The following is a 141,415-nucleotide window of genomic DNA, read 5'->3' as shown; positions in this document are numbered from 1 at the left end:
TAGTCTCACTCCCCAGTGCAGTGTTACAGTGTGTGTTGTTAGTCTCACTTCCCAGTGCAGTGTTACAGTGTGTGCTGTTAGTCTCACTCCCCAGTGCAGTGTTACAGTGTGTGCTGTTAGTCTCACTCCACAGTGCAGTGTTACAGTGTGTGCTGTTATTCTCATTCGCCCGTACAGTGTTACAGTGTATGCTGTTAGTCTCACCAACCCAGTGCAGTGTTACAGTGTGTGCTGTTAGTCTCCCTCCCCAGTGCAGTGTTTTTAGTGTGTGCTGTTTCTCTCACTCCCCCGTACAGTGTTACAGTGTGTGCTGTTAGTCTCACCAACCCAGTGCAGTGTTACAGTGTGTGCTGTTAGTCTAACTCCCCAGTGCAGTGTTACAGTGTGTGCTGTTAGTCTCACTCCAAGTGCAGTTTTACAGTGTGTGCTGTTAGTCTCACTCCCCAGTGCAGTGTTACAGTGTGTGCTGTTAGTCTCACTCCCCAGTGCAGTGTTACAGTGTGTGCTGTTAGTCTAACTCCCCAGTGCAGTGTTACAGTGTGTGCTGTTAGTCTAACGCCCCAGTGCAGTGTTAGTGTGTGCTTTTAGTCTCACTCCCCAGTGCAGTGTTACAGTGTGTGCTGTTAGTCTCACTACCCAGTGCAGTGTTACAGTGTGTGCTGTTAGTCTAACGCCCCAGTGCAGTGTTCGTGTGTGCTTTTAGTCTCACTCCCCAGTGCAGTGTTACAGTGAGTGCTGTTATTCCCACCCCCCCAGTGCAGTGTTACAGTGTGTGTTGTTAGTCTCACTCCCCAGTGCAGTGTTACAGTGTGTGTTGTTAGTCTCACTTCCCAGTGCAGTGTTACAGTGTGTGTTGTTAGTCTCACTCCCCAGTGCAGTGTTACAGTGTGTGCTGTTAGTCTCACTCCCCAGTGCAGTGTTACAGTGTGTGCTGTTAGTCTCACTCCCCAGTGCAGTGTTACAGTGTGTGCTGTTAGTCTAACTCCCAGTGCAGTGTTACAGTGTGTGCTGTTAGTCTCACTCACCAGTGCAGCGTTACAGTGTGTGCTGTTAGTCTCACCGACCCAGTGCAGTATTACAGTGTGTGCTGTTAGTCTCACTCCACAGTGCAGTGTTACAGTGTGTGCTGTTAGTCTCACTGACCCAGTGCAGTGTTACAGTGTGTGCTGTTAGTCTCACTCCACAGTGCAGTGTTACAGTGTGTGCTGTTATTCTCATTCCCCCGTACAGTGTTACAGTGTATGCTGATAGTCTCACCAACCCAGTGCAGTGTTACAGTGTGTGCTGTTAGTCTCCCTCCCCAGTGCAGTGTTTTTAGTGTGTGCTGTTTCTCTCACTCCCCCGCACAGTGTTACAGTGTGTGCTGTTAGTCTCACCAACCCAGTGCAGTGTTACAGTGTGTGCTGTTAGTCTAACTCCCCAGTGCAGTGTTACAGTGTGTGCTGTTTGTCTAACTCCCCAGTGCAGTGTTACAGTGTGTGCTGTTAGTCTAACGCCCCAGTGCAGTGTTAGTGTGTGCTTTTAGTCTCACTCCCCAGTGCAGTGTTACAGTGAGTGCTGTTATTCTCACCGCCCCAGTGCAGTGTTACAGTGTGTGTTGTTAGTCTCACTCCCCAGTGCAGTGTTACAGTGTGTGTTGTTAGTCTCACTTCCCAGTGCAGTGTTACAGTGTGTGTTGTTAGTCTCACTCCCCAGTGCAGTGTTACAGTGTGTGCTGTTAGTCTCACTCCCAGTGCAGTGTTACAGTGTGTGTTGTTTGTCTCCCTCCCCAGTGCAGTGTTACAGTGTGTGCTGTTAGTCTCACCGACCCAGTGCAGTGTTACAGTGTGTGCTGTTAGTCTAAGTCCCAGTGCAGTGTTACAGTGTGTGCTGTTAGTCTCACTCCCCAGTGCAGCATTACAGTGTGTGCTGTTAGTCTCACGGACCCAGTGCAGTGTTACAGTGTGTGCTGTTAGTCTCACTCCCCAGTGCAGTGTTACAATGTGTGCTGTTAGTCTCACCGACCCAGTGCAGTGTTACAGTGTGTGCTGTTAGTCTCACTGACCCAGTGCAGTGTTACAGTGTGTGCTGTTATTCTCATTCCCCCGTACAGTGTTACAGTGTGTGCTGTTAGTCTCACCAACCCAGTGCAGTGTTACAGTGTGTGCTGTTAGTCTCACCGACCCAGTGCAGTGTTTTTAGTGTGTGCTGTTTCTCTCACTCCCACGCACAGTGTTACAGTGTGTGCTGTTAGTCTCACCAACCCAGTGCAGTGTTACAGTGTGTGCTGTTAATCTAACTCCCCAGTGCAGTGTTACAGTGTGTGCTGTTAGTCTCACTCCAAGTGCAGTGTTACAGTGTGTGCTGTTAGTCTCACTCCCCAGTGCAGTGTTACAGTGTGTGCTGTTAGTCTCACTCCCCAGTGCAGTGTTACAGTGTGTGCTGTTAGTCTAACTCCCCAGTGCAGTGTTACAGTGTATGCTGTTAGTCTAACTCCCCAGAGCAGTGTTACAGTGTGTGCTGTTAGTCTCACAACCCAGTGCAGGGTTACAGTGTGTGCTGTTAGTCTAACGCCCCAGTGCAGTGTTAGTGTGTGCTTTTAGTCTCACTCCCCAGTGCAGCGTTACAGTGTGTGCTGTTAGTCTCACTACCCAGTGCAGTGTTACAGTGTGTGCTGTTAGTCTAACGCCCCAGTGCAGTGTTAGTGTGTGCTTTTAGTCTCACTCCCCAGTGCAGTGTTACAGTGAGTGCAGTTATTCCCACCCCACCCCCAGTGCAGTGTTACAGTGTGTGTTGTTAGTCTCACTCCCCAGTGCAGTGTTACAGTGTGTGTTGTTAGTCTCACTTCCCAGTGCAGTGTTACAGTGTGTGCTGTTAGTCTCACTCCCCAGTGCAGTGTTACAGTGTGTGCTGTTAGTCTCACTCCACAGTGCAGTGTTACAGTGTGTGCTGTTATTCTCATTCCCCCGTACAGTGTTACAGTGTATGCTGTTAGTCTCACCAACCCAGTGCAGTGTTACAGTGTGTGCTGTTAGTCTCCCTCCCCAGTGCAGTGTTTTTAGTGTGTGCTGTTTCTCTCACTCCCCCGTACAGTGTTACAGTGTGTGCTGTTAGTCTCACCAACCCAGTGCAGTGTTACAGTGTGTGCTGTTAGTCTAACTCCCCAGTGCAGTGTTACGGTGTGTGCTGTTAGTCTCACTCCAAGTGCAGTGTTACAGTGTGTGCTGTTAGTCTCACTCCCAGTGCAGTGTTACAGTGTGTGATGTTAGTCTCACCGACCCAGTGCAGTGTTACAGTGTGTGCTGTTAGTCGTACTCCCAGTGCAGTGTTACAGTGTGTGCTGTTAGTCTCACTCCCCAGTGCAGTGTTACAGTGTGTGCTGTTAGTCTCACCGACCCAGTGCAGTGTTACAGTGTGTGCTGTTAGTCTCACTCCACAGTGCAGTGTTACAGTGTGTGCTGTTATTCTCATTCCTCGTACAGTGTTACAGTGTGTGCTGTTAGTCTCACTCCCCAGTGCAGTGTTACAGTGTGTGCTGTTACTCTAACTCCCCAGTGCAGTGTTACAGTGTGTGCTGTTTGTCTAACTCCCCAGTGCAGTGTTACAGTGTGTGCTGTTAGTCTAACGCCCCAGTGCAGTGTTAGTGTGTGCTTTTAGTCTCACTCCCCAGTGCAGTGTTACAGTGAGTGCTGTTATTCTCACCACCCCAGTGCAGTGTTACAGTGTGTGTTGTTAGTCTCACTCCCCAGTGCAGTGTTACAGTGTGTGTTGTTAGTCTCACTTCCCAGTGCAGTGTTACAGTGTGTGTTGTTAGTCTCACTCCCCAGTGCAGTGTTACAGTGTGTGCTGTTAGTCTCACTCCCAGTGCAGTGTTACAGTGTGTGTTGTTTGTCTCCCTCCCCAGTGCAGTGTTACAGTGTGTGCTGTTAGTCTCACCGACCCAGTGCAGTGTTACAGTGTGTGCTGTTAGTCTAACTCCCAGTGCAGTGTTACAGTGTGTGCTGTTAGTTTCACTCCCCAGTGCAGCATTACAGTGTGTGCTGTTAGTCTCACCGACCCAGTGCAGTGTTACAGTGTGTGCTGTTAGTCTCACTCCCCAGTGCAGTGTTACAGTGTGTGCTGTTAGTCTCACCGACCCAGTGCAGTGTTACAGTGTGTGCTGTTAGTCTCACTGACCCAGTGCAGTGTTACAGTGTGTGCTGTTATTCTCATTCCCCCGTACAGTGTTACAGTGTGTGCTGTTAGTCTCACCAACCCAGTGCAGTGTTACAGTGTGTGCTGTTAGTCTCACCGACCCAGTGCAGTGTTTTTAGTGTGTGCTGTTTCTCTCACTCCCACGCACAGTGTTACAGTGTGTGCTGTTAGTCTCACCAACCCAGTGCAGTGTTACAGTGTGTGCTGTTAGTCTAACTCCCCAGTGCAGTGTTACAGTGTGTGCTGTTAGTCTCACTCCAAGTGCAGTGTTACAGTGTGTGCTGTTAGTCTCACTCCCCAGTGCAGTGTTACAGTGTGTGCTGTTAGTCTCACTCCCCAGTGCAGTGTTACAGTGTGTGCTGTTAGTCTAACTCCCCAGTGCAGTGTTACAGTGTATGCTGTTACTCTAACTCCCCAGAGCAGTGTTACAGTGTGTGCTGTTAGTCTCACTACCCAGTGCAGTGTTACAGTGTGTGCTGTTAGTCTAACGCCCCAGTGCAGTGTTAGTGTGTGCTTTTAGTCTCACTCCCCAGTGCAGTGTTACAGTGTGTGCTGTTAGTCTCACTACCCAGTGCAGTGTTACAGTGTGTGCTGTTAGTCGAACGCCCCAGTGCAGTGTTCGTGTGTGCTTTTAGTCTCACTCCCCAGTGCAGTGTTACAGTGAGTGCAGTTATTCCCACCCACCCCCCCCCCCAGTGCAGTGTTACAGTGTGTGTTGTTAGTCTCACTCCCCAGTGCAGTGTTACAGTGTGTGTTGTTAGTCTCACTTCCCAGTGCAGTGTTACAGTGTGTGCTGTTAGTCTCACTCCCCAGTGCAGTGTTACAGTGTGTGCTGTTAGTCTCACTCCACAGTGCAGTGTTACAGTGTGTGCTGTTATTCTCATTCCCCCGTACAGTGTTACAGTGTATGCTGTTAGTCTCACCAACCCAGTGCAGTGTTACAGTGTGTGCTGGTAGTCTCCCTCCCCAGTGCAGTGTTTTTAGTGTGTGCTGTTTCTCTCACTCCCCCGTACAGTGTTACAGTGTGTGCTGTTAGTCTCACCAACCCAGTGCAGTGTTACAGTGTGTGCTGTTAGTCTAACTCCCCAGTGCAGTGTTACAGTGTGTGCTGTTAGTCTCACTCCAAGTGCAGTTTTACAGTGTGTGCTGTTAGTCTCACTCCCCAGTGCAGTGTTACAGTGTGTGCTGTTAGTCTCACTCCACAGTGCAGTGTTACAGTGTGTGCTGTTAGTCTAACTCCCCAGTGCAGTGTTACAGTGTGTGCTGTTAGTCTAACGCCCCAGTGCAGTGTTAGTGTGTGCTTTTAGTCTCACTCCCCAGTGCAGTGTTACAGTGTGTGCTGTTAGTCTCACTACCCAGTGCAGTGTTACAGTGTGTGCTGTTAGTCTAACGCCCCAGTGCAGTGTTCGTGTGTGCTTTTAGTCTCACTCCCCAGTGCAGTGTTACAGTGAGTGCTGTTATTCCCACCCCCCCAGTGCAGTGTTACAGTGTGTGTTGTTAGTCTCACTCCCCAGTGCAGTGTTACAGTGTGTGTTGTTAGTCTCACTTCCCAGTGCAGTGTTACAGTGTGTGTTGTTAGTCTCACTCCCCAGTGCAGTGTTACAGTGTGTGCTGTTAGTCTCACTCCCAGTGCAGTGTTACAGTGTGTGTTGTTTGTCTCCCTCCCCAGTGCAGTGTTACAGTGTGTGCTGTTAGTCTCACCGACCCAGTGCAGTGTTACAGTGTGTGCTGTTAGTCTCACCAACCCAGTGCAGTGTTACAGTGTGTGCTGTTAGTCTCATTCCCCAGTGCAGTGTTTTTAGTGTGTGCTGTTTCTCTCACTCCCCCGTACAGTGTTACAGTGTGTTCTGTTATTCTCACCAACCCAGTGCAGTGTTACAGTGTGTGCTGTTAGTCTCCCTCCCCAGTGCAGTGTTACAGTGTGTGCTGTTAGTCTAACTCCCCAGTGCAGTGTTACAGTGTGTGCTGTTAGTCTCCCTCCCCAGTGCAGTGTTACAGTGTGTGCTGTTAGTCTACCTCCCCAGTGCAGTGTTACAGTGTGTGCTGTTTCTCTCACTCCCCCGCACAGTGTTACAGTGTGTGCTGTTAGTCTCACCAACCCAGTGCAGTGTTACAGTGTGTGCTGTTAGTCTAACTCCCCAGTGCAGTGTTACAGTGTGTGCTGTTAGTCTCACTCCAAGTGCAGTGTTACAGTATGTGCTGTTAGTCTCACTCCCAGTGCAGTATTACAGTGTGTGATGTTAGTCTCACCGACCCAGTGCAGTGTTACAGTGTGTGCTGTTAGTCGTACTCCCAGTGCAGTGTTACAGTGTGTGCTGTTAGTCTCACTCCCCAGTTCAGTGTTACAGTGTGTGCTGTTAGTTTCACTCCCAGTGCAGTGTTACAGTGTGTGCTGTTATTCTCACTCCCAGTGCAGTGTTACAGTGTGTGCTGTTAGTCTAATTCCCCATTGCAGTGTTACAGTGTGTGCTGTTAGTCTCCCTCCCCAGTGCAGTGTTTTTAGTGTGTGCTGTTTCTCTCACTCCCCCGTACAATGTTACATTGTGTGCTGTTAGTCTCACCAACCCAGTGCAGTGTTACAGTGTGTGCTGTTAGTCTAACTCCCCAGTGCAGTGTTACAGTGTGTGCTGTTAGTCTCACTCCCAGTGCAGTGTTACAGTGTGTGCTGTTAGTCTCACTCCCCAGTACAGTGTTACAATGTGTGCTGTTAGTCTCACTCCCCAGTGCAGTGTTACAGTGTGTGCTGTTAGTCTAACTCCCCAGTGCAGTGTTACAGTGTATGCTGTTACTCTAACTCCCCAGTGCAGTGTTACAGTGTGTGCTGTTAATCTAACTCCCCAGTGCAGTGTTACAGTGTGTGCTGTTAGTCTAACGCCCCAGTGCAGTGTTAGTGTGTGCTTTTAGTCTCACTCCCCAGTGCAGTGTTACAGTGAGTGCTGTTATTCTCACCGCCCCAGTGCAGTGTTACAGTGTGTGTTGTTAGTCTCACTCCCCAGTGCAGTGTTACAGTGTGTGTTGTTAGTCTCACTTCCCAGTGCAGTGTTACAGTGTGTGTTGTTAGTCTCACTCCCCAGTGCAGTGTTACAGTGTGTGCTGTTAGTCTCACTCCCAGTGCAGTGTTACAGTGTGTGTTGTTTGTCTCCCTCCCCAGTGCAGTGTTACAGTGTGTGCTGTTCGTCTCACCGACCCAGTGCAGTGTTACAGTGTGTGCTGTTAGTCTAACTCCCAGTGCAGTGTTACAGTGTGTGCTGTTAGTCTCACTCCCCAGTGCAGCATTACAGTGTGTGCTGTTAGTCTCACCGACCCAGTGCAGTGTTACAGTGTGTGCTGTTAGTCTCACTCCCCAGTGCAGTGTTACAGTGTGTGCTGTTAGTCTCACCGACCCAGTGCAGTGTTACAGTGTGTGCTGTTAGTCTCACTGACCCAGTGCAGTGTTACAGTGTGTGCTGTTATTCTCATTCCCCCGTACAGTGTTACAGTGTGTGCTGTTAGTCTCACCAACCCAGTGCAGTGTTACAGTGTGTGCTGTTAGTCTCACCGACCCAGTGCAGTGTTTTTAGTGTGTGCTGTTTCTCTCACTCCCACGCACAGTGTTACAGTGTGTGCTGTTAGTCTCACCAACCCAGTGCAGTGTTACAGTGTGTGCTGTTAGTCTAACTCCCCAGTGCAGTGTTACAGTGTGTGCTGTTAGTCTCACTCCAAGTGCAGTGTTACAGTGTGTGCTGTTAGTCTCACTCCCCAGTGCAGTGTTACAGTGTGTGCTGTTAGTCTCACTCCCCAGTGCAGTGTTACAGTGTGTGCTGTTAATCTAACTCCCCAGTGCAGTGTTACAGTGTATGCTGTTAGTCTAACTCCCCAGAGCAGTGTTACAGTGTGTGCTGTTAGTCTCACTACCCAGTGCAGTGTTACAGTGTGTGCTGTTAGTCTAACGCCCCAGTGCAGTGTTAGTGTGTGCTTTTAGTCTCACTCCCCAGTGCAGTGTTACAGTGTGTGCTGTTAGTCTCACTACCCAGTGCAGTGTTACAGTGTGTGCTGTTAGTCTAACGCCCCAGTGCAGTGTTAGTGTGTGCTTTTAGTCTCACTCCCCAGTGCAGTGTTACAGTGAGTGCAGTTATTCCCACCCCCCCAGTGCAGTGTTACAGTGTGTGTTTTAGTCTCACTCCCCAGTGCAGTGTTACAGTGTGTGTTGTTAGTCTCACTTCCCAGTGCAGTGTTACAGTGTGTGCTGTTAGTCTCACTCCCCAGTGCAGTGTTACAGTGTGTGCTGTTAGTCTCACTCCACAGTGCAGTGTTACAGTGTGTGCTGTTATTCTCATTCCCCCGTACAGTGTTACAGTGTATGCTGTTAGTCTCACCAACCCAGTGCAGTGTTACAGTGTGTGCTGTTAGTCTCCCTCCCCAGTGCAGTGTTTTTAGTGTGTGCTGTTTCTCTCACTCCCCCGCACAGTGTTACAGTGTGTGCTGTTAGTCTCACCAACCCAGTGCAGTGTTACAGTGTGTGCTGTTAGTCTAACTCCCCAGTGCAGTGTTACAGTGTGTGCTGTTAGTCTCACTCCAAGTGCAGTTTTACAGTGTGTGCTGTTAGTCTCACTCCCCAGTGCAGTGTTACAGTGTGTGCTGTTAGTCTCACTCCCCAGTGCAGTGTTACAGTGTGTGCTGTTAGTCTAACTCCCCAGTGATATGTTACAGTGTATGCTGTTTGTCTAACTCCCCAGTGCAGTGTTACAGTGTGTGCTGTTAGTCTCACTACCCAGTGCAGTGTTACAGTGTGTGCTGTTAGTCTAACGCCCCAGTGCAGTGTTAGTGTGTGCTTTTAGTCTCACTCCCCAGTGCAGTGTTACAGTGTGTGCTGTTAGTCTCACTACCCAGTGCAGTGTTACAGTGTGTGCTGTTAGTCTAACGCCCCAGTGCAGTGTTCGTGTGTGCTTTTAGTCTCACTCCCCAGTGCAGTGTTACAGTGAGTGCTGTTATTCCCACCCCCCCAGTGCAGTGTTACAGTGTGTGTTGTTAGTCTCACTCCCCAGTGCAGTGTTACAGTGTGTGTTGTTAGTCTCACTTCCCAGTGCAGTGTTACAGTGTGTGTTGTTAGTCTCACTCCCCAGTGCAGTGTTACAGTGTGTGCTGTTAGTCTCACTCCCAGTGCAGTGTTACAGTGTGTGTTGTTTGTCGCCCTCCCCAGTGCAGTGTTACAGTGTGTGCTGTTAGTCTCACCGACCCAGTGCAGTGTTACAGTGTGTGCTGTTAGTCTCACCAACCCAGTGCAGTGTTACAGTGTGTGCTGTTAGTCTCATTCCCCAGTGCAGTGTTTTTAGTGTGTGCTGTTTCTCTCACTCCCCCGTACAGTGTTACAGTGTGTTCTGTTATTCTCACCAACCCAGTGCAGTGTTACAGTGTGTGCTGTTAGTCTCACTCCCCAGTGCAGTGTTACAGTGTGTGCTGTTAGTCTAACTCCCCAGTGCAGTGTTACAGTGTGTGCTGTTAGTCTAACTCCCCAGTGCAGTGTTACAGTGTGTGCTGTTAGTCTAACTCCCCAGTGCAGTGTTACAGTGTGTGCTGTTAGTCTCACTACCCAGTGTAGTGTTACAGTGTGTGCTGTTAGTCTAACGCCCCAGTGCAGTGTTAGTGTGTGCTTTTAGTCTCACTCCCCAGTGCAGTGTTACAGTGAGTGCTGTTATTCTCACCCCCCCAGTGCAGTGTTACAGTGTGTGTTGTTAGTCTCACTCCCCAGTGCAGTGTTACAGTGTGTGTTGTTAGTCTCACTTCCCAATGCAGTGTTACAGTGTGTGTTGATAGTCTCACTCCCCAGTGCAGTGTTACAGTGTGTGCTGTTAGTCTCACTCCCAGTGCAGTGTTACAGTGTGTGTTGTTTGTCTCCCTCCCCAGAGCAGTGTTACAGTGTGTGCTGTTAGTCTCACCGACCCAGTGCAGTGTTACAGTGTGTGCTGTTAGTCTCACTGACCCAGTGCAGTGTTACAGTGTGTGCTGTTAGTCTCACTCCCCAGTGCAGTGTTACAGTGTGTGCTGTTAGTCTCCCCCCAGTGCAGTGTTACAGTGTATGCTGTTAGTCTCACTCCCCAGTGCAGTGTTCCAGTGTGTGCTGTTAGTCTCACTCCCCAGTGCAGTGTTACAGTGTGTGCTGTTAGTCTAACTCCCAGTGCACTGTTACAGTGTGTGCTGTTAGTCTAACTCCCAGTGCAGTGTTACAGTGTGTGCTGTTAGTCTCACTCCCCAGTGCAGCATTACAGTGTGTGCTGTTAGTCTCACCGACCCAGTGCAGTGTTACAGTGTGTGCTGTTAGTCTCACTCCCCAGTGCAGTGTTACAGTGTGTGCTGTTAGTCTCACCGACCCAGTGCAGTGTTACAGTGTGTGCTGTTAGTCTCACTGACCCAGTGCAGTGTTACAGTGTGTGCTGTTATTCTCAATCCCCCGTACAGTGTTACAGTGTGTGCTGTTAGTCTCACCAACCCAGTGCAGTGTTACAGTGTGTGCTGTTAGTCTCACCGACCCAGTGCAGTGTTTTTAGTGTGTGCTGTTTCTCTCACTCCCACGCACAGTGTTACAATGTGTGCTGTTAGTCTCACCAACCCAGTGCAGTGTTACAGTGTGTGCTGTTAGTCTAACTCCCCAGTGCAGTGTTACAGTGTGTGCTGTTAGTCTCACTCCAAGTGCAGTGTTACAGTGTGTGCTGTTAGTCTCACTCCCCAGTGCAGTGTTACAGTGTGTGCTGTTAGTCTCACTCCCCAGTGCAGTGTTACAGTGTGTGCTGTTAGTCTAACTCCCCAGTGCAGTGTTACAGTGTATGCTGTTACTCTAACTCCCCAGAGCAGTGTTACAGTGTGTGCTGTTAGTCTCACTACCCAGTGCAGTGTTACAGTGTGTGCTGTTAGTCTAACGCCCCAGTGCAGTGTTAGTGTGTGCTTTTAGTCTCACTCCCCAGTGCAGTGTTACAGTGTGTGCTGTTAGTCTCACTACCCAGTGCAGTGTTACAGTGTGTGCTGTTAGTCGAACGCCCCAGTGCAGTGTTCGTGTGTGCTTTTAGTCTCACTCCCCAGTGCAGTGTTACAGTGAGTGCAGTTATTCCCACCCCCCCCCAGTGCAGTGTTACAGTGTGTGTTGTTAGTCTCACTCCCCAGTGCAGTGTTACAGTGTGTGTTGTTAGTCTCACTTCCCAGTGCAGTGTTACAGTGTGTGCTGTTAGTCTCACTCCCCAGTGCAGTGTTACAGTGTGTGCTGTTAGTCTCACTCCACAGTGCAGTGTTACAGTGTGTGCTGTTATTCTCATTCCCCCGTACAGTGTTACAGTGTATGCTGTTAGTCTCACCAACCCAGTGCAGTGTTACAGTGTGTGCTGTTAGTCTCCCTCCCCAGTGCAGTGTTTTTAGTGTGTGCTGTTTCTCTCACTCCCCCGTACAGTGTTACAGTGTGTGCTGTTAGTCTCACCAACCCAGTGCAGTGTTACAGTGTGTGCTGTTAGTCTAACTCCCCAGTGCAGTGTTACAGTGTGTGCTGTTAGTCTCACTCCAAGTGCAGTTTTACAGTGTGTGCTGTTAGTCTCACTCCCCAGTGCAGTGTTACAGTGTGTGCTGTTAGTCTCACTCCCCAGTGCAGTGTTACAGTGTGTGCTGTTAGTCTAACTCCCCAGTGCAGTGTTACAGTGTGTGCTGTTAGTCTAACGCCCCAGTGCAGTGTTAGTGTGTGCTTTTAGTCTCACTCCCCAGTGCAGTGTTACAGTGTGTGCTGTTAGTCTCACTACCCAGTGCAGTGTTACAGTGTGTGCTGTTAGTCTAACGCCCCAGTGCAGTGTTCGTGTGTGCTTTTAGTCTCACTCCCCAGTGCAGTGTTACAGTGAGTGCTGTTATTCCCACCCCCCAGTGCAGTGTTACAGTGTGTGTTGTTAGTCTCACTCCCCAGTGCAGTGTTACAGTGTGTGTTGTTAGTCTCACTTCCCAGTGCAGTGTTACAGTGTGTGTTGTTAGTCTCACTCCCCAGTGCAGTGTTACAGTGTGTGCTGTTAGTCTCACTCCCAGTGCAGTGTTACAGTGTGTGTTGTTTGTCTCCCTCCCCAGTGCAGTGTTACAGTGTGTGCTGTTAGTCTCACCGACCCAGTGCAGTGTTACAGTGTGTGCTGTTAGTCTCACCAACCCAGTGCAGTGTTACAGTGTGTGCTGTTAGTCTCATTCCCCGTACAGTGTTACAGTGTGAGCTGTTAGTCTCACCGACCCAATGCAGTGTTACAGTGTGTGCTGTAGTCTAACTCCCCAGTGCAGTGTTACAGTGTGTGCTGTTATTCTCATTCCCCGTACAGTGTTACAGTGTGAGCTGTTAGTCTCACCGACCCAATGCAGTGTTACAGTGTGTGCTGTAGTCTAACTCCCCAGTGCAGTGTTACAGTGTGTGCTGTTAGTCTCCCTCCCCAGTGCAGTGTTACAGTGTGTGCTGTTAGTCTAATTCCCCATTGCAGTGTTACAGTGTGTGCTGTTAGTCTCCCTCCCCAGTGCAGTGTTTTTAGTGTGTGCTGTTTCTCTCACTCCCCCGTACAGTGTTACATTGTGTGCTGTTAGTCTCACCAACCCAGTGCAGCGTTACAGTGTGTGCTGTTAGTCTCACTCCCAGTGCAGTGTTACAGTGTGTGCTGTTAGTCTCACTCCCCAGTGCAGTGTTACAGTGTGTGCTGTTAGTCTAACTCCCCAGTGCAGTGTTACAGTGTATGCTGTTACTCTAACTCCCCAGTGCAGTGTTACAGTGTGTGCTGTTAGTCTCACTACCCAGTGCAGTGTTACAGTGTGTGCTGTTAGTCTAACGCCCCAGTGCAGTGTTAGTGTGTGCTTTTAGTCTCACTCCCCAGTGCAGTGTTACAGTGAGTGCTGTTATTCTCACCCCCCCAGTGCAGTGTTACAGTGTGTGTTGTTAGTCTCACTCCCCAGTGCAGTGTTACAGTGTGTGTTGTTAGTCTCACTTCCCAGTGCAGTGTTACAGTGTGTGTTGTTAGTCTCACTCCCCAGTGCAGTGTTACAGTGTGTGCTGTTAGTCTCACCGACCCAGTGCAGTGTTACAGTGTGTGCTGTTAGTCTCACTCCCCAGTGCAGTGTTACAGCGTGTGCTGTTAGTCTCCCCCCAGTGCAGTGTTACAGTGTATGCTGTTAGTCTCACTCCCCAGTGCAGTGTTACAGTGTGTGCTGTTAGTCTCACTCCCCAGTGCAGTGTTACAGTGTGTGCTGTTAGTCTCACTCCCCAGTGCAGTGTTACAGTGTGTGCTGTTAGTCTAACTCCCAGTGCAGTGTTACAGTGTGTGCTGTTAGTCTCACTCCCCAGTGCAGTGTTACAGTGTGTGCTGTTAGTCTAACTCCCCAGTGCAGTGTTACAGTGTGTGCTATTAGTCTCACTTCCCAGTGCAGTGTTACAGTGTGTGTTGTTTGTCTCACTTCCCAGTGCAGTGTTACAGTGTGTGTTGTTAGTCTCACTCCCCAGTGCAGTGTTACAGTGTGTGCTGTTAGTCTCACTCCCAGTGCAGTGTTACAGTGTGTGTTCTTTGTCTCCCTCCCCAGTGCAGTGTTACAGTGTGTGTTGTTAGTCTCACCCCCCAGTGCAGTGTTACAGTGTGTGCTGTTAGTCTAACTCCCAGTGCAGTGTTACAGTGTGTGTTGTTTGTCTCCCTCCCCAGTGCAGTATTACAGTGTGTGCTGTTAGTCTCACCGACCCAGTGCAGTGTTACAGTGTGTGCTGTTAGTCTCACCGACCCAGTGCAGTGTTACAGCGTGTGCTGTTAGTCTCACTCCCCAGTGCAGTGTTACAGTGTGTGCTGTTAGTCTCCCCCAGTGCAGTGTTACAGTGTATGCTGTTAGTCTCACTCCCCAGTGCAGTGTTACAGTGTGTGCTGTTAGTCTCACTCCCCAGTGCAGTGTTACAGTGTGTGCTGTTAGTCTCACTCCCCAGTGCAGTGTTACAGTGTGTGCTGTTAGTCTAACTCCCAGTGCAGTGTTACAGTGTGTGCTGTTAGTCTCACTCCCCAGTGCAGCGTTACAGTGTGTGCTGTTAGTCTCACCGACCCAGTGCAGTGTTACAGTGTGTGCTGTTAGTCTCACTCCCCAGTGCAGTGTTACAGTGTGTGCTGTTAGTCTCACCGACCCAGTGCAGTGTTACAGTGTGTGCTGTTAGTCTCACTCCACAGTGCAGTGTTACAGTGTGTGCTGTTATTCTCATTCCCCGTACAGTGTTACAGTGTGTGCTGTTAGTCTCCCTCCCCAGTGCAGTGTTACAGTGTGTGCTGTTAGTCTCACTCCCCAGTGCAGTGTTACAGTGTGTGCTGTTAGTCTCCCTCCCCAGTGCAGTGTTTTTAGTGTGTGCTGTTTCTCTCACTCCCCCGTACAGTGTTACATTGTGTGCTGTTAGTCTCACCAACCCAGTGCAGTGTTACAGTGTGTGCTGTTAGTCTAACCAACCCAGTGCAGCGTTACAGTGTGTGCTGTTAGTCTCACCAACCCAGTGCAGCGTTACAGTGTGTGCTGTTAGTCTCACTCCCAGTGCAGTGTTACAGTGTGTGCTGTTAGTCTCACTACCCAGTGCAGTGTTACAGTGTGTGCTGTTAGTCTAACGCCCCAGTGCAGTGTTAGTGTGTGGTTTTAGTCTCACTCCCCAGTGCAGTGTTACAGTGAGTGCTGTTATTCTCACCCCCCCCAGTGCAGTGTTACAGTGTGTGTTGTTAGTCTCACTCCCCGGTGCAGTGTTACAGTGTGTGTTGTTAGTCACACTTCCCAGTGCAGTGTTACAGTGTGTGTTGTTAGTCTCACTCCCCAGTGCAGTGTTACAGTGTGTGCTGTTAGTCTCACTCCCAGTGCAGTGTTACAGTGTGTGTTGTTTGTCTCACTCCCCAGTGCAGTGTTACAGTGTGTGCTGTTAGTCTCACCGACCCAGTGCAGTGTTACAGTGTGTGCTGTTAGTCTCACTCCCCAGTGCAGTGTTACAGTGTGTGCTGTTAGTCTCCCCCCAGTGCAGTGTTACAGTGTATGCTGTTAGTCTCACTCCCCAGTGCAGTGTTACAGTGTGTGCTGTTAGTCTCACTCCCCAGTGCAGTGTTACAGTGTGTGCTGTTAGTCTAACTCCCAGTGCAGTGTTACAGTGTGTGCTGTTAGTCTCACTCCCCAGTGCAGCGTTACAGTGTGTGCTGTTAGTCTCACCGACCCAGTGCAGTATTACAGTGTGTGCTGTTAGTCTCACTCCCCAGTGCAGTGTTACAGTGTGTGCTGTTAGTCTCACTGACCCAGTGCAGTGTTACAGTGTGTGCTGTTAGTCTCACTCCACAGTGCAGTGTTACAGTGTGTGCTGTTATTCTCATTCCCCCGTACAGTGTTACAGTGTATGCTGATAGTCTCACCAACCCAGTGCAGTGTTACAGTGTGTGCTGTTAGTCTCCCTCCCCAGTGCAGTGTTTTTAGTGTGTGCTGTTTCTCTCACTCCCCCGCACAGTGTTACAGTGTGTGCTGTTAGTCTCACCAACCCAGTGCAGTGTTACAGTGTGTGCTGTTAGTCTAACTCCCCAGTGCAGTGTTACAGTGTGTGCTGTTTGTCTAACTCCCCAGTGCAGTGTTACAGTGTGTGCTGTTAGTCTAACGCCCCAGTGCAGTGTTAGTGTGTGCTTTTAGTCTCACTCCCCAGTGCAGTGTTACAGTGAGTGCTGTTATTCTCACCGCCCCAGTGCAGTGTTACAGTGTGTGTTGTTAGTCTCACTCCCCAGTGCAGTGTTACAGTGTGTGTTGTTAGTCTCACTCCCCAGTGCAGTGTTACAGTGTGTGCTGTTAGTCTCACTCCCCAGTGCAGTGTTACAGTGTGTGCTGTTAGTCTCACTCCCAGTGCAGTGTTACAGTGTGTGTTGTTTGTCTCCCTCCCCAGTGCAGTGTTACAGTGTGTGCTGTTAGTCTCACCGACCCAGTGCAGTGTTACAGTGTGTGCTGTTAGTCTAACTCCCAGTGCAGTGTTACAGTGTGTGCTGTTAGTCTCACTCCCCAGTGCAGCATTACAGTGTGTGCTGTTAGTCTCACGGACCCAGTGCAGTGTTACAGTGTGTGCTGTTAGTCTCACTCCCCAGTGCAGTGTTACAGTGTGTGCTGTTAGTCTCACCGACCCAGTGCAGTGTTACAGTGTGTGCTGTTATTCTCATTCCCCCGTACAGTGTTACAGTGTGTGCTGTTAGTCTCACCAACCCAGTGCAGTGTTACAGTGTGTGCTGTTAGTCTCACCGACCCAGTGCAGTGTTTTTAGTGTGTGCTGTTTCTCTCACTCCCACGCACAGTGTTACAGTGTGTGCTGTTAGTCTCACCAACCCAGTGCAGTGTTACAGTGTGTGCTGTTAATCTAACTCCCCAGTGCAGTGTTACAGTGTGTGCTGTTAGTCTCACTCCAAGTGCAGTGTTACAGTGTGTGCTGTTAGTCTCACTCCCCAGTGCAGCATTACAGTGTGTGCTGTTAGTCTCACCGACCCAGTGCAGTGTTTTTAGTGTGTGCTGTTTCTCTCACTCCCACGCACAGTGTTACAGTGTGTGCTGTTAGTCTCACCAACCCAGTGCAGTGTTACAGTGTGTGCTGTTAGTCTAACTCCCCAGTGCAGTGTTACAGTGTGTGCTGTTAGTCTCACTCCAAGTGCAGTGTTACAGTGTGTGCTGTTAGTCTCACTCCCCAGTGCAGTGTTACAGTGTGTGCTGTTAGTCTCACTCCCCAGTGCAGTGTTACAGTGTGTGCTGTTAGTCTAACTCCCCAGTGCAGTGTTACAGTGTATGCTGTTAGTCTAACTCCCCAGAGCAGTGTTACAGTGTGTGCTGTTAGTCTCACTACCCAGTGCAGTGTTACAGTGTGTGCTGTTAGTCTAACGCCCCAGTGCAGTGTTAGTGTGTGCTTTTAGTCTCACTCCCCAGTGCAGTGTTACAGTGTGTGCTGTTAGTCTCACTACCCAGTGCAGTGTTACAGTGTGTGCTGTTAGTCGAACGCCCCAGTGCAGTGTTCGTGTGTGCTTTTAGTCTCACTCCCCAGTGCAGTGTTACAGTGAGTGCAGTTATTCCCACCCCCCCCCAGTGCAGTGTTACAGTGTGTGTTGTTAGTCTCACTCCCCAGTGCAGTGTTACAGTGTGTGTTGTTAGTCTCACTTCCCAGTGCAGTGTTACAGTGTGTGCTGTTAGTCTCACTCCCCAGTGCAGTGTTACAGTGTGTGCTGTTAGTCTCACTCCACAGTGCAGTGTTACAGTGTGTGCTGTTATTCTCATTCGCCCGTACAGTGTTACAGTGTATGCTGTTAGTCTCACCAACCCAGTGCAGTGTTACAGTGTGTGCTGTTAGTCTCCCTCCCCAGTGCAGTGTTTTTAGTGTGTGCTGTTTCTCTCACTCCCCCGTACAGTGTTACAGTGTGTGCTGTTAGTCTCACCAACCCAGTGCAGTGTTACAGTGTGTGCTGTTAGTCTAACTCCCCAGTGCAGTGTTACAGTGTGTGCTGTTAGTCTCACTCCAAGTGCAGTTTTACAGTGTGTGCTGTTAGTCTCACTCCCCAGTGCAGTGTTACAGTGTGTGCTGTTAGTCTCACTCCCCAGTGCAGTGTTACAGTGTGTGCTGTTAGTCTAACTCCCCAGTGCAGTGTTACAGTGTGTGCTGTTAGTCTAACGCCCCAGTGCAGTGTTAGTGTGTGCTTTTAGTCTCACTCCCCAGTGCAGTGTTACAGTGTGTGCTGTTAGTCTCACTACCCAGTGCAGTGTTACAGTGTGTGCTGTTAGTCTAACGCCCCAGTGCAGTGTTCGTGTGTGCTTTTAGTCTCACTCCCCAGTGCAGTGTTACAGTGAGTGCTGTTATTCCCACCCCCCCAGTGCAGTGTTACAGTGTGTGTTGTTAGTCTCACTCCCCAGTGCAGTGTTACAGTGTGTGTTGTTAGTCTCACTTCCCAGTGCAGTGTTACAGTGTGTGTTGTTAGTCTCACTCCCCAGTGCAGTGTTACAGTGTGTGCTGTTAGTCTCACTCCCCAGTGCAGTGTTACAGTGTGTGCTGTTAGTCTCACTCCCCAGTGCAGTGTTACAGTGTGTGCTGTTAGTCTAACTCCCAGTGCAGTGTTACAGTGTGTGCTGTTAGTCTCACTCACCAGTGCAGCGTTACAGTGTGTGCTGTTAGTCTCACCGACCCAGTGCAGTATTACAGTGTGTGCTGTTAGTCTCACTCCACAGTGCAGTGTTACAGTGTGTGCTGTTAGTCTCACTGACCCAGTGCAGTGTTACAGTGTGTGCTGTTAGTCTCACTCCACAGTGCAGTGTTACAGTGTGTGCTGTTATTCTCATTCCCCCGTACAGTGTTACAGTGTATGCTGATAGTCTCACCAACCCAGTGCAGTGTTACAGTGTGTGCTGTTAGTCTCCCTCCCCAGTGCAGTGTTTTTAGTGTGTGCTGTTTCTCTCACTCCCCCGCACAGTGTTACAGTGTGTGCTGTTAGTCTCACCAACCCAGTGCAGTGTTACAGTGTGTGCTGTTAGTCTAACTCCCCAGTGCAGTGTTACAGTGTGTGCTGTTTGTCTAACTCCCCAGTGCAGTGTTACAGTGTGTGCTGTTAGTCTAACGCCCCAGTGCAGTGTTAGTGTGTGCTTTTAGTCTCACTCCCCAGTGCAGTGTTACAGTGAGTGCTGTTATTCTCACCGCCCCAGTGCAGTGTTACAGTGTGTGTTGTTAGTCTCACTCCCCAGTGCAGTGTTACAGTGTGTGTTGTTAGTCTCACTTCCCAGTGCAGTGTTACAGTGTGTGTTGTTAGTCTCACTCCCCAGTGCAGTGTTACAGTGTGTGCTGTTAGTCTCACTCCCAGTGCAGTGTTACAGTGTGTGTTGTTTGTCTCCCTCCCCAGTGCAGTGTTACAGTGTGTGCTGTTAGTCTCACCGACCCAGTGCAGTGTTACAGTGTGTGCTGTTAGTCTAAGTCCCAGTGCAGTGTTACAGTGTGTGCTGTTAGTCTCACTCCCCAGTGCAGCATTACAGTGTGTGCTGTTAGTCTCACGGACCCAGTGCAGTGTTACAGTGTGTGCTGTTAGTCTCACTCCCCAGTGCAGTGTTACAATGTGTGCTGTTAGTCTCACCGACCCAGTGCAGTGTTACAGTGTGTGCTGTTAGTCTCACTGACCCAGTGCAGTGTTACAGTGTGTGCTGTTATTCTCATTCCCCCGTACAGTGTTACAGTGTGTGCTGTTAGTCTCACCAACCCAGTGCAGTGTTACAGTGTGTGCTGTTAGTCTCACCGACCCAGTGCAGTGTTTTTAGTGTGTGCTGTTTCTCTCACTCCCACGCACAGTGTTACAGTGTGTGCTGTTAGTCTCACCAACCCAGTGCAGTGTTACAGTGTGTGCTGTTAATCTAACTCCCCAGTGCAGTGTTACAGTGTGTGCTGTTAGTCTCACTCCAAGTGCAGTGTTACAGTGTGTGCTGTTAGTCTCACTCCCCAGTGCAGTGTTACAGTGTGTGCTGTTAGTCTCACTCCCCAGTGCAGTGTTACAGTGTGTGCTGTTAGTCTAACTCCCCAGTGCAGTGTTACAGTGTATGCTGTTAGTCTAACTCCCCAGAGCAGTGTTACAGTGTGTGCTGTTAGTCTCACAACCCAGTGCAGGGTTACAGTGTGTGCTGTTAGTCTAACGCCCCAGTGCAGTGTTAGTGTGTGCTTTTAGTCTCACTCCCCAGTGCAGCGTTACAGTGTGTGCTGTTAGTCTCACTACCCAGTGCAGTGTTACAGTGTGTGCTGTTAGTCTAACGCCCCAGTGCAGTGTTAGTGTGTGCTTTTAGTCTCACTCCCCAGTGCAGTGTTACAGTGAGTGCAGTTATTCCCACCCCACCCCCAGTGCAGTGTTACAGTGTGTGTTGTTAGTCTCACTCCCCAGTGCAGTGTTACAGTGTGTGTTGTTAGTCTCACTTCCCAGTGCAGTGTTACAGTGTGTGCTGTTAGTCTCACTCCCCAGTGCAGTGTTACAGTGTGTGCTGTTAGTCTCACTCCACAGTGCAGTGTTACAGTGTGTGCTGTTATTCTCATTCCCCCGTACAGTGTTACAGTGTATGCTGTTAGTCTCACCAACCCAGTGCAGTGTTACAGTGTGTGCTGTTAGTCTCCCTCCCCAGTGCAGTGTTTTTAGTGTGTGCTGTTTCTCTCACTCCCCCGTACAGTGTTACAGTGTGTGCTGTTAGTCTCACCAACCCAGTGCAGTGTTACAGTGTGTGCTGTTAGTCTAACTCCCCAGTGCAGTGTTACGGTGTGTGCTGTTAGTCTCACTCCAAGTGCAGTGTTACAGTGTGTGCTGTTAGTCTCACTCCCAGTGCAGTGTTACAGTGTGTGATGTTAGTCTCACCGACCCAGTGCAGTGTTACAGTGTGTGCTGTTAGTCGTACTCCCAGTGCAGTGTTACAGTGTGTGCTGTTAGTCTCACTCCCCAGTGCAGTGTTACAGTGTGTGCTGTTAGTCTCACCGACCCAGTGCAGTGTTACAGTGTGTGCTGTTAGTCTCACTCCACAGTGCAGTGTTACAGTGTGTGCTGTTATTCTCATTCCTCGTACAGTGTTACAGTGTGTGCTGTTAGTCTCACTCCCCAGTGCAGTGTTACAGTGTGTGCTGTTACTCTAACTCCCCAGTGCAGTGTTACAGTGTGTGCTGTTTGTCTAACTCCCCAGTGCAGTGTTACAGTGTGTGCTGTTAGTCTAACGCCCCAGTGCAGTGTTAGTGTGTGCTTTTAGTCTCACTCCCCAGTGCAGTGTTACAGTGAGTGCTGTTATTCTCACCACCCCAGTGCAGTGTTACAGTGTGTGTTGTTAGTCTCACTCCCCAGTGCAGTGTTACAGTGTGTGTTGTTAGTCTCACTTCCCAGTGCAGTGTTACAGTGTGTGTTGTTAGTCTCACTCCCCAGTGCAGTGTTACAGTGTGTGCTGTTAGTCTCACTCCCAGTGCAGTGTTACAGTGTGTGTTGTTTGTCTCCCTCCCCAGTGCAGTGTTACAGTGTGTGCTGTTAGTCTCACCGACCCAGTGCAGTGTTACAGTGTGTGCTGTTAGTCTAACTCCCAGTGCAGTGTTACAGTGTGTGCTGTTAGTTTCACTCCCCAGTGCAGCATTACAGTGTGTGCTGTTAGTCTCACCGACCCAGTGCAGTGTTACAGTGTGTGCTGTTAGTCTCACTCCCCAGTGCAGTGTTACAGTGTGTGCTGTTAGTCTCACCGACCCAGTGCAGTGTTACAGTGTGTGCTGTTAGTCTCACTGACCCAGTGCAGTGTTACAGTGTGTGCTGTTATTCTCATTCCCCCGTACAGTGTTACAGTGTGTGCTGTTAGTCTCACCAACCCAGTGCAGTGTTACAGTGTGTGCTGTTAGTCTCACCGACCCAGTGCAGTGTTTTTAGTGTGTGCTGTTTCTCTCACTCCCACGCACAGTGTTACAGTGTGTGCTGTTAGTCTCACCAACCCAGTGCAGTGTTACAGTGTGTGCTGTTAGTCTAACTCCCCAGTGCAGTGTTACAGTGTGTGCTGTTAGTCTCACTCCAAGTGCAGTGTTACAGTGTGTGCTGTTAGTCTCACTCCCCAGTGCAGTGTTACAGTGTGTGCTGTTAGTCTCACTCCCCAGTGCAGTGTTACAGTGTGTGCTGTTAGTCTAACTCCCCAGTGCAGTGTTACAGTGTATGCTGTTACTCTAACTCCCCAGAGCAGTGTTACAGTGTGTGCTGTTAGTCTCACTACCCAGTGCAGTGTTACAGTGTGTGCTGTTAGTCTAACGCCCCAGTGCAGTGTTAGTGTGTGCTTTTAGTCTCACTCCCCAGTGCAGTGTTACAGTGTGTGCTGTTAGTCTCACTACCCAGTGCAGTGTTACAGTGTGTGCTGTTAGTCGAACGCCCCAGTGCAGTGTTCGTGTGTGCTTTTAGTCTCACTCCCCAGTGCAGTGTTACAGTGAGTGCAGTTATTCCCACCCACCCCCCCCCCAGTGCAGTGTTACAGTGTGTGTTGTTAGTCTCACTCCCCAGTGCAGTGTTACAGTGTGTGTTGTTAGTCTCACTTCCCAGTGCAGTGTTACAGTGTGTGCTGTTAGTCTCACTCCCCAGTGCAGTGTTACAGTGTGTGCTGTTAGTCTCACTCCACAGTGCAGTGTTACAGTGTGTGCTGTTATTCTCATTCCCCCGTACAGTGTTACAGTGTATGCTGTTAGTCTCACCAACCCAGTGCAGTGTTACAGTGTGTGCTGTTAGTCTCCCTCCCCAGTGCAGTGTTTTTAGTGTGTGCTGTTTCTCTCACTCCCCCGTACAGTGTTACAGTGTGTGCTGTTAGTCTCACCAACCCAGTGCAGTGTTACAGTGTGTGCTGTTAGTCTAACTCCCCAGTGCAGTGTTACAGTGTGTGCTGTTAGTCTCACTCCAAGTGCAGTTTTACAGTGTGTGCTGTTAGTCTCACTCCCCAGTGCAGTGTTACAGTGTGTGCTGTTAGTCTCACTCCACAGTGCAGTGTTACAGTGTGTGCTGTTAGTCTAACTCCCCAGTGCAGTGTTACAGTGTGTGCTGTTAGTCTAACGCCCCAGTGCAGTGTTAGTGTGTGCTTTTAGTCTCACTCCCCAGTGCAGTGTTACAGTGTGTGCTGTTAGTCTCACTACCCAGTGCAGTGTTACAGTGTGTGCTGTTAGTCTAACGCCCCAGTGCAGTGTTCGTGTGTGCTTTTAGTCTCACTCCCCAGTGCAGTGTTACAGTGAGTGCTGTTATTCCCACCCCCCCAGTGCAGTGTTACAGTGTGTGTTGTTAGTCTCACTCCCCAGTGCAGTGTTACAGTGTGTGTTGTTAGTCTCACTTCCCAGTGCAGTGTTACAGTGTGTGTTGTTAGTCTCACTCCCCAGTGCAGTGTTACAGTGTGTGCTGTTAGTCTCACTCCCAGTGCAGTGTTACAGTGTGTGTTGTTTGTCTCCCTCCCCAGTGCAGTGTTACAGTGTGTGCTGTTAGTCTCACCGACCCAGTGCAGTGTTACAGTGTGTGCTGTTAGTCTCACCAACCCAGTGCAGTGTTACAGTGTGTGCTGTTAGTCTCATTCCCCAGTGCAGTGTTTTTAGTGTGTGCTGTTTCTCTCACTCCCCCGTACAGTGTTACAGTGTGTTCTGTTATTCTCACCAACCCAGTGCAGTGTTACAGTGTGTGCTGTTAGTCTCCCTCCCCAGTGCAGTGTTACAGTGTGTGCTGTTAGTCTAACTCCCCAGTGCAGTGTTACAGTGTGTGCTGTTAGTCTCCCTCCCCAGTGCAGTGTTACAGTGTGTGCTGTTAGTCTACCTCCCCAGTGCAGTGTTACAGTGTGTGCTGTTTCTCTCACTCCCCCGCACAGTGTTACAGTGTGTGCTGTTAGTCTCACCAACCCCGTGCAGTGTTACAGTGTGTGCTGTTAGTCTAACTCCCCAGTGCAGTGTTACAGTGTGTGCTGTTAGTCTCACTCCAAGTGCAGTGTTACAGTGTGTGCTGTTAGTCTCACTCCCAGTGCAGTATTACAGTGTGTGATGTTAGTCTCACCGACCCAGTGCAGTGTTACAGTGTGTGCTGTTAGTCGTACTCCCAGTGCAGTGTTACAGTGTGTGCTGTTAGTCTCACTCCCCAGTTCAGTGTTACAGTGTGTGCTGTTAGTTTCACTCCCAGTGCAGTGTTACAGTGTGTGCTGTTATTCTCACTCCCAGTGCAGTGTTACAGTGTGTGCTGTTAGTCTAATTCCCCATTGCAGTGTTACAGTGTGTGCTGTTAGTCTCCCTCCCCAGTGCAGTGTTTTTAGTGTGTGCTGTTTCTCTCACTCCCCCGTACAATGTTACATTGTGTGCTGTTAGTCTCACCAACCCAGTGCAGTGTTACAGTGTGTGCTGTTAGTCTAACTCCCCAGTGCAGTGTTACAGTGTGTGCTGTTAGTCTCACTCCCAGTGCAGTGTTACAGTGTGTGCTGTTAGTCTCACTCCCCAGTACAGTGTTACAATGTGTGCTGTTAGTCTCACTCCCCAGTGCAGTGTTACAGTGTGTGCTGTTAGTCTAACTCCCCAGTGCAGTGTTACAGTGTATGCTGTTACTCTAACTCCCCAGTGCAGTGTTACAGTGTGTGCTGTTAATCTAACTCCCCAGTGCAGTGTTACAGTGTGTGCTGTTAGTCTAACGCCCCAGTGCAGTGTTAGTGTGTGCTTTTAGTCTCACTCCCCAGTGCAGTGTTACAGTGAGTGCTGTTATTCTCACCGCCCCAGTGCAGTGTTACAGTGTGTGTTGTTAGTCTCACTCCCCAGTGCAGTGTTACAGTGTGTGTTGTTAGTCTCACTTCCCAGTGCAGTGTTACAGTGTGTGTTGTTAGTCTCACTCCCCAGTGCAGTGTTACAGTGTGTGCTGTTAGTCTCACTCCCAGTGCAGTGTTACAGTGTGTGTTGTTTGTCTCCCTCCCCAGTGCAGTGTTACAGTGTGTGCTGTTCGTCTCACCGACCCAGTGCAGTGTTACAGTGTGTGCTGTTAGTCTAACTCCCAGTGCAGTGTTACAGTGTGTGCTGTTAGTCTCACTCCCCAGTGCAGCATTACAGTGTGTGCTGTTAGTCTCACCGACCCAGTGCAGTGTTACAGTGTGTGCTGTTAGTCTCACTCCCCAGTGCAGTGTTACAGTGTGTGCTGTTAGTCTCACCGACCCAGTGCAGTGTTACAGTGTGTGCTGTTAGTCTCACTGACCCAGTGCAGTGTTACAGTGTGTGCTGTTATTCTCATTCCCCCGTACAGTGTTACAGTGTGTGCTGTTAGTCTCACCAACCCAGTGCAGTGTTACAGTGTGTGCTGTTAGTCTCACCGACCCAGTGCAGTGTTTTTAGTGTGTGCTGTTTCTCTCACTCCCACGCACAGTGTTACAGTGTGTGCTGTTAGTCTCACCAACCCAGTGCAGTGTTACAGTGTGTGCTGTTAGTCTAACTCCCCAGTGCAGTGTTACAGTGTGTGCTGTTAGTCTCACTCCAAGTGCAGTGTTACAGTGTGTGCTGTTAGTCTCACTCCCCAGTGCAGTGTTACAGTGTGTGCTGTTAGTCTCACTCCCCAGTGCAGTGTTACAGTGTGTGCTGTTAGTCTAACGCCCCAGTGCAGTGTTAGTGTGTGCTTTTAGTCTCACTCCCCAGTGCAGTGTTACAGTGAGTGCAGTTATTCCCACCCCACCCCCAGTGCAGTGTTACAGTGTGTGTTGTTAGTCTCACTCCCCAGTGCAGTGTTACAGTGTGTGTTGTTAGTCTCACTTCCCAGTGCAGTGTTACAGTGTGTGCTGTTAGTCTCACTCCCCAGTGCAGTGTTACAGTGTGTGCTGTTAGTCTCACTCCACAGTGCAGTGTTACAGTGTGTGCTGTTATTCTCATTCCCCCGTACAGTGTTACAGTGTATGCTGTTAGTCTCACCAACCCAGTGCAGTGTTACAGTGTGTGCTGTTAGTCTCCCTCCCCAGTGCAGTGTTTTTAGTGTGTGCTGTTTCTCTCACTCCCCCGTACAGTGTTACAGTGTGTGCTGTTAGTCTCACCAACCCAGTGCAGTGTTACAGTGTGTGCTGTTAGTCTAACTCCCCAGTGCAGTGTTACGGTGTGTGCTGTTAGTCTCACTCCAAGTGCAGTGTTACAGTGTGTGCTGTTAGTCTCACTCCCAGTGCAGTGTTACAGTGTGTGATGTTAGTCTCACCGACCCAGTGCAGTGTTACAGTGTGTGCTGTTAGTCGTACTCCCAGTGCAGTGTTACAGTGTGTGCTGTTAGTCTCACTCCCCAGTGCAGTGTTACAGTGTGTGCTGTTAGTCTCACCGACCCAGTGCAGTGTTACAGTGTGTGCTGTTAGTCTCACTCCACAGTGCAGTGTTACAGTGTGTGCTGTTATTCTCATTCCTCGTACAGTGTTACAGTGTGTGCTGTTAGTCTCACTCCCCAGTGCAGTGTTACAGTGTGTGCTGTTACTCTAACTCCCCAGTGCAGTGTTACAGTGTGTGCTGTTTGTCTAACTCCCCAGTGCAGTGTTACAGTGTGTGCTGTTAGTCTAACGCCCCAGTGCAGTGTTAGTGTGTGCTTTTAGTCTCACTCCCCAGTGCAGTGTTACAGTGAGTGCTGTTATTCTCACCACCCCAGTGCAGTGTTACAGTGTGTGTTGTTAGTCTCACTCCCCAGTGCAGTGTTACAGTGTGTGTTGTTAGTCTCACTTCCCAGTGCAGTGTTACAGTGTGTGTTGTTAGTCTCACTCCCCAGTGCAGTGTTACAGTGTGTGCTGTTAGTCTCACTCCCAGTGCAGTGTTACAGTGTGTGTTGTTTGTCTCCCTCCCCAGTGCAGTGTTACAGTGTGTGCTGTTAGTCTCACCGACCCAGTGCAGTGTTACAGTGTGTGCTGTTAGTCTAACTCCCAGTGCAGTGTTACAGTGTGTGCTGTTAGTTTCACTCCCCAGTGCAGCATTACAGTGTGTGCTGTTAGTCTCACCGACCCAGTGCAGTGTTACAGTGTGTGCTGTTAGTCTCACTCCCCAGTGCAGTGTTACAGTGTGTGCTGTTAGTCTCACCGACCCAGTGCAGTGTTACAGTGTGTGCTGTTAGTCTCACTGACCCAGTGCAGTGTTACAGTGTGTGCTGTTATTCTCATTCCCCCGTACAGTGTTACAGTGTGTGCTGTTAGTCTCACCAACCCAGTGCAGTGTTACAGTGTGTGCTGTTAGTCTCACCGACCCAGTGCAGTGTTTTTAGTGTGTGCTGTTTCTCTCACTCCCACGCACAGTGTTACAGTGTGTGCTGTTAGTCTCACCAACCCAGTGCAGTGTTACAGTGTGTGCTGTTAGTCTAACTCCCCAGTGCAGTGTTACAGTGTGTGCTGTTAGTCTCACTCCAAGTGCAGTGTTACAGTGTGTGCTGTTAGTCTCACTCCCCAGTGCAGTGTTACAGTGTGTGCTGTTAGTCTCACTCCCCAGTGCAGTGTTACAGTGTGTGCTGTTAGTCTAACTCCCCAGTGCAGTGTTACAGTGTATGCTGTTACTCTAACTCCCCAGAGCAGTGTTACAGTGTGTGCTGTTAGTCTCACTACCCAGTGCAGTGTTACAGTGTGTGCTGTTAGTCTAACGCCCCAGTGCAGTGTTAGTGTGTGCTTTTAGTCTCACTCCCCAGTGCAGTGTTACAGTGTGTGCTGTTAGTCTCACTACCCAGTGCAGTGTTACAGTGTGTGCTGTTAGTCGAACGCCCCAGTGCAGTGTTCGTGTGTGCTTTTAGTCTCACTCCCCAGTGCAGTGTTACAGTGAGTGCAGTTATTCCCACCCACCCCCCCCCCAGTGCAGTGTTACAGTGTGTGTTGTTAGTCTCACTCCCCAGTGCAGTGTTACAGTGTGTGTTGTTAGTCTCACTTCCCAGTGCAGTGTTACAGTGTGTGCTGTTAGTCTCACTCCCCAGTGCAGTGTTACAGTGTGTGCTGTTAGTCTCACTCCACAGTGCAGTGTTACAGTGTGTGCTGTTATTCTCATTCCCCCGTACAGTGTTACAGTGTATGCTGTTAGTCTCACCAACCCAGTGCAGTGTTACAGTGTGTGCTGTTAGTCTCCCTCCCCAGTGCAGTGTTTTTAGTGTGTGCTGTTTCTCTCACTCCCCCGTACAGTGTTACAGTGTGTGCTGTTAGTCTCACCAACCCAGTGCAGTGTTACAGTGTGTGCTGTTAGTCTAACTCCCCAGTGCAGTGTTACAGTGTGTGCTGTTAGTCTCACTCCAAGTGCAGTTTTACAGTGTGTGCTGTTAGTCTCACTCCCCAGTGCAGTGTTACAGTGTGTGCTGTTAGTCTCACTCCACAGTGCAGTGTTACAGTGTGTGCTGTTAGTCTAACTCCCCAGTGCAGTGTTACAGTGTGTGCTGTTAGTCTAACGCCCCAGTGCAGTGTTAGTGTGTGCTTTTAGTCTCACTCCCCAGTGCAGTGTTACAGTGTGTGCTGTTAGTCTCACTACCCAGTGCAGTGTTACAGTGTGTGCTGTTAGTCTAACGCCCCAGTGCAGTGTTCGTGTGTGCTTTTAGTCTCACTCCCCAGTGCAGTGTTACAGTGAGTGCTGTTATTCCCACCCCCCCAGTGCAGTGTTACAGTGTGTGTTGTTAGTCTCACTCCCCAGTGCAGTGTTACAGTGTGTGTTGTTAGTCTCACTTCCCAGTGCAGTGTTACAGTGTGTGTTGTTAGTCTCACTCCCCAGTGCAGTGTTACAGTGTGTGCTGTTAGTCTCACTCCCAGTGCAGTGTTACAGTGTGTGTTGTTTGTCTCCCTCCCCAGTGCAGTGTTACAGTGTGTGCTGTTAGTCTCACCGACCCAGTGCAGTGTTACAGTGTGTGCTGTTAGTCTCACCAACCCAGTGCAGTGTTACAGTGTGTGCTGTTAGTCTCATTCCCCAGTGCAGTGTTTTTAGTGTGTGCTGTTTCTCTCACTCCCCCGTACAGTGTTACAGTGTGTTCTGTTATTCTCACCAACCCAGTGCAGTGTTACAGTGTGTGCTGTTAGTCTCCCTCCCCAGTGCAGTGTTACAGTGTGTGCTGTTAGTCTAACTCCCCAGTGCAGTGTTACAGTGTGTGCTGTTAGTCTCCCTCCCCAGTGCAGTGTTACAGTGTGTGCTGTTAGTCTACCTCCCCAGTGCAGTGTTACAGTGTGTGCTGTTTCTCTCACTCCCCCGCACAGTGTTACAGTGTGTGCTGTTAGTCTCACCAACCCAGTGCAGTGTTACAGTGTGTGCTGTTAGTCTAACTCCCCAGTGCAGTGTTACAGTGTGTGCTGTTAGTCTCACTCCAAGTGCAGTGTTACAGTGTGTGCTGTTAGTCTCACTCCCAGTGCAGTATTACAGTGTGTGATGTTAGTCTCACCGACCCAGTGCAGTGTTACAGTGTGTGCTGTTAGTCGTACTCCCAGTGCAGTGTTACAGTGTGTGCTGTTAGTCTCACTCCCCAGTTCAGTGTTACAGTGTGTGCTGTTAGTTTCACTCCCAGTGCAGTGTTACAGTGTGTGCTGTTATTCTCACTCCCAGTGCAGTGTTACAGTGTGTGCTGTTAGTCTAATTCCCCATTGCAGTGTTACAGTGTGTGCTGTTAGTCTCCCTCCCCAGTGCAGTGTTTTTAGTGTGTGCTGTTTCTCTCACTCCCCCGTACAATGTTACATTGTGTGCTGTTAGTCTCACCAACCCAGTGCAGTGTTACAGTGTGTGCTGTTAGTCTAACTCCCCAGTGCAGTGTTACAGTGTGTGCTGTTAGTCTCACTCCCAGTGCAGTGTTACAGTGTGTGCTGTTAGTCTCACTCCCCAGTACAGTGTTACAATGTGTGCTGTTAGTCTCACTCCCCAGTGCAGTGTTACAGTGTGTGCTGTTAGTCTAACTCCCCAGTGCAGTGTTACAGTGTATGCTGTTACTCTAACTCCCCAGTGCAGTGTTACAGTGTGTGCTGTTAATCTAACTCCCCAGTGCAGTGTTACAGTGTGTGCTGTTAGTCTAACGCCCCAGTGCAGTGTTAGTGTGTGCTTTTAGTCTCACTCCCCAGTGCAGTGTTACAGTGAGTGCTGTTATTCTCACCGCCCCAGTGCAGTGTTACAGTGTGTGTTGTTAGTCTCACTCCCCAGTGCAGTGTTACAGTGTGTGTTGTTAGTCTCACTTCCCAGTGCAGTGTTACAGTGTGTGTTGTTAGTCTCACTCCCCAGTGCAGTGTTACAGTGTGTGCTGTTAGTCTCACTCCCAGTGCAGTGTTACAGTGTGTGTTGTTTGTCTCCCTCCCCAGTGCAGTGTTACAGTGTGTGCTGTTCGTCTCACCGACCCAGTGCAGTGTTACAGTGTGTGCTGTTAGTCTAACTCCCAGTGCAGTGTTACAGTGTGTGCTGTTAGTCTCACTCCCCAGTGCAGCATTACAGTGTGTGCTGTTAGTCTCACCGACCCAGTGCAGTGTTACAGTGTGTGCTGTTAGTCTCACTCCCCAGTGCAGTGTTACAGTGTGTGCTGTTAGTCTCACCGACCCAGTGCAGTGTTACAGTGTGTGCTGTTAGTCTCACTGACCCAGTGCAGTGTTACAGTGTGTGCTGTTATTCTCATTCCCCCGTACAGTGTTACAGTGTGTGCTGTTAGTCTCACCAACCCAGTGCAGTGTTACAGTGTGTGCTGTTAGTCTCACCGACCCAGTGCAGTGTTTTTAGTGTGTGCTGTTTCTCTCACTCCCACGCACAGTGTTACAGTGTGTGCTGTTAGTCTCACCAACCCAGTGCAGTGTTACAGTGTGTGCTGTTAGTCTAACTCCCCAGTGCAGTGTTACAGTGTGTGCTGTTAGTCTCACTCCAAGTGCAGTGTTACAGTGTGTGCTGTTAGTCTCACTCCCCAGTGCAGTGTTACAGTGTGTGCTGTTAGTCTCACTCCCCAGTGCAGTGTTACAGTGTGTGCTGTTAATCTAACTCCCCAGTGCAGTGTTACAGTGTATGCTGTTAGTCTAACTCCCCAGAGCAGTGTTACAGTGTGTGCTGTTAGTCTCACTACCCAGTGCAGTGTTACAGTGTGTGCTGTTAGTCTAACGCCCCAGTGCAGTGTTAGTGTGTGCTTTTAGTCTCACTCCCCAGTGCAGTGTTACAGTGTGTGCTGTTAGTCTCACTACCCAGTGCAGTGTTACAGTGTGTGCTGTTAGTCTAACGCCCCAGTGCAGTGTTAGTGTGTGCTTTTAGTCTCACTCCCCAGTGCAGTGTTACAGTGAGTGCAGTTATTCCCACCCCCCCAGTGCAGTGTTACAGTGTGTGTTTTAGTCTCACTCCCCAGTGCAGTGTTACAGTGTGTGTTGTTAGTCTCACTTCCCAGTGCAGTGTTACAGTGTGTGCTGTTAGTCTCACTCCCCAGTGCAGTGTTACAGTGTGTGCTGTTAGTCTCACTCCACAGTGCAGTGTTACAGTGTGTGCTGTTATTCTCATTCCCCCGTACAGTGTTACAGTGTATGCTGTTAGTCTCACCAACCCAGTGCAGTGTTACAGTGTGTGCTGTTAGTCTCCCTCCCCAGTGCAGTGTTTTTAGTGTGTGCTGTTTCTCTCACTCCCCCGCACAGTGTTACAGTGTGTGCTGTTAGTCTCACCAACCCAGTGCAGTGTTACAGTGTGTGCTGTTAGTCTAACTCCCCAGTGCAGTGTTACAGTGTGTGCTGTTAGTCTCACTCCAAGTGCAGTTTTACAGTGTGTGCTGTTAGTCTCACTCCCCAGTGCAGTGTTACAGTGTGTGCTGTTAGTCTCACTCCCCAGTGCAGTGTTACAGTGTGTGCTGTTAGTCTAACTCCCCAGTGATATGTTACAGTGTATGCTGTTTGTCTAACTCCCCAGTGCAGTGTTACAGTGTGTGCTGTTAGTCTCACTACCCAGTGCAGTGTTACAGTGTGTGCTGTTAGTCTAACGCCCCAGTGCAGTGTTAGTGTGTGCTTTTAGTCTCACTCCCCAGTGCAGTGTTACAGTGTGTGCTGTTAGTCTCACTACCCAGTGCAGTGTTACAGTGTGTGCTGTTAGTCTAACGCCCCAGTGCAGTGTTCGTGTGTGCTTTTAGTCTCACTCCCCAGTGCAGTGTTACAGTGAGTGCTGTTATTCCCACCCCCCCAGTGCAGTGTTACAGTGTGTGTTGTTAGTCTCACTCCCCAGTGCAGTGTTACAGTGTGTGTTGTTAGTCTCACTTCCCAGTGCAGTGTTACAGTGTGTGTTGTTAGTCTCACTCCCCAGTGCAGTGTTACAGTGTGTGCTGTTAGTCTCACTCCCAGTGCAGTGTTACAGTGTGTGTTGTTTGTCGCCCTCCCCAGTGCAGTGTTACAGTGTGTGCTGTTAGTCTCACCGACCCAGTGCAGTGTTACAGTGTGTGCTGTTAGTCTCACCAACCCAGTGCAGTGTTACAGTGTGTGCTGTTAGTCTCATTCCCCAGTGCAGTGTTTTTAGTGTGTGCTGTTTCTCTCACTCCCCCGTACAGTGTTACAGTGTGTTCTGTTATTCTCACCAACCCAGTGCAGTGTTACAGTGTGTGCTGTTAGTCTCACTCCCCAGTGCAGTGTTACAGTGTGTGCTGTTAGTCTAACTCCCCAGTGCAGTGTTACAGTGTGTGCTGTTAGTCTAACTCCCCAGTGCAGTGTTACAGTGTGTGCTGTTACTCTAACTCCCCAGTGCAGTGTTACAGTGTGTGCTGTTAGTCTCACTACCCAGTGTAGTGTTACAGTGTGTGCTGTTAGTCTAACGCCCCAGTGCAGTGTTAGTGTGTGCTTTTAGTCTCACTCCCCAGTGCAGTGTTACAGTGAGTGCTGTTATTCTCACCCCCCCAGTGCAGTGTTACAGTGTGTGTTGTTAGTCTCACTCCCCAGTGCAGTGTTACAGTGTGTGTTGTTAGTCTCACTTCCCAATGCAGTGTTACAGTGTGTGTTGATAGTCTCACTCCCCAGTGCAGTGTTACAGTGTGTGCTGTTAGTCTCACTCCCAGTGCAGTGTTACAGTGTGTGTTGTTTGTCTCCCTCCCCAGAGCAGTGTTACAGTGTGTGCTGTTAGTCTCACCGACCCAGTGCAGTGTTACAGTGTGTGCTGTTAGTCTCACTGACCCAGTGCAGTGTTACAGTGTGTGCTGTTAGTCTCACTCCCCAGTGCAGTGTTACAGTGTGTGCTGTTAGTCTCCCCCCAGTGCAGTGTTACAGTGTATGCTGTTAGTCTCACTCCCCAGTGCAGTGTTCCAGTGTGTGCTGTTAGTCTCACTCCCCAGTGCAGTGTTACAGTGTGTGCTGTTAGTCTAACTCCCAGTGCACTGTTACAGTGTGTGCTGTTAGTCTAACTCCCAGTGCAGTGTTACAGTGTGTGCTGTTAGTCTCACTCCCCAGTGCAGCATTACAGTGTGTGCTGTTAGTCTCACCGACCCAGTGCAGTGTTACAGTGTGTGCTGTTAGTCTCACTCCCCAGTGCAGTGTTACAGTGTGTGCTGTTAGTCTCACCGACCCAGTGCAGTGTTACAGTGTGTGCTGTTAGTCTCACTGACCCAGTGCAGTGTTACAGTGTGTGCTGTTATTCTCAATCCCCCGTACAGTGTTACAGTGTGTGCTGTTAGTCTCACCAACCCAGTGCAGTGTTACAGTGTGTGCTGTTAGTCTCACCGACCCAGTGCAGTGTTTTTAGTGTGTGCTGTTTCTCTCACTCCCACGCACAGTGTTACAATGTGTGCTGTTAGTCTCACCAACCCAGTGCAGTGTTACAGTGTGTGCTGTTAGTCTAACTCCCCAGTGCAGTGTTACAGTGTGTGCTGTTAGTCTCACTCCAAGTGCAGTGTTACAGTGTGTGCTGTTAGTCTCACTCCCCAGTGCAGTGTTACAGTGTGTGCTGTTAGTCTCACTCCCCAGTGCAGTGTTACAGTGTGTGCTGTTAGTCTAACTCCCCAGTGCAGTGTTACAGTGTATGCTGTTACTCTAACTCCCCAGAGCAGTGTTACAGTGTGTGCTGTTAGTCTCACTACCCAGTGCAGTGTTACAGTGTGTGCTGTTAGTCTAACGCCCCAGTGCAGTGTTAGTGTGTGCTTTTAGTCTCACTCCCCAGTGCAGTGTTACAGTGTGTGCTGTTAGTCTCACTACCCAGTGCAGTGTTACAGTGTGTGCTGTTAGTCGAACGCCCCAGTGCAGTGTTCGTGTGTGCTTTTAGTCTCACTCCCCAGTGCAGTGTTACAGTGAGTGCAGTTATTCCCACCCCCCCCCCAGTGCAGTGTTACAGTGTGTGTTGTTAGTCTCACTCCCCAGTGCAGTGTTACAGTGTGTGTTGTTAGTCTCACTTCCCAGTGCAGTGTTACAGTGTGTGCTGTTAGTCTCACTCCCCAGTGCAGTGTTACAGTGTGTGCTGTTAGTCTCACTCCACAGTGCAGTGTTACAGTGTGTGCTGTTATTCTCATTCCCCCGTACAGTGTTACAGTGTATGCTGTTAGTCTCACCAACCCAGTGCAGTGTTACAGTGTGTGCTGTTAGTCTCCCTCCCCAGTGCAGTGTTTTTAGTGTGTGCTGTTTCTCTCACTCCCCCGTACAGTGTTACAGTGTGTGCTGTTAGTCTCACCAACCCAGTGCAGTGTTACAGTGTGTGCTGTTAGTCTAACTCCCCAGTGCAGTGTTACAGTGTGTGCTGTTAGTCTCACTCCAAGTGCAGTTTTACAGTGTGTGCTGTTAGTCTCACTCCCCAGTGCAGTGTTACAGTGTGTGCTGTTAGTCTCACTCCCCAGTGCAGTGTTACAGTGTGTGCTGTTAGTCTAACTCCCCAGTGCAGTGTTACAGTGTGTGCTGTTAGTCTAACGCCCCAGTGCAGTGTTAGTGTGTGCTTTTAGTCTCACTCCCCAGTGCAGTGTTACAGTGTGTGCTGTTAGTCTCACTACCCAGTGCAGTGTTACAGTGTGTGCTGTTAGTCTAACGCCCCAGTGCAGTGTTCGTGTGTGCTTTTAGTCTCACTCCCCAGTGCAGTGTTACAGTGAGTGCTGTTATTCCCACCCCCCAGTGCAGTGTTACAGTGTGTGTTGTTAGTCTCACTCCCCAGTGCAGTGTTACAGTGTGTGTTGTTAGTCTCACTTCCCAGTGCAGTGTTACAGTGTGTGTTGTTAGTCTCACTCCCCAGTGCAGTGTTACAGTGTGTGCTGTTAGTCTCACTCCCAGTGCAGTGTTACAGTGTGTGTTGTTTGTCTCCCTCCCCAGTGCAGTGTTACAGTGTGTGCTGTTAGTCTCACCGACCCAGTGCAGTGTTACAGTGTGTGCTGTTAGTCTCACCAACCCAGTGCAGTGTTACAGTGTGTGCTGTTAGTCTCATTCCCCGTACAGTGTTACAGTGTGAGCTGTTAGTCTCACCGACCCAATGCAGTGTTACAGTGTGTGCTGTAGTCTAACTCCCCAGTGCAGTGTTACAGTGTGTGCTGTTATTCTCATTCCCCGTACAGTGTTACAGTGTGAGCTGTTAGTCTCACCGACCCAATGCAGTGTTACAGTGTGTGCTGTAGTCTAACTCCCCAGTGCAGTGTTACAGTGTGTGCTGTTAGTCTCCCTCCCCAGTGCAGTGTTACAGTGTGTGCTGTTAGTCTAATTCCCCATTGCAGTGTTACAGTGTGTGCTGTTAGTCTCCCTCCCCAGTGCAGTGTTTTTAGTGTGTGCTGTTTCTCTCACTCCCCCGTACAGTGTTACATTGTGTGCTGTTAGTCTCACCAACCCAGTGCAGCGTTACAGTGTGTGCTGTTAGTCTCACTCCCAGTGCAGTGTTACAGTGTGTGCTGTTAGTCTCACTCCCCAGTGCAGTGTTACAGTGTGTGCTGTTAGTCTAACTCCCCAGTGCAGTGTTACAGTGTATGCTGTTACTCTAACTCCCCAGTGCAGTGTTACAGTGTGTGCTGTTAGTCTCACTACCCAGTGCAGTGTTACAGTGTGTGCTGTTAGTCTAACGCCCCAGTGCAGTGTTAGTGTGTGCTTTTAGTCTCACTCCCCAGTGCAGTGTTACAGTGAGTGCTGTTATTCTCACCCCCCCAGTGCAGTGTTACAGTGTGTGTTGTTAGTCTCACTCCCCAGTGCAGTGTTACAGTGTGTGTTGTTAGTCTCACTTCCCAGTGCAGTGTTACAGTGTGTGTTGTTAGTCTCACTCCCCAGTGCAGTGTTACAGTGTGTGCTGTTAGTCTCACCGACCCAGTGCAGTGTTACAGTGTGTGCTGTTAGTCTCACTCCCCAGTGCAGTGTTACAGCGTGTGCTGTTAGTCTCCCCCCAGTGCAGTGTTACAGTGTATGCTGTTAGTCTCACTCCCCAGTGCAGTGTTACAGTGTGTGCTGTTAGTCTCACTCCCCAGTGCAGTGTTACAGTGTGTGCTGTTAGTCTCACTCCCCAGTGCAGTGTTACAGTGTGTGCTGTTAGTCTAACTCCCAGTGCAGTGTTACAGTGTGTGCTGTTAGTCTCACTCCCCAGTGCAGTGTTACAGTGTGTGCTGTTAGTCTAACTCCCCAGTGCAGTGTTACAGTGTGTGCTATTAGTCTCACTTCCCAGTGCAGTGTTACAGTGTGTGTTGTTTGTCTCACTTCCCAGTGCAGTGTTACAGTGTGTGTTGTTAGTCTCACTCCCCAGTGCAGTGTTACAGTGTGTGCTGTTAGTCTCACTCCCAGTGCAGTGTTACAGTGTGTGTTCTTTGTCTCCCTCCCCAGTGCAGTGTTACAGTGTGTGTTGTTAGTCTCACCCCCCAGTGCAGTGTTACAGTGTGTGCTGTTAGTCTAACTCCCAGTGCAGTGTTACAGTGTGTGTTGTTTGTCTCCCTCCCCAGTGCAGTATTACAGTGTGTGCTGTTAGTCTCACCGACCCAGTGCAGTGTTACAGTGTGTGCTGTTAGTCTCACCGACCCAGTGCAGTGTTACAGCGTGTGCTGTTAGTCTCACTCCCCAGTGCAGTGTTACAGTGTGTGCTGTTAGTCTCCCCCAGTGCAGTGTTACAGTGTATGCTGTTAGTCTCACTCCCCAGTGCAGTGTTACAGTGTGTGCTGTTAGTCTCACTCCCCAGTGCAGTGTTACAGTGTGTGCTGTTAGTCTCACTCCCCAGTGCAGTGTTACAGTGTGTGCTGTTAGTCTAACTCCCAGTGCAGTGTTACAGTGTGTGCTGTTAGTCTCACTCCCCAGTGCAGCGTTACAGTGTGTGCTGTTAGTCTCACCGACCCAGTGCAGTGTTACAGTGTGTGCTGTTAGTCTCACTCCCCAGTGCAGTGTTACAGTGTGTGCTGTTAGTCTCACCGACCCAGTGCAGTGTTACAGTGTGTGCTGTTAGTCTCACTCCACAGTGCAGTGTTACAGTGTGTGCTGTTATTCTCATTCCCCGTACAGTGTTACAGTGTGTGCTGTTAGTCTCCCTCCCCAGTGCAGTGTTACAGTGTGTGCTGTTAGTCTCACTCCCCAGTGCAGTGTTACAGTGTGTGCTGTTAGTCTCCCTCCCCAGTGCAGTGTTTTTAGTGTGTGCTGTTTCTCTCACTCCCCCGTACAGTGTTACATTGTGTGCTGTTAGTCTCACCAACCCAGTGCAGTGTTACAGTGTGTGCTGTTAGTCTAACCAACCCAGTGCAGCGTTACAGTGTGTGCTGTTAGTCTCACCAACCCAGTGCAGCGTTACAGTGTGTGCTGTTAGTCTCACTCCCAGTGCAGTGTTACAGTGTGTGCTGTTAGTCTCACTACCCAGTGCAGTGTTACAGTGTGTGCTGTTAGTCTAACGCCCCAGTGCAGTGTTAGTGTGTGGTTTTAGTCTCACTCCCCAGTGCAGTGTTACAGTGAGTGCTGTTATTCTCACCCCCCCCAGTGCAGTGTTACAGTGTGTGTTGTTAGTCTCACTCCCCGGTGCAGTGTTACAGTGTGTGTTGTTAGTCTCACTTCCCAGTGCAGTGTTACAGTGTGTGTTGTTAGTCTCACTCCCCAGTGCAGTGTTACAGTGTGTGCTGTTAGTCTCACTCCCAGTGCAGTGTTACAGTGTGTGTTGTTTGTCTCACTCCCCAGTGCAGTGTTACAGTGTGTGCTGTTAGTCTCACCGACCCAGTGCAGTGTTACAGTGTGTGCTGTTAGTCTCACTCCCCAGTGCAGTGTTACAGTGTGTGCTGTTAGTCTCCCCCCAGTGCAGTGTTACAGTGTATGCTGTTAGTCTCACTCCCCAGTGCAGTGTTACAGTGTGTGCTGTTAGTCTCACTCCCCAGTGCAGTGTTACAGTGTGTGCTGTTAGTCTAACTCCCAGTGCAGTGTTACAGTGTGTGCTGTTAGTCTCACTCCCCAGTGCAGCGTTACAGTGTGTGCTGTTAGTCTCACCGACCCAGTGCAGTATTACAGTGTGTGCTGTTAGTCTCACTCCCCAGTGCAGTGTTACAGTGTGTGCTGTTAGTCTCACTGACCCAGTGCAGTGTTACAGTGTGTGCTGTTAGTCTCACTCCACAGTGCAGTGTTACAGTGTGTGCTGTTATTCTCATTCCCCCGTACAGTGTTACAGTGTATGCTGATAGTCTCACCAACCCAGTGCAGTGTTACAGTGTGTGCTGTTAGTCTCCCTCCCCAGTGCAGTGTTTTTAGTGTGTGCTGTTTCTCTCACTCCCCCGCACAGTGTTACAGTGTGTGCTGTTAGTCTCACCAACCCAGTGCAGTGTTACAGTGTGTGCTGTTAGTCTAACTCCCCAGTGCAGTGTTACAGTGTGTGCTGTTTGTCTAACTCCCCAGTGCAGTGTTACAGTGTGTGCTGTTAGTCTAACGCCCCAGTGCAGTGTTAGTGTGTGCTTTTAGTCTCACTCCCCAGTGCAGTGTTACAGTGAGTGCTGTTATTCTCACCGCCCCAGTGCAGTGTTACAGTGTGTGTTGTTAGTCTCACTCCCCAGTGCAGTGTTACAGTGTGTGTTGTTAGTCTCACTCCCCAGTGCAGTGTTACAGTGTGTGCTGTTAGTCTCACTCCCCAGTGCAGTGTTACAGTGTGTGCTGTTAGTCTCACTCCCAGTGCAGTGTTACAGTGTGTGTTGTTTGTCTCCCTCCCCAGTGCAGTGTTACAGTGTGTGCTGTTAGTCTCACCGACCCAGTGCAGTGTTACAGTGTGTGCTGTTAGTCTAACTCCCAGTGCAGTGTTACAGTGTGTGCTGTTAGTCTCACTCCCCAGTGCAGCATTACAGTGTGTGCTGTTAGTCTCACGGACCCAGTGCAGTGTTACAGTGTGTGCTGTTAGTCTCACTCCCCAGTGCAGTGTTACAGTGTGTGCTGTTAGTCTCACCGACCCAGTGCAGTGTTACAGTGTGTGCTGTTATTCTCATTCCCCCGTACAGTGTTACAGTGTGTGCTGTTAGTCTCACCAACCCAGTGCAGTGTTACAGTGTGTGCTGTTAGTCTCACCGACCCAGTGCAGTGTTTTTAGTGTGTGCTGTTTCTCTCACTCCCACGCACAGTGTTACAGTGTGTGCTGTTAGTCTCACCAACCCAGTGCAGTGTTACAGTGTGTGCTGTTAATCTAACTCCCCAGTGCAGTGTTACAGTGTGTGCTGTTAGTCTCACTCCAAGTGCAGTGTTACAGTGTGTGCTGTTAGTCTCACTCCCCAGTGCAGCATTACAGTGTGTGCTGTTAGTCTCACGGACCCAGTGCAGTGTTACAGTGTGTGCTGTTAGTCTCACTCCCCAGTGCAGTGTTACAGTGTGTGCTGTTAGTCTCACTGACCCAGTGCAGTGTTACAGTGTGTGCTGTTATTCTCATTCCCCCGTACAGTGTTACAGTGTGTGCTGTTAGTCTCACCAACCCAGTGCAGTGTTACAGTGTGTGCTGTTAGTCTCACCGACCCAGTGCAGTGTTTTTAGTGTGTGCTGTTTCTCTCACTCCCACGCACAGTGTTACAGTGTGTGCTGTTAGTCTCACCAACCCAGTGCAGTGTTACAGTGTGTGCTGTTAATCTAACTCCCCAGTGCAGTGTTACAGTGTGTGCTGTTAGTCTCACTCCAAGTGCAGTGTTACAGTGTGTGCTGTTAGTCTCACTCCCCAGTGCAGTGTTACAGTGTGTGCTGTTAGTCTCACTCCCCAGTGCAGTGTTACAGTGTGTGCTGTTAGTCTAACTCCCCAGTGCAGTGTTACAGTGTATGCTGTTAGTCTAACTCCCCAGAGCAGTGTTACAGTGTGTGCTGTTAGTCTCACAACCCAGTGCAGGGTTACAGTGTGTGCTGTTAGTCTAACGCCCCAGTGCAGTGTTAGTGTGTGCTTTTAGTCTCACTCCCCAGTGCAGCGTTACAGTGTGTGCTGTTAGTCTCACTACCCAGTGCAGTGTTACAGTGTGTGCTGTTAGTCTAACGCCCCAGTGCAGTGTTAGTGTGTGCTTTTAGTCTCACTCCCCAGTGCAGTGTTACAGTGAGTGCAGTTATTCCCACCCCCCCCCAGTGCAGTGTTACAGTGTGTGTTGTTAGTCTCACTCCCCAGTGCAGTGTTACAGTGTGTGTTGTTAGTCTCACTTCCCAGTGCAGTGTTACAGTGTGTGCTGTTAGTCTCACTCCCCAGTGCAGTGTTACAGTGTGTGCTGTTAGTCTCACTCCACAGTGCAGTGTTACAGTGTGTGCTGTTATTCTCATTCCCCCGTACAGTGTTACAGTGTATGCTGTTAGTCTCACCAACCCAGTGCAGTGTTACAGTGTGTGCTGTTAGTCTCCCTCCCCAGTGCAGTGTTTTTAGTGTGTGCTGTTTCTCTCACTCCCCCGTACAGTGTTACAGTGTGTGCTGTTAGTCTCACCAACCCAGTGCAGTGTTACAGTGTGTGCTGTTAGTCTCACCGACCCAGTGCAGTGTTACGGTGTGTGCTGTTAGTCTCACTCCAAGTGCAGTGTTACAGTGTGTGCTGTTAGTCTCACTCCCAGTGCAGTGTTACAGTGTGTGATGTTAGTCTCACCGACCCAGTGCAGTGTTACAGTGTGTGCTGTTAGTCGTACTCCCAGTGCAGTGTTACAGTGTGTGCTGTTAGTCTCACTCCCCAGTGCAGTGTTACAGTGTGTGCTGTTAGTCTCACCGACCCAGTGCAGTGTTACAGTGTGTGCTGTTAGTCTCACTCCACAGTGCAGTGTTACAGTGTGTGCTGTTATTCTCATTCCTCGTACAGTGTTACAGTGTGTGCTGTTAGTCTCACTCCCCAGTGCAGTGTTACAGTGTGTGCTGTTACTCTAACTCCCCAGTGCAGTGTTACAGTGTGTGCTGTTTGTCTAACTCCCCAGTGCAGTGTTACAGTGTGTGCTGTTAGTCTAACGCCCCAGTGCAGTGTTAGTGTGTGCTTTTAGTCTCACTCCCCAGTGCAGTGTTACAGTGAGTGCTGTTATTCTCACCCCCCCAGTGCAGTGTTACAGTGTGTGTTGTTAGTCTCACTCCCCAGTGCAGTGTTACAGTGTGTGTTGTTAGTCTCACTTCCCAGTGCAGTGTTACAGTGTGTGTTGTTAGTCTCACTCCCCAGTGCAGTGTTACAGTGTGTGCTGTTAGTCTCACTCCCAGTGCAGTGTTACAGTGTGTGTTGTTTGTCTCACCGACCCAGTGCAGTGTTACAGTGTGTGCTGTTAGTCTCACCGACCCAGTGCAGTGTTACAGTGTGTGCTGTTAGTCTAACTCCCAGTGCAGTGTTACAGTGTGTGCTGTTAGTCTCACTCCCCAGTGCAGCATTACAGTGTGTGCTGTTAGTCTCACCGACCCAGTGCAGTGTTACAGTGTGTGCTGTTAGTCTCACTCCCCAGTGCAGTGTTACAGTGTGTGCTGTTAGTCTCACCGACCCAGTGCAGTGTTACAGTGTGTGCTGTTAGTCTCACTGACCCAGTGCAGTGTTACAGTGTGTGCTGTTATTCTCATTCCCCCGTACAGTGTTACAGTGTGTGCTGTTAGTCTCACCAACCCAGTGCAGTGTTACAGTGTGTGCTGTTAGTCTCACCGACCCAGTGCAGTGTTTTTAGTGTGTGCTGTTTCTCTCACTCCCACGCACAGTGTTACAGTGTGTGCTGTTAGTCTCACCAACCCAGTGCAGTGTTACAGTGTGTGCTGTTAGTCTAACTCCCCAGTGCAGTGTTACAGTGTGTGCTGTTAGTCTCACTCCAAGTGCAGTGTTACAGTGTGTGCTGTTAGTCTCACTCCCCAGTGCAGTGTTACAGTGTGTGCTGTTAGTCTCACTCCCCAGTGCAGTGTTACAGTGTGTGCTGTTAGTCTAACTCCCCAGTGCAGTGTTACAGTGTATGCTGTTAGTCTAACTCCCCAGAGCAGTGTTACAGTGTGTGCTGTTAGTCTCACTACCCAGTGCAGTGTTACAGTGTGTGCTGTTAGTCTAACGCCCCAGTGCAGTGTTAGTGTGTGCTTTTAGTCTCACTCCCCAGTGCAGTGTTACAGTGTGTGCTGTTAGTCTCACTACCCAGTGCAGTGTTACAGTGTGTGCTGTTAGTCGAACGCCCCAGTGCAGTGTTCGTGTGTGCTTTTAGTCTCACTCCCCAGTGCAGTGTTACAGTGAGTGCAGTTATTCCCACCCCCCCCCCCAGTGCAGTGTTACAGTGTGTGTTGTTAGTCTCACTCCCCAGTGCAGTGTTACAGTGTGTGTTGTTAGTCTCACTTCCCAGTGCAGTGTTACAGTGTGTGCTGTTAGTCTCACTCCCCAGTGCAGTGTTACAGTGTGTGCTGTTAGTCTCACTCCACAGTGCAGTGTTACAGTGTGTGCTGTTATTCTCATTCGCCCGTACAGTGTTACAGTGTATGCTGTTAGTCTCACCAACCCAGTGCAGTGTTACAGTGTGTGCTGTTAGTCTCCCTCCCCAGTGCAGTGTTTTTAGTGTGTGCTGTTTCTCTCACTCCCCCGTACAGTGTTACAGTGTGTGCTGTTAGTCTCACCAACCCAGTGCAGTGTTACAGTGTGTGCTGTTAGTCTAACTCCCCAGTGCAGTGTTACAGTGTGTGCTGTTAGTCTCACTCCAAGTGCAGTTTTACAGTGTGTGCTGTTAGTCTCACTCCCCAGTGCAGTGTTACAGTGTGTGCTGTTAGTCTACCTCCCCAGTGCAGTGTTACAGTGTGTGCTGTTAGTCTAACTCCCCAGTGCAGTGTTACAGTGTGTGCTGTTAGTCTAACGCCCCAGTGCAGTGTTAGTGTGTGCTTTTAGTCTCACTCCCCAGTGCAGTGTTACAGTGTGTGCTGTTAGTCTCACTACCCAGTGCAGTGTTACAGTGTGTGCTGTTAGTCTAACGCCCCAGTGCAGTGTTCGTGTGTGCTTTTAGTCTCACTCCCCAGTGCAGTGTTACAGTGAGTGCTGTTATTCCCACCCCCCCAGTGCAGTGTTACAGTGTGTGTTGTTAGTCTCACTCCCCAGTGCAGTGTTACAGTGTGTGTTGTTAGTCTCACTTCCCAGTGCAGTGTTACAGTGTGTGTTGTTAGTCTCACTCCCCAGTGCAGTGTTACAGTGTGTGCTGTTAGTCTCACTCCCCAGTGCAGTGTTACAGTGTGTGCTGTTAGTCTCACTCCCCAGTGCAGTGTTACAGTGTGTGCTGTTAGTCTAACTCCCAGTGCAGTGTTACAGTGTGTGCTGTTAGTCTCACTCACCAGTGCAGCGTTACAGTGTGTGCTGTTAGTCTCACCGACCCAGTGCAGTATTACAGTGTGTGCTGTTAGTCTCACTCCCCAGTGCAGTGTTACAGTGTGTGCTGTTAGTCTCACTGACCCAGTGCAGTGTTACAGTGTGTGCTGTTAGTCTCACTCCACAGTGCAGTGTTACAGTGTGTGCTGTTATTCTCATTCCCCCGTACAGTGTTACAGTGTATGCTGATAGTCTCACCAACCCAGTGCAGTGTTACAGTGTGTGCTGTTAGTCTCCCTCCCCAGTGCAGTGTTTTTAGTGTGTGCTGTTTCTCTCACTCCCCCGCACAGTGTTACAGTGTGTGCTGTTAGTCTCACCAACCCAGTGCAGTGTTACAGTGTGTGCTGTTAGTCTAACTCCCCAGTGCAGTGTTACAGTGTGTGCTGTTTGTCTAACTCCCCAGTGCAGTGTTACAGTGTGTGCTGTTAGTCTAACGCCCCAGTGCAGTGTTAGTGTGTGCTTTTAGTCTCACTCCCCAGTGCAGTGTTACAGTGAGTGCTGTTATTCTCACCGCCCCAGTGCAGTGTTACAGTGTGTGTTGTTAGTCTCACTCCCCAGTGCAGTGTTACAGTGTGTGTTGTTAGTCTCACTTCCCAGTGCAGTGTTACAGTGTGTGTTGTTAGTCTCACTCCCCAGTGCAGTGTTACAGTGTGTGCTGTTAGTCTCACTCCCAGTGCAGTGTTACAGTGTGTGTTGTTTGTCTCCCTCCCCAGTGCAGTGTTACAGTGTGTGCTGTTAGTCTCACCGACCCAGTGCAGTGTTACAGTGTGTGCTGTTAGTCTAACTCCCAGTGCAGTGTTACAGTGTGTGCTGTTAGTCTCACTCCCCAGTGCAGCATTACAGTGTGTGCTGTTAGTCTCACGGACCCAGTGCAGTGTTACAGTGTGTGCTGTTAGTCTCACTCCCCAGTGCAGTGTTACAATGTGTGCTGTTAGTCTCACCGACCCAGTGCAGTGTTACAGTGTGTGCTGTTAGTCTCACTGACCCAGTGCAGTGTTACAGTGTGTGCTGTTATTCTCATTCCCCCGTACAGTGTTACAGTGTGTGCTGTGAGTCTCACCAACCCAGTGCAGTGTTACAGTGTGTGCTGTTAGTCTCACCGACCCAGTGCAGTGTTTTTAGTGTGTGCTGTTTCTCTCACTCCCACGCACAGTGTTACAGTGTGTGCTGTTAGTCTCACCAACCCAGTGCAGTGTTACAGTGTGTGCTGTTAATCTAACTCCCCAGTGCAGTGTTACAGTGTGTGCTGTTAGTCTCACTCCAAGTGCAGTGTTACAGTGTGTGCTGTTAGTCTCACTCCCCAGTGCAGTGTTACAGTGTGTGCTGTTAGTCTCACTCCCCAGTGCAGTGTTACAGTGTGTGCTGTTAGTCTAACTCCCCAGTGCAGTGTTACAGTGTATGCTGTTAGTCTAACTCCCCAGAGCAGTGTTACAGTGTGTGCTGTTAGTCTCACAACCCAGTGCAGGGTTACAGTGTGTGCTGTTAGTCTAACGCCCCAGTGCAGTGTTAGTGTGTGCTTTTAGTCTCACTCCCCAGTGCAGCGTTACAGTGTGTGCTGTTAGTCTCACTACCCAGTGCAGTGTTACAGTGTGTGCTGTTAGTCTAACGCCCCAGTGCAGTGTTAGTGTGTGCTTTTAGTCTCACTCCCCAGTGCAGTGTTACAGTGAGTGCAGTTATTCCCACCCCACCCCCAGTGCAGTGTTACAGTGTGTGTTGTTAGTCTCACTCCCCAGTGCAGTGTTACAGTGTGTGTTGTTAGTCTCACTTCCCAGTGCAGTGTTACAGTGTGTGCTGTTAGTCTCACTCCCCAGTGCAGTGTTACAGTGTGTGCTGTTAGTCTCACTCCACAGTGCAGTGTTACAGTGTGTGCTGTTATTCTCATTCCCCCGTACAGTGTTACAGTGTATGCTGTTAGTCTCACCAACCCAGTGCAGTGTTACAGTGTGTGCTGTTAGTCTCCCTCCCCAGTGCAGTGTTTTTAGTGTGTGCTGTTTCTCTCACTCCCCCGTACAGTGTTACAGTGTGTGCTGTTAGTCTCACCAACCCAGTGCAGTGTTACAGTGTGTGCTGTTAGTCTAACTCCCCAGTGCAGTGTTACGGTGTGTGCTGTTAGTCTCACTCCAAGTGCAGTGTTACAGTGTGTGCTGTTAGTCTCACTCCCAGTGCAGTGTTACAGTGTGTGATGTTAGTCTCACCGACCCAGTGCAGTGTTACAGTGTGTGCTGTTAGTCGTACTCCCAGTGCAGTGTTACAGTGTGTGCTGTTAGTCTCACTCCCCAGTGCAGTGTTACAGTGTGTGCTGTTAGTCTCACCGACCCAGTGCAGTGTTACAGTGTGTGCTGTTAGTCTCACTCCCCAGTGCAGTGTTACAGTGTGTGCTGTTATTCTCATTCCTCGTACAGTGTTACAGTGTGTGCTGTTAGTCTCACTCCCCAGTGCAGTGTTACCGTGTGTGCTGTTACTCTAACTCCCCAGTGCAGTGTTACAGTGTGTGCTGTTTGTCTAACTCCCCAGTGCAGTGTTACAGTGTGTGCTGTTAGTCTAACGCCCCAGTGCAGTGTTAGTGTGTGCTTTTAGTCTCACTCCCCAGTGCAGTGTTACAGTGAGTGCTGTTATTCTCACCACCCCAGTGCAGTGTTACAGTGTGTGTTGTTAGTCTCACTCCCCAGTGCAGTGTTACAGTGTGTGTTGTTAGTCTCACTTCCCAGTGCAGTGTTACAGTGTGTGTTGTTAGTCTCACTCCCCAGTGCAGTGTTACAGTGTGTGCTGTTAGTCTCACTCCCAGTGCAGTGTTACAGTGTGTGTTGTTTGTCTCCCTCCCCAGTGCAGTGTTACAGTGTGTGCTGTTAGTCTCACCGACCCAGTGCAGTGTTACAGTGTGTGCTGTTAGTCTAACTCCCAGTGCAGTGTTACAGTGTGTGCTGTTAGTTTCACTCCCCAGTGCAGCATTACAGTGTGTGCTGTTAGTCTCACCGACCCAGTGCAGTGTTACAGTGTGTGCTGTTAGTCTCACTCCCCAGTGCAGTGTTACAGTGTGTGCTGTTAGTCTCACCGACCCAGTGCAGTGTTACAGTGTGTGCTGTTAGTCTCACTGACCCAGTGCAGTGTTACAGTGTGTGCTGTTATTCTCATTCCCCCGTACAGTGTTACAGTGTGTGCTGTTAGTCTCACCAACCCAGTGCAGTGTTACAGTGTGTGCTGTTAGTCTCACCGACCCAGTGCAGTGTTTTTAGTGTGTGCTGTTTCTCTCACTCCCACGCACAGTGTTACAGTGTGTGCTGTTAGTCTCACCAACCCAGTGCAGTGTTACAGTGTGTGCTGTTAGTCTAACTCCCCAGTGCAGTGTTACAGTGTGTGCTGTTAGTCTCACTCCAAGTGCAGTGTTACAGTGTGTGCTGTTAGTCTCACTCCCCAGTGCAGTGTTACAGTGTGTGCTGTTAGTCTCACTCCCCAGTGCAGTGTTACAGTGTGTGCTGTTAGTCTAACTCCCCAGTGCAGTGTTACAGTGTATGCTGTTACTCTAACTCCCCAGAGCAGTGTTACAGTGTGTGCTGTTAGTCTCACTACCCAGTGCAGTGTTACAGTGTGTGCTGTTAGTCTAACGCCCCAGTGCAGTGTTAGTGTGTGCTTTTAGTCTCACTCCCCAGTGCAGTGTTACAGTGTGTGCTGTTAGTCTCACTACCCAGTGCAGTGTTACAGTGTGTGCTGTTAGTCGAACGCCCCAGTGCAGTGTTCGTGTGTGCTTTTAGTCTCACTCCCCAGTGCAGTGTTACAGTGAGTGCAGTTATTCCCACCCACCCCCCCCCCCCAGTGCAGTGTTACAGTGTGTGTTGTTAGTCTCACTCCCCAGTGCAGTGTTACAGTGTGTGTTGTTAGTCTCACTTCCCAGTGCAGTGTTACAGTGTGTGCTGTTAGTCTCACTCCCCAGTGCAGTGTTACAGTGTGTGCTGTTAGTCTCACTCCACAGTGCAGTGTTACAGTGTGTGCTGTTATTCTCATTCCCCCGTACAGTGTTACAGTGTATGCTGTTAGTCTCACCAACCCAGTGCAGTGTTACAGTGTGTGCTGTTAGTCTCCCTCCCCAGTGCAGTGTTTTTAGTGTGTGCTGTTTCTCTCACTCCCCCGTACAGTGTTACAGTGTGTGCTGTTAGTCTCACCAACCCAGTGCAGTGTTACAGTGTGTGCTGTTAGTCTAACTCCCCAGTGCAGTGTTACAGTGTGTGCTGTTAGTCTCACTCCAAGTGCAGTTTTACAGTGTGTGCTGTTAGTCTCACTCCCCAGTGCAGTGTTACAGTGTGTGCTGTTAGTCTCACTCCACAGTGCAGTGTTACAGTGTGTGCTGTTAGTCTAACTCCCCAGTGCAGTGTTACAGTGTGTGCTGTTAGTCTAACGCCCCAGTGCAGTGTTAGTGTGTGCTTTTAGTCTCACTCCCCAGTGCAGTGTTACAGTGTGTGCTGTTAGTCTCACTACCCAGTGCAGTGTTACAGTGTGTGCTGTTAGTCTAACGCCCCAGTGCAGTGTTCGTGTGTGCTTTTAGTCTCACTCCCCAGTGCAGTGTTACAGTGAGTGCTGTTATTCCCACCCCCCCAGTGCAGTGTTACAGTGTGTGTTGTTAGTCTCACTCCCCAGTGCAGTGTTACAGTGTGTGTTGTTAGTCTCACTTCCCAGTGCAGTGTTACAGTGTGTGTTGTTAGTCTCACTCCCCAGTGCAGTGTTACAGTGTGTGCTGTTAGTCTCACTCCCAGTGCAGTGTTACAGTGTGTGTTGTTTGTCTCCCTCCCCAGTGCAGTGTTACAGTGTGTGCTGTTAGTCTCACCGACCCAGTGCAGTGTTACAGTGTGTGCTGTTAGTCTCACCAACCCAGTGCAGTGTTACAGTGTGTGCTGTTAGTCTCATTCCCCAGTGCAGTGTTTTTAGTGTGTGCTGTTTCTCTCACTCCCCCGTACAGTGTTACAGTGTGTTCTGTTATTCTCACCAACCCAGTGCAGTGTTACAGTGTGTGCTGTTAGTCTCCCTCCCCAGTGCAGTGTTACAGTGTGTGCTGTTAGTCTAACTCCCCAGTGCAGTGTTACAGTGTGTGCTGTTAGTCTCCCTCCCCAGTGCAGTGTTACAGTGTGTGCTGTTAGTCTACCTCCCCAGTGCAGTGTTACAGTGTGTGCTGTTTCTCTCACTCCCCCGCACAGTGTTACAGTGTGTGCTGTTAGTCTCACCAACCCAGTGCAGTGTTACAGTGTGTGCTGTTAGTCTAACTCCCCAGTGCAGTGTTACAGTGTGTGCTGTTAGTCTCACTCCAAGTGCAGTGTTACATTGTGTGCTGTTAGTCTCACTCCCAGTGCAGTATTACAGTGTGTGATGTTAGTCTCACCGACCCAGTGCAGTGTTACAGTGTGTGCTGTTAGTCGTACTCCCAGTGCAGTGTTACAGTGTGTGCTGTTAGTCTCACTCCCCAGTTCAGTGTTACAGTGTGTGCTGTTAGTTTCACTCCCAGTGCAGTGTTACAGTGTGTGCTGTTATTCTCACTCCCAGTGCAGTGTTACAGTGTGTGCTGTTAGTCTAATTCCCCATTGCAGTGTTACAGTGTGTGCTGTTAGTCTCCCTCCCCAGTGCAGTGTTTTTAGTGTGTGCTGTTTCTCTCACTCCCCCGTACAATGTTACATTGTGTGCTGTTAGTCTCACCAACCCAGTGCAGTGTTACAGTGTGTGCTGTTAGTCTAACTCCCCAGTGCAGTGTTACAGTGTGTGCTGTTAGTCTCACTCCCAGTGCAGTGTTACAGTGTGTGCTGTTAGTCTCACTCCCCAGTACAGTGTTACAATGTGTGCTGTTAGTCTCACTCCCCAGTGCAGTGTTACAGTGTGTGCTGTTAGTCTAACTCCCCAGTGCAGTGTTACAGTGTATGCTGTTACTCTAACTCCCCAGTGCAGTGTTACAGTGTGTGCTGTTAATCTAACTCCCCAGTGCAGTGTTACAGTGTGTGCTGTTAGTCTAACGCCCCAGTGCAGTGTTAGTGTGTGCTTTTAGTCTCACTCCCCAGTGCAGTGTTACAGTGAGTGCTGTTATTCTCACCGCCCCAGTGCAGTGTTACAGTGTGTGTTGTTAGTCTCACTCCCCAGTGCAGTGTTACAGTGTGTGTTGTTAGTCTCACTTCCCAGTGCAGTGTTACAGTGTGTGTTGTTAGTCTCACTCCCCAGTGCAGTGTTACAGTGTGTGCTGTTAGTCTCACTCCCAGTGCAGTGTTACAGTGTGTGTTGTTTGTCTCCCTCCCCAGTGCAGTGTTACAGTGTGTGCTGTTCGTCTCACCGACCCAGTGCAGTGTTACAGTGTGTGCTGTTAGTCTAACTCCCAGTGCAGTGTTACAGTGTGTGCTGTTAGTCTCACTCCCCAGTGCAGCATTACAGTGTGTGCTGTTAGTCTCACCGACCCAGTGCAGTGTTACAGTGTGTGCTGTTAGTCTCACTCCCCAGTGCAGTGTTACAGTGTGTGCTGTTAGTCTCACCGACCCAGTGCAGTGTTACAGTGTGTGCTGTTAGTCTCACTGACCCAGTGCAGTGTTACAGTGTGTGCTGTTATTCTCATTCCCCCGTACAGTGTTACAGTGTGTGCTGTTAGTCTCACCAACCCAGTGCAGTGTTACAGTGTGTGCTGTTAGTCTCACCGACCCAGTGCAGTGTTTTTAGTGTGTGCTGTTTCTCTCACTCCCACGCACAGTGTTACAGTGTGTGCTGTTAGTCTCACCAACCCAGTGCAGTGTTACAGTGTGTGCTGTTAGTCTAACTCCCCAGTGCAGTGTTACAGTGTGTGCTGTTAGTCTCACTCCAAGTGCAGTGTTACAGTGTGTGCTGTTAGTCTCACTCCCCAGTGCAGTGTTACAGTGTGTGCTGTTAGTCTCACTCCCCAGTGCAGTGTTACAGTGTGTGCTGTTAATCTAACTCCCCAGTGCAGTGTTACAGTGTATGCTGTTAGTCTAACTCCCCAGAGCAGTGTTACAGTGTGTGCTGTTAGTCTCACTACCCAGTGCAGTGTTACAGTGTGTGCTGTTAGTCTAACGCCCCAGTGCAGTGTTAGTGTGTGCTTTTAGTCTCACTCCCCAGTGCAGTGTTACAGTGTGTGCTGTTAGTCTCACTACCCAGTGCAGTGTTACAGTGTGTGCTGTTAGTCTAACGCCCCAGTGCAGTGTTAGTGTGTGCTTTTAGTCTCACTCCCCAGTGCAGTGTTACAGTGAGTGCAGTTATTCCCACCCCCCCAGTGCAGTGTTACAGTGTGTGTTTTAGTCTCACTCCCCAGTGCAGTGTTACAGTGTGTGTTGTTAGTCTCACTTCCCAGTGCAGTGTTACAGTGTGTGCTGTTAGTCTCACTCCCCAGTGCAGTGTTACAGTGTGTGCTGTTAGTCTCACTCCACAGTGCAGTGTTACAGTGTGTGCTGTTATTCTCATTCCCCCGTACAGTGTTACAGTGTATGCTGTTAGTCTCACCAACCCAGTGCAGTGTTACAGTGTGTGCTGTTAGTCTCCCTCCCCAGTGCAGTGTTTTTAGTGTGTGCTGTTTCTCTCACTCCCCCGCACAGTGTTACAGTGTGTGCTGTTAGTCTCACCAACCCAGTGCAGTGTTACAGTGTGTGCTGTTAGTCTAACTCCCCAGTGCAGTGTTACAGTGTGTGCTGTTAGTCTCACTCCAAGTGCAGTTTTACAGTGTGTGCTGTTAGTCTCACTCCCCAGTGCAGTGTTACAGTGTGTGCTGTTAGTCTCACTCCCCAGTGCAGTGTTACAGTGTGTGCTGTTAGTCTAACTCCCCAGTGATATGTTACAGTGTATGCTGTTTGTCTAACTCCCCAGTGCAGTGTTACAGTGTGTGCTGTTAGTCTCACTACCCAGTGCAGTGTTACAGTGTGTGCTGTTAGTCTAACGCCCCAGTGCAGTGTTAGTGTGTGCTTTTAGTCTCACTCCCCAGTGCAGTGTTACAGTGTGTGCTGTTAGTCTCACTACCCAGTGCAGTGTTACAGTGTGTGCTGTTAGTCTAACGCCCCAGTGCAGTGTTCGTGTGTGCTTTTAGTCTCACTCCCCAGTGCAGTGTTACAGTGAGTGCTGTTATTCCCACCCCCCCAGTGCAGTGTTACAGTGTGTGTTGTTAGTCTCACTCCCCAGTGCAGTGTTACAGTGTGTGTTGTTAGTCTCACTTCCCAGTGCAGTGTTACAGTGTGTGTTGTTAGTCTCACTCCCCAGTGCAGTGTTACAGTGTGTGCTGTTAGTCTCACTCCCAGTGCAGTGTTACAGTGTGTGTTGTTTGTCGCCCTCCCCAGTGCAGTGTTACAGTGTGTGCTGTTAGTCTCACCGACCCAGTGCAGTGTTACAGTGTGTGCTGTTAGTCTCACCAACCCAGTGCAGTGTTACAGTGTGTGCTGTTAGTCTCATTCCCCAGTGCAGTGTTTTTAGTGTGTGCTGTTTCTCTCACTCCCCCGTACAGTGTTACAGTGTGTTCTGTTATTCTCACCAACCCAGTGCAGTGTTACAGTGTGTGCTGTTAGTCTCACTCCCCAGTGCAGTGTTACAGTGTGTGCTGTTAGTCTAACTCCCCAGTGCAGTGTTACAGTGTGTGCTGTTAGTCTAACTCCCCAGTGCAGTGTTACAGTGTGTGCTGTTACTCTAACTCCCCAGTGCAGTGTTACAGTGTGTGCTGTTAGTCTCACTACCCAGTGTAGTGTTACAGTGTGTGCTGTTAGTCTAACGCCCCAGTGCAGTGTTAGTGTGTGCTTTTAGTCTCACTCCCCAGTGCAGTGTTACAGTGAGTGCTGTTATTCTCACCCCCCCAGTGCAGTGTTACAGTGTGTGTTGTTAGTCTCACTCCCCAGTGCAGTGTTACAGTGTGTGTTGTTAGTCTCACTTCCCAATGCAGTGTTACAGTGTGTGTTGATAGTCTCACTCCCCAGTGCAGTGTTACAGTGTGTGCTGTTAGTCTCACTCCCAGTGCAGTGTTACAGTGTGTGTTGTTTGTCTCCCTCCCCAGAGCAGTGTTACAGTGTGTGCTGTTAGTCTCACCGACCCAGTGCAGTGTTACAGTGTGTGCTGTTAGTCTCACTGACCCAGTGCAGTGTTACAGTGTGTGCTGTTAGTCTCACTCCCCAGTGCAGTGTTACAGTGTGTGCTGTTAGTCTCCCCCCAGTGCAGTGTTACAGTGTATGCTGTTAGTCTCACTCCCCAGTGCAGTGTTCCAGTGTGTGCTGTTAGTCTCACTCCCCAGTGCAGTGTTACAGTGTGTGCTGTTAGTCTAACTCCCAGTGCACTGTTACAGTGTGTGCTGTTAGTCTAACTCCCAGTGCAGTGTTACAGTGTGTGCTGTTAGTCTCACTCCCCAGTGCAGCATTACAGTGTGTGCTGTTAGTCTCACCGACCCAGTGCAGTGTTACAGTGTGTGCTGTTAGTCTCACTCCCCAGTGCAGTGTTACAGTGTGTGCTGTTAGTCTCACCGACCCAGTGCAGTGTTACAGTGTGTGCTGTTAGTCTCACTGACCCAGTGCAGTGTTACAGTGTGTGCTGTTATTCTCAATCCCCCGTACAGTGTTACAGTGTGTGCTGTTAGTCTCACCAACCCAGTGCAGTGTTACAGTGTGTGCTGTTAGTCTCACCGACCCAGTGCAGTGTTTTTAGTGTGTGCTGTTTCTCTCACTCCCACGCACAGTGTTACAATGTGTGCTGTTAGTCTCACCAACCCAGTGCAGTGTTACAGTGTGTGCTGTTAGTCTAACTCCCCAGTGCAGTGTTACAGTGTGTGCTGTTAGTCTCACTCCAAGTGCAGTGTTACAGTGTGTGCTGTTAGTCTCACTCCCCAGTGCAGTGTTACAGTGTGTGCTGTTAGTCTCACTCCCCAGTGCAGTGTTACAGTGTGTGCTGTTAGTCTAACTCCCCAGTGCAGTGTTACAGTGTATGCTGTTAGTCTAACTCCCCAGAGCAGTGTTACAGTGTGTGCTGTTAGTCTCACTACCCAGTGCAGTGTTACAGTGTGTGCTGTTAGTCTAACGCCCCAGTGCAGTGTTAGTGTGTGCTTTTAGTCTCACTCCCCAGTGCAGTGTTACAGTGTGTGCTGTTAGTCTCACTACCCAGTGCAGTGTTACAGTGTGTGCTGTTAGTCGAACGCCCCAGTGCAGTGTTCGTGTGTGCTTTTAGTCTCACTCCCCAGTGCAGTGTTACAGTGAGTGCAGTTATTCCCACCCCCCCCCCAGTGCAGTGTTACAGTGTGTGTTGTTAGTCTCACTCCCCAGTGCAGTGTTACAGTGTGTGTTGTTAGTCTCACTTCCCAGTGCAGTGTTACAGTGTGTGCTGTTAGTCTCACTCCCCAGTGCAGTGTTACAGTGTGTGCTGTTAGTCTCACTCCACAGTGCAGTGTTACAGTGTGTGCTGTTATTCTCATTCCCCCGTACAGTGTTACAGTGTATGCTGTTAGTCTCACCAACCCAGTGCAGTGTTACAGTGTGTGCTGTTAGTCTCCCTCCCCAGTGCAGTGTTTTTAGTGTGTGCTGTTTCTCTCACTCCCCCGTACAGTGTTACAGTGTGTGCTGTTAGTCTCACCAACCCAGTGCAGTGTTACAGTGTGTGCTGTTAGTCTAACTCCCCAGTGCAGTGTTACAGTGTGTGCTGTTAGTCTCACTCCAAGTGCAGTTTTACAGTGTGTGCTGTTAGTCTCACTCCCCAGTGCAGTGTTACAGTGTGTGCTGTTAGTCTCACTCCCCAGTGCAGTGTTACAGTGTGTGCTGTTAGTCTAACTCCCCAGTGCAGTGTTACAGTGTGTGCTGTTAGTCTAACGCCCCAGTGCAGTGTTAGTGTGTGCTTTTAGTCTCACTCCCCAGTGCAGTGTTACAGTGTGTGCTGTTAGTCTCACTACCCAGTGCAGTGTTACAGTGTGTGCTGTTAGTCTAACGCCCCAGTGCAGTGTTCGTGTGTGCTTTTAGTCTCACTCCCCAGTGCAGTGTTACAGTGAGTGCTGTTATTCCCACCCCCCAGTGCAGTGTTACAGTGTGTGTTGTTAGTCTCACTCCCCAGTGCAGTGTTACAGTGTGTGTTGTTAGTCTCACTTCCCAGTGCAGTGTTACAGTGTGTGTTGTTAGTCTCACTCCCCAGTGCAGTGTTACAGTGTGTGCTGTTAGTCTCACTCCCAGTGCAGTGTTACAGTGTGTGTTGTTTGTCTCCCTCCCCAGTGCAGTGTTACAGTGTGTGCTGTTAGTCTCACCGACCCAGTGCAGTGTTACAGTGTGTGCTGTTAGTCTCACCAACCCAGTGCAGTGTTACAGTGTGTGCTGTTAGTCTCATTCCCCAGTGCAGTGTTTTTAGTGTGTGCTGTTTCTCTCACTCCCCCGTACAGTGTTACAGTGTGTTCTGTTATTCTCACCAACCCAGTGCAGTGTTACAGTGTGTGCTGTTAGTCTCCCTCCCCAGTGCAGTGTTACAGTGTGTGCTGTTAGTCTAACTCCCCAGTGCAGTGTTACAGTGTGTGCTGTTAGTCTCCCTCCCCAGTGCAGTGTTACAGTGTGTGCTGTTAGTCTACCTCCCCAGTGCAGTGTTACAGTGTGTGCTGTTTCTCTCACTCCCCCGCACAGTGTTACAGTGTGTGCTGTTAGTCTCACCAACCCAGTGCAGTGTTACAGTGTGTGCTGTTAGTCTAACTCCCCAGTGCAGTGTTACAGTGTGTGCTGTTAGTCTCACTCCAAGTGCAGTGTTACAGTGTGTGCTGTTAGTCTCACTCCCAGTGCAGTGTTACAGTGTGTGATGTTAGTCTCACCGACCCAGTGCAGTGTTACAGTGTATGCTGTTAGTCGTACTCCCAGTGCAGTGTTACAGTGTGTGCTGTTAGTCTCACTCCCCAGTTCAGTGTTACAGTGTGTGCTGTTAGTTTCACTCCCAGTGCAGTGTTACAGTGTGTGCTGTTATTCTCACTCCCAGTGCAGTGTTACAGTGTGTGCTGTTAGTCTAATTCCCCATTGCAGTGTTACAGTGTGTGCTGTTAGTCTCCCTCCCCAGTGCAGTGTTATTAGTGTGTGCTGTTTCTCTCACTCCCCCGTACAGTGCTACAGTGTGTGCTGTTAGTCTCACCAACCCAGTGCAGTGTTACAGTGTGTGCTGTTAGTCTAACTCCCCAGTGCAGTGTTACAGTGTGTGCTGTTAGTCTCACTCCAAGTGCAGTTTTACAGTGTGTGCTGTTAGTCTCACTCCCCAGTGCAGTGTTACAGTGTGTGCTGTTAGTCTCACTCCCCAGTGCAGTGTTACAGTGTGTGCTGTTAGTCTAACTCCCCAGTGCAGTGTTACAGTGTGTGCTGTTAGTCTAACGCCCCAGTGCAGTGTTAGTGTGTGCTTTTAGTCTCACTCCCCAGTGCAGTGTTACAGTGTGTGCTGTTAGTCTCACTACCCAGTGCAGTGTTACAGTGTGTGCTGTTAGTCTAACTCCCCAGTGCAGTGTTACAGTGTGTGCTGTTAGTCTCACTCCCCAGTGCAGTGTTCCAGTGTGTGCTGTTAGTCTCACTCCCCAGTGCAGTGTTACAGTGTGTGCTGTTAGTCTAACTCCCAGTGCACTGTTACAGTGTGTGCTGTTAGTCTAACTCCCAGTGCAGTGTTACAGTGTGTGCTGTTAGTCTCACTCCCCAGTGCAGCATTACAGTGTGTGCTGTTAGTCTCACCGACCCAGTGCAGTGTTACAGTGTGTGCTGTTAGTCTCACTCCCCAGTGCAGTGTTACAGTGTGTGCTGTTAGTCTCACCGACCCAGTGCAGTGTTACAGTGTGTGCTGTTAGTCTCACTGACCCAGTGCAGTGTTACAGTGTGTGCTGTTATTCTCAATCCCCCGTACAGTGTTACAGTGTGTGCTGTTAGTCTCACCAACCCAGTGCAGTGTTACAGTGTGTGCTGTTAGTCTCACCGACCCAGTGCAGTGTTTTTAGTGTGTGCTGTTTCTCTCACTCCCACGCACAGTGTTACAATGTGTGCTGTTAGTCTCACCAACCCAGTGCAGTGTTACAGTGTGTGCTGTTAGTCTAACTCCCCAGTGCAGTGTTACAGTGTGTGCTGTTAGTCTCACTCCAAGTGCAGTGTTACAGTGTGTGCTGTTAGTCTCACTCCCCAGTGCAGTGTTACAGTGTGTGCTGTTAGTCTCACTCCCCAGTGCAGTGTTACAGTGTGTGCTGTTAGTCTAACTCCCCAGTGCAGTGTTACAGTGTATGCTGTTAGTCTAACTCCCCAGAGCAGTGTTACAGTGTGTGCTGTTAGTCTCACTACCCAGTGCAGTGTTACAGTGTGTGCTGTTAGTCTAACGCCCCAGTGCAGTGTTAGTGTGTGCTTTTAGTCTCACTCCCCAGTGCAGTGTTACAGTGTGTGCTGTTAGTCTCACTACCCAGTGCAGTGTTACAGTGTGTGCTGTTAGTCGAACGCCCCAGTGCAGTGTTCGTGTGTGCTTTTAGTCTCACTCCCCAGTGCAGTGTTACAGTGAGTGCAGTTATTCCCACCCCCCCCCCCAGTGCAGTGTTACAGTGTGTGTTGTTAGTCTCACTCCCCAGTGCAGTGTTACAGTGTGTGTTGTTAGTCTCACTTCCCAGTGCAGTGTTACAGTGTGTGCTGTTAGTCTCACTCCCCAGTGCAGTGTTACAGTGTGTGCTGTTAGTCTCACTCCACAGTGCAGTGTTACAGTGTGTGCTGTTATTCTCATTCCCCCGTACAGTGTTACAGTGTATGCTGTTAGTCTCACCAACCCAGTGCAGTGTTACAGTGTGTGCTGTTAGTCTCCCTCCCCAGTGCAGTGTTTTTAGTGTGTGCTGTTTCTCTCACTCCCCCGTACAGTGTTACAGTGTGTGCTGTTAGTCTCACCAACCCAGTGCAGTGTTACAGTGTGTGCTGTTAGTCTAACTCCCCAGTGCAGTGTTACAGTGTGTGCTGTTAGTCTCACTCCAAGTGCAGTTTTACAGTGTGTGCTGTTAGTCTCACTCCCCAGTGCAGTGTTACAGTGTGTGCTGTTAGTCTCACTCCCCAGTGCAGTGTTACAGTGTGTGCTGTTAGTCTAACTCCCCAGTGCAGTGTTACAGTGTGTGCTGTTAGTCTAACGCCCCAGTGCAGTGTTAGTGTGTGCTTTTAGTCTCACTCCCCAGTGCAGTGTTACAGTGTGTGCTGTTAGTCTCACTACCCAGTGCAGTGTTACAGTGTGTGCTGTTAGTCTAACGCCCCAGTGCAGTGTTCGTGTGTGCTTTTAGTCTCACTCCCCAGTGCAGTGTTACAGTGAGTGCTGTTATTCCCACCCCCCAGTGCAGTGTTACAGTGTGTGTTGTTAGTCTCACTCCCCAGTGCAGTGTTACAGTGTGTGTTGTTAGTCTCACTTCCCAGTGCAGTGTTACAGTGTGTGTTGTTAGTCTCACTCCCCAGTGCAGTGTTACAGTGTGTGCTGTTAGTCTCACTCCCAGTGCAGTGTTACAGTGTGTGTTGTTTGTCTCCCTCCCCAGTGCAGTGTTACAGTGTGTGCTGTTAGTCTCACCGACCCAGTGCAGTGTTACAGTGTGTGCTGTTAGTCTCACCAACCCAGTGCAGTGTTACAGTGTGTGCTGTTAGTCTCATTCCCCAGTGCAGTGTTTTTTGTGTGTGCTGTTTCTCTCACTCCCCCGTACAGTGTTACAGTGTGTTCTGTTATTCTCACCAACCCAGTGCAGTGTTACAGTGTGTGCTGTTAGTCTCCCTCCCCAGTGCAGTGTTACAGTGTGTGCTGTTAGTCTAACTCCCCAGTGCAGTGTTACAGTGTGTGCTGTTAGTCTCCCTCCCCAGTGCAGTGTTACAGTGTGTGCTGTTAGTCTACCTCCCCAGTGCAGTGTTACAGTGTGTGCTGTTTCTCTCACTCCCCCGCACAGTGTTACAGTGTGTGCTGTTAGTCTCACCAACCCAGTGCAGTGTTACAGTGTGTGCTGTTAGTCTAACTCCCCAGTGCAGTGTTACAGTGTGTGCTGTTAGTCTCACTCCAAGTGCAGTGTTACAGTGTGTGCTGTTAGTCTCACTCCCAGTGCAGTGTTACAGTGTGTGATGTTAGTCTCACCGACCCAGTGCAGTGTTACAGTGTATGCTGTTAGTCGTACTCCCAGTGCAGTGTTACAGTGTGTGCTGTTAGTCTCACTCCCCAGTTCAGTGTTACAGTGTGTGCTGTTAGTTTCACTCCCAGTGCAGTGTTACAGTGTGTGCTGTTATTCTCACTCCCAGTGCAGTGTTACAGTGTGTGCTGTTAGTCTAATTCCCCATTGCAGTGTTACAGTGTGTGCTGTTAGTCTCCCTCCCCAGTGCAGTGTTTTTAGTGTGTGCTGTTTCTCTCACTCCCCCGTACAGTGTTACAGTGTGTGCTGTTAGTCTCACCAACCCAGTGCAGTGTTACAGTGTGTGCTGTTAGTCTAACTCCCCAGTGCAGTGTTACAGTGTGTGCTGTTAGTCTCACTCCAAGTGCAGTTTTACAGTGTGTGCTGTTAGTCTCACTCCCCAGTGCAGTGTTACAGTGTGTGCTGTTAGTCTCACTCCCCAGTGCAGTGTTACAGTGTGTGCTGTTAGTCTAACTCCCCAGTGCAGTGTTACAGTGTGTGCTGTTAGTCTAACGCCCCAGTGCAGTGTTAGTGTGTGCTTTTAGTCTCACTCCCCAGTGCAGTGTTACAGTGTGTGCTGTTAGTCTCACTACCCAGTGCAGTGTTACAGTGTGTGCTGTTAGTCTAACGCCCCAGTGCAGTGTTCGTGTGTGCTTTTAGTCTCACTCCCCAGTGCAGTGTTACAGTGAGTGCTGTTATTCCCACCCCCCCTGTGCAGTGTTACAATGTGTGTTGTTAGTCTCACTCCCCAGTGCAGTGTTACAGTGTGTGTTGTTAGTCTCACTTCCCAGTGCAGTGTTACAGTGTGTGTTGTTAGTCTCACTCCCCAGTGCAGTGTTACAGTGTGTGCTGTTAGTCTCACTCCCAGTGCAGTGTTACAGTGTGTGTTGTTTGTCTCCCTCCCCAGTGCAGTGTTACAGTGTGTGCTGTTAGTCTCACCGACCCAGTGCAGTGTTACAGTGTGTGCTGTTAGTCTCACCAACCCAGTGCAGTGTTACAGTGTGTGCTGTTAGTCTCATTCCCCAGTGCAGTGTTTTTAGTGTGTGCTGTTTCTCTCACTCCCCCGTACAGTGTTACAGTGTGTTCTGTTATTCTCACCAACCCAGTGCAGTGTTACAGTGTGTGCTGTTAGTCTCCCTCCCCAGTGCAGTGTTACAGTGTGTGCTGTTAGTCTAACTCCCCAGTGCAGTGTTACAGTGTGTGCTGTTAGTCTCCCTCCCCAGTGCAGTGTTACAGTGTGTGCTGTTAGTCTACCTCCCCAGTGCAGTGTTACAGTGTGTGCTGTTTCTCTCACTCCCCCGCACAGTGTTACAGTGTGTGCTGTTAGTCTCACCAACCCAGTGCAGTGTTACAGTGTGTGCTGTTAGTCTAACTCCCCAGTGCAGTGTTACAGTGTGTGCTGTTAGTCTCACTCCAAGTGCAGTGTTACAGTGTGTGCTGTTAGTCTCACTCCCAGTGCAGTGTTACAGTGTGTGATGTTAGTCTCACCGACCCAGTGCAGTGTTACAGTGTGTGCTGTTAGTCGTACTCCCAGTGCAGTGTTACAGTGTGTGCTGTTAGTCTCACTCCCCAGTTCAGTGTTACAGTGTGTGCTGTTAGTTTCAATCCCAGTGCAGTGTTACAGTGTGTGCTGTTATTCTCACTCCCAGTGCAGTGTTACAGTGTGTGCTGTTAGTCTAATTCCCCATTGCAGTGTTACAGTGTGTGCTGTTAGTCTCCCTCCCCAGTGCAGTGTTTTTAGTGTGTGCTGTTTCTCTCACTCCCCCGTACAATGTTACATTGTGTGCTGTTAGTCTCACCAACCCAGTGCAGTGTTACAGTGTGTGCTGTTAGTCTAAATCCCCAGTGCAGTGTTACAGTGTGTGCTGTTAGTCTCACTCCCAGTGCAGTGTTACAGTGTGTGCTGTTAGTCTCACTCCCCAGTACAGTGTTACAATGTGTGCTGTTAGTCTCACTCCCCAGTGCAGTGTTACAGTGTGTGCTGTTAGTCTAACTCCCCAGTGCAGTGTTACAGTGTATGCTGTTACTCTAACTCCCCAGTGCAGTGTTACAGTGTGTGCTGTTAGTCTAACTCCCCAGTGCAGTGTTACAGTGTGTGCTGTTAGTCTAACGCCCCAGTGCAGTGTTAGTGTGTGCTTTTAGTCTCACTCCCCAGTGCAGTGTTACAGTGAGTGCTGTTATTCTCACCGCCCCAGTGCAGTGTTACAGTGTGTGTTGTTAGTCTCACTCCCCAGTGCAGTGTTACAGTGTGTGTTGTTAGTCTCACTTCCCAGTGCAGTGTTACAGTGTGTGTTGTTAGTCTCACTCCCCAGTGCAGTGTTACAGTGTGTGCTGTTAGTCTCACTCCCAGTGCAGTGTTACAGTGTGTGTTGTTTGTCTCCCTCCCCAGTGCAGTGTTACAGTGTGTGCTGTTAGTCTCACCGACCCAGTGCAGTGTTACAGTGTGTGCTGTTAGTCTAACTCCCAGTGCAGTGTTACAGTGTGTGCTGTTAGTCTCACTCCCCAGTGCAGCATTACAGTGTGTGCTGTTAGTCTCACCGACCCAGTGCAGTGTTACAGTGTGTGCTGTTAGTCTCCCTCCCCAGTGCAGTGTTACAGTGTGTGCTGTTAGTCTACCTCCCCAGTGCAGTGTTACAGTGTGTGCTGTTTCTCTCACTCCCCCGCACAGTGTTACAGTGTGTGCTGTTAGTCTCACCAACCCAGTGCAGTGTTACAGTGTGTGCTGTTAGTCTAACTCCCCAGTGCAGTGTTACAGTGTGTGCTGTTAGTCTCACTCCAAGTGCAGTGTTACAGTGTGTGCTGTTAGTCTCACTCCCAGTGCAGTGTTACAGTGTGTGATGTTAGTCTCACCGACCCAGTGCAGTGTTACAGTGTGTGCTGTTAGTCGTACTCCCAGTGCAGTGTTACAGTGTGTGCTGTTAGTCTCACTCCCCAGTTCAGTGTTACAGTGTGTGCTGTTAGTTTCAATCCCAGTGCAGTGTTACAGTGTGTGCTGTTATTCTCACTCCCAGTGCAGTGTTACAGTGTGTGCTGTTAGTCTAATTCCCCATTGCAGTGTTACAGTGTGTGCTGTTAGTCTCCCTCCCCAGTGCAGTGTTTTTAGTGTGTGCTGTTTCTCTCACTCCCCCGTACAATGTTACATTGTGTGCTGTTAGTCTCACCAACCCAGTGCAGTGTTACAGTGTGTGCTGTTAGTCTAAATCCCCAGTGCAGTGTTACAGTGTGTGCTGTTAGTCTCACTCCCAGTGCAGTGTTACAGTGTGTGCTGTTAGTCTCACTCCCCAGTACAGTGTTACAATGTGTGCTGTTAGTCTCACTCCCCAGTGCAGTGTTACAGTGTGTGCTGTTAGTCTAACTCCCCAGTGCAGTGTTACAGTGTATGCTGTTACTCTAACTCCCCAGTGCAGTGTTACAGTGTGTGCTGTTAGTCTAACTCCCCAGTGCAGTGTTACAGTGTGTGCTGTTAGTCTAACGCCCCAGTGCAGTGTTAGTGTGTGCTTTTAGTCTCACTCCCCAGTGCAGTGTTACAGTGAGTGCTGTTATTCTCACCGCCCCAGTGCAGTGTTACAGTGTGTGTTGTTAGTCTCACTCCCCAGTGCAGTGTTACAGTGTGTGTTGTTAGTCTCACTTCCCAGTGCAGTGTTACAGTGTGTGTTGTTAGTCTCACTCCCCAGTGCAGTGTTACAGTGTGTGCTGTTAGTCTCACTCCCAGTGCAGTGTTACAGTGTGTGTTGTTTGTCTCCCTCCCCAGTGCAGTGTTACAGTGTGTGCTGTTAGTCTCACCGACCCAGTGCAGTGTTACAGTGTGTGCTGTTAGTCTAACTCCCAGTGCAGTGTTACAGTGTGTGCTGTTAGTCTCACTCCCCAGTGCAGCATTACAGTGTGTGCTGTTAGTCTCACCGACCCAGTGCAGTGTTACAGTGTGTGCTGTTAGTCTCACTCCCCAGTGCAGTGTTATAGTGTGTGCTGTTAGTCTCACCGACCCAGTGCAGTGTTACAGTGTGTGCTGTTAGTCTCACTGACCCAGTGCAGTGTTACAGTGTGTGCTGTTATTCTCATTCCCCCGTACAGTGTTACAGTGTGTGCTGTTAGTCTCACCAACCCAGTGCAGTGTTACAGTGTGTGCTGTTAGTCTCACCGACCCAGTGCAGTGTTTTTAGTGTGTGCTGTTTCTCTCACTCCCACGCACAGTGTTACAGTGTGTGCTGTTCGTCTCACCGACCCAGTGCAGTGTTACAGTGTGTGCTGTTAGTCTAACTCCCAGTGCAGTGTTACAGTGTGTGCTGTTAGTCTCACTCCCCAGTGCAGCATTACAGTGTGTGCTGTTAGTCTCACCGACCCAGTGCAGTGTTACAGTGTGTGCTGTTAGTCTCACTCCCCAGTGCAGTGTTACAGTGTGTGCTGTTAGTCTCACCGACCCAGTGCAGTGTTACAGTGTGTGCTGTTAGTCTCACTGACCCAGTGCAGTGTTACAGTGTGTGCTGTTATTCTCATTCCCCCGTACAGTGTTACAGTGTGTGCTGTTAGTCTCACCAACCCAGTGCAGTGTTACAGTGTGTGCTGTTAGTCTCACCGACCCAGTGCAGTGTTTTTAGTGTGTGCTGTTTCTCTCACTCCCACGCACAGTGTTACAGTGTGTGCTGTTAGTCTCACCAACCCAGTGCAGTGTTACAGTGTGTGCTGTTAGTCTAACTCCCCAGTGCAGTGTTACAGTGTGTGCTGTTAGTCTCACTCCAAGTGCAGTGTTACAGTGTGTGCTGTTAGTCTCACTCCCCAGTGCAGTGTTACAGTGTGTGCTGTTAGTCTCACTCCCCAGTGCAGTGTTACAGTGTGTGCTGTTAATCTAACTCCCCAGTGCAGTGTTACAGTGTATGCTGTTAGTCTAACTCCCCAGAGCAGTGTTACAGTGTGTGCTGTTAGTCTCACTACCCAGTGCAGTGTTACAGTGTGTGCTGTTAGTCTAACGCCCCAGTGCAGTGTTAGTGTGTGCTTTTAGTCTCACTCCCCAGTGCAGTGTTACAGTGTGTGCTGTTAGTCTCACTACCCAGTGCAGTGTTACAGTGTGTGCTGTTAGTCTAACGCCCCAGTGCAGTGTTAGTGTGTGCTTTTAGTCTCACTCCCCAGTGCAGTGTTACAGTGAGTGCAGTTATTCCCACCCCCCCAGTGCAGTGTTACAGTGTGTGTTTTAGTCTCACTCCCCAGTGCAGTGTTACAGTGTGTGTTGTTAGTCTCACTTCCCAGTGCAGTGTTACAGTGTGTGCTGTTAGTCTCACTCCCCAGTGCAGTGTTACAGTGTGTGCTGTTAGTCTCACTCCACAGTGCAGTGTTACAGTGTGTGCTGTTATTCTCATTCCCCCGTACAGTGTTACAGTGTATGCTGTTAGTCTCACCAACCCAGTGCAGTGTTACAGTGTGTGCTGTTAGTCTCCCTCCCCAGTGCAGTGTTTTTAGTGTGTGCTGTTTCTCTCACTCCCCCGCACAGTGTTACAGTGTGTGCTGTTAGTCTCACCAACCCAGTGCAGTGTTACAGTGTGTGCTGTTAGTCTAACTCCCCAGTGCAGTGTTACAGTGTGTGCTGTTAGTCTCACTCCAAGTGCAGTTTTACAGTGTGTGCTGTTAGTCTCACTCCCCAGTGCAGTGTTACAGTGTGTGCTGTTAGTCTCACTCCCCAGTGCAGTGTTACAGTGTGTGCTGTTAGTCTAACTCCCCAGTGATATGTTACAGTGTATGCTGTTAGTCTAACTCCCCAGTGCAGTGTTACAGTGTGTGCTGTTAGTCTCACTACCCAGTGCAGTGTTACAGTGTGTGCTGTTAGTCTAACGCCCCAGTGCAGTGTTAGTGTGTGCTTTTAGTCTCACTCCCCAGTGCAGTGTTACAGTGTGTGCTGTTAGTCTCACTACCCAGTGCAGTGTTACAGTGTGTGCTGTTAGTCTAACGCCCCAGTGCAGTGTTCGTGTGTGCTTTTAGTCTCACTCCCCAGTGCAGTGTTACAGTGAGTGCTGTTATTCCCACCCCCCCAGTGCAGTGTTACAGTGTGTGTTGTTAGTCTCACTCCCCAGTGCAGTGTTACAGTGTGTGTTGTTAGTCTCACTTCCCAGTGCAGTGTTACAGTGTGTGTTGTTAGTCTCACTCCCCAGTGCAGTGTTACAGTGTGTGCTGTTAGTCTCACTCCCAGTGCAGTGTTACAGTGTGTGTTGTTTGTCGCCCTCCCCAGTGCAGTGTTACAGTGTGTGCTGTTAGTCTCACCGACCCAGTGCAGTGTTACAGTGTGTGCTGTTAGTCTCACCAACCCAGTGCAGTGTTACAGTGTGTGCTGTTAGTCTCATTCCCCAGTGCAGTGTTTTTAGTGTGTGCTGTTTCTCTCACTCCCCCGTACAGTGTTACAGTGTGTTCTGTTATTCTCACCAACCCAGTGCAGTGTTACAGTGTGTGCTGTTAGTCTCACTCCCCAGTGCAGTGTTACAGTGTGTGCTGTTAGTCTAACTCCCCAGTGCAGTGTTACAGTGTGTGCTGTTAGTCTAACTCCCCAGTGCAGTGTTACAGTGTGTGCTGTTAGTCTAACTCCCCAGTGCAGTGTTACAGTGTGTGCTGTTAGTCTCACTACCCAGTGTAGTGTTACAGTGTGTGCTGTTAGTCTAACGCCCCAGTGCAGTGTTAGTGTGTGCTTTTAGCCTCACTCCCCAGTGCAGTGTTACAGTGAGTGCTGTTATTCTCACCCCCCCCAGTGCAGTGTTACAGTGTGTTGTTAGTCTCACTCCCCAGTGCAGTGTTACAGTGTGTGTTGTTAGTCTCACTTCCCAATGCAGTGTTACAGTGTGTGTTGATAGTCTCACTCCCCAGTGCAGTGTTACAGTGTGTGCTGTTAGTCTCACTCCCAGTGCAGTGTTACAGTGTGTGTTGTTTGTCTCCCTCCCCAGAGCAGTGTTACAGTGTGTGCTGTTAGTCTCACCGACCCAGTGCAGTGTTACAGTGTGTGCTGTTAGTCTCACTGACCCAGTGCAGTGTTACAGTGTGTGCTGTTAGTCTCACTCCCCAGTGCAGTGTTACAGTGTGTGCTGTTAGTCTCCTCCCAGTGCAGTGTTACAGTGTATGCTGTTAGTCTCACTCCCCAGTGCAGTGTTCCAGTGTGTGCTGTTAGTCTCACTCCCCAGTGCAGTGTTACAGTGTGTGCTGTTAGTCTAACTCCCAGTGCACTGTTACAGTGTGTGCTGTTAGTCTCACTCCCAGTGCAGCGTTACAGTGTGTGCTGTTAGTCTCACCGACCCAGTGCAGTGTTACAGTGTGTGCTGTTAGTCTCACTCCCCAGTGCAGTGTTACAGTGTGTGCTGTTAGTCTCACCGACCCAGTGCAGTGTTACAGTGTGTGCTGTTAGTCTCACCGACCCAGTGCAGTGTTACAGTGTGTGCTGTTATTCTCATTCCCCCGTACAGTGTTACAGTGTGTGCTGTTAGTCTCACCAACCCAGTGCAGTGTTACAGTGTGTGCTGTTAGTCTAACTCCCCAGTGCAGTGTTACAGTGTGTGCTGTTAGTCTCACTCCCAGTGCAGTGTTACAGTGTGTGCTGTTAGTCTCACTCCCCAGTGCAGTGTTACAGTGTGTGCTGTTAGTCTCACCGACCCAGTGCAGTGTTACAGTGTGTGCTGTTAGTCTCACTCCCCAGTGCAGTGTTACAGTGTGTGCTGTTCGTCTAACTCCCAGTGCAGTGTTACAGTGTGTGCTGTTAGTCTCATTCCCCAGTGCAGTGTTACAGTGTGTGCTATTAGTCTCACTCCTCAGTGCAGTGTTACAGTGTGTGCTGTTAATCTCCCTCCCAGTGCAGTGTTACAGTGTCTGTTGTTTGTCTAACTCCCCAGTGCAGTGTTATAGTGTGTGTTGTCAGTCTCACTCCCCAGTGCAGTGTTACAGTGTCTGTTGTTTGTCTCACTCCCCAGTGCAGTGTTACAGTGTGTGTTGTTAGTCTCACTCCCCAGTGCAGTGTTACAGTGTGTGTTGTTAGTCTCACTCCCCAGTGCAGTGTTACAGTGTCTGTTGTTTGTCTCACTCCCCAGTGCAGTGTTACAGTGTGTACTGTTAGTCTCCCCCCAGTGCAGTGTTACAGTGTGTGCTGTTAGTCTCCCTCCCCAGTGCAGTGTTACAGTGCATGCTGTTAGTCTCACCGACCCAGTGCAGTGTTACAGTGTGTGCTGTTAGTCTCCCTCCCCAGTGCAGTGTTACAGTGCGTGCTGTTAGTCTCACCGACCCAGTGCAGTTTTACAGTGTGTGCTGTTAGTCACCCTCCCCAGTGCAGTGTTACAGTGCGTGCTGTTAGTCTCACCGACCCAGTGCAGTATTACAGTGTGTGCTGTTAGTCTCCCCCCGTACAGTGTTACAGTGTGTGCTGTTAGTTTCACTCCCAGTGCAGTGTTACAGTGTGTGTTGTTAGTCTCACTCCCCAGTGCAGTGTTACAGTGTCTGTTGTTTGTCTCACTCCCCAGTGCAGTGTTACAGTGTGTACTGTTAGTCTCCCCCCAGTGCAGTGTTACAGTGTGTGCTGTTAGTCTCCCTCCCCAGTGCAGTGTTACAGTGCGTGCTGTTAGTCTCACCGACCCAGTGCAGTGTTACAGTGTGTGCTGTTAGTCTCCCTCCCCAGTGCAGTGTTACAGTGCGTGCTGTTAGTCTCACCGACCCAGTGCAGTGTTACAGTGTGAGCTGTTAGTCACCCTCCCCAGTGCAGTGTTACAGTGCGTGCTGTTAGTCTCCCCCCCGTACAGTGTTACAGTGTGTGCTGTTAGTTTCACTCCCAGTGCAGTGTTACAGTGTGTCCTGTTAGTCTCCCTCCCCAGTGCAGTGTTACAGTGTGTGCTGTTAGTCTCACTCCCCAGTGCAGTGTTACAGTGTGTGCTGTTAGTCTCCCCCCAGTGCAGTGTTACAGTGTGTGCTGTTAGTTTCACTCCCCAGTGCAGTGTTACAGTGCGTGCTGTTAGTCTCACCGACCCAGTGTAGTGTTACAGTGTGTACTGTTAGTCTCCCCCCAGTGCAGTGTTACAGTGTGTGCTGTTATTCTCACTCCCCCGTACAGTGTTACAGTGTTTGCTGTTAGTCTCCCTCCCCACTGCAGCGTTACAGTGTGTGCTGTTAGTCTCACCGACCCAGTGCAGTGTTACAGTGTGTGCTGTTAGTCTCCCTCCCCACTGCAGTGTTACAGTGCGTGCTGTTAGTCTCCCTCCCCACTGCAGTGTTACAGTGTGTGCTGTTAGTCTCACCGACCCAGTGCAGTGTTACAGTGTGTGCTGTTAGTCTCCTTCACCACTGCAGTGTTACAGTGTGTGCTGTTAGTCTCACCGACCCAGTGTAGTGTGACAGTGTGTGCTGTTAGTCTCACTCCCCAGTGCAGTGTTACAGTGTGTGCTGTTAGTCTCACCGACCCAGTGCAGTGTGACAGTGTGTGCTGTTAGTCTCACTCCCCAGTGCAGTGTTACAGTGTGTACTGTTAGTCTCACCGACCCAGTGCAGTGTGACAGTGTGTGCTGTTAGTCTCATTCCCCAGTGCAGTGTTACAGTGTGTGCTGTTCGTCTCCCTCCCCACTGCAGTGTTACAGTGTGTGCTGTTAGTCTCCCTCCCCACTGCAGTGTTACAGTGTGTGCTGTTAGTCTCCCCCCAGTGCAGTGTTACAGTGTGTGCTGTTAGGCTCCCTCCCCAGTGCAGTGTTACAGTGTGTGCTGTTCGTCTAACTCCCAGTGCAGTGTTACAGTGTGTGCTGTTAGTCTCCCTCCCCAGTGCAGTGTTACAGTGTGTGCTATTAGTCTCACTCCCCAGTGCTGTGTTACAGTGTGTGCTGTTAGTCTAACCCCCCAGTCCAGTGTTACAGTGTGTCCTGTTAGTCTCACCAACCCAGTGCAGTGTTACAGTGTGTGCTGTTAGTCTCACTCCCCAGTGCAGTGTTACAGTGTGTGCTGTTAATCTCACTCCCCAGTGTAGTGTTACAGTGTGTGCTGTTATTCTCACTCCCAGTGCAGTGTTACAGTGCGTGCGATTAGTCTCACTCCCCAGTGCAGTGTTACAGTGTGTGCTGTTAGTCTCACTCCCCAGTGCAGTGTTCCAGTGTGTGCTGTTCGTCTCCCTCCCCAGTGCAGTGTTCCAGTGTGTGCTGTTCGTCTCCCTCCCCAGTGCAGTGTTCCAGTGTGTGCTGTTCGTCTCCCTCCCCAGTGCAGTGTTACAGTGTGTGCTGTTAGTCTCACTCCCCAGTGCAGTGTTACAGTGTGTGCTGTTAGTCTCACTCCCCAGTGCAGTGTTACAGTGTGTGCTGTTATACTCACTCCCCAGTGCAGTGTTACAGTGTGTGCTGTTAGTCTCATTCCCCAGTGCAGTGTTACAGTGTGTGCTGTTAGTCTCACTCCCCAGTGCAGTGTTACAGTGTGTGCTGTTAGTCTCACTCCCCAGTGCAGTGTTACAGTGTGTGCTGTTAGTCTAACCCCCCAGTGCAGTGTTACAGTGTGTGCTGTTAGTCTCACTCCCCAGTGCAGTGTTACGGTGTGTGCTGTTAGTCTCCCTCCCCAGTGCAGTGTTACAGTGTGTGCTGTTAGTCTCCCTCCCCAGTGCAGTGTTACAGTGTGTGCTGTTAGTCTCACTGCCCCAGTGTCTCACTTTGATCTCCTCCTATTGCTGGAGGGATTAGATGTAAGAGGAGGGAGGCTCTGCTGCAATTGTCCAAAGTGTTGGTGAGGCCGCACTTGGAGTATTGTGCCCAGCTCTGGTCTCCTTACTTGAGGAAGGATTTACTGGTTTTAGAGGCGGTGCAGAGGAGGGTCACCAGGTTGATTCTGGAGATGAAGGGGTTACCCCATGAGGACAGGTTGAGCTGCCAGGGACTGTACTCGCTAGAATTTAGAAGAATGAGACAGGATCTTATAGAAACATATAAAATTGTGAAAGGGATAGATAAGATAGAGGCTGGTAAGTTGTTCCTACTGGTGGGGGAGTCTTGGAGTAGGGGACATGGCCTCAAGATTAGGGGGAGTAGATTCAGAGATGAGGAGGAACTGTTTTTCCCAGAGAATAATGAATCGATGGAATTCTCTGCCCAAGGAAGCAGTCGAGGCAGCTTCATGAAATACATTCAAGAGACAGTTGGATGGGTTTTTGCACAGTCGGGGAATGAAGGTTCATGGGAATAATGCAGGGAGGAGGAGTTGGATCAGTTATGATCTGAATGAATGGCGGGGCAGGCTTGATGGGCAGAATGGCCCACTCCTCCTCCTATTACTATTAAAATGATTTTTTGATCTGACAACCTTGATCTGAACCTGAAGAGAGAGTGCTCCTTGTATTGCACGACAGGATGTGGGGGGTTGTGGGGGAAGAATCCAGTAACCAAAGAGTTTTTCTCTTTTACTTCATTTTCCTGTGAAGATTGTGGTCCACATCAGTGAGACCGCACTGGGAGCAGTGTGTACTGTATTGGACACTGTACTTACAGAAGGATATTAATGTGTTGGGAAGAGACCAGAGGAGGTTTACCCAGAATGAGGAAAGGTCAGGAAGGCCCAGCCTGTGCCCTCTGGGGTTTAGAGCAGTCAGAGGTGGCTTCATTGACACATCGAAGATCCTGAGGGGATTTGACCGGGTGGATGTGGGAAGGATGTTTTGTGGGAGAATCTCGAACTAGGGGTCATAGTTTAAAACAAAATTCACACCCATTTAAAACAGAAATGAGCAAACATTTTATTCTCTCAATAGGGTTGTGAATCTTTGGAATTCCCTTCCTCACAAAGGTAGTGGATGCAGAATCTTTCAAAGTATTTCTAAGGCCGAGGGAGATTCCATGATTCCCAAGGGGTTGAAAGATTATTGGGGCTCTGCAGGATTGTGGAGTCAAAGGTAAAATCTGATCAGCCATGATCTTTTTTGAATAGGGGGAGCAGGCTGGAAGGACTGAGTGGCCTGCTGATGGAATCTTTGTTTCCGAGTGGAATGCAGGGGAACACTGTGATAAACAGAATGGGCTCAGCAACACCAGCTGGACTGTTACGGAATCACACCAACCACTTCCCACCCAGGAGGCAAACGGAGCTGGAAAAGAGAACCGGAAAAATTGTTCAAACTTACAAATTGCATTAAACTCCTGGGGGAAAAAAACTAAAAGGTGATCATAACATTTCCAACACTCAATTGGATGGGCAACGTCAGAGCTCACACAACACCAGGTCATAATCCAACAGGTCTGTTTGAAATCACAAGTTTTCGGAGCCCTGCCCCTCCATCAGGTGAAGTGGAGGGAAAAGCACGGGCACAGAACGTGTCGTCGGAAAGATATGGCAAAATAATTCCGGGGAATGAAGATTGTCAAGAGATAAATGCAAATGATGTGAACAGAGTGCTGACAGGTTGGATAACAAATCTCTGCAAATGTTTAACAGCATCAGACTGGGAGAGTGAGGTCGCAACAGCTGAATATCATGTGAAGGGATAAGCTATGATCAGATTAATTTGGTGTGGGGATCTCTGAGGATCCAGTGTGGGGTGAGCATCTCTCTGGATCAGGTGTGATGTGGGGATCCCTCTGGATCCAGTGTGATGTGGGGATCCCTCTGGATCCAGTGTGGGTTGGGGTTCTCCCTGGATCCATTATGGGGTGGGGATCTCTCTAGATCCAGTCTGGTGAGGGGTTCTCTCAATGAGCTCCTGCTCATGGAGTCTTCCTGTGCCACCGGTGCCATTGATAGTTTTCCAGTGGGAGAAGCAGAGTGAGCACAATGTGAATCCTTACACATTCTCATACATCAACAAACCCAACTAATGAGGTACAAAATGATGGCGATATCGTGATGTTATGGGTCTAATGAACCAATTTGAATAATGTTCCATTTTCTTGATATTCTCTGTGGACATTTTGCATGTTCTTCAGGAACATTAACATTTGAAACATTTTTGCATAACAATTAAATTAGCATATGACAAAATCCAACAATATAAACCACCTTTTGTATGAATAAATTAACAAGTGAACAGCCAGAGAACAGACAGCAGGCCAGGACTGAACATTCCACAAACTGCGCCAGAGATGGGAAAAACCATCATGGGGACTGCAGCAAGGCAAAGACTTACATTCCGATAACACACAGCAAAACTCAGAAAGATCTTCTCCGGCTCCTAGAAATGTGTTAATGCTGTCACCAGGTACCATCGACAAGGGAACAGATAAGATCAAGTTCCGGAGAGTACACAATCAGCAAACATCCACACGCAGGTTCACAATTCCAGCAGAAAATCTAGCATCAGGGAGCACCATACTGTCAGAGGGACAGTACTGAGGGAGTGCTGCACTGTCAGAGGGTCAGTGCTGAGGGAGTGCCGCACTGTCAGAGGGTCAGTGCTGAGGGAGTGCCACACTGTCAGAGGGACAGTACTGAGGGAGTGCCGCACTGTCAGAGGGTCAGTGCTGAGGGAGTGCCGCACTGTCAGAGGGTCAGTGCTGAGGGAGTGCCACACTGTCAGAGGGACAGTACTGAGGGAGTGCTGCACTGTCAGAGGGTCAGTGCTGAGGGAGTGCGGCACTGTCAGAGGGTCAGTGCTGAGGGAGTGCTGCACTGTCGGAGGGTCAGTACTGAGGGAGTGCCGCACTGTCAGAGGGACAGTACTGAGGGAGTGCCGCACTGTCAGAGGGTCAGTGCTGAGGGAGTGCCACACTGTCAGAGGGTCAGTACTGAGGGAGTGCTGCGCTGTCAGAGGGTCAGTACTGAGGGAGTGCCACACTGTCAGAGGGTCAGTACTGAGGGAGTGCCACACTGTCAGAGGGTCAGTACTGAGGGAGTGCCACACTGTCAGAGGGACAGTACTGAGGGAGTGCTGCACTGTCAGAGGGACAGTACTGAGGGAGTGCTGCACTGTCAGAGGGTCAGTGCTGAGGGAGTGCGGCACTGTCAGAGGGTCAGTGCTGAGGGAGTGCGGCACTGTCAGAGGGTCAGTGCTGAGGGAGTGCTGCACTGTCGGAGGGTCAGTACTGAGGGAGTGCCGCACTGTCAGAGGGACAGTACTGAGGGAGTGCCGCACTGTCAGAGGGTCAGTGCTGAGGGAGTGCCACACTGTCAGAGGGTCAGTACTGAGGGAGTGCTGCGCTGTCAGAGGGTCAGTACTGAGGGAGTGCCACACTGTCAGAGGGTCAGTACTGAGGGAATGCCGCACTGTCAGAGGGTCAGTACTGAGGGAGTGCTGCACTGTCAGAGGGTCAGTACTGAGGGAGTGGGCACTGTCAGAGGGTCAGTACTGAGGGAGTGCGGCACTGTCATTGGGTCAGTACTGAGGGAGTGCGGCACTGTCAGAGGGTCAGTACTGAGGGAGTGCTGCACTGTCAGAGGGTCAGTACTGAGGGAGTGCCGCACTGTCAGAGGGTCAGTACTGAGGGAGTGCTGCACTGTCAGAGGGTCAGTACTGAGGGAGTGCTGCACTGTCAGAGGGTCAGTACTGAGGGAGTGCTGCACTGTCAGAGGGTCAGTACTGAGGGAGTGCTGCACTGTCAGATACAAGTGTGGGAGGATTTTGAAATCATCACTCATTGAAAGCAAGATCACAAAGGTTAGGGCCATGTTATTAACTGGAGAGAGGAATGGCTAAAACTGTGGGGTGTCACAGAGTTCGATCCTTAATCCCTAACTATTTACTGTCTATATTAACGACTTGGTTATGGGAATAAGGAATACCATCATTTATGGGAATGGGGAATACCATTGGTAAATATGCAGATGACAAGTCAGTCTCTAAAGTGAATGGGGAAGGTAGTTTCAATGAAGAAAGCAGTAACAGATGAGGATAGGTTAGGTGAATGGGTCAGAATTTGGCAGATGAAGTTTATCGTTGATAACTGAGGTCTATAAGATGCTGAAGGACATTGACGGAGCAGTAGAGAGGATGTTTCCTCATGTCGGGCCATCTAGAATGAGGAATCATGGTGTTAGGATAAGGGGTAACAGATTTAAAACAGAGGTGAGGACAAACTACTTTCTGAAAGGCTGGTTGGTCTGTGGAATTCACTGGCCCAGCGTGTGGGGGATGTCTGGACAGGGAGTAAGGACGATGGCTTTTTAATCAGTTTGGGTTAAAAGGTGATGGAGCGCAGGCAGGAAGCTGGGGTTGGGGCAGAGATAGGGTCAAAGCAGGCCCGAGGGGCAGAATGGCCTCCTCCGGCTCCTGGTTCGGATGTTGTAATTGAATGGGAGATCAAAGAGTAAGGGAGAGATTGTATCCAAGTCCTAATGAACTCATCCAGATATAGAGCAGGGAATGGGGATTGCAGGGACAGAGAACAGGGAATGGGGATTGCACAAACAGGGAACAGAGAATGGGACTTGCACAGACAGGGAACAGGGAATGGGGATTGCACAGAGAACAGGGAATGGGGATTTGCACGGACAGAGAGCAGGGAATGGGGATTTGCACGGACAGAGAACAGGGAATGGGGATTGCACAGACAGAGAACAGGGAATGGGGATTTGCACAGAGAGCAGGGAATTGGGATTGCCCAGGGAGCAGGGAATGGGGATTGTACGGACAGAGAACAGGGAATGGGGATTTGCACGGACAGAGAACAGGGAATGGGGATTTGCACAGAGAGCAGGGAATTGGGATTGCCCAGGGAGCAGGGAATGGGGATTGTACGGACAGAGAACAGGGAATGGGGATTGCAGGGACAGAGAACAGGGAATGGGGATTGCACAGGGAGCAGGGAATGGGGATTGCACGGACAGAGAACAGGGAATGGGGATTGCACAGGGAGCAGGGAATGGGGATTGCACGGACAGAGAACAGGGAATGGGGATTGCACAGACAGGGAACAGGGAATGGGGATTGCACAGAGAGCAGGGAATGGGGATTTGCACAGACAGAGAACAGGGAATGGGGATTTGCACAGACAGGGAGCAGGGAATGGGAATTGCAGGGACAGAGAACAGGGAATGGGGATTGCACAGAAAGGGAGCAGGGAATGGGGATTGCACGGATAGAGAACAGGGAATGGGGATTGCACAGACAGGGAGCAGGGAATGGGGATTGCAGGGACAGAGAACAGGGAATGGGGATTGCACAGACAGGGAACAGAGAATGGGGATTGCACAGAGAGCAGGGAATGGGGATTTGCACAGACAGAGAACAGGGAATGGGGATTTGCACAGACAGGGAGCAGGGAATGGGAATTGCAGGGACAGAGAACAGGGAATGGGGATTGCACGGATAGAGAACAGGGAATGGGGATTGCACAGACAGGGAGCAGGGAATGGGAATTGCAGGGACAGAGAACAGGGAATGGGGATTGCACGGATAGAGAACAGGGAATGGGGATTGCACAGACAGGGAGCAGGGAATGGGGATTGCAGGGACAGAGAACAGGGAATGGGGATTGCACAGACAGAGCAGGGAATAGTGATTGTCACGGACAGAGAGCAGGGAATGGGGATTGCAGGGACATTGTCTAACCTTGTGTTACTGCTCTGAAATCTGTTTATTGAAAAAGTTCTCCAGACTCAGGCCTTGATTATGGACAAACTATTGGATGACATCATGCAGAGCACACCATACCTTTATACGGTCAGCTGTCTGATCGCTGTGGATTTACAGACTACAACAAATGACGAGTTAACAGTTTCTCAATCAGGCACAGAAACAAAAGATTATCACTAGATGGTCTACGTGAACATACCCCAGGCAGAGTCCGAGACTATGTAACAAGTTATTGTTCTCAGACCTTGAGTCAATGTACACTCCAGATACCACATTCACCCTGGAGAATGTTTCGCTGAGTTGCACTTTCTACAGATAAACAGTCCATGAGTTATGTGAGAAAAGCTGAAGTTATCTGGTTGTTACAGAATATTCTAGCAGGCTAGGCCCACCCAGGATAAGGGCCCAGCCAGACAAGAACAACACCATGACTGGTTACAAACTAACGGACTAACAAAACCAGCCTGCTCGCTGATTGAGACTCCAGCTCAGAACGCCCTTCACTCACTCTCTGAGTTACAAAGTCCTTGCTGAGTAGGTCACTGTATCGTTGGGCAATTTATCTCTGTGCTGAGTGCAGTTTTAATGGAAGATTGTTAATATGCTAATTCTCACTGTAATGAAGTTCAAATAGGATTGTAACTGCAGCTACATTCTGAGTACAATCTCATACATCTCTCCTTTATGAAGTGAATTACTGTAAGATAATGAGTTCATTAATTGGAAGCTGCACACTGGAGTATGAATTTAAAACTCCATTTCTGCCCTGCCCCAATGCGATAGTAGAAGTCACCTCAACCCACTTTGATCCTATTGTCACCGTTCCACAAGGCCGTGGCATTCAAATCGAAGGTCTCTGTGTTTGGAAATCTCTGCACGTTGCCACAACCTGTCACCATCTTTGCATTCGGATCCGTTTCATTTTCAAATGTTTTGGGCAATGCTGGGGATTGCCCTTTTCGGGAGCTCACTGTCTGAATGGCTGAGGGACACTGACAGTGGGAGTTCAATTCCAGCACCAGCTGAGCTCACTTTCTCAACTTGTCCTTTCATCTGAGGCTTGGTGACCCTTAGGTCAGACCAACCACCAGTCCTTGCTCTACCCCCACTCTCTCACTCCATCTCTCTCCCTCCCTCTTCCCCATCTCTCTTTCTCTCTCTCTATCCCTCTCTCTCCCAGCCATCTGTCCCTCTCTCTACCTCTGTCTGTCTCTCTCTCTCCTCCCCTCCCTCTCTCTCCCTCTCTCTTCCTCTCTGCCTCCCTCTCTCCCTCTCTCTCTCCCCCTGTCTCGCCCTCCCTTTCTCTAACACGGAAGCTACCCTTTCATCCTCTAGGACTGTAGTGATTTTCACTTCAGGCAGTTTGCTGTCGTTGTAATGTATAAAAATGTCATGGAGCACAGGACTCGGGGATTGTGTGTAAGACTCTGATATTGTAGTCATGTAAACAGCTGGTGTTATAAACTTTAAGACATCTGTCTCACAAGGACATGATTCTTTCTGAGGTTAGGCCACCATCCAGGAAACCACAAAACCGGTGAACTGTATTAATCAGCACTTGCCTTTGACTGTTCACAACAAACTAGACCATCGCCCTCTTGCCCACGTTTCCAAATCTCACACTGGTCTCCAACATTAGATGTGATTCTCCAAGTACACGGCATGTGCTCAATAATCATGAATGTGGGAACAATTATGCAACAGCCAATTTACAGTCTGACTCACAGTGTCGCTCACTAACAGTTTCCTAACATCCTTCAGGGAAGGAAAACGGCCATCTTTGCTGGTCTGGCCAAGATGTGACATCAGAGCCATGGCGATGTGAGTGATCCATCGTGGCCCTCTGGGCAATTCGTGATGGACAATCAACGCTGGCCTAGCCAGGGATACCCACATCCCATAACAAATAAAATGTGGATGTACCAGCGTCTGATATATAAATTCCCAAGACCCTGTACTTTGCAGACAGGAGAAACATGTACATACACTGGGCCCATTTAACTTAATTTTTTTTTCCACTGGTTTATTTTTTTTTTCCTTCTCTTCCTTTTTTTTTCTTTTCTTCTTTTTCACACGACCACCTAAGTGCGGTAGTGCTTATTTTTATCCCCTGCACCCATGGTGTGTGTGTGCAGGTGTGAGACACAGTGAAAAGACACAAAGTGCACAAATCTTTATTCAATTTCCACCACCAGGAAGATAGAAAAACACCCGAGTGGCCAGTGACGAGCACTGCCCTTCAAACCACAGGGCAATGCTGTGTGATCAAAACAGTGAAGGGGAGGGTAGGGACTAAATCAAAATAGAGTTGGAGGGAGAAATGATGCACTCCACTCCCTGCGGCGCCCACCTCTCCCTGAACGACTCCAGGGTGTTGGTGGACACCGCGTGCTCCTTCTCCAAGGACACCCGGGCTCTAACGTAACCGCGGAAGAGGGGCAGGCAGTCGGCCCTAACGACCCCCTCCACGGCCCGCTGCCTGGACCTGTTGATGGCCAGTTTGGCCAGGCCCAGGAGCAGACCCACGAGGAGGTCTTCGGACCTGCCCTCCCTCCTCCGTACCGGGTGCCCGAAGATCAGGAGCGTGGGACTGAAGTGCAGCCAGAAACAGAGGAGAAGGTTTTTGAGGAAATCAAAAAGGGAGTGCAAACGCCCACACCCAATATATACATGGTCCACGGACTCCACAGCGCCACCGAACAAGCAGTTGGGCTGGGAGTCCGTGAACCACCGCAATCTGCGGTTACAGGGGACTGCTGCGTGCAGCACCCTCCACCCCAGATCCCCGAGAGAAAGGGGGAGGACTCCCGCGTAGAGAGCCCTCCACTGGGGATCTCCACCGCCCGGTGGCAAATGGGCACGCCAAGGCGTGTCCGGACGGTGGATGAGGGAGAAGAGGTGGACGGTGTGCAGCAGCAGTCGATACAGGGCCTTCCTTTTTACATCCTTAAAAGGGACAAAACTAAAATTCCGGAGGCGGCTCAGGTTGTGGGGCACAGGCTCCCGCGGGAAGTACGGGACCTTGGGGCCAATGTGAAATTCCGTCCGGGCCGGGGTGAGCGCGGACGGGATCCCACCGCACACCTGAGCGTCCTCCAACTGGTGCACTACGTCGGGTCCGAGCACCGCCGTTTTAAGGCGTCGGATGGCGGTGGCCACGTACCGGACGTCTACCGCTGCCCTGCTCGCTATGTCCTGCGGCAGCGTCCAGCCCAGGCCCCCGGCACCCAGCACGTCCCCGACCCTGGTCGCCCTCGCCGCCACGGCCCTCCCCTCCGACAGCCACTCGAACCCGCGAGTACGGAGGTGCGGATTCCTGAGCAACGGCTCCCTGACGACAGCCGCTACTCCAGCCGGAGGGTAGGCGCGACGCGATTCGACCATGTTCCAAACAGTGATCAGGTCCTGGTAAAAGACAGGCAGCGCCTTGAGGGCGACCTCCAAACCGTCACGGTCGACGAACAGGAGCTGCGTGTCGTAGTTGAGGTTACGCACCTGGCGGAAAAAATACGTCGCCAGGGCGCACCACCTAGGAGGAGGCTCGACGTAAAGGTATCGCCGCAAGGTCTGAAGGCGGAACGTCGCGACCTGGGTGCGGACGCACACCAGCGACTGACCACCCTCCTCAATAGGGAGACTCAGAACCTGCGCGGCGACCCAGTGCATCTTTTTGTCCCAGAAGAAGTCGACCAACGTTCTCTGGATGTCAGCGACAAAGCCAGGAGGAGGGACCAAAGTGACCAGCCGGTACCACAGCATGGCGGCCACCAGCTGGTTTATGACCAGCACTCGACTCCTGTAAGATAGCACTCGGAGCAGTCCTGTCCAGCGGCCTAGGCGAGCCGAGACTTTGGCCTCCAGCTCCTGCCAGTTGGCCGGCCAGGATTCCTCAGCCGGGCTGAGGTAGACCCCCAGGTAGAGGAGATGGGTGGTACTCCAGCTGAACCCCCGTAACTCCTCCGGCAGAGAGTCCACCCGCCACAGACCGACCAGTAGTCCGGAACACTTGGCCCAGTTGATCCTGGCGGAAGACGCCGCCGAGTACACGGCCTGGCACTCGCGCATCCTCCCCAGGTCAGCCGGGTCGGTGAAAGTGAGGAGCACGTCGTCGGCGTAGGCCGAGAGGACCACCCCCGTGCCCGCGCCGCGCAGAACCAGCCCCGACAACCTCCTCCGCAAGAGGCGCAGGAAAGGCTCCACGCACAGGGAATACAGCTGGCCGGACAGGGGGCAGCCTTGACGCACTCCTCTCCCGAAGCGAAGGGGCGCCGTCAGGGACCCGTTAACGTTAACCAGACACTCTGCGGCGGCGTACAAAAGTCGGATCCGGGCGACGAACCGCGTCCCGAACCCGAACGCCCGCAGAGTCCCGAGCAGGTACTCGTGATCGACCCTGTCGAACGCCTTCTCCTGGTCGAGAGACAGGAAGGCGCTCGGCAGACCAGCCCGTCGACAGAAATGGATCAGGTCCCGGACCAGGTGGACGTTGTCGTGTATCCTCCGGCCCGGGACCGTGTAGGACTGGTCCGGGTGAATCATGTGGGCCAGCACGGAAGCCAGGCGAGAAGACAACACCCTGGCGAAGATTTTGTAGTCCGTGCTGAGGAGGGAGACCGGACGCCAGTTCTTCAAAGAACGAAGGTCCCCCTTCTTCGGCAGCAGGACGATGACCGCCCTGCGCCAAGAAAGGGGCAGCTGTCCGGCATTTAGACACTCCCCCAGGACCTGTGCGTAGTCGTTCCCCAGGACGTCCCAGAACGCCCTGAAGAACTCCACAGTCAGCCCGTCCAGCCCCGGGGTTTTGCCCCTCGAGAGCCGGTCGAGGGCGCCGGTCAGCTCCTCTAAAGTGACAGGAGCGTCGAGCCTTCCGGCGTCCTCCGGGCCGAGCTGTGGCAGGTCCTCCCACAGAACTCTGCGAGCATCCTCGCTGGACGGATCCGGAGAGAACAGAGCCGTGTAATAGTTTCGGACGTGGGCCCTGACGCCCTCCGGATCCGAGACGAGGGACCCGTCGTCGGCCAACAGCACAAGGAGCTGCTGACGGGTGCCGCGCCTTTTTTCCAGCGAGTAGAAGAAGGGGGAGCCGCGGTCCAGGTCCTGAAGGAGCTGGATCCGCGACCTCACGTACGCGCCCCGAGCCCCGACGAGCTGCAGGTCCCGGAGCGCGGCCTTCTTCTCTTCGTACACCCTGCGCAGGGCCGGGTCCGCGTCGGGCTGACCGAGGCGTGACTCCAGGTCGAGCATCTCCCTCTCCAACTCCCCGATCCTGGATTTCCGCCTCTTGGTCGACCCCCTCGTGTACTCCTGACAGAAGACGCGGACGTGAGCCTTGCCCACGTCCCACCATAGCCTCAGGGAGGGGAAGCTTCCCCGCTTCCTTCTCCAGCCGGCCCAGAAACGACGAAACGAGTCCCGGAACCGCTCGTCCTCCAGCAGCAGGTTGTTAAAGTGCCAATACGCGGAGCCGAGCCTGGCGCCGAACGGAAGGAGTTCCGCCCACACCAGGTGATGGTCCGTGCACGACACCTGCCGCGTGGAGGCCTTCGGAAAACAGGAGGCGTACGCCCGCGAAACGTACAGGCGGTCGATTCTGGATGCTCCGACCCCAGGCCTCATGAAGGTGAAGGCGATGGAGCCGGGATGGAGATTCCACCAGACGTCCACCAGGTCGAAGGACTTGACCAAGTCCCCCAACCTCTTCCCCGAAGCCCAGCCAGTGCGGGCACCTGCCCTCGAGGACGCAGTTAAAATCTCCCCTGAGGACGACGCACTGGTTCTCGTCGATGGAAGCGAAATGAGCGGACAGTTCTTCGAAGAAGCTCGCTTGCCTCGGCCCGGCCAGGGGAGCGTATACGTTCACCAAGTGAAGCACCGTGCCCCCCAGCCGAACCGTCAGGTGAAGCAAACGGCCTAGCACCGGCTCCCTGACCCCCAAGATCTCCGGCTGAAAATGCGGGGCCAACAGGATAGCCACCCCGCCAGATCTGCGGGTGAGGTGACTCATGTAGACCCCCCCTTCGCCACTCCAGGAGCCAACAAGAGGTGAGGCCATACTGGATTTGGTTCTGGGTAATGAACCAGGCCAGGTGTTAGAATTGGAGGTAGGTGAGCACTTTGGGGACAGTGACCACAATTCGGTGACTTTTACTCTAGTGATGGAGAGGGATAAGTGTGCACTGCAGGGCAGGAGTTATAGCTGGGGGCAGGGAAATTATGATGCGGTGAGGAACAACTTAGGATGCATGGCTTGGAAAAGTAGGCTTCAAGGGAAGGGCACAAGTGATATGTGGAGCTTGCTCAAAGAGCAACTATTGAGTGTCCTTGATAAGTATGTACCTGTCAGGCAGGGAGGAAAGCGTCGTGTGAGCAAGCCGTGGTTTAATAAGGAATTGGAATCCCTTGTTAAAGGGAAGAGGGCGGCCTATGTAAAGATGAGGCGTGAAGGTTCATTTGGGGCGATTGTGAGTTATAAGGTAGCCAGGAAGGATCTGAAGAGAGAGCTAAGAGCAGCAAGGAGGGGACATGAAAAGTCCTTAGTTGGTAGGATTAAGGAAAACCCAAAGGCTTTCTATAGGTATGTCAGGAATAAAAGAATGACTAGGGAAGGAATAGGTCCAATCAAGGATAGTAATGGGAAGTTGCGTGTGGAGGCGGAGGAGATTGGGGAGACACTGAATGAATACTTTTCGTCAGTATTCACTCAGGAACAGGACATTGTTGCCAATGTGAATATTGAGTCACAATTAATTAGAATGGACGGCTTTGAGGTATGTAGGGAAGAGGTGTTGGAAATTCTGGAAAGGGTGAAAATAGATAAGTCCCCTGGGCCTGATGGCATTTACCCGAGGATTCTCTGGGAAGCAAGGGAGGAGATTGCAGAGCCATTGGCCTTGATTTTTATGTCCTCGTTGTCTACAGGAATAGTGCCAGAAGACTGGAGGATAGCAAATGTGGTTCCCTTGTTCAAGAAGGGGAGTAGGGATAACCCTAGTAACTATAGGCCAGTGAGTCTCACTTCTGTTGTGGGCAAACTCTTAGAGAGAATTGTAAGGGATAGGATTTATGAACATCTGGATAGGAATAATGTGATCAAGGATAGTCAGCATGGTTTTGTGAAGGGCAGGTCGTGCCTCACAAACCTTATTGAATTCTTTGAGAAGGTGACTAAGGAGGTGGACGAGGGTAAAGCGGTAGATGTGGTGTATATGGATTTTAGTAAGGTGTTTGATAAGGTTCCCCATGGTAGGCTACTGCAAAAAATACGGAGGTATGGCATTGAGGGTGAGTTGGAGGTTTGGATTAGGAATTGGCTGGCTGGAAGAAGACAGAGGGTAGTAGTTGATGGTAAAGGTTCATCTTGGAGTGCCGTCACTAGCGGTGTTCCGCAAGGATCTGTTTTGGGACCATTGCTGTTTGTCATTTTTATAAATGACCTGGAGGAGGGGCTAGAAGGTTGGGTGAGCAAGTTTGCGGATGATACGAAAGTCGGTGGAGTTGTTGACAGTGTGGAAGGATGTGTCAGGTTACAGCGGGATATAGAGAAGCTGCAGAGCTGGGCAGAAAGGTGGCAAATGGAGTTCAATGTAGCTAAGTGTGAGGTGATTCACTTTGGTAAGAGTAACAAAAAGATGGGGTACTGGTCTAATGGTCAGATACTTGGTAGTGTGGATGAGCAGAGGGATCTTGGTGTCCATGTACACAGATCTCTGAAAGTTGCCACCCAGGTAAATAGTGCGGTGAAGAAGGCATATGGCGTACTGGCTTTTATTGGTAGAGGAATTGAGTTCCGGAGTCCTGAGGTCATGTTGCAGTTGTATAAGACTCTGGTGCGGCCTCATCTGGAGTATTGTGTGCAGTTTTGGTCGCCATATTATAGGAAGGATGTGGAGGCACTGGAACGGGTGCAGAGGAAGTTTACCAGGATGTTGCCTGGTATGGTAGGAAGATCCTATGAGGAAAGGCTGAGGCACTTGGGGTTGTTTTCATTGGAGAAAAGAAGGTTTAGGGGTGACTTGATAGAGGTGTACAAGATGATTAGGGGGTTAGATAGGGTTGACAGTGAGAACCTTTTTCCAAGTATGGAGTCAGCTATTACGAGGGGGCATAGCTTTAAATTAAGGGGGGGGTAGGTATAGGACAGATGTGAGGGGTAGATTCTTTACTCAGCGAGTTGTGAGTTAATGGAATGCCCTGCCAGTAGCAGTAGTGGACTCTCCCTCTTTATGGGTATTTAAGCGGGCATTGGATAGGCATATGGAGGATAGTGGGCTAGTGTAGGTTAGGTGGGCTTGGATCGGCGCAACATCGAGGGCCGAAGGGCCTGTACTGCGCTGTATTCTTCTATGTTGTATGAGCCAGGTGGCTTCGTCTCCCGGGGTAGTGTGGGTTTCTTGCAGGAAGCACACCGCACACCTCTCATCCCGAAGGACCAAGAGGGTTGGGAATCTGCGCTGTGACTCCCTGCTGCCGTTGATGTTGAGGCTGGCCACAGTTGTCTCCATGTCGGAAACGTTGTGCAACCACCACCAGTACAGTTAAAAACCTATATGTATATTTACTGGGAGGATGAGGGAGAGGCACAGGAGTTATGGGGACTGGTCTGGCACCGCCAACTGGTCTCAAACCCCTGGTGACCCCACCCCCAGGGTCACCGGCGGTACCTTCCGCGGCACACCCCGAGTTCGGCTCATGGAGCAGCAGAGGCCTGGGGCCCCGCTCCTCTCCCGACACTGGGATGCCCAGCTCCTCGGGGAAAAGGTCCTCCCCCAGGGCCAAGGCCCCTAGAAAAACAAACAGTCTGTGAGGGAGGAGCGAGGATAACACCTTCCTCCTCTACACCACTCAACGACCCAGCGGAGAATTCCCTGTTGTCACCCGCACCGTGGCCCGTGTGGTTTTTAAAGTCCTCCCCTGGCTCTGGTGGAATTACAGCAGCAGCAGAGGGTCCTGCTGTAGCCCCTGGGGGTTCGGGCAGGTCAGCCACAGTGTGGGACAGGCAAGAGACACCATAGGCCCATCCCCCTGGAGAGGGGCAGTACCACCAGCATACTGCCAGGATGTCTCTCCCCTCCAAGGGCCAGTGTCTCTTCCCCAGAGAGACGGGGGGATGTTATGGGCCTTCCCCTCCCCGCCCGCCTTGGTGGTCATGGGGCCTGAGGTCCCTCCCCCCAGCCTTTCCCAGAAGGTGATGCTGGGCAGGATGGGGTGGGGTGGGGTGGGGTAGGGTAGGGGTCCAGAGATAGCTGCTGCAGGAGGGAAGGCAGTGGTGGTTCCCTGCAGGTTAGTGCCATGCTCAGGGACCCCCTGGGCCAGGAGCAGGCGTTGAAGCCCCAGGGGTTTCTGTAATGGGTCAGGGTCGGGGTCGGGGTCAGGGTCGGGGTCAGGGTCGGGTACAGGTTTGGGGAGTTTGAGGGTCAGGGTCAGGCACAACATGCCCCTGCAGCTGGTGCGGGGCAGGTTGTGGGCTAGTTGTAGGGGAATATTATAGGGTGGTCTCACTGTGGGCAGGCCTGGCGAATTGGGTTTTCCTGAGCGTCTTCCGGCCGGCCGGATGCTCACCCCCCCTCCCTGCGAGAGGCTGAGGCATTGCAAGTCTCTGGCTTAGCCCCCACTGCAGGGGCTTGTGTTGACTTCAGAGGAGGGGGAGGGGGAGTGGGTGCGATGGTGCCACCCTCAGCTGTTGGTATGGGCTGGGCAGGTTTTTGGGTGGGGCAGTTTTTTCTTATGTGCCCCACCTTGTGGTACAGGTGGCACCACACATTGTCCCAGAAGATGTGGTAGGCCGTGCCCTTGTGGAGGAGGGTAAATGAGCCCTCTGTGACCACCTCCCGGGCCAGGCAAATGAACACCTGGCATTGGAAGGAGTAAATATGTCGGAGGGCAAGGTGCTTGAAACCGAGCAGGAGCGGTTGGACACCCGACAGGATCTCCCCCAAGGTGGTGAGGTGGGGAAGAAGGAGCTCACTGGCAATGAAGGGCAGGACATTGGAGATCATGACCCTCTGGACCATAACCTCCAAAGGGTTGACGGGCAGATGTGTCCCGCCCACAGTGAGCCCCCTCTCCACGGCCAGGTGGACCGCCTGCTCGGTCTTTAAGAAAAATACGGCCTTCCTGTACTTCCTGGCCGCAGCGATGATGACCAGTGGGCTGACCACACTAGCCATGGCCTTACTGTAGGCCTCGATGGTCATGTTGGGGTGGGGATAGGCCTTGACCCCCAGGCATTTAGTCAGGTGACTAAAAGGGGTCAGGGTTGGAGCAGCCGAGTCTAAGGCAGCGGCTACCCCAGCGTAGGTGTGGCTGGGCCCTGCGGTCTTTGGGATTGCCATGCCTTTGCTGTTTGCCGCTGGTGGAAACAGGCCCCAGGAACCAGGTGTGACAGGAGTCCAGTAGAGGTCCCAGGCAGCAGCAGCAGCAGTGGAGGCAGGCCTCAGGCAAGTCCCAGGCAGCACCAACGTGAGTCCCAGGTAGGCCCCTGGTCACAGCGGTGGAGGCAGGCCTGTTGGGGGGAGGGCAGGCCCCCAAGGCAAGTCCTGGGCAGCAGCAGTGGAGGTGGGCCTCTGGCAGTAGCAGTGGTGGAGGCCCTAGGAGGGGCCCAAGGAGAGTCCCAGGCAGCAGCAGAGGCAGGTCCGAATGGGGTCCCAGAGACGAGCAGTGGGAGTGAGCCCCAGACAGCAGCACTCCTTGACCGGGGTGAGGCACTGGCAGCAGTCATGGAGGTAGGCCTCAGGCAGCAGCAGCAGCAGTTGGGACAGCTGTAGGCAAGGCCCAGGCTGCAGCACCAGACACAGGCCCAGGCCTCAAGATACTCACCTCCTTCTGCCTCCTCTTCCTTCTAACTCTTCTTTCTTCTCCCGTACTGGCTGTGGGCCAGCTAGTCCCAGAATCAGTTCTCCCTTCTCCTGAAGCAATCGAGGAGAGTCCTTGAATACTGGCCCAAATCTCTCAGAGCCACTGAATGAACAGGATATCTGACACTCCTGATGTTTTCCACCCCCACCCTCATCCCCACCGCCCCCCCAAAAAAAATACTTTATTTTTCACACTTATGAAAATAAATTTTGTAACAGTTCAATATTGTGTTTAAGTAAAGTGCAGACACTCCTGGTTATGTCTGTCAGACAGGGCTCCCTGATTGGACCAGACTAACAGCCCCAATCAAGGAACTCATGTAAAAGATCCACTTGGCTGACCTCACTATAACCACTACATCCCTCCCCATCTGAGTATCCCTCAATCATGTCACCCCTCATCCTTCTCTGTTCCCAGGATAACAACCCCAATCTCTCCTTGTACCTACAATTCTCCAGCCCTTGCAACATTCCAGTAAATCTTCTCTGCACTCTCTCCAGAGCGATTCCATCCTTCCTGCGATGTAGTCAGTACATTCTTCTGTAGTTCCTCCTGGGGTGGTTTAGCACTGGGTCAGGATCCTCCAACCCTATCTCTGATATGGCCAGTGGGTAGGACACAGCTGCTTGTATCTTGTACCCAGAGTTTCTCAGGAGAAAGTCACACTCTTATCCAGGTGGGAAAGGTGTCAAGACAGCGATACCTGCTGTGTCCATCTCAAATTCTGATGTATCTTCAATACTTGAAGAGGAGGGAGACCCCACAGCTTCTGGAACGATCCGAAAGGGGAGTTGGAAATGTTTTGCTCCCGTGACGTTTGCAAATTTGCAGTTTTCATCCAGTCCACACACTTGTTCAGCTCACCTTCCTGATTTTTATACGTAACTGAACCTGACCTGGCATTGACCATGCCTCTTACCCATACACGGCCATTCCTGTGGTTCCTACACCAGAACTCCAGAAAGCAGAACAGTAACACCTATTCAAGGCTTTAAACAAAGTGAGTATCCCATGAACATTACCCTCCGGTACTTATACAACAAGTCTAAAGAAGAGCAAGATTAGATCTCTCAGAATACAGGGAGAGCTAGGCATTTGGATACAGAACTGGCTCAAAGGTAGAAGACAGAGGGTGGTGGTGGAGGGTTGTTTTTCAGACTGGAGGCCTGTGACCAGTGGAGTGCCACAAGGATCGGTGTTGGGTCTTCTACTTTTTGTCATTTATATAAATGATTTGGATGTGAGCATAAGAGGTACAGTTAGTAAGTTTGCAGATGACACCAAAATTGGAGGTGTAGTGGACAGCGAAGAGGGTTACCTCAGATTACAACAGATGGGCCAATGGGCTGAGAAGTGGCAGATGGAGTTTAATTCAGATAAATGCGAGGTGCTGCATTTTGGGAAAGCAAATCTCAGTAGGACTTATACACTTAATGGTAAGGTCCCAGGGAGTGTTGCTGAACAAAGAGACCTTGGAGTGCAGGTCCACACCCCCCCACCAACCCAACCTCTACTCCCGGCACCTTCCCCTGCAACCGCAAGAAATGCAAAACTTGCGCCCACATCTCCCCCCTTACTTCCCTCCAAGGCCCCAAGGGATCCTTCCATATCCACCACAAATTCACCTGCACCTCCACACACATCATCTATTGCATCCGCTGCACCCGATGTGGCCTCCTCTATATTGGGGAGACTGGCCGCCTCCTTGCGGAACGTTTCAGAGAACACCTCTGGGACACCCGGACCAACCAACCCAACCACCCCGTAGCCCAACACTTCAACTCCCTCTCCCACTCCACCAAGGACATGCAGGTCCTTGGACTCCTCCATCGCCAGACCATAGCAACACGACGGTTGGAGGAAGAGCGCCTCATCTTCCGCCTAGGAACCCTCCAACCACAAAGGATGAACTCAGATTTCTCCAGTTTCCTCATTTCCCCTCCCCCCACCTTGTCTCAGTCAAATCCCTCGAACTCAGCACCACCTTCCTAACCTGCAATCTTCTTCCTGCCCTCTCCGCCCCCACCCCCACTCCGGCCTATCACCCTCACCTTAACCTCCTTCCACCTATCGCATTCCCAATGCCCCTCCCCCAAGTCCCTCCTCCCTACCTTTTATCTTCGCCTGCTGGACACACTTTCCTCATTCCTGAAGAAGGGCTCATGCCCGAAACGTCGATTCTCCTGTTCCTTGGATGCTGCCTGACCTGCTGCGCTTTTCCAGCAACACATTTTCAGCTCTGATCTCCAGCATCTGCAGTCCTCACTTTCTTCTCCATTACCAAAGACCCAATGTTGCATCCTCTCTGCTAGCCCGTAAATCTCCATCCATGCCAAAATGTTACCCACCCCAGACACCAAGAGTCTGGATGGAGTCTGTAGCCGTGCACTCGGGTTCTGCATGTACCAGCTGCTATTTTACTGCCCAGTGGCTTTGATGTCAATCATTATGAAGTGCTTTGCCAGGTTAGTAATGGCATCCATCAACTCTAGCTTCCCAGATTGCCTTGATCCACTACAATTCACCTACTGTCACAACAGTTCATGACCGACGCTAACCTCCTGGTCCCGCACTTATCCCTGGAACGTCTGGATGACAAAGACACCTACACCAGGCTCCTACTTCTTGACTTCCACCTTCAACACCATAATTCCAACCAAATTCACCTCCAAACTCCAAGACAATAGACAATAGACAATAGACAATAGATGCAGGAGTAGGCCATTCTGCCCTTCGAGCCTGCACCGCCATTCAATATGATCATGGCTGATCATTCCTTAATCAGTATCCTGTTCCAGCCTTATCTCCATACCCCTTGACTCCACTATCTTTAAGAGCTCTATCCAATTCTTTCTTAAAAGAATCCAGAGACTGGGCCTCCACTGCCCTCTGGGGCAGAGCATTCCACACAGCCACCACTCTCTGGGTGAAGTAGTTTCTCCTCATCTCTGTCCTAAATTGTCTACCCCGTATTCTTAAGTTGTGTCCTCTGGTTCGGCACTCCCCCATCAACGGAAATATGTTCCCTCCTGCCAGAGTGTCCAGTCCTTTCATAATCCTATACGTTTCAATCAGATCCCCTCTCAGTCTTCTAAACTCAAGGGAATACAAGCCCAGTCGCTTCAGTCTTTCCGTGTAAGGCAATCCTGCCATTCCAGGAATTGACCTCGTGAACCTACGCTGCACTCCCTCAATAGCCAGAATGTCTTTCCTCAAATTTGGAGACCAGAACTGTACACAGTACTCCAGGTGTGGTCTCACCAGGGCCCTGTACAGCTGCAGAAGCACCTCTTTGCTTCTATACTCAATCCCTCTTGTTATGAAGGCCAGCATGCTATTAGCCTTCTTCACGACCTGCTGTACCTGCATGCTTGCCTTCATTGACTGGTGGACAAGAACACCCAGATCTCTCTGAACAGCCCCTTTACCTAATTTGATACCATTGAGGTAGTAATCTGCCTTCCTGTTCTTGCCACCAAAGTGGATAACCAGACATTTATCCACATTAAACTGCATCTGCCATGCATCTGCCCACTCACCTAACTTGTCCAGGTCACCCTGTAATCCCCTAACATCCTCATCACATTTCACCCTACCGCCTAGCTTTGTGTCATCAGCAAATTTGCTAATGTTATTGCTGATACCATCTTCTATATCATTTACATATATTGTAAAAAGCTGCGGTCCCAGCATGGATCCCTGCGGTACCCCACTGGTCACTGCCTGCCATTCCGAAATGGAGCCGTTAATCACTACCCTTTGTTTCCTATCAGCCAACCAATTCTCTATCCAATCTAGTACTTTGCCCCCAATCCCGTGCGCCCTAATTTTACTCACTAACCTCTTGTGTGGGACTTTATCAAAAGCTTTCTGAAAGTCCAGGTACACGACATCCACTGGATCTCCCTCGTCCATCTTCCGAGTTACATCCTCAAAAAATTCAAGAAGATTAATCAAGCATGATTTCCCCTTCATAAATCCATGCTGACTCTGTCCTATCCTGTTACTATTATCCAGATGTGCCGTAATTTCATCCTTTATAATAGACTCCAGCATCTTTCCCACCACTGAGGTCAGACTAACTGGTCTATAATTTCCTGCTTTCTCCCGCCCACCCTTCTTAAAAAGTGGCACAACATTAGCCGCCCTCCAATCCTCAGGAACCAACCCCGATTCTATTGAACTCTGGAAAATAATCACCAGCACATCCACGATTTCCCGAGCCACCTCCTTCAGTACCCTGGGATGCAGGCCATCAGGTCCCGGAGACTTATCAACCTTCAGACCTAACAGTCTCTCCAACACCAAATCCTGGCAAATAGAAATTCCCTTAAGTTCAGGTCCTTCAGCCACTGTTACCTCAGGGAGATTGCTTGTGTCTTCCCCAGTGAACACAGATCTGAAGTACCCATTTAATTCCTCTGCCATTTCTTCGTTCCCAGTAATATATTCCCCTGCTTCTGTCTTCAAGGGCCCAATTTTTGTCCTAACCATTTTTTTGCCTTGGACATACCTAAAAAAGCTTTTACTATCCTCCTTTATATTCTTGGCCAGTTTACCTTCGTACCTCATTTTTTCTCTGTGTATTTCCTTCTTAGTAATCCTCTGTTGTTCTTTAAAAGCTTCCCAGTCCTCCGTTTTCCCGCTTATCTTCGCTAAGTTATACTTTTTCTCTTTTAACCTTATATGTTTCTTTACTTCCCTCGTCAGCCACGGCCGCCCATGTCTCCTCCTGGGATCTTTCTTCCTTTTAGGAATGAACTGATCCTGCATCTTCTGCATTATACACAGAAATATCCGCCATTGTTCCTCCACGGTCTTCCCTGTTAAGGTATTGAACAATTGAACTTTGGCCAGTTGCTCCCTCATAGCTCCATATTTCCCTTTATTCAACTGAAATATTGTCACTTCAGATTGTACCCACTCCCTCTCAAATTGCAGATTGAAGCTTATTGTATTATGGTCACTACTTCCCAATGGCTCCTTCACTTCGAGGTCACTGACCAATTCTGGTTCGTTGCACAATACCAGATCCAGAATCGCCTTATCCCTGGTCGGCTCCAGCACCAGCTGCTCTAAAAATCCATCTCTGAGGCACTCCACAAAGTCTCTTTCTTGAGGCCCGATACCATCCTGATTCTCCCAGTCTACCTGCATGTTAAAATCCCCCATAACAACTGTAGTAACATCTTTGCGACAAGCCAATTTCAGCTCCTGATTCAACTTACCTCCAACATCCAGACTACTGTTTGGGGGCCTGTAGATGACTCCCATGAGGGTCTTTTTACCCTTAGTGTTTCGAAGCTCTATCCACACTGACTCTACATCCCCTGACTCTAGGTCCGCCCGCGCAAGGGACTGAATATCCTCCCTTACCAACAAGGCCACCCCACCCCCTCTGCCTGTCAGTCTATCCTTACGATAGCACGTGTAGCCTTGAGTATTCATTTCCCAGGCCCTGTCCCCATGAAGCCACGTCTCAGTTATCCCCACAATATCGTATCTGCCAATTTCCAAAAGAGCCTCAAGCTCATCCACCTTGTGTCTAATGCTTCGTGCATTCATATATAGAATTTTTAATTTGTTACTGCTCTCACCCTTCCCCTCAACCCTTATTTCACTCAACTTTACAGCATGATGCCTAGGATCTGCTCCCATCTCTGCAATTGGGTCCCTGGCTTCTTGCCCTGCAGACAACAATCTGCAAGGATAGGGAATAACACCTCCTCCACAATAATCCTCAACACCCCTGTGCCCCACGATGCTGCGTACCCAGCCCCTTACCATATTGCTAAATGCACTCACGATTGTATGGCCAAATTCTGCTCTAATTCCATTTACAAATTTGCTGATGACACTACCACAGTGAGACAATCATGAGACAGAATACAGGAAATATATAGGGAGCTTAGTGGCATGGTATAAAGGCAACAATCTTCACCTCCAAGTCAACAAAAAGAAGGAGCTGGTCATCACCTGCAGGAAGCAGAGTGGATGACACACTCCTGTCTGTATTGATGGGGCTGAGGTGCAGACGCCCGACAGCTTCAAGTTCCTTGGAGTAAATATTACCAGCAGCCTGCCCTGGTCAGTCCACATTGACACTACAGTCAAGAAAGCACAGCAATGCCTCTACTTCCTCTGAAGGCTAAGGAGATTCAGCAGGTCCACAATAACTCTTACCAATCTTTACAGACGCACCATAGAAAGCATCCTATCTCGATGCTTCACAGCTTGGCAATGGCAATGTCTCTGTGCAAAACTGCAACAAACCACAGACCGTTGTGAACACAGCCCAGCTCCATCATACAAACCAGCCTTCCATCATCTGGTGATTCCATCTACACTTCCCACTGTCTTGGGAAGACAGCCAACCGAATCCAAGACCCCCTCCCACCCCCCGGTTATACTCTCCAAGACCCCCTCCCACCCCCCGGTTATACTCTCCAAGACCCCCTCCCACCCCCCGGTTATACTCTCCTCCACCCTTTTCAGTCAGGCAGAAGATACAAAAGTTTAAAACCATGTACCAACAGATTGAGGAACAGCTTCTTCCCTGCTGTTCTCAGACCCTTGAACAGACTGCTCATGTATTTGAGTTGATCTGTCTCTGCACCTTCTCTATAGCTGTAACACTACATCCTTCACTGCTTTCTATCACTCTGATGTACTTATGTAAAGTATGATTTATGTGTTAGCACACAAAACATTACTTTTCACTGTATCTCGGTACATGTGACAATAATAAATCACATCACTTCAAAACAGCTTTTAATTCCTGTAACCACTCGTGATGTGGCAGTTTATCAGCTACCTTCTGGAAATCTGGTCTGTCATGCGATTACAGACCAGGTCAATAGGGCCTGAACTCACAGGAGTTTTGAACAATGAGAGGGAGTATCATCGAAACGTATAAAATTCTGACCAGGCTCCTCCGTCTGGATCCAGGGAGGATGTAATTTGGGATCCAGCAGAAGAGCTCACAGTGTCAGGGTTTGCACGTGGCCATTTCAGACTGAAATGAGACATTTCTTCACTGAATGTGGTGAACATGTGGAATTCTCTACCACAGGAGACTGTGGAACCACGTCACTGAATATATTTAAGGAAGAAATGGATTTCCAGAAGGGAAAGGTGTCAAGGGTTGTGGCGTGTGAGTGGGAGTGTGACATCAGGATAGAGGATCAGCTCATGTTAAACAGTTGAAGGAGCTGCAAGGGGCAGGATGGGTTAGATTGTCTGCTCTTGGTTTCTGTGTGAATGTGATTCTTTGTAGCATACCTCCGCCTTTTTTGTGTTCCCCAGCATCATTGCTCCATGTCAGCAACACCAACCCATTGGTATTGGCAGACTGACCGAAAGCTTCACCATCTGTCTGTTTACTCTCTCACTCTCTGCCAAATCCTAAAACTCGACAAGTTGGGAATGACTCCCGCTGAGTGAACGAGTTGAGGATGTTTGCTGTGGTCAGCTCAGTGGCTGATGTATCAGGGACGGGGACAGGGAGAGGGAGGGTGTCTGTGAGGGAGCTGGGCCCAGTCCCTGAACACCCAGGTTAATCTGTTATGGTCAGACTCTCTCAGGAGGATGTGAGGAATGAAGAAATTTACACACTCAGCATGACAGCAACAGGGAGCAGGCCAATCAGAGACACTCCCTGATGTAGAAACGTATACAGGCAGCAGACTAGAATCAGATTTAATTCTGAATGATTAATTGTTGAGGATTCACATTAATAAAAGTCCCATTTATAAATTGGCTACAACACAACACACAATCCAGCTCCCAGTAACACTGTCTTCCCCTGTTCCAGGGATAATGGGATCCTGGGAAAGGAACAAGATTTGACATTCAGACATTGCCTGAGAGTGGGTCAGAGACCATCAGTGAAGCATGCTGGATTTCAGAAGATATACTGTGAGATTCCAGGCGGGAGGGAATGGATATGGTTGGGTTTGAGTGAGGCAGAGACAGGGTGGACTAGGGTCAGTAGAAAAGCGCAGTCTTTTAGTGATGGTGTGAAGCTGAGGTTATGGGTGGGTCATCTGGAGTGGGCAGGAGCCTTTCGGAATAGGGAAGGATCGAGAAGTAGCCTCAGCTCCCAGTCTGGGAGAGGCTGGAGATTCCCCACATCCCAGCACCTCAGAGCTTCCTGCACTACCACACCCAGAAGGATCCTGGTTTCAGGGCTCCCCAGCAGCTGGGGAGTACAATCCCAGGATGTTGGGGAATGAGTGAAGGGGCTGGAGAAAGAGGAGAGTCAGGAAGAGAACTGAAGAGAAACTGTGCCCTATTAATACCTGTCATTTGTGGTGTTGGTGATGATGAGAATATGAAACGAGCTTCAGTTCAGTCGGATGTAGGATGTCCTGTGCAGACAGGTCTCTCCATGATATCTTTCACTGACAGCATCTTAACCTCACAAACATCTCTCTCTGCAATTTCCGATATTTTCCACCCATCCAACAGAATTCTAATTCAACTCCATTCCAAGTTCAGAAAATTTCCCCAACCTCCATGTAGCGAACATCATGGGGTTAGATACAGAGTAAAGCTCCCTCCACACAGTCCCCATCAAACTCTCCAAGCACAGGGAGAGACCACCACATGAAACAGCTACTTCAGCACCCAGTGTGATTTACATTTTGGTGGATATTCATCCGGCACTGTCAGTGGGTCAGTACTGAGAGAGTGCTGCACTGTCAGAGGGTCAGTACTGAGGGAGTGCAGCACTGTCAGAAGGTCAGTACTGAGGGAGTGCCGCACTGTCAGAGGGTCAGTACTGAGGGTGTGCCGCACTGTCAGAGGGTCAGTACTGAGGGAGTGCTGCACTGTCAGAGGGTCAGTACTGAGGGAGTGCTGCACTGTCAGAGGGTCAGGACTGAGGGAGTGCAGCACTGTCAGAAGGTCAGTACTGAGGGAGTGCCGCACTGTCAGAGGGTCAGTACTGAGGGTGTGCCGCACTGTCAGAGGGTCAGTACTGAGGGAGTGCCGCACTGACAGAGGGTCAGTACTGAGGGAGTGCCGCACTGTCAGAGGGTCAGTACTGAGGGAGTGCCGCACTGTCAGTGGGTCAGTACTGAGGGAGTGCCGCACTGTCAGAGGGTCAGTACTGAGGGAGTGCAGCACTGTCAGAAGGTCAGTACTGAGGGAGTGCCGCACTGTCAGAGGGTCAGTACTGAGGGTGTGCCGCACTGTCAGAGGGTCAGTACTGAGGGAGTGCTGCACTGTCAGAGGGTCAGTACTGAGGGAGTGCCGCACTGACAGAGGGTCAGTACTGAGGGAGTGCCGCACTGTCAGAGGGTCAGTACTGAGGGAGTGCCGCACTGTCAGTGGGTCAGTACTGAGGGAGTGCCGCACTGTCAGAGGGTCAGTACTGAGGGAGTGCCGCACTGTCAGAGGGTCAGTACTGAGGGAGTGCCGCACTGTCAGAGGGTCAGTACTGAGGGAGTGCCGCACTGTCAGAGGGTCAGTACTGAGGGAGTGCTGCACTGTCAGAGGGTCAGTACTGAGGGAGTGCCGCGCTGTCAGAGGGTCAGTACTGAGGGAGTGCTGCACTGTCAGAGGGTCAGGACTGAGGGAGTGCAGCACTGTCAGAGGGTCAGTACTGAGGGAGTGCTGCACTGTCAGAGGGTCAGTACTGAGGGAGTGCCGCGCTGTCAGAGGGTCAGTACTGAGGGAGTGCTGCACTGTCAGACGGACATCTTACTGCAGCTGTACAGGATGTTGTAATACTATTAGCTGTTTTGATTCCCTTATTTAAGGGAAGAAGTCAGACCATAGAACATAGAAAAGTACATCACAGAACAGGCCCTTTGTCCACGATGTTGTACTGAGATTTAATCCGAATGTAAAATATAGTAACAACCTATGCACCCCTCGATTCACTGCTATCCATGTGCATGTCCCGCAGTCGCTTAAATGTCCCCAATGACTCTGCTTCCACCACCACAGCTGGCAACGCATTCCATATATTCACAACTCTCTGCGTAAAGAACCTACCTCTGACGTCTCCTCTATACCTTCCTCCTAATATCTTCAAACTATGACTCCTCATACCAGTCAATCCTGCCCTGGGGAAAAGTCCCTGGTTATTGACTCTATCCATGCCTCTCATTACCTTGTACACCTCGATCAGGTCTCCTCTCTTCCTCCTTCTCCCCAGAGAGAAAAGTCTGAGCTTATTCATAAGACAAGCCCTCCAGTCCAGACAGCATCCTGGTAAACCTTCTTTGCACCCTCTCCAAAGCCTCCATATCTTTCCTATAGTAGGGCGACCAGAACTGGACACAATATCCCAAGTGAAGTCTCACCAGGGACTTGTAGAGCTGCAACAAAACCTCGCAGTTCTTAAACTCGATCCCCCTGTTAATGAAAGCCAAAACACCACCTGCTTTCTGAACAACCCTATCCTCTTGGGTGACAACTTTGAGGGATCCATGTACTTGCATACCCAGATCCCACTGTTCCTCCAAACTGCCAAGAATCCTGTCTTTAATCCTACATTCAGCATTCGAGTTCGATCTTCCAAAATGCATCACTTCACATTTATCCAGGTTGAACTCCATCTGCCATTTCTCAGCTCAGCTCTGCATCCTGTCAATGTTGCGATGCAGCCTGCAGTAGCCCTTGTTATTATCAGCAGCACCTCCAACCTTTGGGTCATCTGCAAGTTTACTAACCCACCCCAACCTCCTCATCCAAGTCATTTATAAAAAGTATAAAGTGCAGAGGCCCAAGAACAGAGCCCTGCAGGACACCACTCAACACTGACCTCCAGGCAGAATACTTACCATCTACAACCACTCTCTGCCTTCTGTCAGCCAACCAATTCTGAATCCAGACAGCCAAATCTCCCTATAGCCCATACTTCCTGACTTTATGAACGAGCCTACTGTGGGGAACTCTATCAAATGCCTTGCTGAAGTCCAAATACACCACATCCTTCGTCAACCTGTCTCATCACCTCCTCAAAGACTTCAAAGATTTGTGAGGCCTGAGCTGTCCCTCTCAAAGCCTTGCTGACTGCTTTTAATCACGCTATGCTTTTCCAAATAGTCATAAATCCTATCCCTCAGAATTCTTTCCAAAACCTTGCTGACCACAGACATACGACTGACTGGTCTGTAATTGCCAGGGATTTCCCTATTACCCTTCTTGAAAAGAGGAACAACATTCGCCTCCTTCCAATCCTCCGGTACGACTCCCGTGGAGAGTGAGGAGGCAAAGATTTTCACTAGCGGTTTAGCGACCTCCTTTCTTACTTCCCGGAGCAGCCTGGGATAAATCTGGTCTGGCCCTGGGGACCTATCAATCTTCATTTCTGCCAAAATTTCCAGCACATCAGCTTCATCAATCTTGATCTGTTCAAGCCTGTATCCCAGTTCCTCAAAGGTCTCATTCACAACAAGGTCCCTTTCCTTCGTGAAAACTGAAGCAAAAAACTCATTGAGAGCTTCCCCTATCTGCTCAGACTCCACGCACAAGTTCCCTCCGCTATCCCTGATGGGCCCTACCTTCTCCCTGATCATTTTCCTATTCCTCACGTATGAGTAAAATGCCTTTGGGTTCTCCCTAATCCTTCTTGCCAAGCCTTTCTCATGCCCCCTCCTGGCTCTCCTCAGTCCATTTCTGAGCTCCTTTCTAGCAAGTCTATAATCCTCTTAAGCTGTACTAGATCCTCGCTTCCTCCACCTTACGTATGCTGCCATTTTTCCTTTTGACGAGAAGTTCCTCTGTTCTTGTCATCCAAGGCCCCTTAACTTTACCCCTTCTTGCCTGTCTCAGAGGAACAAATTTGTGCATCACTCAAAACAACTGCTCCTTAAACAGTCTCCACATATCTGTTGTGCCCTTTCTGTGGAACAATTGCTCCCAATCTGTACTTCCCAATTACTGTCTGATAGTGTCATAATTTCCTTTTCCCCAGTTAAATATCTTCCTTTGGTAACTGCTCTTTTCCCTCTCCAAGGCTACGGTAAATGTGAGGCAGTTGTGGTCACTGACACCAAAGTGTTCTCCCACCACAAGATCTGACACCTGTCCTGGCTCATTGCCGAGCACCAAATCCAAAATGGCCTCTCCCCTCGCTGGTCTGTCTACATACTGAGTAAGGAAACCCTCCTGAACACACCTGACAAAAACGGCTCCATCCAAACCATCTGCACTAAGGAGGTTCCAGTCAATATTGGGGAAGTTGAAGTCACCCATAACAACAACCCTGCTACATCCGCATTTTTCCAAAATCTGCTTGCCTATGAGTTCTTCAATCTCTCTACTGCTATTAGGGGGTCTGTAGAAAACCCCCAGTGAGGTGGCTGCTCCCTTGCTGTTCCTAACTCCCACCCATACTGACTCAGTAGACAAACCTTCATTTCTGTAGCTGCGATCACTCTCTGATTAGCAATGCTACACCCCCTCCTCGTTTTCCCCCCTCCCCGTTCTTTTTAAATGTTCTAAACCCTGGAACAACTCTCAACCATTCCTGCCCCTATGAAACCGATGTCTCCATTATGGCCACACCACCATAGCCCCAAGTACTGATCCATGCTCTCAGTTCCTCACTCTTATTACGGACACTCCTTGCGTTAAAGCAGACACACTTTAACCAATCCCTATGTTTCATCGCATGAGAAACCTTCCTGATAGATTCAATATATCCTGTCACTGTCCCATCTGCAACTGACCCCCCTCTCGGACATGTGGCTCTGACTCCCACCCCCCTGCCAAACCAGTTTAAACCCTCACAAATCACACGAGCAAATCTCCCTCCGAAGACATTTGTGCTCCTCCAGTTCAGGTGTAACCCGTCCTTCATTATTCAGCTGGAGAGAATTCCGACAGGATTTACCAGGCTGTTGCTTGGAATGGACGGTTTGTGTGATCAGGGGAGACTGGAGCATAGGAAGTTGAGGTTTATAAAATCACGAGGGACCATGATAAGGTGAACAGCAAAGGTTTCTTGCCCCTCGAGTATGAGAGTTCAAAACCACAATGTATATTTTTAAACTGAGATGAGGAAGATTTAAAAAGGACATGAGGGCAACGTTTTTACATAGAGAGTGGTTCACAGGTGGAATGAACACCGAGAGAACATGGTGGATGCGGATACAGTTACAACATTTGGATAAGTACATGAACAGGAAATGTTTGGAGGGAAATGGGCCAGGAACAGACAGGTGGGACTAAGTTAGTTTGGGATTATGTTCAGCACGGACTGGTTGGACCAAAGGGTCTGTGCTATCTGACTCTGAATCTACGATACAATGATGGTCAGTGAGATATCTGACCTGCCACTTGCCCAGGATTATTCCTGTTACAAACAGAGTATGTGTGTGGTGGGCGGTATTTGTGCGGTGTGGGGTGTGTGTGGGGTGTGTGCACGGTGTGGGGTGTGTGTGTACAGTGTGGGGTGTGTATGCAGTGTGGGGTGAGTGTGCAGTGGGTGGTATTTGTGCGTGGGGTATGTGTGCGATGTGGGGTGAGTGTGCGGTGGGTGGTATTTGTGCGGTGTGGGGTGTGCGTGCGCGGTGTGGGGTGTGCATGCGCGGTGTGGGGTGTTTGTTCGGTGTGTGCATGGTGGGCGGTATTTGTGCGATGTGTTTGCGCGGTGGGCTGTGTTTGTGCGATGTGTTTGCGCGGTGTGGGGTGTGGGCGGTGTTTGCGCGGTGGGCGGTGTGCAGTGTTTTTTTGCGTTGGGCGGTGTTTGCACGATGTTTATGTCACGTGTGGTGTGTGCGCGATGTGCAGTGTTTGTGCAATGAGCGATGTGCGGTGTTAGTGCAGTGTTTGTGTGGTTGCGATGTTTGTGCAGTATGCGGTGTTTCTGCAATGTGTGTGCGGTGTTTGCGCAGTGTTTGTGCGGTCTGCGGTGTGCGTGTGCAGTGTTTCTGTGCTGTGCGGGGTTTGTGTTTGGTGTTGGTGTGTGGTATTTATGTGCGGGGTTTGTGTGTGTGTGGTGTTGGTGTGCGGTGTTTGTGTGGTGTTTCTGCGGTGTTGCGTTTGTGCGTGGTGTGCGGTGTTTCTGCGGGGTGTGTGCACGGTGTTTCTGCGGTGTGTGTGTGCCGTTGTTTCTGCGCGGTGTGTGAGCGAAGTGTTTCTGTAAGGTGTATGAGCGAGGTGTTTCTGTACGGTGTGTGTGCGGTGTTTCTGCGCGGTGTTTGTGTGAGGTGTTTCTGTGGTGCGCGGTGTGCGGTGTGTGTGTGTGGTGTTTCTGCGGTGCGCAGTGTTTGTGTGAGGTGTTTCTGCGGTGTGCTGTGTGTGTGCACGGTGTTTCTGCGGTGCGCTGTGTGTGTGCACAGTGTTTCTGCGGTGCGCTGTGTGTGTGCGCGGTGTTTCTGCGGTGTGCTGTGTGTGTGCGTGATGTTTCTGCGGTGTGCAGGGTATATGTGTGGTGTTTCTGCGGTGTGCGGGGTATATGTGCGGTGTTTCTGCGGTGTGCGTGTGTGTGCACGGTGTTTGTGTGAGGTGTTTCTTCGCAGTGTTTGTGCGCAGTGTTTCTGCGGTGTGCGGGGTATATGTGCAGTGTTTCTGCGGTGTGCATTGTTTCTGCACGGTGTGCGGGGTATATGTGCGGTGCGCAGTGTTTCTGCGCGGTGTGCGGGGTATATGTGCGGTGCGCAGTGTTTCTGCGCGGTGTGCGGGGTATATGTGCGATGTTTCTGCGGTGTGCGGGGTGTGTGTGTGGTGTATCTGCGGTGTGCGGGGTATATGTGCGGTGTTTCTGTGGTGCGCAGTGTTTCTGCACAGTGTGCAGGGTATATGTGCGGTGTTTCTGCGGTGTGCGGGGTATATGTGCGGTGTTTCTGCGGTGCGCAGTGTTTCTGCACGGTGCGCGGGGTATATGTGCGGTGTTTCTGCGGTGTGCTGGGTATACGTGCGGTGCGCAGTGTTTCTGCGGTGTGCGGGGTATATGTGCGGTGTTTCTGCAGTGTGCGGGGTATATGTGCGGTGCGCGGTGTTTCTGCGCGGTGTGTGCACGGTGTTTCTGCGCGGTGTTTGTGTGAGGTGTTTCTGCGCGGTCGGTGTGCGGTGATGTATAAAATGGGCAGCTGTTGGCTGAGGCAGAAGCTGAGCTCCTGTGTCTCAGGGGTTTGAACTGTGAGCTTGGAGCTCCCCCTACTGCTGAGGCTGTGACTCACAGCCAGCCCACTGCCAGGGCTTGGGTCAGGACTGTGGACCATCGCTGGGCCAGGCCACAACATAGAGCTCCTGTACAAATATAACCTGGAACAGAGCCCTCTCAGAGACTCCGCATTAACTGAGGCCATCTGTATCCAACCCAGCCTGAGGTGAGGCGAACAAGCAGCAGCTCCCCTGACGAGCAGTGCCCCTTACCCTGGTCACTGAGCTGCTCATTGGTCAATGAGTTTTGGACAAGGCTCTCAGATGCTGAGCCACACTCACATTCACCCAAACAGCTGCCTTTAACTATCTGGGTAAGTGGAGTGCAGACCCTGAACCCCTCAGAGTACCTGACCATATCTGAGATCACTCCCAGCAAATCATAGCAGAATTACTGAAACCTCAAAGTTTCTTCAATCCAGTGTGTGCCTGAGAGATATCAATCCCTCCAGTCTATTCATTCTTCATTCTCCTGCAAATCCCTCCTTTTCCAGTGTCTCTCTGCAGTCCAGTTCGGACAGTTCCAGTTAAATCCAGTCTCACTTGCTCCTGATCACACCCCCTCACTGTGTCAGACACTCTGACTCCACATTACACCCAGTCCACCTCCTGCTTCCTGTGGTGAACAGCTTGTCCAGAAACCTGCAGCAATTTGGCGAAAATGAGGACTGCAGATGCTGGAAATCAAAGTCAAGATTAGAGTGGTGCTGGAAAAGCACAGCAGGAAGGCTTTTGCCCAAAACGTTGATTTTCCTGCTCCTCGGATGCTGTCTAACCTGCAGCAATTTCCCAACTCAAATCCCAAGCTCTTCCCCCTCCCTCTCTCTCTCTCTCCATTTTCTTTACCTTTATTTTCCTGTCAAAATGAAACCCTTCGAGTTCACAGAATCACTGAGGTGTTACAGAAAGAGGCCACTCTGCCCATCATGCCTGCACCTGCTCTTCAAGTGAGTCTCATGACCTCCTGCCTTTTTCGCGTCCTCATACACAGTATTTCTACCTAAATAATCATCCAAAGCCACTCTGGAGTGTCCCAATTGAACCTGCCCCCATCACCTCCTTACTCTTGCACTCTGTGTTCTGATGAAGGAAGCTGAGAGCACTCTATGCTTTACTAACCCCACCGTCCTGCCACCTTCAATGATCTGTGCACTGATATCCCCAGCTCCTTCTGCTCCTGCAGCCTCTTTAGAATTCTAACGTTTTATATTGTCTTACAACATTCTTCCTTCCAATGTGCGCCTTCTCTGTATTAAACCTCACCTGCCCCCTATCCCCCGTTCCACCAAATTGTCAATGTCCTACTGGAGTTCCACACTGTCCGCCTCAATGTTCACTATTCAGTGTCACCTACAAACATGGAAATTACTCTCTGCACAAAAAGATCCAGGTCATTAACATAGAATCGTCATATAGACCAAGGAGGAGTTGGACTAAGGTCAGTGAAGCTGAGAGGAAGTCCAGACAGGGAGAGGTTACTGAACTCGGCAGGACTGGGGATCTGACATGTATTTGTTTCAATGTGAGGAACATGACAGGGTAAAGCTGATTAACTTAGAGCCTGGATTAATACAGATAACTATGATGCTGTAGCTGTTACAGAGACGTGGTTGAGAGAGAGAGAGACAGGACAGGCAGTTTAACGTTCTGGGATTTAGAGTTTCAGCTGAGCTAGAGAGGGATGTAAAAGAAATGGGGGAGTCATGTTCCTGATGAGGGAGAATATCACAGCTGTACTGAGGGAGGCCACCTTGGAGGGGTCACCCTGCAAAGCCTTATGGGTAGAGGTCAGGAACAGCAAAAGTACAGTCACTTTGATGGGATTGTACTGCAGGCCTCCCAACAGCCAGTGGGAGACAGGAATATATCTGTGAACAGATTATGGAAAAATGTGAAAACAACAGGGTTGACCTCCTGAAGAGCATCCTACCCAGACTCATCCCCTAGCCTATACCTGTAACCCTGCAGTCCCATGGCTAATCAACCTAACCTCCATTTCGTTGACCAGGAATATATATCGGGGAAAAGCAAGTGTCCCAATACTGACTCCATGACAAACCATCTGCCAGCCAGAAAACTATCCATTGGCCATGACTGTCTGTTCTCAGTCCCTCAGTCAATGCTGTATCTATGCTGTTACTGCCCTCTAGAAGGGGGAGGTAGGCAGTGCAGGGGGGGGTCACCTGTGGATATCCCATGTGGGTGATTTTACATTCCCCGAAATCGACTGGGACTCACGTCGTGCCAGGGGCTTGGATTGGAGGAAATTTGTGAGGTGTGTCCAGGAAGGTGCTTTTTTGAAACAATATGTCGATAGTCCAATCAGGGAAGGAGCCGTATAGATCTGATACTGGGGAGTGACCCTGAGAGGTGATTGAAGTTTCAGTGGGGAAGCATTTTGGGAACAATGATCAATTCTGGTCTCCTTCCTATCAGAAGGATGTTGTGAAACTTGAAAGGGTTCAGAAAAGATTTACAAGAATGTTGCCAGGGTTGGAGGATCTGAGCTACAGGGAGACACTGAACAGGCTGGGGCTGTTTTCCCTGGAGCGTCGGAGACTGAGGAGTGACCTTATAGAGGTTTACAAAATCATGAGGTGCATGGATAGGATAAATAGGCAAAGTCTTTTCCCTGGGATCGAGGAGTCCAGAACTAGAGGGCATAGGTTTAGGGTGAGAGGGGAAAGATATAAAAGAGACCTAAGGGGCAACTTTGTCACACAGAGGGTGGTATGTGTATGGAATGAGCTGCCAGAGGAAGTGGTGGAGGCTGGTACAATTGCAACATTTAAAGGGCATCTGATGGGTATATGAATAGGAAGGGTTTGGAGGGATATGGGCCGGGTGCTGGCAGGTGGGACTAGATTGGGTTGGGATATCTGGTCAGCATGGACGGGTTGGACCGAAGGGTCTGTTTCTGTGCTATACATCTCTATGTCTCTATTATTCTGTGAGTTTGAAGTTACTTATGGATAAGGATGAGTGTGGTCCTCAGGTGAATGTATTAAACTGGGGGAAGGCTAACTGCCACAATACTAGGCAGGAACTGGGGAAAGTAAATGGAGGGGCAAGAACTGTTTGAGGGTAAATTCACACCTGGCATGTGGGTATCTTCCAAATTCAGAAGCCAGCATGTTCCAGTGAGAATAAGGATAAGGATGGCCAGATTCCTGAACCTTGGATCGCAAGAGAAGTTGTGAGCTTAGTCAAAAAGAAAAAGAAGGCATGTACAAGGTTATAGAAACTGAAGACAGATAGAGCCCTTGATGAACACAAAGATAACAGGAAGGAACTGAAGCGAGGAATTTTGCTGTGAGGGAATTCGTGTCTCACAAACTTAATCGAGTTTTCTGAGGAAGTAGCCAAGACGATTGATGAGGGCAGCATGGACGACATTGTTTAGATGGATTTTAGCCAAGCCTTTGACAAGGTTCCACATAGTAGACTAATTAATAAAGTTTAATCACAAGGGATTCAGGGTGAGCTTGGCAATTGGATACAAAATTGGCTTGAAGGCAGGAGACAGAGGGTGGGGGTGGAGGGTTGGCCTTCAGACTAGAGGCCTGTGACTAGCAGTGTTCCACAGGGATCAGTCTAGGTCCACTTTTACTTGTCATTTCTATAAATGAGTTAGATGAGAGTATGGGAGGCATGGTTAGGAAGGTTGCGAATGAGACCAAACTTAGTGGCATCGTGGACAGTGAAGGAGGTTATCTAAGATTCCAAATGGATCGTGGTCAATGGGCTGAGGAGTGGCAGATGGAGTTTAATTTTGATAAATATGAGGCAATGCATTTTAGTAAAACAAACAGGACTTCTACAATTAATGGTGGGGCCTTGGGTAGTTTTATAGAACAGAGGGACCTAGGGGTTCATGTACATAATTCTTTGAAGTTTATATCGCACATAAACAGGGTGGTTAAGAAGGCATTCAGTCTTCATTGCTCAGACCTTTGTGTATAGGAGTTGGAACGTTATGTTGAGGTTGTATAAGGTGTTGACGAATACTGGAATACTGTGTCCAGTTCTGGTCGCCCTGTGTCAGGAAGGATATTACCAAACTGGAGAGAGTTCCAAAGAGATTTACCAGGATGTTGGCACTTATGGAGGGTTTGAGTTATATGGAGAGGCTTGATAGGCTGGGATTTGTTTCACTTGAGCACAGGAGGTAGAGGCGTGTCCTTAGAGAGGTTTATAAAATCATGACGGGTATCGATAAGGGGAATGGCAGTTGTCTTTTCACTAGGGTGGGGGATTTCAAGACTGGGGGCGTATTTTTTAAGGTGAAAGGAAAAAGGTTTAAGAAATACAAGAGGGGTGTTCTTTTGTATAGAGAGTGGTTCTAGAACAGAGATGAGGAGAAGCTTCTTCACCCAGAGAGTGGTGGCTGTGTGGAATGCTCTGCCCCAGAGGGCAGTGGAGGCCCAGTCTCTGGATTCATTTAAGAAAGAGTTGGATAGAGCTCTCAAGGATAGTGGAATCAAGGGTTATGGAGATAAGGCAGGAACAGGATACTGATTAAGGATGATCAGCCATCATAGTAATGAATGGTGGTGCAGGCTCGAAGGGCAGAATGGCCTACTCCTGCACCTATTGTCTATTGGTTCACGTGTGGAATGAATTTCCAGAGGAAGTGGTGGATGCAGGTACAGTTGCAATGTTTAAATGTCATTTAGATCAGTTCAGGGTTTGGAGGGTTATGGGCCGATGGCAGGTAGGTGGGACGGGTTTAGTTTGGGATTAGGGTCAGCATGGATTGGTTGGGCTGAAGGGTCTGTTTCTGTGTGGTATGACACTATGATGTCAGAGGGTTAAAAGGGGCTGTGAAATGTCCTTGGGGAAACACAGTAAGAAAAATCCCAGGGCATATTACATATCAGTAAGGAGCAAGAGGGTAGTGGGAGACATTGTGTTATAAGTTATCTTTATTAACTCACTCACCAGCTTGCTATATTCATTAATATCGGGTTCCCAATCAGTCACTCATAACCCTTTACTAATCTGTTAGTCGCTATAACATGATTTCATTCATTTATTCATAAAACCGAGGTTCGGTCATATCCAAATTTAAAAACAGCCCTTTCAATCCCATTACTGCGTTTTCACACATTATCAGCCCTTGCTACAGGCCGTGTTTACCTGGGAATAAGTGAAGCAGACAGAATAATACCATCCCCATCAACTCTCCACGAAATATTATAATATTAATCAGCCCTTACCAACCATCGCCTGGACCTGAATAGATTATGTTCCTATTAAATACCTTTTAACTGGGCCATTATCCCTTTAAGACAAAACAGCACAAGAATGAAATGATACTCATTCTGGCAAATAGTAAATAAATCTTACAACCCAGCTGTAGCAATCAGTTTAACATCTGTTATTCTTTTATTAAGTAGAGGTACAATTTTTAATTTTCACTAATATTTACTAACTCAAACGACAAAAGGACTATCCTCTCCTAATGGTGCGAGCAGACCAGACAGACGCCCACAGAAGTAACCGCCAACACTGAGCACATGTTTTAACCCATCTCCTGTCTCCCAGGACAGAAGCCCCTCAAGAAAGGTTCTGCTTTTCATCGCTCCAGGCACATTGTTCCTTGGAAACATGTCGACAGCATTTCTCAAAACACATTGAGATTGAGGTAAGTAACGGGGCTCAGGCCTCTGGCACGGAGCCTGTCCCCGTTGCTCAGAAGGGAAGGGTGGAGAAGAGCAGAGCAATAATAATTGGGGACTCGATAGTTCGGGGCACAGATAGGCGGTTTTATGGGAACGAGAGAGACTCACGTTTGGTATGTTGCCTCCCAGGTGCAAGGGTACGTGATGTCTCTGATCGTGTTTTCCGGGTCCTTAAGGGGGAGGGGGAGCAGCCTGAAGTCGTGGTCCATATTGGCACCAATGACATAGGTAGGAGGAGGGCTGAGGATGTTAGACAGGCTTTTAGGGAGCTAGGTTGGAAGCTCAGAGTTAGAACAAACAGAGTTGTTGTCTCTGGTTTGTTACCCGTGCCACGTGATAGAGAGTCGAGGAATAGGGAGAGAGAAGAGTTAAATGCGTGGCTACAGGGATGGTGCAGGAGGGAGGGATTCCGGTTTCTGGATAACTGGGGTTCTTTCTGGGGAAGGTGGGACCTCTATAAACAGGATGGTCTGCACCTGAACCTGAGGGGCACCAGTATCCTTGGGGGGAGGTTTGCTAGTGCTCTTGGGGGGGGTTTAAACTAACTCTGCAGGGGCATGGGAACCCAGACTGTAGCTTTAGGGTGCAGGACCTGGAGTGTAGGGAGGTTAGGAATATGGCATCAATCTTAAAGGAGGGTGCCTGTAAACAGAAGAGTGGCTTGAAGTGTGTGTACTTTAATGCCAGAAGTATACGAAATAAGGTAGGTGAACTCGCAGCGTGGGTTGGTACCTGGGACTTCGATGTTGTGGCTATTACGGAGACATGGCTAGATCAGGGACAGGATTGGCTGTTGTAGGTTCCAGGGTTTAAATGTTTTAGTAGGGTCAGAGGTGGGGGTAAAAGAGGGGGAGGTGTGGCATTGCTTGTCAAGGATAGTATTACAGCGGTGGAAAGGAAGATGGACGAAGATTTGCCATCTGAGGTAGTTTGGGTTGAGGTTAGGAATAGGAGAGGTGAGGTCACCCTGTTAGGAGTCTTTTACAGGCCTCCTAATAGTCCTAGAATCGTTGAAGAAAGGATTGCGAAGATGATTCAGGAGAAGAGTGAAAGTAATAGGGTGGTTGTTATGGGAGACTTTAACTTTCCTGATATTGATTGGGAAAGCTATAGCTCAAGTTCGTTAGATGGGTCAGTGTTTGTGCAATGTGTGCAGGAGAGTTTCCTGACACAATATGTAGATAAGCCAACAAGAGGTGAGGCCATACTGGATTTGGTTCTGGGTAACGAACCAGGCCAGGTATTAGAACTAGAGGTAGGTGAGCACTTTGGGGACAGTGACCACAATTCGGTGATTTTTACTCTAGTGATGGAGAGGGATAAGTGTGTACTACAGGGCAAGAGTTATAGCTGGGGGCAGGGAAATTATGATGCGTTGAGGCATGACTTAGGATGTGTGGATTGGAAAAGTAGATTCCAAGGCAAGAGCGTAATTGATATGTGGAACTTGTTCAAGGAGCAACTATTGAGTGTCCTTGATAAGTACGTACCTATCAGGCAGGGAGGAAAGGGTCGTGTGAGGGAGCCGTGGTTTAATAAGGAATTGGAATCCCTTGTTAAATGGAAGAGGGCGGCCTTTGTAAAGATGAGGCGTGAAGGTTCAATAGGGGCAATTGAGAGTTATAAGGTAGCCCGGAAGGACCTGAAGAGAGAGCTAAGAGCAGCAAGGAGGGGACATGAAAGGTCCTTAGTTGGTAGGATTAGGGAAAACCCTAAGGCTTTCTATAGGTATGTTAGGAATAAAAGAATGACTAGGGAAGGAATAGGTCCAGTCAAGGATAGTAATGGGAAGTTGCGTGTGGAGGCTGAAGAGATTGGGGAGGCGCTGAATGAATACTTTTCGTCAGTATTCACTCAGGAACAGGACATTGTTGTCGATATAAATACTGAGGCACGAATAAGTAGAATGGATGGCTTTGAGATATGTAGAGAAGAGGTGTTGGAAATTCTGGCAAGGGTGAAAATAGATAAGTCCCCTGGGCCTGATGGCATTTATCCTAGGATTCTCTGGGAAGCAAGGGAGGAGATTGCAGAGCCATTGGCCTTGATTTTTGTGTCCTCTTTGTCGACAGGAGTAGTGCCAGAGGACTGGAGGCTAGCAAACGTGGTTCCCTTGTTCAAGAAGGGGAGTAGGGATAATCCTAGTAACTATAGGCCAGTGAGTCTCACTTCTGTTGTGGGCAAAGTCTTAGAGAGAATTGTAAGGGATAGGATTTATGCACATCTGGATAAGAATGACGTGATCAAGGATAGTCAGCATGGTTTTGTGAAGGGCAGGTCGTGCCTCACAAACCTTATTGAATTCTTTGAGAAGGTGACTAAGGAGGTAGATGAGGGGAAAGCGGTAGATGTGGTATATATGGATTTTAGTAAGGCGTTTGATAAGGTCCCCCATGGTAGGCTACTGCAGAAAATACAGAGATATGGCATTGAGGGTGAGTTGGAGGTTTGGATTAGGAATTGGCTCTCTGGAAGAAGACAGAGGGTAGTAGTTGATGGCAAAGGTTCATCTTGGAGTGCCGTCACTAGCGGTGTTCCGCAAGGATCTGTTTTGGGACCATTGCTGTTTGTCATTTTTATAAATGACCTGGAGGAAGGGTTAGAAGGTTGGGTGAGCAAGTTTGCGGATGATACGAAAGTCGGAGGAGTTGTAGACAGTGAGGAAGGATATGGCAGGTTACAGCGGGATATAGAGAAGCTGCAGAGCTGGGCAGAAAGGTGGCAAATGGAGTTCAATGTAGCTAAGTGTGAAGTGATTCACTTTGGTAAGAGTAATAAAAAGATGGATTACTGGGCTAATGGTAGACTACTTGGTAGTGTGGAAGAGCAGAGGGATCTTGGTGTCCATGTACACAGATCTCTGAAAGTTGCCACCCAGGTAAATAGTGCAGTGAAGAAGGCATATGGCGTACTGGCTTTTATTGGTAGAGGAATTGAGTTCCGGAGTCCTGAGGTCATGCTGCAGTTGTATAAGACTCTGGTGCGGCCGCATCTGGAATATTGTGTGCAGTTTTGGTCGCCATACTATAGGAAGGATGTGGAGGCACTGGAACAGGTGCAGAGGAAGTTTACCAGGATGTTGCCTGGTATGGTAGGAAAATCCTATGAGGAAAGGCTGAGGCACTTGGGGTTGTTTTCATTGGAGAAAAGAAGGTTTAGGGGTGATTTGATAGAGGTGTACAAGATGATTAGGGGGTTAGATCGGGTTGACAGTGAGAACCTTTTTCCACGTATGGAGTCAGCTATTACAAGGGGGCATAGCTTTAAATTAAGGGGGGGTAGATATAGGACTGATGTTAGGGGTAGGTTCTTCACTCAGCGAGTCGTAAGTTCATGGAATGCCCTGCCAGTAGCAGTAGTGGACTCTCCCTCTTTATGGGTATTTAAGCGGGCATTGGATAGGTATATGGAGGATAGTGGGCTAGTGTAGGTTAGGTGGGCTTTGATGGGCGCAACATCGAGGGCTGAAGGGCCTGTACTGCGCTGTATTCTTCTATGTCTATGTCTATGTCTATGTCTATTTCAGAAACTGTTTTGACTAAGTGTGCTATTACTATAAAAACATTGGACTGATGACACCAGCTTTCCAACTGGCCAGTACCACGCCACAATCATAGAACATTCCCAATTATCAGCTTTGAAAATCTGACCTAAATTTTACCATCAAACCAGAGAAGGATTGACTGCTGACATTCAGGCCATTCAGCCCAATGGGCATGTACTGGCTGATAAAGAGCGAGCCAGCCTGCTCCCTGATTCGGAAAATCAGACCAACTCTTTACCACCTGCTCGTTACAGAAAGCCAAATGATTTTGGAAAATCAGCTGAGTAAAGCTCTGATGTTGATAATTTTATATATAAGGTACTATTGAGAGCAGATTCTTTTTAGGCTTAATGCCACTGAGGGCATTCAAGAGACACAGAGTGCAATGATTAGTAGATTTAGAGAGGGTTACAGCGGTACCACTCCACACCTTTTCCTCCGCTACATTGCTGACTGTACCGGAACCACCTCATGCTCCCACGAGAAGGTTGAACAGATCATCAACTTCACAAACACCTTCCATCCTGACCTTAAGTTCACCTGGACCATCTCAGACACCTCCCTGCCTTCCTGGACACCTCTATCTCCATCTCCGGTGACTGACTAAACAAAGACATCGACTAAAAACTCACGACTCCTACAGCTACATGGACAACACTTTTCCCAACCCTCCTCCTGTAAAGATGCTATCCCATATTCCTAATTCCTCTGCCTCTGCCACATCTGCTCCAATGAATTTTGAGAAGATTTGTAGCTCAGGTTGAGGTTCTGGGTGGAGGTTTGCTCGCTGAACTGGAAGGTTCATGTTCAGATGTTTCATCACCATACTAGGTAACATCTTCAGTGAGCCTTTGGGTAAGGCACTGGTGGTGTATCCCACTTTCTATTTATATGTTTGAGTTTCCTTGGGTTGGTGATGCCATTTCCTGTGGTGACGTCCTTTCCTATGGTGATGTCATTTCCTGTTCTTTTTCTCAGGGGGTGGTTAATGGGATCCAATGTGTTTGTTGATAGAGTTCTAGTTGGAATGCCATGCTTCTAGGAATTCTCGTGCATGTCTCTGTTTGGCTTGTCCTAAGATGGAAGTGGTATCCTTCCTCATCTGTATGTAAGGATACTAGTGAGAGAGGGTCATGTCGTTTTGTGGCTATGATGCCAAGGGGTCTGAGTAATCTGGCAGTCATTTCTGAGATGTCTTTGATTCAATAAAATTCACTAAAGAGGAGGAAAACAACAAACTGCCATTCCTAGATGTCACAGTCGAGCGAACAGCCAATGGGGAACTTCAAACCAGCGTCTACAGGAAAACAACACAAACAGACCAAATACTGAACTACAGAAACAATCATCCCAACACCCACAAGTGAAGCTGCACTAGAACATTATTTCAATGAGCCAACACACACTGCAGCACAGAGGAACTACGCAGAGCAGAGGAAAATCACATATACGGTGTAATCAAAAAGGATGGGTAACCAATAAACACAGTCCGCTGATTTCTCAGCAACAAACCCAAACAAGCTGACAAAACACGTCCAGAAACCCTCTCCCCTACATCAAAGACATCTCAGAAATGACTGCCAGACTACTCAGATCACTTGGCATCATGGTAGCCCACAAACACCCCAACACACTAAAACAGCAGCTAATGAACCTGCAAGACCCTACACAGACAACAAGCAAAACTAATGTCACTTACAAAATACCGTGCAAGGACTGTAACAAACACTACATTGGACAAACAGGCAGAAAACACCAGCTAGCCACAAAACGACATGACCTTCTCTCACTAGTATCCTCACATACGGATAAGGAAGGACACCACTTCGACTGAGACAACACATCCATCCTAGGACAAGCCAAACAGAGACACGCATGAGAATTCCTAGAAGCATGGCATTCCAACCGGAACTCTATCAACAAACATATTGACTTGGATCCCTGAGAAAAGGAAATGACATCAACATAGGAAATGCCATCACCACAGGAAATGATATCACCAATCCAATGAAACCCAAACACATAAATAGAAAGTGGGCTACACCACCACTGCTTCATTCGGAGGCTCATTGATGATGTTACCTAGTATGGTGACAAAATGTCTGAAAATGAACCTTTCAGCTCAGCCAGCAAACCTATATCATCCACAACATTTGCTCCAAGGAACACAAATTCCATCATAGAAACTCCCAGATGGTTGTCTTCTTCAAAGACTGCAATTTCCCCTCTTACATGATTGATGATGGCCTCCAGGACACCACCTCCACTTCCCGCACCTCTGCCCTGCTGTGCTTTTCCAGCACCACACTCTCAACACAGCAGGATCAGGCAGATAGATGGATCAGCGAAGGTCAGGAGAGGTAATAAGGTCATTCAGGAGTCTCCTGTAGCTATTCATCTCTCAAACAGAGATTTCATCTTGGCTACTGTTGAAGAACATAGTCTCTCAGTTGCTAGCGGTGTTCCGCAAGGTTCTGTTTTGGGACCATTGCTGTTTGTCATTTTTATAAATGACCTGGAGGAGGGGCTAGAAAGTTGGGTGAGCAAGTTTGCGGATGATACGAAAGTCGTTGGAGTTGTTGACAGTGAGGAAGGATGTGTCAGGTTACAGCGGGATATAGAGAAGCTGCAGAGCTGGGCAGAAAGGTGGCAAATGGAGTCCAATGTAGCTAAGTGTGAAGTGATTCACTTTGGTAAGAGTAACAAAAAGATGGGGTACTGGGCTAATGGTCGGATACTTGGCAGTGTGGATGAGCAGAGGGATCTTGGTGTCCATGTACACAGATCTCTGAAAGTTGCCACCCAGGTAAATAGTGTGGTGAAGAAGGCATATGGCGTACTGGCTTTTATTGGTAGAGGAATTGAGTTCCGGAGTCGTGAGGTCATGTTGCAGTTGTATAAGACTCTGGTCTCCCCTTAAGAATGCCCCTACACTCTTTATGCTACTCAAGTGATTCATTTAATATATTCTTTCTTATTCTTGACTAGAACCTTCATATCTTTATTCATCCATGACTCTGTCACCTTATCAATGCTGCCTTTCACTCGAACACGAACGAAATGCCTCTGAACTCTCGTTATCACACTTTTGAAAGCCTTCCATGTTTCAGCTATCCCTTTACCTGCAAACAATTATTGAAAAGTTTTATTATTTTCCTTGCTCCCATGAAGAATTTTAACTTTTATCAAAGACCTATCCTTTTCCAAAGCAATTATAAACTAATGAGATCACGATCATTTGTCCCAGAGTGTTCCCCTCCTAACAATTCAGTTACCTCAGCTCTTCATCCACTGAGCTATCTACCCCATCCTTTTATTCCTTCCTGCATGAGAATGTAGCCCCGGGAATAAACCAGAGATTACTATTTCTAATGTTCTGTTTTTAACCTTCAAGTTTAACACTTATATTCACTCTGCAAAGCCTTCATGCTTCCCCTAACTATGTCAATCCAACCAACGTGTAGAACAACTTCCCGCTGCTCGCTCTCCCCTTTCACAAGATGCTTCAATCATTTTGAGACGTCCTTGACCCTGGCACCAGAAAGGGAACATACTGTCCTCGAATCACACTCCTTTCTGCAGAATCTCCTCTCTGTGTCCCTAATGGGACAGTCCCCTATAATGATTGCTCTTTTAAATCTTATCAAACCCGGTTTAATATAAGATTCGTCCTTGGTGCCCTAGATCTGACTCTCAGCTCTGTTTTCCTCTGAGAGACTATGCTCTTCAACAGTAGCCAAGATGAAATCTCTGTTTGAGAGATGAATAGCTACAGGAGACTCCTGAATGACCTTATTACCTCTCCTGACCTTCGCTGATCCATCTATCTGCCTGATCCTGCTGTGTTGAGAGTGTGGTGCTGGAAAAGCACAGCAGGGCAGAGGTGCGGGAAGTGGAGGTGGTGTCCTGGAGGCCATCATCAATCATGTGAGAGGGGAAATTGCAGTCTTTGAAGAAGACAACCATCTGGGAATTTCTTTGATGGAATTTGTGTTCCTTGGAGCAAATGTTGTGGATGATATAGGTTTGCTGGCTGAGCTGGAAAGTTCATTTTCAGACATTTTGTCACCATACTAGGTAACATCATCAATGAGCCTCCGAATGAAGCAGTGTTGGTGTAGCCCACTTTCTATTTGTGTTTGGGTTTCATTGGATTGGTGATATCATTTCCTGTGGTGATGGCATTTCCTATGGTGATGTCATTTCCTTTTCTCAGGGATCCAAGTCAATGTGTTTGTTGATAGAGTTCCGGTTGGAATACCATGCTTCTAGGAATTCTCGTGCGTGTCTCTGTTTGGCTTGTCCTAGGATGGATGTGCTGTCCCAGTCGAAGTGGTGTCCTTCCTTATCTGTATGTAAGGATACTAGTGAGAATGGTCGTGTCTTTTTGTGGCTAGTTGATGTTCATGTATCCTGGTGGCTAGTTTTCTGCCTGTTTGTCCAATGTTGTGTTTGTTCCAGTCCTTGTACGGTCTCCAGCCCATCGAGCCCATTCTGCCATTCAATAAGATCATGGTTGATCTTTTCATAGACTCAGCTCCACTTACCTGCCCTCTCAACATATCTCTTAATTTTTTTATTGTTCAAAAAAGACTACCTGAGCTTTAAAAGCCCGTTTACTGAAGTAGCACCAACTACATCACTGGGCAGGGACTTCCATCGATTCACACCCTCTGGGGGAAGAAGTTCCTTCTCAGTTCAGTCCTAAATCTGCTCCCCCTAATTTTGAGGCTATGCCTCTTGTCCTAGTTGTACCCGCCAGTGGAAATATCTTACTTACTTCTATCTTATCTATTCCCTTCATAATTTTATGTTTCAAAAGATTCCCCCTCATTCTTCTGAATTCCAATGAGTATAATCCCAGTCTACTCAGTCTCTCCTCATAAGCCAATTCCCTCAACTCCAGAATCAACTCAGTGAACCCCCTCTGCACCCCCCTCCAGTGCCAGTACATCCCTTCTTAAGTAAGGAGACCAAATCTGCACACAGTACTCCAGCTGTGGCCTCACCAGCACCTTGTACAGCTATAACATAACTTCCCTGCTTTTAAACTCAATCCCTTTAGCAATGAAGAACAAAATTCCATTTGCCTTCCTAATTACCTGCTGTACCTGCAGATGAACCTTCGGTGACACCCAGCTCCCTCTGCACAGCAGCATGCTGCAACTTTTTACCATTCAAGTAATAATCCTTTTTACTGTTACTCCTACCAAAATGGATGACTTCACATTTATTAACATTATGTTCCATCTGCCAGACCTTTGCCCACTCAGTCAATGTATCTCTGTCCCTCTGCAAAGTTTTGCAGCCCTCTGCACACTTAGCTCTGCCATTCATTTTACTATCATTTGTAAACTTTAACACACTACACATGATCCCCAAATCCAAATCATTGATACAAATTGTAAATAATTACAGTCCCAACACCGAACCCTGAGGCACATCACTAGTTGCTGTTTGCCAACCAGAATAGCACTCATTTATGCTGAAAATGTGTTGCTGGAAAAGCGCAGCAGGTCAGGCAGCATCCAAGGAGCAGGAGAATCGACGTTTCGGGCATGAGCCCTTCTTCAGGAATGAGGAAAGTGTGTTCACTCTTTATTTCCTGTTAATCAACCAATCCTCTATCCTCGCTAATACTTTACCTGTAACACCATTCATCTTTATCATATGCAGCAGCCTCTTGTGCAGCAACTTGTCGAAGGCCTTTTGGAAATCTAGGTATGTCCCTGATGTCCACCGAGCTCATAATATCTTCATAGAATTCCAGGAGATTAGTGAAGCATGACCTGCCCTTCATGATCCCGTGCTGCATCTGCCCAACAGGACAATTTCAATCTAAATGCCTTGCTATTTCTTCCCTAATAATAGACACAAGCATCTTTCCCACTACAGAGGTTAAGCTAACTGGTCTATAATTTCCCATCTTTTGTCAACATCTCTTTTTAAACAGTGGCATCATATTTGTTGTGTTCCAATCTGCTGGAACTGCCCCAGAGTCCAGCGAATTTTGGAAAATTACCACATGTGCACTTGTTATTTCTCTCTCCATCTCAGGGATGCATTCCATCAGGGCCAGGAGACTTGCCTAGCTTTGCTCCATTAGGCTTACCCAACACTACCTCTTCTGTATTAATGATTGTTTCCAGATCCTCACCTACCTTTGTCTCTTTGACAATTACTGCCAGGTTGTTAGTATCAGTAAAATCCCCACTCCCAGCTCCACACCTACACTAGGCCCCAGCTCCCAGCCCTGCTGAGCTTTCACCGTCCCCCCAGACCTTCCCCTCACTGAGGACGAACGATCAGTCCTTAGCAAAGGCCTTGTCTTTATCCCCCTCTGTCCACGCATCAATGAATTTAATACACGCCGTGATGTCGAACAATTCTTCCGTCGCCTCCGCCTCCGAGCTTACTTTCACAATCAGGACTCCCGCCCACCTTCTGAGGACCCCTTCGCCCACCTCCAACACACTGCATCCACCTGGACACCCCGCGCTGGCCTATTACCCGCCCTCGACCTCTTCATCTCCTACTGCCCCCGGGACATTAACCCCTGTCTACCCCCCTCCCCCACTCCAACCTCTCACCCTCACAATGCGCAGCCCTCCAATCCCTCTGCTCCAATCCCAACCTCACCATCAAGCCAGCGGATAAAGGAGGCACAGTGATAGTCTGGCGCACTGACCTCTACACCACTGAAGCCAAACGCCAACTCGAGGACACCTCTTCCTACTGCCCCCTCGACCATGACCCCACCCCCCATCATCTCCCAGACCACACAGAACCTCATCACCTCAGGAGATCTCCCACCCACAGCTTCCAACCTCATAGTCCGGGAACCCCGCACTGCCCGGTTCTGCCTCCTTCCCAAGATCCACAAGCCTGACCACCCTGGCCGACCCATTGTCTCAGCATGCTCCTGCCCCACTGAACTCATCTCTACCTACCTCGACACTGTCCTATCCCCCCCTAGTCCAGGAATTCCCCACATACGTTCGAGACACCACCCACGCCCTCCACCTCCTCCAAGACTTCCGTTTCCCTGGCCCCCAATGCCTTATCTTCACCATGGATATCCAATCCCTCTACACCTCCATCCGCCATGACCAGGGCCTCCAAGCCCTCCGTTTTTTCCTCTCCTGACGTCCCCAACAGTACCCTTCCACCGACACCCTCATTCGTTTGGCCGAACTGATCCTCACTCTTAACAATTTCTCCTTCGAATCCTCCCACTTCCTCCAGACCAAAGGGGTAGCCATGGGCACACGTATGGGCCCCAGCTATGCCTGTCTCTTTGTTGGCTATGTAGAACAGTTGATCTTCCGTAATTACACCGGCACCACTCCCCACCTCTTCCTCCGCTACATTGATGACTGCATTGGCGCCACCTCGTGCTCCCGCGAGGAGGTTGAGCAATTCATCAACTTCACCAACACATTCCACCCTGACCTTAAATTTACCTGGACCATCTCTGACACCTCCCTCCCCTTCCTGGACCTCTCCATCTCCATTAATTAAGACCGACTTGACACTGACATTTTTTACACACCCACTGACTCCCACAGCTACCTGGATTACACCCCTTCCCACCCTACCTCTTGCAAAAATGCCATCCCGTATTCCCAATTCCTCCGCCTCTGCCGTATCTGCTCCCAGGAGGACCAGTTCCACCACAGAACACACCAGATGGCCTCCTTCTTTAGAGACCGCAATTTCCCTTCCCACGTGGTTAAAGATGCCGTCCAATGCATCTCATCCACATCCCACACCTCCGCCCTCAGACCCCACCCCTCCAACCGTAACAAGGACAGAACGCCCCTGGTGCTCACCTTCCACCCTACCAACCTTCGCATAAACCAAATCATCCGCCGACATTTCCACCACCTCCAAACAGACCCCACCACCAGGGATATATTTCCCTCCCCACCCCTTTCCATCTTCCGCAAAGACCGTTCCCTCCGTGACTACCTGGTCAGGTCCATGCCCCCAAACAACCCACCCTCCCCTCATGGCACTTTCCCCTGCCACTGCAGGAACTGTAAAACCTGCGCCCACACCTCCTCCCTCACCTCTATCCAAGACCCTAAAGGAGCCTTCCGCATCCATCAAGGTTTTACCTGCACATCCACTAATATCATTTATTGTATCCGTTGCTCCCGATGCGGTCTCCTCTACACTGGGGAGACTGGACACCTCCCAACAGAGCGCTTTAGGGAACATCTCCGGGACACCCGCACCAATCAACCACACCGCCCCGTGGCCCAACATTTCAAGTCTCCCTCCCACTCTGCCGAGGACATGGAGGTCCTGGGCCTCCTTCACTGCCGCTCCCTCACCACCAGACGCCTGGAGGAAGAACGTCTCATCTTCCGCCTCGGAACACTTCAACCCCAGGGCATCAATGTGGACTTCAACAGTTTCCTCATTTCCCCTTCCCCCACCTCACCCTAGTTCTAAACTTCCAGCTCAGTAACTGTCCCCATGACTTGTCCGACCTGCCTATCTCCTTTTCCACCTATCCACTCCACCCTCTCCTCCCTGACCTATCACCTTCATCCCCTCCCCCACTCACCCATTGTACTCTATGCTACTTTCTCCCCACCCCCACCCTCCTCTAGCTTATCTCTCCACGCTTCAGGCTCCCTGCCTTTATTCCTAATGAAGGGCTTTTGCCCAAAACATCGATTTTCCTGCTCCTCGGATGCTGAATGACCTGCTGTGCTTTTCCAGCACCACTCTGATCTCGGTTATTAGTATTGTCCACTATAATGACCAGCACCAAATACCTCTTCAATGCCTCAGCCATTTCATCATTTCCCATTCCTAAATTCCCCATCTCATCCTCTCAAGGACCAACCTTTACTTTCACCAGTTCATTTTGTTTTATATATTCATATAAACGTTTGCTGTTTGTATTTATATTCTGAGCTAGTTTACTCTCATAATCCATCTTATTTTTCTTTATAGATTTTTTTTTTTAAGAGACATAGAGATGTACAGCACGGAAACAGACCCTTCGGCCCAACCCGTCCATGCTGACCAGATATCCCAACCCAATCTAGTCCCACCTGCCAGCACCCAGCACGTATCCCTCCAAACCCTTCCTATTCATATACCCATCCAAATGCCTCTGAAATGTTGCAATTGTACCAGCCTCCACCACTTCCTCTGGCAGCTCATTCCATACACGTACCACCCTCTGCGTGAAAAAGCTGCCCCTTAGGTCTCTTTTATATCTTTCCCCTCTCACCCTAGTTCTGGACTCCCCCACCCCTGGGAAGAGACTTTATCTTTTTACCCTATCCATGCCCCTCAAAATGTCACCCCTCAGCCTCCGGCGCTCCAGGGAAAACAGCCCCAGCCTGTTCAGCCTCTCCCTAAAGCTCAAACCCTCCAACCCTGGCAACATCCTTTTCTGAACCCTTCCAAGTTTCAAACATCTTTCGAATAGGAAGGAGACCAGAATTGCACGCATATTCCAACCAATGTCCTGTACAGCCACAACATGACCTCCCAACTCCTGTACTCAATACTCTGACCAATAAAGGAAAGCATACCAAACACCACCTTCACTATCCTATCTACCTGCGACTCCATTTTCAAGGAGCTATGAACCTGCACTCCAAGGTCTCTTTGTTCAGCAACACTCTCTAGGACCTTACCATTAAGTGTATAAGTCCTGCTAAGATTTGCTTTCCCAAAATGCAGTGCCTCGCATTTATCTAAATTAAACTCCATCTGCCACTTCTCAGCCCATTGACCCATCTGATCAAGATCCTGTTATAATCTGAGGTAACCCTCTTCGCTGTCCACTACACTCCAATTGTAGCTTTCTGTTGACCTTTAAAGTTTTTCCAATCTTCTAGATTCCCGTTGTCTGATCTTTGATCTAAATATTGAGCCCAAAAGGTTATAAGGTGCCTAGTCTGAAGATGAGACATTGTTCCCCCAGTTTGTGCTGTGATTCACTGGAGCACTGCAGCATGCCGAGGGTAGACAAGTGGGCATGCAAGCGGGATGCTGTGTTAACATGATTGTCTATGGAAAGGGCGGGGTCATGTTTGTGCACAGACTGGAGGTGTTCCACAAAGCAGTCATGCAGTCTGTGTTTGGTTTCTCCAATGTAGAGTAAACCACATTGGGTGCAGCAAATACAGTACACAAGGTTGGAGGCAGCACTGGGGAAAGACTGTTTCGGCCCTTGGATAGTGAGTAGGGATGAGGTGAAGGGGCAGGAATTGCACCTTCTGCAGTTACATGGGAAGGTGCCATTTTCATATTCCAATCACCTAATCTGCATCCTTTCTCACCCAGCGTCCACTATGGCACAAATGCTGCCCCCTCCACACTTCACCTCAGCTCTGATGAAGAGTCATCAAGACTGGGAACGTTAGCTTGCTCTCTCTGCATGGATGCTGCCTGACCCCCCAGTACAGATTCCCGCATCGGCAGTAATGATCTCCTTCCGTATCCTTTGGTTCAGTCAGCAGCTTACCCTGCTTGTTCCTTATGGGCCCCACACTATCGTTCATTAAGCTTTTCCCATTAATATGTTTGAAGGATATTTTACTATTTGTTAAGTGCAGCCTGAAATCCCTTCCTCATACTTCCACTTCGACTTCCTTATTCCAGCCTTAGTGTCTCTCCTCTGATACTCTGCCTGATTTCTGTTGCTATTATTATTCCTGTTTGCATCATATGCTTCCATTTCCTTCCTTATTTCCTCATCAATATCCTTGATCATCTTTGGATACCTGTATTTGTTTCTCATAGAATCAGCTTGCACCCTATCATCTCTCTTTTAAAATTGTCCCATTTTTCATCCACTATTTTATCTAAGAAAATCCATTTCCAATTAACCTGTTCCAGTTCAATTCTTAAACCCATAAAATCTGCCCGTTTCCAGACTGGTATCTTTCACATTGACTGACTTTATCCTTTTCCAACTTAACATTGAACATTATGATCGCTATTTCCCAAATGCTCCCCCATTCTGATGTTCTCCACTCAGCCTGCCTCATGGCCCAGTACCAGATCCGGGACAGCTCCCTTCCTGGTCGGACTAGAAATGTACTGATCCAGAAAGTTCTCCTGCTCACATTGCAGGAATTTCTCCTTTTCTGTGTCCCACACTCTACCTTTTACCCAGTTGACCCTCAGGTCAGTGAAAAACTTACCATGAGCACAGGAGTCCTTCATTTCTGTTTCTCAGCGGCAGCAGCAACTCGAAGGGTGGGAGCTTGGACCAGGGGCCTGCCGGGAGCAGTGAGTCACTGATTTGAGCTTTTAAATTTGAAATCAGAGAGCAGAGGTTTCTGGGAAAGGAGGGACCTCTTAATTTTATTTCCGTCCAGCTATATAAGTCAGTGTTTTCTCAACCAGAGACCCTACCATTGTAGGGCCTCCCACCCAACCACCTCCTCTAACCTTAAAGACCAGAAACTTATCAAGTAAGCGTCTCTTCTTTTTTACTTTGTGACGAGGGGACTAGCAGGGATGGCAGTGCAGGGAGAGCAATGTTCCTCCTGCAGGATGTTTGAGGTCAGGGACACCATTAGTGTCCCATCCAAGTACATCTACAGGAAGTGCACCCAACTCTCCCTCCTCCCAAGACCGTGTTAGGGAACTGGAGTGGGAGTTGGATGAACTTCGGATCATTCGGGAGGCAGAGGCTGTGATAGATAAGGGTTACAGGGAAGTAGTTACTCCAAGGCAAGAAGAAAGCTGGGTGACTGTTCACAGCAGGAAGAAACAGTCAGTGGAGGGATCCCCTGTGGTCGTTCCCCTGAAAAACATGTATACCGTTTGGGATACTGTTGGGGGGGGGCGACTTACCAGGGGTATGCAGTGGGGCCCAGGTCTCTGGCACAGAGCCTGTCCCTGTTGCACAGAAGGGAAGGAGGGAAAGGAGGAGAGTGTTAATCACTGGGGACTCAATAGTTAGAGGCTCAAATAGAAGGTTTGTTGGGAATGAACGAGACTCGCGGTTGGTGTGTTGCTCACAGGTGCCAGGGTCTATGATGTCTCGGATCATATCTTTGGGGTCCTGAAGGGAGAGGGTGACCAGCCTCAAGTCATTGTCCATGTAGGTACCAACGACATAGGTAGAAAGAGGGAAAGGGATGTAAGGCAGGGTTTCAGGGAGCTAGGGTGGAAGTGAGAGCTGGAATAAACAGAGTTGTTATCTCTGGATTGTTACCTGTGCCACGTGATAGCGAGGCAAGGATTAGGGGGAGGCATCAGATAAACACGTGGCCTCAAGGATGGTGCAGGAGGGAGGTTTCAGATACTTGGATGATTGGGGCTCATTCTGGGGAAGGTGGGACTTGTACAAACAGGACGGTCTTACATGAACCAGAGGGATACTAATATCCCGGGTGGGAAATTTGCTGGTGCTATTCGGTTGGGTTTAAACTAGCTCAGCAGGGGGATGGGAACCTCAGGTGTAGTTGCAGGGCACAGGAGGATCAGAGTAGAGAGGTCAGGGACAGGATTTCAGGGTCACAGGAATGTGCTGGCAGACAGCAAACTGGTTTGAAATGTGTCTACTTCAACGCCAGAAGTATCCAAAATAAGGTAGGTGAGCTTGCAGCATGGATAGGTACCTGGGACTTCGATGTTGTGGCCATTTCGGAGACATGGATAGAGCAGGGTGAGGGATGGATGTTGCAGGTTCCAGGGTTTAGATCTTTCATTAAGAACAGCCAAGGCGGTAAAAGAGGGGGGAGGTGTGGCCTTGTTAGTCAAGGAGTGTATAACGGTGGCTGACAGAACTTTTGATGAGGTCTCATCTACTGAGGTAGTGTGGGCTGAGCTTAGAAACAGGAGAGGAGTGGTCACATTGCTTGGAGTTTTTTATAGGCCTCCACAGAGTTCCAGGGAGGTGGAAGAGAGGATTAGCAAAATGATTCTGGGTAGGAGTGAAAGGAACAGGGTGGTCATTATGGGGGACTTTAACTTCCCCAACATTGACTGGAAATGCTTTCACTCTAGTACGTCGGATGGATCAGTTTTTGTCCAATGTGTACAGGAGGGTTTCCTGACACAGTATGTCGAAGGGCCGACAAGAGGGGAGGCCACACTGGATCTGGTGCTTGGTAATGAATCAGGCCAGGTGATTGATTTAGTTGTAGGTGAGCACTTTGGAGAGAGTGACCATAATTCAGTTACATTTAGCTTAGTGATGGAAACGGATAGGTACATGCCACAGGTCAAGAGTTATCAATGGGGCAAGGGCAATTATAATGCGATTAGTCAAGAATTAGGATGCATAGAATGGAGTAGCAAAATGCAGGGGATGCAGACAATGGAAATGTGGAGCTGGTTTAGGGAACAGATATTGTGTGTCCTTGATAGGTATGTCCCTGTCAGGCAGGGAGGAAGTGATAAGGTAAGGGAACCGGGGTTTACTACAGAAAGTGCATCTCTTGTTAAGCAGAAGAAGGAAGCTTATGTGTTGATGAGGCAAGATGGCTCAGATGAGGTGATGGAGAGTTATAGATCAGCTAGGAAGGATTTAGAGAGTTAAGAAGAGCAAAGAGAGGACACGAGCAGTCTTTGGCAAATACAATAATGGAGAACCCTAAAGCTTTCTATAGGTATGTGAGGAATAAAAGGATGATTAGGGTAGGAATAGGGCCAGTCAAAGACAGAAGTGAGAAGTTGAGTGTGGACCCAGTGGAGATCGGAGAGGTGCTAAATGAACATTTCTCATCGGTGTTCGCTCAGGAAAAGAGAATATTGTAGAGGAGAAGAATGAGGTACGAGATATTAGACTAGAAAGGATCGAGGTTAGTTGCGAACAGGTGTTATCAATTCTAGAAGGAGTGAAAGTAGACAAGTCCTCTGAGCCAGATGGGATTTATCCGAGGATTCTCTGGGAAGCTAGGGAGGAGATAGCAGAGCCTGTAGCTTTGATATTTGAGTCGTCATGTTCTACAGGTTTAGTACCTGAGGACTGGAGGATTACAAATGTTGTGCCCATGTTCAAGAAGGTCAGTAGAGGTGACCCAGGTAATTATGGACCAGTGAGCCTTATTTCTGTTGTAGGAAAGGTTTAGGAAAGGATTATAAGAGATAAGATTATAATCATCTAGCAAGCAACAATTTGATTTGAGATAGTCAATATGGTTTCTTCAAGGGCAGGTCGTGTCTCACAAACCTCATTGAGTTTTTTGAGAAGGTGACCAAACATGTAGATGAGGGTAGGGCAGTTGACGTGGTATACATGGACTTCAGTAAAGTCTTTGATAAGGTTCCACATGGTAGGCTGTAGGAGAAAATGCAGAGGCGTGGAATTGAGAGTAATTTAGTAGTTTGGATTAGAAACTGGCTTTCTGAAAGAAGGCAGCGAGTGGTGGTTGATGGAAAATATTCAGCCTGGAGTCCAGTTACTAGTGGTGTGTCACAAGGATCTGTTTTGGGACCACTGCTGTTTGTCATTTTTATAAATGACTTAGACGCAGCCATAAGTGGATGGATTAGTAAATTTGCAGATGACACTAAAGTCGGTGGAGTAGTGGACAGTTTCGAAGAATGTTACAGGTTGCGGGAGACTTGGATAAACTGCAGAATTGGGCTGAGAGGTGGCAAATGGAGTTCAATGCAGCTAAATGTGAGGTGATGCACTTTGGGAAGAATAACAGGAAGGCAGAATACTGGGTCAATGGAAAGATTCTTGGTAGTGTGGATGTGCAGAGGGATCTTGGAGTCCATATACATAGATCCCTGAAAGTTGCCACCCAGGTGGATAGTGCTGTTAAGAAGGTATACAGTAGGTTAGGTTTTATTGGGAGAGGGATTGAGTTCTGTAGCCGCAATATCATGCTGCTTCTATACAAAACACTGGTGCGGCCACACTTGGAATATTGTGTACAGTTCTGGTCCCCATATTTCGGGAAGGAGGTGGAAGCATTGGAAAAGGTGCAGAGGAGACTTACCAGAATGTTGCCTGGTCTGGAGGGAAGGTCTTATGAGGAAAGGCTGAGAGACTTGGGTCTGTTCTCATTGGAAAGAAGAAGGGATCTGATAGAGACATACAAGATGATCAGAGGATTAGATGGGGTAGACAGTGAGTTTTTTTTTCTAGGATGATGACATCAGCTTGTACAAGGGAGCATAACTACAAATTGAGGGGTGATAGATTTAAGACAGATGTCAGAGGCAGGTTCTTTACTCAGAGAGTGGTAAGGGCGTGGAATGCCCTATCTGCCAATGTAGTTAGCTCAGCCACAATAGGGAAATTTAAACAATCCTTAGATAAACACATGGATGATTTTGGGATAGTTTTGGGGGACGAGCTGAGAATAGTTCACAGGTCGGCGCAACATCGAGGGCCAAAGGGCCTGTTCTGCGCTGTATTGTTCCATGTTCTACTGAATCACCAACCCTCAGAACCCAACTTGTCCTACAATTTTCCATAATCTGCTTACAAATGCTCTCTTCTACTTCCTTCTGATCACTGATCCCATCCTGTTTCTCACCACTGACTGTGTAGGTTCTAATTCAGGGGCATTGTATCTCATTCAAGGGCATTGATACGATCTCTGACCAAGACTGCTATACCTCATCCCCTTTTCCCCACTCTGTGTAGTGACTATAGTGAGGTCAGCCAGCTAGAACTTGTCGAATAAGAGTTCCCTGATTGGGGCTTGTCAGAGAGGCCTGGCTGACAGGTATGAACAGGACTGTCGGAGATACTGACACTCGAACAGTTGATTCTGAATGAGGCAGTACTAAAGTCAAAGACTCTTCCCGTGTAAATAGAAGGTGAGTTGGTGACAGGAAACTGGCCTAAAATGGAGTTATTTCAATGGCAATGAGAGTAAAGCACATTCCTGAAGTAACTCACTGATAATAATTGTCGTTGAGTTGGGGTAAGGATTTCTTACATCATGTCTTTGTTTTGGAAGCTTGACTTGTTCGATCCTGCTGTCGAGGGCTGGGCTCAGTCTGTGGAACAAATATGTTATTTTTTTCCAGGCGAATGACATTGCAGTAGATGAAAAGCAATGAGTAATTTCCCTGACAGCCTGTGGAGCTGCAGCTTTCTCTGACTCCTAGAGCCTAACATTCTCTGAGGCAGCAGATACTGAACATGTTTGAGAATTCACAGACAGAGTTAACAAATATTATGACCCTAAGCCGCCTCTATTTCTGAGACATTCCCCTGGTTTTTGCTTTGCTGAGTAAAACCAGTAATCTGTGGTGGAATATTGGACTAAGTTCAGATGACAGGCAGAAGCCTGTGGCTTAGGTTTAAGCTTTAATGAGATGCTGAGTTTGGTATGTGGCATTAATGATGTAGCCATGCAAAAGTGCCTTCTAGCTGAAGCCCAACTGGATTTTAACAGGCACTACAACTGGCTTTATCACTGGAAAGTGTGGCAAGTGGAGCAGATGAGGTACAGGGTGTTCCAATGGAAGTGGACCCCCTCACCAGTCTGACTGAGCTTGGGGAACAACACTTGAGTGAAGGCAATTACACAGCCTCACTCAGGACATATCCTGAACAGAGGGACTCTCGGTCAGCCCACAGCAAAACCCTAAAACAAAGCCAAGCCTCAGCCAAACGGTTAAAATTTTCTCCAGGATCCAGGACAGTAAGACTTTATTGTTGCTATCCATATGCAGACACAAGACAGCAAAACAGTTCCACGAGCACTAAACTGAGTAAGTGAACTCATAGACCGGTATCCAGGAGAGTGCACACTGTGGGGAGTCCACCTACATCTGGTTTGGAGTGGTCAAATTGCTTAGCAACATCCAATCAAAGTCAATCAAAATAACCATCTGGTTAAATGGGGAATGGGCTGCGCTGGTCATACTGACTGTGAAGCCTGATGGGTCAGTTAGCCTTTGTGGGGATTTTAAACAAATAATAAACTACTTTTTGCCGCTGGATAAATACCCAATCCTTCTCATTGAGGATTTATAGGTAAAGCTGACAAGGGGGCTGTCCTTCACAAAGCTGGACATGAGCCATGCTACAGTTAATACCCATAAGGGTTTGTACTAATACACCAATGCCACATGGGGTATCGTCAGCCTGTACAATTTTTCAGGAGAATATTTTGCAAGGTCCAGCCAGGTACCCATTTATCTAGATGGCTCGCTAATAATAGGAAAAACTAACAAGGAGTACTTGGAGAACTTGGACATAGGCATAAGACTGCTTTGGAAAACTGCCTTTGGACTAAGAAGGGAAAGGTGTGTGTTCCAAGTCCCCCAAGTGACCTACAGAGGACTATAGTGATAAGTTTCCGGTCCTGTTCTGGCGTGAGTCAGATTTCAGTCAATGTTACTATGACAGACCCCCTGAGCAATTTCGGTTTCCAGTTCCCCAATTTGGTTCATGATACTCTCTGTATTTACATGCACCATAGTTGCGTTCCAGTGAAGCCTCATTTAATGGAAAATCACTAAATCGAAATAATGGGGCCTATGGGAAAAGTGGGATAGGGGTAGATCAGCAAAAGAAAATCACTCACAATCTCTCAAAAATCACCCAGAACTCTCTCACAAAGTACAGCACAGCCTGAAGGAAGGTTAAAATGATATCTATTAATGAAACAAAAGTTTAACAGAGTACATTGAAAAAAAGGTAAGGAAGCTGCTCTCTGTACAGCATCTCTCACAGAAAGCTGCAATGTTGGCAGCTGACATCAGCACAAGGACAGAACAAAACGTCTGAACTGATCCCCACTGCAATTACACTATTACAAATAGAAGTAAGCATTCTCCAAAATACTGTTGCCTAATTCTTCAGTAATGTTATAGCCAAACTATAATACTGCAGAAACATGCGTTATCCCAGAACTACCTGTACACTCACTTTAATCTTACCTTTATCTCCTTCTGGCCCATTGGAATGTGAGTATTTCTTTGTTCACTGTCAATCACTTTTTATCCCGTTTCCCATCTTATCTAGTTTGCCCTGTGGTATTTTCAAAATAGGCCCATTCATCAGTTTACCCTTGCTTTACAAATTTAAATCCACCCTCATTATACTACATACATGTCTCACTGTAATGTTTCATTGCTCTGTCTCAAGGTCTAACTGTCATAGAGTCATAGAGATGTACAGCATGGAAACAGACCTTTCGGTCCAACTTGCCCATGCTGACCAGGTATCCTAAATTAATCTAGTCCCATTTGCCAGCACCCGGCCCATATCCCTCCAAACCCTTCCTATTCATATACCCATCCAGATGCCTTTTAAATGCTGTAATTGTACCAGCCTCCACCACTTCCTCTGGCAGCTCATTCCATACAAGCACCACCTTGTCTGTGAAAAAGTTGTCTCTTTTATATCTTTCCTCCCTCACCCTAAACCTATGCCCCTCTAGTTCTGGACTCCCCCACCCCAGAGAAAAGAATTTGCCTATTTACCCTATCCATGCCCCTCATGATTCGACAAACCTCTATAAGTTACCCCTCAGCCTCCGACGCTCCAGGGAAAACAGCCCCAGCCTGTTCAGCCTCTCCCTAAAGCTCAAACCCTCCAACCCTGGTAACATCCTTGTAAATCTTTTCTGAACCCTTTCAAGTTTCACAACATCCTTCCTATAGCAGGGAGACCAGAATTGAGTGCAGTATTCCAAAAGTGGCCTAACCAATGTCCTATACAGCCGCAACATGACCTCCCAACTCCTGTACTCAATACTCTGACCAATAAAGGAAAGCATACCAAACACTTTCTTCACTATCCAATCTACCTGCGACTCCACTTTCAAGGAGCTATGATCCTGCACTCCAAGGTCTCTTTGTTCAGCAACACTCTCTAAGACTTACCATTAAGTGTATAAGTCCTGCCCTGATTTGCCTTTCCAAAATGCAGCACCTCGCATTTATCTGAATTAAACTCCATCTGCCACTCTGCAGCCCATTGGCCCATCTGGTCCAGATCCTGTTGTGATCTGAGGTAACCCTCTTCGCTGTCCACTACCCCTCCAATTTTGGTGTCGTCTGCAAACTTACTAACTGTACCTCCTAAAAATCCAAATCGTCTATATAAATGAGAAAAAGCAGTGGACCCAGCACCGAGCCATTCTGTTATCTCTTACTGCTTTGTAGCTTTTGTTTTGTAAATGGAGACAATGATTCACCGGCTGCAGTGCCTGGCCCAGTATTTATTGCCCATCTCTAGTTGTCCCCTTGAGAAGGTGGGGGTGAGCTGCCTCCTTGACCCGCTGCAGTCCATGTGCTGTAGGGTGACCCACAATGCCCTTTGGGAGGGAATTTGGAGATTTTGACCCAGCAACAGTGAAGTGATATATTTCCAAGTCAGGATGGTGAGTGGCTTGCAGGGGATGGTGTTCCCATGTATCTGCTGCCCTTGTCCCTCTGGATGGAAGTGATCATAGGTTTGGGTGGTGCTAAGGATCTTTGGGGAATTTCTGCAGTGCATCTTGGAGATGTGATGTGGACCTGCCGGTGTTGGACTGGGGTGTACAAAGTTAGAAATCACACCACACCAGATTATAGTCCAACAGGTTTATTTGGAAGCACTAGCTTTTGGAGCACTGCTCCTTCATCAGGTGGTTGTGTAAATGGTAGTTGGTACAAGATGGTTATCTTGTAGATGTTATACACTGCTACTACTGAGCCATGGGATGTCTGTGAATGTGGTGCAATGAAGTGGACTACTGTCTTATGGCACCATGGTAGTGTCCTGACCTCTGGACTGAAAGGCCCAGGTTCAAATCCCACCTGTTCCAGAGGTGTGTAATAACATGACCTATTTTCTAATCAATTTGTTCGGCCAAGTGGGCTGCTTTGTCCTGGGTGGTGTTGAGTTTCTCAAGCGTTGTTGGAGCTCTATCCATCCAGGCAAGTGGGGAGTATCCGAGGAGCAGGAGAATCGGCACTTCGGGCTTAAGACCATAAGACCATAAGACATAGGAGTGGAAGTAAGGCCATTCGGCCCATCGAGTCCACGCCACCATTCAATCATGGCTGATGGGCATTTCAACTCCACTTACCCGCATTCTCCCCGTAGCCCTTAATTCCTCTAGACAACAAGAATTTATCAATCTCGGCCTTGAAGACATTTAGCGTCCCGGCCTCCACTGCACTCCGCGGCAATGAATTCCACAGGCCCACCACTCTCTGGCTGAAGAAATGTCTCCGCATTTCTGTTCTGAATTTACCCCCTCTAATTCTAAGGCTGTGTCCACGGGTCCTAGTCTCCTCACCTAACGGAAACAATTTCTTAGCATCCACCCTTTCCAAGCCATGTATTATTTTGTACGTCTCTATTAAGTCTCCCCTTAATCTTCTAAACTCCAATGAATACAATCCCAGGATCCTCAGCCGTTCCTCATATGTTAGACCTACCATTCCAGGGATCATCCGTGTGAATCTCCGCTGGACACGTTCCAGTGCCAGTATGTCCTTCCTGAGGTGTGGGGACCAAAACTGGACACAGTACTCCAAATGGGGCCTAACCAGAGCTTTATAAAGTCTCAGTAGCACAATGGTGTTTTTATATTCCAACCCTCTTGAGATAAGTGACAACATTGCATTCGCTTTCTTAATCACAGACTCAACCTGCATGTTGACCTTTAGAGAATCCTCGACTAGCATTCCCAGATCCCTTTGTACTTTGGCAAAAAGAATAAAAGCACAGACTACTTTCTAAATGGTGAGAAAATTCGTAAAGCCAAAGTACAAGACCTTGCATTTGTTCACGTTGAATTCCATCAGCCATTTCCTGGACCACTCTCCCAAACTGTCTAGATCCTTCTGCAGCCTCCCCACTTCCTCAGTACTACCTGCCTGTCCACCTAACTTCGTATCTTCTGCAAACTTCGCTAGAATGCCCCCAGTCCCTTCATCCAGATCATTAATATATAATGCGAACAGCTGTGGCCCCAACACTGAACCCTGCGGGACACCGCTTGTCACCGGCTGCCATTCCGAAAAAGAACCTTTTATCCCAACTCTCTGCCTTCTGTCAGACAGCCAATCCTCAATCCATGCCAGTAGCTCACCTCGAACACCATGGGCCCTTACCTTGCTCAGCAGCCTCCCGTGTGGCACCTTATTAAAGGCCTTTTAGAAGTCTAGATAGACCACATCCACTGGGTTTCCCTAGTCTAACCCACTTGTCACCTCTTCAAAGAATTCCAACAGGTTTGTCAGGCATGACCTCCCTTTACTAAATCCATGTTGACTTGTTCTAATCAGACTCTGCTCTTCTAAGAATTTAGAAACCTCATCCTTAATTATGGATTCTAGAATTTTACCAACAACCGAGGTTAGGCTAATTGGCCTATAATTTTCCATCTTTTGTCTTGATCCTTTCTTGAACAATGGGGTTACAACCGTGATCTTCCAATCATCCGGGACTTTCCGTGACTCCAGTGACTCTTGAAAGATCTCAACCAATGCCTCCGCTATTTCCTCAGCCACCTCTCTCAGAACTCTAGGATGTATCCCATCAGGGCCAGGAGATTTATCAATTTTAAGACTTTTTAGCTTTTCTAGCACTATCTCTTTCGTAATGACAACCATACTCAACTCAGCCCCCTGACTCCCTTTAATTGTTGGGATATTATTCATGTCTTCCACTGTGAAAACTGACACAAAGTACTTGTTAAGTTCTCCTGCTATTTCCTTATCTCCCATCACTAGGCTTCCAGCATCAGTTTGAAGTGGCCTAATGTCTACTTTTGCCTGTCGTTTGTTTCTTATGTATTGAAAAAAACTTTTACTATAATTTCTAATATTACTGGCTAGCCTACCTTCATATTTGATCCTCTCCTTTCTTATTACTCTCTTTGTTATCCTCTGTTTGTTTTTGTAGCCTTCCCAATCTTCCGATTTCCCACTGCTCTTGGCCACTTTATAGGATCTCTCTTTTTCTTTAATACATTTCCTGACTTTCTTTGTCAGCCATGGCTGTCTAATCCCTCCCTGGATAATCTTTCTTTTCTGGGGGATGAACCTCTGTACAGTGTCCTTAATTATACCCACAAACTCCTGCCATTGTTGCTCTACTGTCTTCCCCACAAGCCTCTGCTTCCAGTCTATTTTTGTCAGTTCCTCTCTCATGCCCTCATAATTACCTTTATTTAACTGCATCACCATTAAATCTGATTTTGCCTTCTCTCTTTCAAACTCCAGACTGAACTCTACCATATTATGATCGCTGCTTCCTAAGGGTTCCCTTACTTTAAGATCTTTTATAAAGGCTGGTTCATTGCAAAGCACTAGGTCCAGAATAGCCTGCTCCCTTGTGGGCTCCATGACAAGCTGTTCCAAAAAGCCATCCTGTAAGCATTCCATGAATTCCCTTTCTTTGGATCCACTGGCAACATTATTTACCCAGTCCACCTGCATATTGAAGTCTCCCATGATCACCGTGACTTTGCCTTTCTGACATGCCTTCTCTATTTCCCGGTACATGTTGCACCTCTGGTCCTGACCACTGTTAGGAGGTCTGTACATAACTCCCATCATGGTTTTTTTGCCTTTGTGGTTCCTCAATTCCATCCACACAGACTCCACATCATCTGACGCTATGTCATTCAGTGCAATAGATTGAATTTTGTTCTTAACTAACAAGGCAACCCCACCCCCTCTGCCGACCTCCCTATCTTTTCAATAAGTTGAAAATCCTTGGAGGTTTAACTGCCAGTCCTGATCCCCCCTGTAACCAAGTCTCTGTGATGCCTACCACATCATAATCATTCACGATGATCTGTGCCATTAGTTCATCTGCTTTGTTATGAATGCTACGAACATTCAGGTAAAGTGCCTTAATGCTAACATTCTTATCATGATTTATATACTCACTGCTTTCCTTCCCGGCTGCCCCTCTGGTAGTCGTCACTTCCCCTGCTGCTCCCACTCTTTCTGTGAAGAGGGAGAAAAAAAAACACCGCTGCCCGCTACAGGTAAATAATTTTAAAACAAACTGTCTTACTTTAGCTGTAGTCTTCCGGGTTCGTTTTTACTCAGCTGCTGCTCCCACTCAAATACTTAAGCCGTTCATCAGGAATGGCTGAAAGGGTTTATCCCGAAATGTTGACTCTCCTGCTCCTTGGATGCTGCCTGACCAGCACCAAACTCTCGACCCTGATCTCCAGCATCTGCAGTCCTCACTCCCTCCAAGTGGGGAGTATTCCATCACACTCCTGACTTGTGCCTTGTAGTTGATGGACAGACTTTGGGGAGTCAGGAAGTGAGTTACTTGGCACAGTATTCCGAGCCTCTGACCTACATTTGGAACCACTGTATTTATAGAGCAAGACCAGTTAAGTTTCTGGTCAATGATAACCCGAAGATGTTAATAGTGGGGGATTTACTATTGCTAACACCATTGAAAGTCAAGGGGCAATAGTTAGATTGTCTCTTAGAGCCATAGACATGATACAGCACAGAAGAGACCATTTGGCTCATCTTGTGCATGCTAAATAAGAAAGGAATGATCATCTCATTGAGACTGCATTATAGACCTCATAATAGTCAGTGGGAAATTGAGAAACAAATTTGTAAGGAGATCTCAGCCATCTGTAATAATAGGGTGATAATGGTAGGGGATTTTAACTTTCCAAACATCGACTGGGACTGCCATAGTGGTAAGGGTTTAGATGGAGAGGAATTTGTTAAGTGTGTACAAGACAATTTTCAGATTCAGTACGTGGATGTACCTACTAGAGAAGGTGCAAAACTTGACCTACTCTTGGGAAATAAGGCAGGGCAGGTGACTGAGATGTCAGTGGGAGAGCACTTTGGGGCTAATGACCATAATTCTATTAGTTTTAAAATAATGATGGAAAAAGATAGACAGGATTTAAAGTTGAAGTTCTAAATTGGAGAAAGGCCAATTTTGATGGTATTAGGAAAGAACTTTCAAAAGCTGATTGGGGGCAGATGTTCGCAGGTAAAGGGATGGCTGGAAAATGGGAAGCCTTCAGAAATGAGATAACAAGAATCCAGAGAAAGTATATTCCTGTCAGGGTGAAAGGGAAGGCTGGTAGGTATAGAGAATGCTGGATGACTAAAGAAATTGAGGGTTTGGTTAAGAAAAAGAAGGAAGCATATGTCAGGTATAGACAGGATAGATCGAGTGAATCCTTAGAAGAGTATAAAGGAAGTAGGAGTATACTTAAGAGGGAAATCAGGAGGGCAAAACGGGGACATGAGATAGCTTTGGCAGAAGGAAACTCCAAAGGTTTTTTACAAATATATTAAGGACAAAAGGGTAACTAGGGAGAGAATAGGGCCCCTCAAAGATCAGCAAGGCGGCCTTTGTGTGGAGCCACAGAAAATGGGAGAGATACTAAATGAGTATTTTGCATCAGTATTTACTGTGGAAAAGGATATGGAAGATATAGACTCTAGGGAAATAGATGGTGACATCTTGCAAAATGTCCAGATTACAGAAGAGGAAGTGCTGAATGTCTTGAAATGCATAAAAGTGGATAAATCAGGTGTACCCGAGAACTCTGTGGGAAGCTAGGGAAGTGATTGCCGGGCCTCTTGCTGAGATATTTGTATCATCGATAGTCACAGGTGAGGTGCCGGAAGACTGGAGGTTGGCAAACGTGGTGCCACTGTTTAAGAAGGGTGGTAAGGACAAGCCAGGGAGCTATAGACCAGTGAGCCTGACGTTGGTGGTGGGCAAGTTGTTGGAGGGAATCCTGAGGGACAGGATGTACATGTATTTGGAAAGGCAAGGACTGATTAGGGATAGTCAACATGGCTTTGTGGGTGGGAAATCAGGTCTCATGAACTTGATTTGAGTTTTTTGAAGAAGTAACAAAGAGGATTGATGAGGGCAGAGTGGTAGATGTGATCTATATGGACTTCAGTAAGGTGTTCAACAAGTTTCCCCATGGGAGACTGATTAGCAAGGTTAGATCTCATGGAATACAGGGAGAACTAGTAATTTGGATACAGAACTGGCTCAAAGGTAGAAGACAGAGGGTGGTGGTGGAGGGTTGTTTTTCAGATTGGAGGCCTGTGACCAGTGGAGTGCCACAAGGATCGGTGCTGGGTCCACTCCGTTTTGTTATTTGTATAAATGATTAGGATGTTAACATAAGAGGTATAGTTAATAAGTAATTAGATTAGACTCTCTACAGCGTGGAAACAGGCCCTTCGCCCTAAAAGGTCCACACCGCCCCTCCAAAGAGAAACCCACCCAGACCCATTCCCCTACCCTATATTTACCCCTGACTAACACACCTAACACTGTGGGCAGTTTAGCATAGCCAATTCACCTGGCCTGCACATCTTTGTGACTGTGTGAGGAAACCCACACAGACATGGGGAGAATGTACAAACTCCAGACAGACAGGTGGGAATCAAACTCAGGACCCTGGTGCTATGAGGTAGCAGTGCTAACCACTGAGCAGCCCATAAACAGACCCTTTGGCCCAACAAGCCAACATCAACACTCCAAAGAGTAACCCACCCCCACCCTATTATCCTACATTTACCCCTGACTAACGCACCTAACCTACATATCCCTAAACATGGCCAATTCACCTGGCCTGTACATCTTTGAATTGTCGGAGGAAACCAGAGCATCTGGAGGAAGCCCATGCAGACACAGGGAGAATGTGCAAACTCCACACAGGCAGTCGGCTGAAGTTGGAATTGAAACTGGGTCCCTGGCGCTGTGAGGTAGCAGTGCTAACCACTGAGCCGCCGTAAGTTTGCAGATGACACCAAAATTGGAGGTGTAGTGGACAGCAAAGAATGTTACCACAAAGTACAGTGGGATCTTGATCAGACGAGGCAATGGGCTGAGGAGTGGCAGGTGGAGTTTAGTTTAGATAAATGCGAGGTGCTGCATTTTGGAAAAGCAAATCAGAGCAGGACTGATACACTGAATGGTAAGGTCCTAGGGAGTGTTGCTGAACAAAGAGACCTTGGAGTGCAGGTTCATAGCTCCTTGAAAATGGAGTTGCAGGTAGATAGGATAGTGAAGAAGGTATTTGGTATACTAACCTTTATTGGTCAGAGTATTGAGTACAGGAGTTGGGAGGTCATGTTGTGGCTGTATAGGACATTGGTTAGGCCACTGTTGGAATATTGCGTGCAATTCTGGACTCCTTCCAATTGGAAGGATGTTGTAAAGCTTGAAATGGTTCAGAAAAGATTTACAAGGGTGTTGCCAGGGTTGGAGGATTTGAGCTTTTGGGAGAGACTGAATAGGCTGGGGCTGTTTTCCTTGGAGCTTCGGAGGCTGAGGGATAACCTTATAGGGGTTTATAAAATCATGAGGGGCATGGATAAATACACAAGGTCTTTTCCCTGGGGTGGGGGAGCCCAGAACTAGAGGGCATAGGTTTAGGGTGAGAGGGCAAGGATATAAAAGAGACCTAAGGGGCAACCTTTTCATGCAGAGGGTGGTGCGTTTATGGAATGAGCTGCCAGAGGAAGTGGTGGAGGCTGGTACAATTGCAACATTTAAGAGGCATTTGGATGGGTATATGAATAGGAAGGGTTTGGAGGGATATGGGCCGAGTGCTGGCAGGTGGGACTCGATTGGGTTGGGATATCCATACTGAAGGGTCTGTTTCCGTGCTGTACATCTCTATAACCCAGATGCTGTTTAACACCCCTACAGCTTACACCACTTCAGTTGCAGATCCCAATATTTTTTACAAGAGTTTCGGGTCTGTGCCTCCACCAATTCAGGCAGCAAATTCCAGACACCCACCACCCTCTGTGTAAAAGCTTACCCTCTATTCCTTCTGCCATTTAACTTGAATCTGTGAACCCTGGTTTTTGAACTCTCTGCCAGGGGAAACAGGTTCCTCGTGCCTATAGATTCAGGATCAGTTCCTGCGGATTGGAGGGTGGCTAATGTTGTCTCACTTTTCAAGAAAGGAGGGAGCGAGAAAACAGGGAGTTATAGACCAGTTAGCCTGACCTCAGTGGTGGAGAAGATGCTGGAGTCAATTATAAAAGATGAAATTATGACTCATTTGGATAGCAGTAACAGGACAGGTCAGAGTCAGCATGGATTTATGAAGGGGAAATGGTGCTTGACTAATCTTCTGGAATTTTTTGAGGATGTAACTATGATGATGGACAAGAGAGAGCCAATGGATTTGGTGTACCTGAACTTTATCAAAGTCCCACATAGGAGGTTAGTGAGCAAAATTAGGGCACATTGTATTGGGGGCAAAATACTGACTTGGATTGAAAATTGGCTGACTGACAGGAAGAAAAGAGTAGTGATAAACAGCTCCCTTTCGGAATGGCAGGCGGTGACCAGTGGGGTACTGCAGGGATCAGTGCTGACACAACTGTTTACAATATACATCAATGATATAGATGATGGTATTAAAAGTAATATTAGCAAGATTGCTGATGACACAAAGCTGGGTGGCAGGGTGAAATGTGAGGAGGATGTTCAGGGAATACAGGGTGACCTGGACAGATTAGGTGAGTGGACAGATGCATGGCAGATGCAGTTTAATGTGGATAAATGTGTGGTTATCCACTTTGGTGGCAAGAACAGGAAGGCAGATTACCTAACTTGATTCCATTTAGGTAGTAAAGGTGAAGTACAACGAGATCTAGGTGTTCTTGGACATCAGTCAAAGAAGGCAAGCATGCAGGTACAGCAGGTAGTGAAGAAGGCTAATAGCATGCTGGCCTTCATAACAAGAGGAATTGAGTATAGAAGCAAAGAGGTTCTTCTGCCGGGCCCTGGTAAGACCACACCTGAAATATTGTGTTCAGTTTTGGTCTCCAAATTTGAGGAAGGACATTCTGGCTAATGAGAGACTGCAGTGTAGGTTCACGAGGTCAATTCCCGGAATGGTGGTATGATTATATGTTGAAAGACTGGAGCGACTGGGCTTGTACACGCTTGAGTTTAGAAGACTGAGAGGGGATCTGATTGAGACGTATAAGATTATTAAAGGATTAGACACTCTGGAGGCAGGAAGCATGTTTCCACTGATGGGTGAGTGCCGAACCAGAGGACACGAATTAAAAATAAGGGATAGACCACTTAGAACAGAGTTGAGGAGAAACTTCTTCACCCAGAGAGTGGTGGGTGAATGGAATGCTCTGCCCCAGAAGGCTGGGGAGGCCAAGTCTCTGGATACTTTCAAAAAAGAGATGGATAGAGCTCTTAAAGATAGTGGAATCAAGGGTTATGGGGATAAGGCAGGAACAGGATACTGATTGAGGATGATCAGCCACGATCATAATGAATGGTGATGCAGGCTCGAAGGGCCAAATGGCCTACTGCTACACCTACTGCCTTCTCTATCTCTCCCCCTCAGTTTTGTACCCCTCAATCATGTTTACCTTAGAACAGAGAAAGCTAAGGGTTGACAACTCCAACCTCTCCAATCTCTCCCCGTAGCTGCAATTCTCCAGCTGTGGCAACATTCCAGTATCCTTCCTGTAATGTGGTGACAGACCCGCACACAATACTCTAGTTGTGGTCTCCCTAGTGTCTTATACAGTGTCATCTTTATATTAGTGATTTTTGCGAAGATTTGTAGCTCAGGTTGACGATAAGTCTATAAGTTAGCTCGCTGAGCTTGAAGGTTTGTCTTCAGATGTTTCATCTCCATGACTAGGTAACATCATCAGAGTCTCCGGTGAAGCCCTGGTGCTATGTCCTGCCTCTCTATCTAAAGGCCCTGGTTTCTTAAGGTGGGTAATGTCATTTCCGGTTCTTTTTTTTCCAAAGGGCAGGTAGACAGGATCTAAATCGATGTGTTTATTGGTGGAGTTCTGGTTAGAATGCCATACCTCAAAGAATTCTCGTGGGTGTTTTTGTTTCACCTGTCCAAGGATGTATGTGTTGTTCCAGTCAAAATGGTGTCCTTTGTCTGTATGTATAGAAACTAGTGAGAGTGGGTTGTGTCTTTTGGTGACCAATTGGTGTTCATGTATCCTGGTGGAGAGTATCCTGCTAGTTTGTCCAATGTAGTCTGGAAGTCATTTCCGATATGTCTTTGATGTAAGATAATGTGGCTCTAGTTTTTGATTGATTTGTGCCTGCTTGTTTGGGGTTGTTTGTGAGGAATCAGCAGACTGTGTTTATTGGGTTCCCGTTTTTCTTGAAAACATTGTTCAGATATTTTTCTTCTGCTGTTTGTAGTGCCTGAGTGCTGCAGTGTGATATAGCTCGTTGAAATAATGTCTTGATGCAGCTCCATTTGTTGGTGTTAGGATGGTGGCTTCTGAAGTTACGTATTTGGCCTGTGTTTGTTGTTTTTCTGTAGATGCTGGTTTGAAGCTCTCCATTAACCGTACGTCCAACTGCCACACCTAGGAAGGGGAGTCTGTTGTCGTTCTCCTCCTGTTTTGTAAATTTGATGTCTGTCAGGATATTGTTGATGGTGTTGTATGTTTCCTCTAATTTGTTCTATTTTGTAATGTCAAAGGTGTCATCCACGTAGCGGACCCAAAGTTTGGGTTGGATAGATGGGAGGGCAGCTTGTTCAAGTCTCTGCATTACTGCTTATGCTGTGAGTCCTGGTATTGGTGATCCCATGGGTGTTTGTGGTCCTGGTTTTCCTAGTAGTGATGCCAGTGTTTCTTTGACCAGGCCAATGTTAATTGATGTTAAAAGGGCTGTAACATCAAAGGAGACCGTTATGTCATCCTCTTCTATCTTGATGTCTTTGATGGTGTTCAGGAATTCTTGGGTGAACTGAATCCCGACTTCTGTATTCTGTATCTCTGCCAATGAAGGAGAGCATTCTATTTACCTTCTTTATAACATTATCTACCTGGATGGCTACCTTTAGGGGAGCTGTACACTTGCACACCAAGATCTCTCACTCCCTCTCCCCCTCTGAGTATATTCCTGTTTATTGTGTATTCCCCTTTACTGTCTGACCTCCCTAAGTGTATTACCTCACGTTTATCAGAGTTGAACTCCATCTACCACCTTCCTGCCGACCCCACCAACCCATCGATAGCATTATGGAGCTTACAGCTTTCCTCTACACTACCCGCTACACGGCCAATTGTTGGGTCACCTGCAAGTTTTCCAATTGTGGACCCCCTCCCTCTCCTCACGTTCAGGTCCAGATCGTTCATGTCGAAAACAAACAGTAGGGGTCCCAACACCCAGCCCCAGTGGAACACCACTTCAAACAGCTTCCCATTCTCAAGGGCAGCCATTGCCCATTACCCTTTGTTTCCTTTTATTAATCCAACTTTGGATCCAATTTGACACATTACCCTGTATCCCATGGGCTTTTACCTTTTTGACCAGTGTACCATGTGGGATCTTGTCAAATGCCTTACTACAATCCATGTAGATAACATCCACTGCACAACCCTCATCGATCCTCCTCGTCAGTTCCTCAAAGAATTCAGTCAAAATCCATAAGATATGACCTACCCTCACAAAGCTATGCTGACTATCCCTGACCTACCCTCACAAAGCCATGCTGACTATCCCTGACCTGCCCTCACAAAGCCATGCTGACTATCCCTGACCTACCCTCACAAAGCCATGCTGACTATCCCTGACCTACCCTCACAAAGCCATGCTGACTATCCCTGACCTACCCTCACAAAGCCATGCTGACTATCCCTGACCTACCCTCACAAAGCCATGCTGACTATCCCTGACCTACCCTCACAAAGCCATGCTGGCTATCCCTGACCAGTCCCTGACCTGTCCAATCTTTCTGGATTGATTTGAACAAACCACCCACCACTGAAGTAAGACTAACTGGCCCATAATTGTTGGGCATTTCCTTTTTAAATAAGGGAACCACATTTGCATTGCTCCAGTCCTCTGGCACCTCACCTGTGTCTACTGAAGATTGAAAAGTAATCCTCAGCGCATCTGCTATTTCCTTCGTGACCTCCTCCAACATCTGAAGGAACAATCCATCCAGCCCTGGTGACTTATCCACTTTCAAGGATTCCAATTCCCCTAACACTTCCTGTCTAGTTATGGTTATTTTCTCCAATATGACATACTAAGTGGTGGAGATTGGCTGCACAGGAATCCTGGTGTGTCATGAACCTGTTTAGAAAAGTGCAGTCGATCGAAACCTGCCACTTGACAGCCTGGAACCTGTCCCCAAGAACTTTGTGGTGACTACAGCTCCACCACCACCTTCTCAAGGAGGAGCAGGCAATAAATCCAGTGATACCCACATCCCAGCACTGAATTAATAAAAATAAGACATGTCCCATTCCTTAATCCAAAGATTCATCCCATTCCTTCCCACAGGGATCTGTTCTTGGCCCTCCGCTCTTTTTGTTTTTGTAATTGATTTGAATGAAGTGGGTTAGTGAGTTTGCTGATGACACAAAGGTCAGTGGTGTTGTAGAGTGTCGAGGGCTGTTGCAGGTTACAACAGGACATTGACAGGATGCAGAGATGGGCTGAGAAGTGACAGATGGATTTCAACCTGGATAAATGCGAAGTGATTCATTTTGGAAGGTCGAATTTGAATGCAGAATACAGAGTTAAAGACAGGATTCTTGACAGTGTGG

General features: G+C 49.0%; 1 long non-coding RNA gene across 1 annotated transcript; it reads right to left on the bottom strand.

The window, feature by feature from the left end:
• Window positions 1-70,118: 70,118 nt before the first annotated feature.
• On the bottom strand, window positions 70,119-132,918 carry LOC140485938 (uncharacterized). Its single transcript, XR_011962484.1, has 3 exons — window positions 132,758-132,918; window positions 125,848-125,908; window positions 70,119-70,330 (listed from the first exon to the last, which is right to left on the bottom strand). It is a non-coding gene; the product is annotated as an uncharacterized lncRNA (long non-coding RNA).
• Window positions 132,919-141,415: the final 8,497 nt, after the last annotated feature.

This window comes from Chiloscyllium punctatum, chromosome 15 (assembly GCF_047496795.1).
Source record: "Chiloscyllium punctatum isolate Juve2018m chromosome 15, sChiPun1.3, whole genome shotgun sequence".
Classification (NCBI taxonomy): Eukaryota; Metazoa; Chordata; class Chondrichthyes; order Orectolobiformes; family Hemiscylliidae; genus Chiloscyllium; species Chiloscyllium punctatum.
The sequence above is the reverse complement of the archived record's forward strand: the minus strand, read 5'-3'. Positions and strand labels throughout refer to the sequence as shown.